Source organism: Scomber scombrus, chromosome 12 (genome assembly GCF_963691925.1).
Source record: "Scomber scombrus chromosome 12, fScoSco1.1, whole genome shotgun sequence".
In the NCBI taxonomy this organism is placed as follows: domain Eukaryota; kingdom Metazoa; phylum Chordata; class Actinopteri; order Scombriformes; family Scombridae; genus Scomber; species Scomber scombrus.
In genome coordinates, this window is record NC_084981.1 from 23,533,764 (window position 1) to 23,675,633 (window position 141,870).

The following is a 141,870-nucleotide window of genomic DNA, read 5'->3' on the forward strand; positions in this document are numbered from 1 at the left end:
AAGCATAACAAGTCATCATGGTAACTGTGCATACAGGATGAAATACTAAGTAGGTCAAAGGCAGAACTGTGCACAAAGAACTCTGGTCAAAACCTCATTACAAAAACAACCACAAAAAAGGAAAAAACCTCAATAGCAACAACATCTCAAATTTTTTCTTAAGCATAATAGTAATGCAAGGTCAGCAAATGGCCATACAAAAATTGTTAGCACGCCCAAATTAAACTGTTTTTTTTGCAAATGTCTTCATTATTGTAGCATATATTCATTACAACCTTCCATTTGTGCAACAGGAATAAGAGTCTACAGCCATGCTTATTATCTCAGATAAATGCTTAAGTCAACATGATCATTGACAACGCTAAAATGCTGTTGTTGATGTTTAGACGGTATAATGTTTACTATAATATTGTATTATAGCGTGTTAGCATGCTGACATTTGCTAACTAGCACTAATCACAAAGAACAGCTGAGAAGTATATGTTACAAGTTTAATGTTGATCTGATTACAGCGCTAGAGGAGAAAGCGTCATATAAATGAATCATCAAAAGCTTCAACAAAGTTCATGAGAATTTATTCAATTGTTGTTGAGACATTTCAGTCATGATGACTCTAGAAGAAAAGTCTCAAAGGTCATTCAGATACATTGTTTAGGAATAGGGCTGGGTATCGGTACTCAATACCTTTATAGTATCGAAACGTGTTCCGTCAAATGATACCTGCATCAATCCTTTTTGCACCCAGAGCTAGAAAATATGACTACTTGTATTGGCCCACTGCCACAGCAGCTACAACCCATGGTGGTGATGTCGCAATTTAATGCTTCAATTCACATGATGTGTATCGAATGAAGTACTCAGTTGGTATCGGTATCACTTTAAGGGTGCTGGGATTGGTACTGGTATAGTAGTTTTTTTAATGACATCCCTCCCTATCTAGGAACCAAATTTGGTGCCAGTCTATAAAGAAGATGATAGTGGTGGTCACCAAGTATCAGTAAGATCTGTTGTATAGGGGAACATCGATATGTGTACAATATTCCATCTCCATTGGACTTACCGACTGACAGACCCATGTTGCCATCTGTGGAGCCAAATGAATCAAGCACAGATGTTCAGTTCATAAATGCCTCCATATAATCCACACCTGCTCCCCACAACTTTTATACAGTTGAAATAAAGGCATTGTATATAAAGTTTTATGTATTCGAATTTTGCAAAATCACAGTTTAAATGGCGTTAATCAAGAGTTTTGGGTGTGGTAAGTCTTATCTTGGTCAGCTGAGGTGGGAAAAAAACCTCTTGGCTTGGCTTGTCTGCCTTTTGTCTTGGCAGGTATATCTTCTCAAACATCTAATTACCAGTTAATAACCCACGTGCACTCATAGTTGCCAAGTGTGAGTGGGCCACACTGATTCATTTATGCCCTATGAGGCATCCAGGCAGGTGGTGGTATTTTCAAATATTATCAGAAGACACGTCATCCCTACTCAACCGTTCTCACAATCAAGACATGCCGTTGCCAAGTGAAGAGTTTCCTTGTGTTTTGCGTTTACTACAAAACAACATCTGGAGTGAATTATAGCACATACTGCAACATATGTACAGATCACATTATACAGAACATTAAACTACTTCACTCACTAACGGAAATGTCGCCGTATAGTTATAATAATCAGTTTGTCAGTAGGGAAATGGTTAAATGCAGCAATGTTGAGCAGTGCCAGTACACCCATTCACAATATGAGCAGTTGACTTCAGTATGTTAATTAAATACAGAATGTAGCGCGCGCACACACACACACACACACACACACACACACACACACACACACACACACACACACACACAGAGCCATGTTTCCATCACTTCAGAGGACATTACATTGACTTACATTCATTTCCTAAACTTAACCATAACCACCACTTCCCTAACTCATGGACTGTAAAAAAAATAATAGACGTAGCCACCGTGACATCGACCGTTGATTTATAGACTCCCGTTTAGAAACCTCGAATTTTGCATCGTTTACATTTTGACTGCCATCTTGGATTTTTGGAGCCAGAAGTGACCAAATTTGGAGCTGAGCCGAAATCTAGCTGCTAGCTTAGTTAGCACGGTGCATTTAAAGTCTGTGGACAACTGTATACAGTGGAAAACTGAACATCCGACTACTTCAAAGGCCCTTTTAGTTCAATCAAATGCTGAACAAGACTTTTTTAGATGACCAGAATGTTCTGATTAACTTTGATGAACTAAAAACAGATTGCAATAGCAATATCTTCAGCAGTGTTGGGGGTTGGATTACTTATTTTGATGTAACGAGTAACCTAAAACGTTAGGTCCCCAATTTAAGTACTCAGTTGTTTAGTTACGTTTTCAAAGGTAATCCATTATCATTTTTTAACCAAATATTCCTGTAGCCTACCTTTTTGCCACAAGAAAAGAAAATCCTCCACAAATTTGCACCGTTACTACTTTTTTTGGCAGGCAGGCAGGCACCTAGCTACGTGCTACGATTATATCACTACAAGTTTTTACGACAGCTCGGCGAGCAAGGTGAGACTGCGTTCACTTTGTGGAAATATTATCATTATTTTGAATTTGTGGAAGGAAATAAAGCCAAGACCATAACAGTAACTGTGTTAGATGTGCCCGGGTAACAAGAACCTGTTGCCCTGTTGTAAGTGATGTAAGTATGTGTTTTAAAAGCCTATGTGTAGTTTTATAACTTGTATTTAGGCAAATGTTTGATAAGCCTAGACACTTTAGTACAATAAAGAGCTGTAAATGGGACATTGTGTCTGCCATTCCTGCCATAAATGTAAAAAATTACAGATTATGGGCCAGACTTGGCTGTGTGATGATGGTAGAGTCCTTATATCTAAAGGAGGTCTGGACTAAAACATGTTTGAGGAATAACAAGGGGGTTTTCATTTAATGAGTTACTTTCCTCAGAAGGTAACCCTGCAATGTAACAAGTTACTTTTTAATGGCAGTGATTTTGTAATGTAATTAGTTACTTTTAAAAGTAACGTTCCCCAACACTGATCTCCAGCTATGCCTATCATCTGTTCTGTGAATCTGGGGTTATGTTACCAAACATTGTTGCTGTGGTCGCGACATGCCTGTGACGGCACCAACCTGTCAGTCAAAGCAGTCACACCCTTAATTAACTTTAAGCCTTAAAAATTCACCCCTAGAACAGTTGTCATGAGCAAGGAAAATAGCTCTAGAGACTAAACCCATCTTTACCATGCTGTAAACATGTTAAATTCTGATGTGAAGGGACTACAATTTTTTTTTGGCACTTCCACATTGGCTTCATTTTTTAGTCCCATAGGTTGCCACTTGGACTAACCCTAACCTTAACATGACCCTAATCCTTAGCTTTCAACCAATACTTCAACCTTAAATTAATGATTTATGTTAGGCAGATTTGCTTTTTGTCCTCATAAGGGAGGCAAGTACCCAAAACATGACCGTGAAGACAGATTTACATCCCCACAACATGAGTAATACCTGGTACACAAACACACATGCACACTCCTGATGTGTGTGGTCTGATTACAACCCTCAGGTACACACTGCATCCTGCCCGCACTTGAGTTTTCACACCTTATGAATTCTTGCTTGAGTGCAAACCCATGTTATTGTGTAACGTTTAGTGCATATTATCTTTCAGTGCTGAACTATATGTCGCATTTAGGCCTATTCATTATTTTTATTTTATTCTTTTGCAATGAGAATAATTCCATATTTCCTTCTTCCTTTCTCATCTAAAAGTAAAAGATAGAAAAACTGCTTTAAGAAGATATAACAAAACTAAAAAGTAAAATGCATTGCAAAACTGTTTGATATAAGTGCGTAAAATGTATTAGTACCGATTTCAGAGGAGCGATGTAAAAATGCATATTAAGGAACTATGTACAATCCCGTAGTGTCCTCTTATCTTTATGTTCATTGTTTTTAATCTATTTATTTTTTTAAATGCTTGTAATGAAGGACTATCTTTATTTAAATCATTAGGAAATGTTTCTTCAAGGTGCTCAAAGAAAATTTTAAATACACAAAATGGTCGATAAATAAAAATGAGATGTAAGTGAGCATCAGAATGCATTTAGAAAAGAAAGAAAATAAGGAGTCAAAAAAACAAATGGGGACAAATCTAAATTTCATGACAAAAGTATCATCATTCATCCTAAAACCAGACTGCAAGTGAATCAGGAGGGCCTGAAGAGAGATTTATGCTGTAGTAGCTGACTGAAGATGTCTGCAATGAAGCTAAGCATCATGTGTAATTATTAAAAATATTCTAATCATATCTTAATTCTACATTTCAACCAGAGATACAGATATATTGACTCTTGGTCTGTGCTTGTGTTGCTTTTTCTGCATTCTGACTGAACTAGAGAGGAAAAAGTGCTTCTGTCTGGACAAAAAGTACATTTTTAAGTTCCTTAGTTACATCAGAACTTCATCCCAAAATACCATTTTATAACTTGGTTTCAATGCTTAGTATTAACATGTGTAGGGGCTGGGCTTCCTGCAAACAATCTGGTGCAAATTACATTAAGTGAGCAGGTTACTGTAGCTTCAGTGTTTTGAGAGGATGCAGGTCTGCTACTGAATGTTTTGACAGAGATTGAACTATGACCTCTGGGTTATGAGTGTGTTTATCCACTGGAAAAGCTCCAACTCATTAAAAAAAGAGTTTTCAAGCTCTAAAATGCTCGCTATTTTAAAAGAACAGGGATCAAAATAGCTCATATTCTAATTTTTCTTCCCCAGCTGAAGTTTTGTTTTGTCAACAAACTCTTTGGTTACAGCCACACAAACTGTTCTGTTTTTGTCGTGACTTACTTAACTTGATACATTTCCCTAATATGATGTAAGTGCCCTGAATTTCAACAAAAGCATCTGCTCTTGTCCCATGTGATGCAGACAGTGGACAAAGTGTATGGGATTGCGCTAAGGGCAGACTGTTCTCAGTGAGCATTTTATCCTTTGTTGTTGTTGTGCGATAAGACCAAAACATAGCAACAGCTGGGCTGCGTTCAGGGAGTCAGAAGGGCTGCACGGAGAAGTCTTCGCTGGTGTGACAGGATTATGTGATAGAAACATGCTGTGCTCATGCGTTGCCAAATATTAAATAACACTACTGTCCTGTGTTTGAGGGGCTGAGCTGAGTGCTGTTGTCATGCTGCCATGGTGACAGTAACCATGCACAGGATAATGTTTACAGAATGTTTAGCATATCACAAAGCAGGCACATAGGGTGACGGGGCCAGATGAATCAAGTGTGTGTTTGTGTGTGTGTGTGTGTGTGTGTTTGTGTGTGTGTGTGTGTGTGTGTGGGTGGGTGGGTGTGTGGTCTAGGTATTTTTCATGTTGTGGAGACATAAATCTTTTTACACAGTCATATTGTGGGCATTGTGGTGACTCGCTTCCCTTATGGGGACAAAAAACAAGTCCCCTTAGTGTACATCAATAACTTTTGGGTGAAGACTTGGTTTAAAGTTTGTGTGTGTGTGTGTGTGTGTCAAGTGTGTGTGTGCTCTGTCGGAGGCTACTTTTGGGGACAAACTTCAGACTTTTGAGCTGTAAATTAAGGATGGTTTGTCTAAAGCTGTGTCCTTAACTGAGGAGAAAGCTCATTTTTAGAGGGTTAGGTTAAAGGTTAGGTTTAGACAAATAGTGTTTATGTACAGTAAGTTTCCAGGAAATAAATGAAAGTTGATGTAATGTCCTCAAAAGTGACCGTGGCCTGATATTTGTGTGTGTTCGTGTCTCTGCTGCATTTTTCATCATTTCCTGACGCTTCACATAGAAGTGCAGCCCATTGGCTCTTGGAAAGAGAAGCACTTGTCAAAACATCCATCAGAAGTGAAGTGAAGTGAACTGGCTGGAGTGCCTTCGCCCGTGGAATCAAAGGAAGGTGTGTCTGCTGCATCCAACCTTGGAAACGGCCATGAGGGGTGTTGGCGTTGTTACCATAGTGACGTAAACATGAGGGTTCAAACACAGATTAAAATGTGTGCAAAGATTATGTAAGGTGTGTGCAAGACTCAGGGATTCTTAAGTTTCTTCAGGCTGAAGGCTTAAAGTCTGTCAGCGTCTGCAGCTCGTTGAAAAACACTTCAGCTTGCAATGCCCGCTACTCACTGCTGGCGTTCAGGGTTGCAGCAGGCGTGTATTTTATTAGCAAACGTAAGAGTGTGTTTTACAGTGTCTCAGCAGCATAAAAATAAGTCTGTCTCTGTGCACATATGCAAGTGTGTGTGTGAGAGTTTGTGATTACCATGAGGGAAGTTAAGTTGTAGTTAATCTGTTCTTGGCCTCACCTGATTTTTCCACTCATTCTCACACTGAAGGAGTTTCTCCCCCTTAGTCCAAATATATATACACACACACACTCTCTCACAAACTTAAAGTCTTCTGGTATAAATGATCTTGCAAGAATCATATACACACAGCTGGTGGTGTATTGAAAGTGGTGTTGTTTGCTCCACATCTGGGACAGATTCACTCTCCAAGTCTTTGGAGGAGAAAAGGTCATTTTATATGAATAATATAAAAGGTCTTTTGTGCCCACAGCAGTGATTTTTAAAAATACAATCTGATGTTTCCCCTTTAAAGGTTTTGTTTCATATTATTTTTTAAAGCTTTCTATGTTTATTCCCTGTTTTTGCTGTTAAATGTATTGAATACTGTGCTTTTTCTTTTTTTTTAATTTAATCTTATAATGTCTGCATGTGTCTTTCATTTTTTGTCTGCTGAAACCTGTCACACTTGTGTCTCTTTTGTTTTTTGCCGTTGTGCGTGGCTAACCAAACTAGTTTCCCCTCAGGAAATGAAAGAAATAATCTAATCTGATCCAACTATATTTGGACTCGAAAAACAGCCGTGACACACTGAACATCACGCAGCAGTTTGGAATATACAGTATGATAATTTGATAGGGGTAAATCTTTAAGAAAATCCCCTTTCCTTGTTTTCCAGCTTGTAGTTTTAGTAGTGACAGTGTGAAAGACAGATAGGAATCATGGGACATGCAACAAATTTCCCCTGCTGGAGTCAAACCAGGGATGTTGCAGTTATTGGGTATGTGCCTTAACCACCAAGCTACCGGGCGTATTTCTGCATTTCAAATAGACAAATGGGTTTAAAAGGCTAATTATATGTATGTATTTGTGCACCATAGCTGAGCAAACCACTAGTACTGTGTTTGTGCAGCTCTAGTGGTGTGATGGGCTTTGTGTAGCTAATATCTCAAGGTTATTGCAAGAACTAGTGAAGAGATTACAATGAAATTTGACAGATAATAATGCCGTGGGTAAAAAAAACCCAAAACAAAACGTAATTTGGATTTTCGTACCAACCTGGATCCAGATGTGTTCAACATTTTTGAGCATTTCACAATGATAAGAAAGTCATCCACGTCTATTCCCTGGTTTTATTCATTATGATGCAAATCTGGATCTCTATGCAGACTGAAATGTTCAAATATCATCCAGCCTTGTTTTGATGATGCAGGTATGAGCTCTCAAGTGACTGTCTAGTTTTATTATCTGACAAAAAGCAATAACAAAAACAATTTAAAAAAGTCACAGCAGCAATCCAGAAAATGATGCCAGATTTCCTTTCTTACATAAACTATAAACTATTAACTATTGAGTTGCCGAAACATTCCAAAATTCCTGCATCTTTTAGAGTTAGATTTGCTGCACTTTCATCTAGAACTATCTAGGAGTCCAGGTAATGGATGTGCACTATTTCTGGATCAAAATTAAACATTTTGGACATGATAAAGCACAACTGAATAATAATCTCTCGAACATACTTGCACCCACCCACACACACACACCTGCGTATTCACACGTGCACAAACAGGAGGAAAGAAGGCATGCAGCATTCTGGAGATAAAGATAAATACAGATGTGTCAGCAGCACAGGCAGAAAGAGCCTTACATGCACGGTTTCATTCCAGTTGGGTCCACCCAGGCTAAAAGTTTAAGCACTCATGGTATGTATGTAAGTTGTTCTGAATGAAAGCAAGCATGAAAGGGCATAGTTCAATGTGGTGGCAAAGAAGTAGAGGAACTGCTGAAGTTCTTAGTAGTGTTCAAGGTGAATTCATGTGGCCGTCTGCTGGACGTCAACTCAAAAGAGTTTGAGAGGTGGAAAGTAACACAACATGTTCTCAGTTACTGTAATCTACAGTTAGAAGGATCTGGCCTTTTAAAATGAGTAACGTTTTGTGAGGCTTTATATTTGTAGGCAACTTTTAGTCCTTATGTCACATGGAGATATTTTACCACATTTATCTGACGTGATATTTTGTAGATTTAGATATTAGATCATATCCATAATATACAATAAAGTTATAGCTTTAACACTGTATTATCTAATCAACAGTGAAGTTCCAATTTGATCACTTCCTGATTGTTAAAGCTTACAGTATAAGATACTTCTGACACATGAATACAGCAAAACTCCACACACAGTAAATATGTAGTATCAAAATATTAAAAACCAATTAAAAAAAAAAAAAAGATATATTAAAGGATGTACAAAGAAAAATAACCATCAAAACACACAAAAAACTTTGAATTCTTGCAAGAAATGTTTGTTTAAGAATAAAAAATGCCAGTAAAATGTAAAAATTGATCAAATCAACATTTTTGTAGTAACAAAACCATTGCACGACCATTTGTGTTTGAGAGTACATTTACCTAAGTACTGTGCTGAAGTACAGTTTTGAGGAACTTTACTTGAATATTTCCATTGGATGCTACTTTATACTTCCACTCTACTACATTTCAGAGGGAAATATTATACTTTCTACTCCACTACATTTATTTGACATCTTGAGTCGCTTTTCAGATGAAGATATGACACAATAGATAATATGACAAGCTTTTAAGATACAACACATTGTTAAAGATGATATAATAATATATCTAATAGTGGTTTCATTTCCAAAACTGCACCAAAAATGAAAGATTGGAGAAAAAGTCCAAAAAACGTCCCTGCAGGACTTTTACTTGTAATGTAGTATTTTTAAATTGCTGTATTGTAAAAGGTCTGCATACTTCTTCCACCACTGATGACCATCAATGTGATCAAATATTGAAGCCCATTTCATTTCTGCGTATGTTATGAAAAAAAAAAAAAATTCTGTCAGTCAAAATAAAGAGAAACGTTTTCAAAAAAATTTGGCTTAGTAACTCAAAATAAAAACGTATTAACTCAAAATAATGACTTAATAATTCAAAAATAATTACTTAATATCTCAAAACAATGACTTAATATATCAAAATAATGACATAGGAGCTCAAAATAATGACTTAGTAACTCAAAATAATGACTTAATATCTCAAAATAATGACTTAATATATCAAAATAATTACTTAATATCTCAAAATATTGACTTCATAACTCAAAATAATGATTTATTATCTCAAAATAATGAGATACTAATAACTTATTATATTAATTTGAGCATCTCATTATTTTGAGATACTGTACTAAGTCATTATTTTGTGATAGTATCTCATTATGTTGGGATACTAAATCATTATTTTGAGATACTATGTCATTATTCTGTGATAGTATCATTATTTTGAGATACTATGTCATTATTTTGTTACAGTATCTCATTATTTTGTGACAGTATCTCATTACTTTGTGACAGTATCTCATTATTTTGAGTCAATATTTTGTGAAAGTTTCTCATTTGAATGACTTACATGATATTATTTTATCACATTGGTGGAAATGGGCTTCCATTATCAAAAATAAAGTGAGGAAAATAATTTAAAAGTTTATTCTACACTTTGTTCATTGGCCTATAAAAAACTCCAACTCCCAGACTGCTTTGTGGGGACGTCGGCGTGCGTAGTCTCCTCCCACAGCGCGCAGCCTCTCAGCTCAGTGTTTACGTTGAGATGCTCACAACAAAGGACAGCGCACCGCAGAGAGCCTGTCACTTAAAATGAAGCACAGTGGATATTTATCTTTATACGGTCAACATTTCTAACTCACAGCTCCTGAGAGAAACAGGAGCACACATTACAAAACCATATTTTGCTTTCCCTTTTTTAATTTTTTTTTAATTCATAGCACGGGTTTTTATTTTTTCGGGTAAAGCAGCCTTTAAGGGAGAAATTAAAATCCTTTTTTTATATATGTGTGTGTAAGTGTGTGTGTGCCGGTTTAAACGCTAGCTAGTGTGCTACCAGCCTCAGCAAGTTGGGGGAAAGCCAGACAAGACAGCGGCTTGTGTGGAGAAGCTGCACCGGAGGACGTGAGGAAGAAAGAATCGACATTTATATCGCAGTGAGTACATGTTTCACAGTCACACCAGCGATAATAAGACACCGCAAACCATAATAGGGCGAAGTGAGCGCTAGCCATAGTGTTTTGTGGTACCTGCTTTGTCCTGCTTTCTGCTCCGTCACCGTTCATATATCATTTATTAACACATTTTATAATAATAATAATAATATTAATGATAATGCACGAGCTCTCTCTCTCTCTGTGTGTGCAGGTAAGTCATGACAATCAAGGGGTGCTGGGTTTTTAATTTTTTATTGTGTGTGCTGCAGCTGCAAAGTGCTGACCTGCAGCAGACACACACACACACACACACACACACACACACACACACACACACACACACACACACACACACACACACACACACACACACTAAAATGCACACACTTATGCACCTGTTTGTGCTCTTTCTTTATCACAGTGGAAATCAGAAGCTCTATAAAGATAACGCCTCTGGTGAGCAGCAGTGGCTATATGTGTGTGTGTGTGTGTGTGTGTGTGTGTGTGTGTGTGTGTGTGTGTGTGTGTGTGTGTGTGTGTGAGAGTGTGTGAGAGAGAGAGATGCAGGTATTAGTTTACATCACTTTCAGTCTCCATGCTGACCTGTCACTAAGAGGGGTGGGGTGGAGGGGGGGGGGGGGGGGGGGGAGAGGAGAGGGTGGGAAAGGGAACATTGCCTGATAAGGAATTAAGCAAATGCACAGACTCTCTCCATTACTAAAAGCTTGATTGCCAGTTAATGACTTCCCTCCCCTCCCTTTCCCTTCTGCCTTCTCACTATCTCCCATCTCATTGTGCTTTCTGTGTCCCTCACCCCCCTTCTCTCTCTCTTTCTCTCTCTCTCTCTCTGTCTCTCGTTCCTTTCCTTCCCCCCCCCCCCCCCCCCCCCCCCCCCCTCCCTTCCCATCCTCCACCACCCACCCTTTTCTCTTCTCTCTGTCCCGGTTGGTAAGCGATGATGTGATAAGTTCTGCTCCTGATAGAGATCACACTGACTCCCCCACCGCCCCTCAGTCTGTGTTGGAAATGTCACAGTAAAGAAAGACAGACAGACAGACATTAACTCCATCTGTGCCTCGCCACCGCCGCTGCTGCTGCTGCTCCACCAAGATGCCCCTGAGCCTTAATTCCATTGTTTGCTTGTCAGCGTGGTGATTAATCAGGAAACTTTAAATGCTGACTGGTCGTAGTGGTCGATGCTTTTCATTCTTTCAGCTGACTTTACTCATTAACCAACTAAACTGGGCTGATTTGTATGAGAATAGACTTTCAAATCATATTTAGATGCCTGCTGAAGTATCGATGCTAGAAGCTGGGCAACTTTGTTACTTCTGTGTGCTTTATAAGCAATGTGGCAGGTTGAGACTGACTTTTTTCACATATTATGTGTGTTTTGTGGCTGTTCTTTTTACATTTTGAAAGTTAAACACAGAAGAAAGTAGCATTAAAAGTGTGGAAGTGTCCAAAATATAGAGGCACAGATGCATATTCAAGCAAACATACAGTCAAATTCATGCATAATATGCGCTCCGAAGTTCTGTGTTGCAACTCCATCCTGTAACGTACAACATTTCAAAGTTTAGAAACGTGTCAAATGCATGAAGAATGATTTAGGAGTAAACTGGATTCCTGCAGTAGATAAAAACGGTGCAGCTTTTGTACTTGTCGGACTTCACCCGTTGATATCAGCACCGCAACACTTTACAGTTTTATAATACGTGATCGGATTGTATATTGCTTTAATTATACTCCACTCGGCAACTGTGCTTACAGGGTATCATTTACTTTGACACATTAACAAAGGTGGGATGGTCTGCTTTGTTTCATTACTGAAAATGCTACTATTCTCTCTGGTCTTACTTGTTTCACTCACTGTAATAGAAAGCGGGGGATTGTGATGAGAAGACGGTTTGCAGTGGAGATAGCTTTGCCAGATGTGTGATGCTGAAAAGGAGAAGACAACTAAGCCTTTTTTTTTAGAGGCATCAGAGACATGTAGGAGAAAACACAAGCTGACCAATCACAGTTCTCACGGTCCTCATGTCCCTGTGTCTGTGTCCCATCTTGGTAGCCGCTACAGTCCTGACGTGTAGTCACATTTTTGAGGAGGTTTTGAGGATCAGCTATGACGGCCTCGGAGCCTGCCATACGGCACATAGGGACAGCCAAAGGTAACCCCTCAATGCAGAAGTATAAATCCAGCCTGAGAGTGACCAAACAGAGATGAATCTGCTGCAGAGAGCTACACAAGAGTCAGATTTCAGCACTGATATCAGCAAAAAAGGCAGGATAAAGAATCTCTTTGTGCAGACTATTTATAGGCTGCAAATGGTGATAACTTACATTTGTGAAGTGTTTGGGACAATGTTTGCCCTGCAACAGGGGAGAGAGTGATATGTGTGCGTGCATGTTTCTGTTTTCACATTTGCTTTGGGTGTGTTGCCTGCAGGCATGTGTGTGTGTTCTCCAGCATGGTTTAGAGTCTCAGTTTCAGGGAGGAAACTGGACTCGATGGTGTCAGACAGGAGTGCAGAGAGAGCTCTGATGTCTTAATGGAGGCTCAGTGCTGCCTGTATCCTTAGTAACCCAGTCTGTGGGGACTCAGAGAGGCCTCCCAGGCTCGGCCCAGGCTGGATGCTGAGTTACTGCCCAGGAACAAAAACCCCTCATAACTCGGATTTCATCAATTATTGCTAAAAGGTTTTTATTTCAAATTAAAGATTTTACATGGTCCCATTTTGGCTCTGTAAGATATGTGATCCAGTAGCCGCGTGAAACTCATTTAAAAGACTGTAATATAATTACAGAAGTGCTGGAAATATGGCTTATAGCAATATTTACATTTTTGAAGAGTTAACATTTGCATTTATCCATTTTCTGGATGGAAAATGTCTAAAGTGCTGCAGTGTTTACATTAAAGGTTTTTGTTGCAAAATATCATTTTCACTTTTGTGTCTGTGCCTGTTTTTGTTCATTTTACAACTTTATTAAACAAAGTTTAAATATATATACAGTATATACGTTTTAATGATTTGCACAAGTTTCTGGAGGTCTTCCAAATCCTAGTGGTAAGATGGCACACCACATTACGCCTCCACTTCCTCATCCCACCCTCGTAAAGCCCCTAATATGCATATTTAGCCTTCAAATTTGAGGGTAGGAATTGTTAATTTCAGGCAACAAATGTCTACTTTGTTGCAAAAGCTATTCATTTAAGGGATTTTTCCCTTGACATTGTACCTGCTGGGGTCTGTAGTGCAAACTGTGAGGAAACCCACTTTTATTGCATATTTGCTCAAATGGAAATAGATGAAAGCTATAAAAAATCATGCCAGCGGTCGGTGGTTATCTTCTTGGTGTTGAGTTTGTTTTATATTCAAACCAACGAATCAACAACATGCCAAATGTAAAAAAAAAAAAGGGTCCGTTTGCACCCATTGTATCCATGTAGTGGAGACCTTCGTTTTGGGAAGTGTTTGCATTTATCTGTGCGTGTCACATGCCTGTGGTGTGTAGTCTCATCAGGGAGAGCCGGCGAGCTCAGCGGGGGTCCACTGGTGTAATCGTCGGCACAGCTGAGCCGCAGATTTCCACCCGCTGTGTGCGAGGAGCTTGGCACCCTCCTCCTGGTCCGGCTTACTCTCTGCTGGGCTGGTAAACAGGCTGAAGTTTGTGGAGGGAGATTACGTCTGTCATGGAAAGTGGGTCAGACAGTGGGCACGTTTTTATGGCCTTGTTTCTGCAAGGTAAGGAAGAAAAGGAGGAGGAGGGGGGCATTAAACCGCCAGCATTTTTCCATAGTGTTGCTCGAGGCAGTTTGTTCTCGGTATAGTTCTCTTATACTCTTCCTGCTATCAGAAACATTATCATTCAAGTTTCCATGTAGGTTCACTTATGAGGCATTCACACGGAAACTTAAAGGACCAGTGCGGAGGATTTTGTGGCATGAGGTTGCAGATTACATCGTCTCTCCCCGTCCAAGCATGTAGGAGAATCTACGGTGGCTGCTAAGCTCACAAAAACATGAAAGGTCCTCTCTAGAACCAGTGTTTGGTTTGTCCACTCTGGGCTACTGTAGAAACATGGCTGTGCAACATGGTGGCCTCTGTGGAAGAGGACCTGCTCCCGATTATTTTCAGGTTATTATACACTCATTAAAACATACTATGAATATGCCAAGTCTGTTCCAATAGATGCCACTCAATTCTACACACTGCACCTTTAATTAACTACGAGCCTTCTTCGTTGTAGGGATGTAAGGACACAAATATTCAGTTAGTGACTTATTTTGGCTCAGTATGGACCAAATATTACTAACACAAAAGATAAAGCAAAATTAGGTCTTGCTTAATCCGCACAAATGTTTGTACCGTTTCAGTCTGTGTTTATTCAGCTAGCTCCGACACGTCTTTGGCCCAGTTTGCATCACTTTGGGCATCAGTTTTCCTGTGGCCGACTTGCACGTCTGTCTTCATGCATATGCCCAGTACGAGGAGAATCACCAGTTTTAGCATTTAGCTTTTAAATGTGGATGGAGAGATTTGCAGAGACTGTCAGAAATGCCTGATAAAGCTCAGTACGTGCTGAATTCTGGTTGCAAAATTATCAAAATTAATGATAAGGAGTCAGGAGTGCTTGGTTGCAGGGATGCAGAGTCAAGTCTATAGTTTGTTGTTGATGGTGAATTCATGTTAGGACTAGAATGAGCGTAAAAATGACGTATATTCATCAACGAGGAAAACAAACTCCAACCAAGTCCCTCCATTTTCCTTCAGTTAGTTTGTGGTTTTAATAAGATGCTTCCTGTCGGTCACCACACATCCAATTATTATATGAATTATGTAAATTCAAAAGTCAGTTTACTGTAAACTGCATACATTATGTAAATCAGGTCTCCTCAGAGTAATAGCATTAAACGGTGCATGTAAATGTACTGTGTGTGTGATGCATATAAGGACTGCATGGTGAAAGAGGGCGATACAATGCACATTGTACAGTGAATATACACCTGCACAGTGTCTGAATGAAGATTGTAAGATGATGTTTAGTCCTTTTTTGTCTTTATCACACAATCTGTATTGCTTTTGCTCTCGTGAAGAGAATTATTTATTCAAGGAGCTGTTTTAATGACATTTTTATGCGCAAAAGAAAGAGTGAAGAAAGGTTATAGACTGAATAACAGCTGTAAGAGATTTGATCTCTCAGTGCTGTACTAAAAACCTCCTCTGTTCCTGGGATACTGTCGCTCAGCCTTCCAGACCCTTCACTGCCTCTCCTCTTATTATTTATCTTTCACAGTTACCTAATTTGTATTTGTCTCTTTTCTCCTGTTGTTTGTAAGCTGTTGAAAGTAACGTCAAGTCTTCTCTCCTGCTGCCAGTACCTGAGTCAGACAAGTAAGGGCGGAGGAGGAGGAGGAGGAACTAAAACATAGTGAGGCTGTTCAGCCTCTTTAGAAAAGCTGTTGGGGAGTTCACAGTCCTATTTGGCCAGTTTATGACTTTAACGGTAATCCAGCTGAATTTATGAATAGGATCCTTATTTGTAAATGTTGGTTGAGCTCCGGGAAAATGTTCGTTAATGTCAGGGATGTGCTGACACATGTAGAGCTGAAGTATACCGGGGGGAAAAAACTACTAACATTGCAATGTTTTACTTCCTTGAAATAAACAGTGTGAGATTTAAAAAAAAAAAAAAAAAGGCCACATTTTCACCATTATGCTTTAAAGTCATGTAGCAGCATTTGGAAAGACAGGAAGATAAAAGATTAAAATGTAAAACTAATTTATTTCTATATAGATGTGAATTATTATTTTTTTCTTTCTTATCACTTATTTGTATAGCTTAAATTATTAGTCAATTAGTTAATAAACACAATTAACCTGCAAGACAAGACCACTTCTAAAATTTGGGGAAATACAGCCCAAACCCACCCAGCTGTTAGTAGAGCAGAAACCCCCCCGACAGTAATTTATGTCCGAAGCAGCAGGTAGAACGCTGAAATTTCCAGATGAAGATAAAAAGCTATAAGCTATAAGCTGTTAGCTGCTGTACTTTTCCTACTTTGAATGATGGATGATCGGCATCTGAATCTGAAAAAAATAGCAAATTGCTTTCTTCTTCACCTCTCTGTTGTGGGTGTATTCGATACCTCCGCCCACAATCTTTTGCTATGACTTAATTAATTTCCCTTGGTTTCATCGGTATCTTACACTTTTTCAAGCAGAAACTGAAAGCCTTGTTAAGGTTATACATATAAATCCTGAAAGGAAGGTTTGTGAGGGCGTGTATGTGATCTCTGTGGTTTCCTTGCTATGTAGGTTTTTTTTTCATACAGGCAGCTTTAGTTGAAACTCCTGATATAATTTGCCCTCCCAATCCCTTCCACAGAAACACACACGCACTTACACCCTCTCAGACACATACTCATATGTACACACAGACCTGTAATTATCAACTCCCCTCTGATCATGCATGATTGCCATTTCCTGCCTCACTTTCCAACCTTCCTGTCTCAAATGAGCTTGTCTGTACATCCTTACTTAAACAAAAGGTCGAGTGTGTGACTTATTAGGGCTGTGGCTTCCCCCCCCGGGGAGCGCTGCCATTTCTGTGAATACTGAGACAGACAGGGTAGTACTTGCTATTAAAAAAATCCATTAAATAATCAAATCCTGAAGGTGCTTGTACTCAACACCCAAAAAACCAAAAACAAGTTTCTGAAATGTGAAATGTAAGTGGAGTTGAATAAATGATTACACAATAGGTGAGACTGTTAAGAGAAGAGCTAAACAAACTTTTAGTTGTTTTTATCTACAGAAATGTTAACAAAGTCTGTTTTATTTTAAAAAGTGTTGCACAGAGAGACAGAAGTCTGAGACTCAAGCTCTGCCAAAACCCAAACTGACCCCTCTGAAGCCTGAACGCTAGCTGCGCTGAGCACAAGCTTGTCTCATTTAGCCGGACAAGAGACTAACGATTACAAACTATCACCAGGTGCAAAACAATTACACCAACACAGACTGTTCCCATTCCCTCCCCAGAGAAAGGCAAACTTCACCAACATAGCAGGGACCCAAACAGGAACGAGTGGTGAACGAAAATATGAATCAGCCTCAAGCATGCAACCGTAGAAAACTGAGACTGTGGCCTGTCCAAACCCTGTCCACCAGTTTTCTTTCCCCCAACGTTTTATAGGTACTGTAAAACTGACTATTAGTCTAGGGTTTGTTGTTTTACTTCATGCTGTTTTTGGCATTTTATACCACCGTCCTGACTGTTATAAACTATAGCTGGTCTCTATGTGAAATGATGTAACTTAAAGAGGGCTTATTGTGCACATTTCCGAGTCTATACCTACATATATATATTCTGAGGCTCTACTGGAATATCTTTGAATGATCTACAGTTAAAAATAGTCCTTTTTTATCTTTTAGCAACTTTTAATGATTGGTTATCTTGCAGAAACTGTGTCTCAGCAGACTCATGGTAACCTCTGCGATTACATAAAACGTGTTGGAGCCCAAATCTGATCTGAAATATGTGAGTGAACAACATAAACCACCTGTGGAACAACAACCAGCTCTTAGCAACTATCTGACAGCATCAGAAAAAGGAAATAGAGGCAACACTGCAAACTGAACGCTCCGAGACTTGCAGAGAGCATTTCTTAAATATCTTCACCTCAAATCTAATGACATAATAACATTATAAAAATTACAGAGATATCACAAAAACAATTATATGTCCCCTTTAAGTGTTTCAACTGCACCAAAGCCCTACAAATCATTAATATAGGAACTCAAATCATGATTAATTAGACTATTCCCATGTTTATATCCTACATAAGTTGCTGTGGACCAGGTGTCAGTTGTAATTATACCATTCAACACTATAAAAGCTAGTTAACCCAGAATATTTAAGAATATCCCAGAATATTCAAGTTACATTAACCCTAACCTACAGTAGAATTTAACTTTCTTTCATTTTTATCACAGCATTTCACATCGTTCATGATGCTTATACAGTGGTATAACTGTACAAGCAACTCTGTGATCTCCAATGCATTGAAAAGCAAGTGGCTGTAAAAGATTGCTGTAACATAACTGTGTAACAGAAGAGCAAAACAACTCCCTTAAAAAACAAAATTAAAAAACAATTAATCAAAAAGCTGGAATTAGTCTAATTTATTCTGTGGATTTTAAAGGGCTTTTAAGTTCAGGCGGACAGCTTACATGAAACAGCGTGTTTGAGCTTTCTCTAAGTCACGCAACAACATGTGCCATCATTCATTTGTCAAGCAGACATAAACTGGCTAAAGGCTGAAGAGACAGAAAGCAGAACAGCACACAGAGAGAAAAAATCTGCAGCCGTTGTTGTCTCAGTCTAAGCTGAATCTTTATATCTCATCTCTGCTCTGTTGTACACACCCAATAATGTAATAATGTCCTGAAAATGACTCGTAAATGTTTATATCAGGTGTCATGTAGTAAGTATGTAATGTACGAATGCGTATGTATACCTCCTTCAAATTAAGTGCTGCTGAAAGTTATTTTGTTGGAAATCTGTGTCATAGAAAGTGAAGAGGAAGGTTTTGGGAACAGTTAGCCCTCCAGGAGCTTGTAGTAGTGTTATAGTGGTCCATAACCCAACTCAATAAGACCAGGATGTTACATGTCCTTCAGTTTCTGTACATGTACACACACACGGCTTTGTGGTGCTCACAGTCTGCACTTTATCTAATAGTAATCCAAATGTGGAGCTCTGGACTGAAAATGAACAAAGTATGAAGTTATCAATCAAAAGCATTATATTATAAAGAAAAAAAGGGAAAAAAAACACCTGAAAATGTAATAAATTCCCAATAATTTAATATTGTATTACATAATCGGTAAAAATGTTATTACAGTCAGGATATTTTATTACTTTATTGGTCAGGTTATTACATTATTAGGTTTTATTACATTTATCAAGTTAAGTGCAAATTTTATTACATTTTCAGGAAATGATTATTACATTATTGGGTGCTATAAGCATTGCTATGGCTATATTAAATTCTTAAAGAATGACACATGTTGATCTAAATAACACCTTACAGTAATGAGGTTTCATCAGACGCTTTTCTCACTTACTTCAATTATTCAGAGCTACAAACCTGCTTACAGACTTTAATATGTATTTTAATAATAAATAAGTAATAACTAACAGCGATTTAGATAGATTGTGTTGTTTTCCCAGCTGCACTGAATCATGCTGAGCTCACTATTCACTCTCACACATCTCTACTACACATACTGTACACTCTGTGCTGCTGTACTGCGCTTCCAGGAAGGTCACATTGTGTACTTTGTGCAATCAGGAGACAGCGTTTGGCTTCAGAAGCACTTGATTTGTGTGTTTGACTGCGTGACACACATGTATGTTTAGGTGTCTGGTCCATGTGCATGACTGCACACATTTCACTGTTTGCACATGCATCAGCGTGCGGCTGCATGTTCAACACAGGCGCTTTGTGCTTAGATGTCTGCGCCTGTGTGCATTTTTGCGTGTCTGGGACCTCACATGAGATAGTGTCTTGTTGCACGTCTACCAACAGTACTGTTTGTTGTCTGTGTGCATACGAGTGTCTGTGTTCTTCCCACTGAATCATTGATGAGACTGTAATCCGAACACCGGCCCTCCTATTTCTTTCCCTACCTTCTGTCATCAGTTAGCCTCCTCCCTGTGCCGCTTACAGGAAAACCAGCAGGCTGCCCTGACAAAGCACATTCAGGGGACCCTGGAAACAAAGCAAACCAGTAACTTTTAGGGTTTTTTGTCATTGTATTGTTGCACACTTACATGATCAATCTGAAATGGAAAACAAAAATTACTCAGCTTTTTGGCAGTTCATCGTGTCATAACACACGTATATTTCCATATTTTCATGCCACGGCCTTAGTTTAACTTTCTGGATATCAGTACATCATTCTGGTGTGGTCATTGTGTGCTTTTAGGCATATAATTAAATTGAACTAATTAAACTATCACATCTTTTTCTAAAATGTTTTTCTTACTGTCAAAAAAAAAAAAAGATAGGGCTTCAACAATTGGTTGATTAATAGTTATAGTTAAAATAATAGTTATATTAATTGACATTGAAAATGATTCTTAGTTGCAGCCCTAAAAACTGGCTTTCACTGGTTTATTGATTTCTTACTGGTGCCACTGGTTCATGCAGTCACATTAAAAGCACTAAAGAGGAACTGGACAAAAAGAAGACGATCATAATTGAATAAAAAAAAAACAGAGCACAGTTAGGTTTTACATTTAATATTTTGGGAAAGAACAGATGTTCTTAGCTTGATAAGTAGACCATGATGTAAATTTTAGCAGCATTATGTAATGTAGGACTGTTTTCTGAATATGTTTGAAGAATATGCCAGTATTTCTCTACAGATCAGGGTCTTCATGAGTCTCAGGTGCTTTGTGTTTATACAATTCATGTCTTCCACTCCTCAGACAAAATGCGCTTTATTGTTTTGGTCACTTTTTCGAGAATACAGGCTTACTGTAATCCTTTCTTAATTTAAGGCAGCCTAAGTTAGATTTCGGGAAGTCTGATGTACACAGATATTCCAAACCTTATTCATAGAAAAAGAATAAAAACAGGAACCGTCGCTGTTTTTAATTATTGGTATTTATTACAGTCTGACTAACAGCGGAAATATGGACACAATGAGATGACAGGAGACTCATTTCACCTGACATGTATTGTAGTAGTTCACTGAGCCCCTAAGCCTCCTGACCCCAGATACAAGTCCGGCCATCCAGCACCTCAGGCGGAAACTGAGGACCCTGTTTTCGGTGGGAGTGGTCCTGGATACTGGATTCCTTAGAGATGCCAGTCTCTCGGAGCCTGCAGACTGGTAGTTTGTTTTGATGAGTTAATTTAATTCTCAGCAGGAATTTGGCGCCAAAGGGTCCGACTCCAGTCTGCTGTTTTAGGAGCCGGCGGGCGGAGGTGGGAATGGTGCTATTGTGCACTATGGAAGGTCTGGGTCTGTGTGCACTTAGCGTATTTTTGCAGTTTAAAATGTGTATTTTTCTTAAAAAAGGGGATCACGCCTTGCTTGACATGTGATGCTCACATTTTGAAATCGATCAGAGAGGTGCGATGTGTGTTTGCTTTGCAGCAGCCTAAAACCTTTGATGGGACGTTTCAGCGTGCGTCCTCGTGGGTTGATTTTATGTAGTTTGAGACCCGAAAGGTTATGATGCCATCTTCACCATGTTCACATCTGCTTTCAACAACACAGCGGGGGTTTACATTCCTCACCTTGTTTCTAATGCTCAAGTCCTTTTCCTGACCTCCTCCACATATTTCATGCCTCGCTGTTTATAGCTGATGAGTGTGAGTATTGTTGTGGCAACGCTTCCTCGGGTCAAGTGTTTGGCATCGAGCCCAAGTGGATTATTCTAATCGGCCTTGTTACCAACTACTCCTTTTTTCCATTATAGCCACAGCTACACAGGATCCTCTTAAAAGTAGCTCAGCGTAGCTTAATATTGTCTACTTCGGTGTATGTCGACTCACTGTGTTGGTAACAGCACATGGAGAAGTGGTCTGCTTTGTGTACCAGTTTATAAGCCCTCTGGTGCAGGCTAATGGTTATTCCAGAGAGCCCAGACACCACAGAGTGTGGATGTCTTGTAATATGTTTCTGTAAAAAGGGAGGAAATGTAACCTACCACTCATAAAACATGACAGATGGGCCAAAGCTAATTAATTTTTTATTCACTATGTTACAGAGCATGTGTGCACCATCCTGAGTAAGCAGGATGTTCATCACACAGTAAGTCTACTGTTTATTCACATTTATATTTACGGCACTTGGCAGATTCTCTCATCCAGAGTGAAACACAGTTCTGCTGGACGTTTATGATTCACACAAACAAAACAGAATCACATCCACTGAAAAAACATGTTTATCAACTAGTGTAGAGCTGAAACGAACAATTATTTTCATTAACAATGAATCTGCTGATTATTTTCTTGATTAATCTTGGAATATATAAAAAATTGCCCTTTACCAGGGTCCAAGGTGACGTCTTCAAATGACTTGAACAGTCCAAAACCCATCAATGTTTGTATTACTAACCTGTATAGCTGAGAAAAGCAGCAAAACCTCACATTTAAGGAACTGAAACCAAAGAATCATCAGCTTTTTAAGTTTGAAAAGTATCCATTATCAAAATACCTAGTGATTATTTTCTCTTGATCAAAAAATCTATTAAACGACTAATTGTTGGAGATCTACCAATATATGTCTGTAGATGATTTATGTGCTAGTTATTCTGGTTAGGAATACAGCTTTTCATTTTTCATAGATTTTTTGGTAAAAGGTTAATACATACACTTTACAATCTGCCTCTCATTCACACATGCTCACACACCAATCGCCACAACTGACCGACGCTGCGGTAGCTTTAGGCTTCAGTGTCTTGGACTTGTGGACAGGATGAGCCGAGGTTTGAACCACTAACCCTACAATTGGTAGACCAAACACTCCTGAGCCACAGCCGCCCCCTCCTTGAGGTGTGTGTTTCTCACCGCGGTGTCATTAGGACAAATCCAGAGGTTACACTGACCCCACTGCCTTTTGTCCTGAACCTGCATATTTACTCTATCTGTTGCCTTCCTTCCTCTCAAAGGATGTATCATGAGGGCTCATGTGATTCTGGCATGTTTCCATCCATCTCGGTGTAAATATTGAACCACGCACACACATACACACCCTTACACACACGAGTCACACTGGAGGGTACCTCTAGGGACCATTGAATATGAGAAGTGTGCCTGTCTGTGAGTGGGGAGGGAATTGGGACTTCCTGTGTGCATCGACACGCTGACTCTATGTATAAGACTTTAGAGCAGACTGGCTACAGGCGTGTCCACGGTTTCTGCGTTTTAGCTTAAGAATAATAAGTAAAATACTCAAATGAAGCAAAATGAAGATGTATTTAAATCATGCGTACGTGCACTCTCACTCTACATTATTCTGTTTCCTTTGTCTAAGCTCCAGCTCAGTTACACATCCCAGGATTTCACACTCTGGTTCATATTGATAATGCAGTCTTATCTCTATGTGTACATGCAGCTGCAGTTTCAGGAGATGTAATTCACGCTACATAAATTTTCTAACGTTGCATCAGCAGTGATTTTTTTCCCTGTCGTAAGGTCCTCTGTTGGCTTTTTTAGTTCCTCTGGATGGAAATGGTTCGTGTGCCAGTACACACTGCGGGTTTTAGTCTGAGACAGAAGACTGGAGTTTCTGGGTGATCTGGTGCGTGAATGGAAATGACTCTGATCATTTCCACATTGAAAAGTTTGACATTTCCCGTTGGAGTCAGCAAAAAGAAACAAGAGGTTATGAGTTAATTGCAGTTACATCTCAGCACATATTAAATCAAACACGCTAAAATCTTTATGGTTTAGTTTAAATTTGAGAAAAAAGGGATTTGGACTTTCAAAAATGGAAAAAGGTGTTGTGAAGCCCTGATTCTGATACACACCATTAAAAGAAAGTGAGCAGGCTGGAAAATTAACACTAGTCATTTGCCAAAAACTGGCAGTGTGTGCTGTCATCCACTCAGTTTGGCAGGTAATCAAAAGTCCTCTGGAAGGTCTCTGTTCTGTAAATCTGTTGGCGACTGTCGTGATGAATGAAAAAAGTAGTTCCTAATCATCTTGAGAGAAGGAAACACGACAGTCATTTATCACCCCGTTATGAATCGTGCGGTTTCTTGCTGTACTTTTCGGTCAGTGAAAACCGCAACGAAATTACATTTTTCTATTTAATGTCATCAGCTAAATAAAACTTGGTCAACTTCCAAGCTTTTGTTTATTGCAACCCATTGCACTCTCTGGGTACTCTGGATGTCAGAAACAAACCATGAACTTAGTGGACTCACTGGAGCCTGTTTCTAAAGCACAGTGTTGCAAGCATGAGAACTGTGGATTGGCTTTAGTTATAATTAATGACATCCGCAGTAACATCCTGGGTCAGCCAGTGATGTGAACGGAGGGCACTTCTCCTATAAAACTCTATATTTCAGCAACATTTTGCAGGTGCACCGTGCGTTTAAAGTGCTGCCGTACTGAACTATACTTACTTGATGCAGAGCAGATGTGAAACGTATCTTTATTTAAATTGGATTGCTCTGCTAAGTTTTAATGCAGCACCACTTTAGGTTGGGAAAATATTTACATTAGACTCAGATGTTGGCGGATACCGAGTATAAAAGTTTGATGTATGTGACAGTATGATGTTAAAAATAGTAATCATAATAAAAAATTGTATGTATAGAGTGCTTTTTAAAGACTTTACATGACAAGTCAAATAAAACATTTTACAGAACTCAAACGAAAGCTGCAACGATTACTCAATTAATCAATTAGACTGACAGAAAATGAATTGGCGCTTCTAAAAAGGTGAGTTTAGGTAGAACAGACCAGAAAGGAGGGTTCGGCTGTGGAGAAGCCCAGGTCCAGTACTTGGTCCTAGATTGTGGGGACAGGAGGTCGGCATCAGATGAACATGAGTGAGATGGTGGAGGGGTTTTGTGAGGTTGGAGGGGGGCCTGGTTAGGTTTTAAGCATCAAAGTACTGATGTAGAAGTCTTTTATCATGCCTTTATTTATCAAGACAGTATGTGTTGCTTACCCACTTCAGTCAATTTCATTTTCCTCTCATGTCCCAGATGACAGGGGTAGAGTTCCTCCCTTCCCTTCCTCCCCTATTTCTTTACATGTCCTGCTATGCCGATGCCATCTGTTTTGTGTTCATCGATCGGGGCCAAGTTCGACCAAGGAGGAGACAGAATAGCATACAAAGAGAGAAAAGAGAATCTGGCGTCAGGTTTGCAAGCCCCCCTCCTCTCCTCCCTCCTCCCTCCCTTCCTACACCCCACAGATCAGTTTCTGAATCATCGGGCGTCTAATCTTCACTGTGTGCAAACCAATCCCTCTCCACTGACCCGTCCATGCAACTCTACACACTGGAGAGCAGTCCCAGGGTGTCTGAAAACGAGCTGGCGCCCACACAAATGCATTTCACTTACTTTAAAACGCAGAACGTTAAGACACACACACACACACACACACACACACACACACACTCAAATCAAAAGTCTCTGAATTACTTAGCCGTAATTCGTAGGGTTAAAGTATACTATGACTTGTTATTAAATGCTGTTAAGATTAAACTGTTTTCTAGACAAACACCACTTACAAGGATGAGGTTTATGGTCGGACGCATCAGTCATCCCTTTTCCTACAACCGTAAAACCTCCGGCATTATGTGCGGCATAATGCTCCACTTTAGTCACCATTTGGAAAAACAATGAAAGACATTCCAAGAAACTGTAGGAAGCCTTTCATCTCAAGCTCTCCGCTCGAGATGAGCCCATAAACAGATGACTTATGTCCAGACCCATAAGGCTGTTTTTTCTGGGATTTTTCTTCTCTTTTTTTTTTTTTTATCCTGCCATCGGAAAACTAGCTTCAACACAGAAGGGCCTCAGGCTTACATTTTGTTTTAATCACTTTATCTGTTGTGGGATTCAGTGTCCTGTTTAATGACCCTTTAACGCGATACTGCAGATAAAACTTGAGACCAGATAGGTTAACAGTAACGCCTCAGCACCTTGTTCAGCATTGTTCAGTCTGTGAATCTAAAAAGGTTGAAAATTTATATGTAACTGTTTATCCAAGGAGTTTTTTTTAGGGCTCTCACTAAAATAAACATCATGTCAGCTCTCCTCGGAGGTGAAGATGTAGTTTACGATAATGTGTACGTTTTATAAGTCTAATTGTAGATTTTAAACTCTTTAAACACCCTTTAAATTAATGGTGCAGCCTCTAATAATGTTTCACAGTAGTTCAAATAGCTACTGGAGACAGGAGCCCCTTTTTTAATGATGTCAAAATAGCTTGAAGCTCAAAGTAGGTTACACCCTCATCCCCGACTGATTAAAGGTCTTTTAAGGTGGAGTTTATGCTTGTGAAATTCTGACAAAAAAAGGAAATTATACACTGTAATTCTCTCCTTAGTCTTTTTGTTGAGACAGTTTCACATTATTAGGACTTTTCTCCTGTTAATAAGTTGGCGTGTAGTTAGAAATGTTCAAGTTTCGATAAGAAAAAATGTAATCCCAGCAATACAAAAAATGACGTGTGTGTGGGACATGTGGATGTTTTTGTCCTCTTTCCAAATGTTAATAAGATTTATTATCAACACAAGTAGTGAACAGTTCTTTAGGGACTTGGCCGGAGGTGCATTACATTGCGTCATATGATGACTTATGCATATTGTCACTGTGGTTAAAATTCAATATAAACATTTGCACTTCAGCGAAATTAATATTGTCATACAGTTAGTACAAAGCTGCACTTTAGATAGCCAAAAACTTCACTTTAAGCCTCCCGAGAGATCTTTTCACTCGCTGTCACGTTGAGATTTGACTCTACTTCACCTCTCTTCCTTAAAGGCTTGTTGGTTATGACTTTTCTCTTCCAATGAACAGAAATACTTTCCAAACAGGACACGGCCTAAGTGGTGAAGAGTTCCTCTCGGAGTGGGAACTTGACAAAGAAAGCTTTTGTTAGAAGAGGTGAGGTCAGCTAGATTCTTAGCAGCATGAGGTGGATCAGCTGATGCTCGCCCCTTCCCACCTCTTGTTTACCGGCTCCTTAATAAACAGCTGCTTCTTTTTCTTAAGTTGGCAGAGTCAGTGAGGATGCAGCAGGATCTGTTTTAAAAAAAAATCTGTATTAATTTACATGTGATACGTCTAAAATGTTCTCATTATTGTTAGTTTACTTTTAGCAGCATGTGGTTTTTAAAAAGCTTCATGCTCCCTGATTTAATGCTGTGGAGGAGGTTGAGAGGTTTAGGCTAAATGAAAACAAATTCAAGACGATGATACACATCTGCAAACAAGAAAAGATAAAACATCTCTGTAGTAGCAACAAAATCCCCAAAATAGCCCAAAAGCAGAAGCAGTAATGTCAAATAAAAGGACAAGGGAGATACAAATGACTGATTGATTATTGTGGTAATGATTAAGATCTTGTAGACTGATGACAGAGCTGCAGCAAATATCATGTTTTCCCTTAAATACTAATAGTGATTGTATCCATGTAACAGCATAATTACTGACTACACAAACAGTGACATGTGTTTAGTCTTTTCATGTGAGATTTTTTGCTGTGACATTATTTTACCTACATGGAAATCCCTGGGGTTGGATTCTTCTCTGTGCGGTAATCTAACCATTCTTGATTTAATCAAACTGAGGTTAGTGCCTCAAATGGAAACCTGAACTCTCACGAGAAGTTAAAGGTGGGCGGGTGCCACTGACTTTACTATAAACCACTACCTTTATCAAAGTAAAACACCCATACTTACTCCGAGGTCACTACTTGTCTTGATTACTGTATAAAATGTCAGAATATGGGAGGACAATTCATTTTTCCCAGAGCCTAAAGTAATATCTTCAAATTGCACTTTGTGTCTGACAAGTCTGCAAAATCTAAATGAACTTACACTGATATACAACAGAGAATAGCATCAAAATGTCATGTTTGAGAAGCTGGAATCAGCTAATTTGCTAAATTTAAAGCATTTTACTCAATAAATGACACTAAATTAGTAATAAAACCAAACCGAGGTTACAAGGTGCTTCACATAATACAATATACACAATTTAAAGAAAAAAACAGTGTACCGGAGTTGTTGAATTTGTGTCGAATTTGTGTCAGTAGATAATATTATGAAGAGTTGGGTTAAGCAGAATTAGCTTATAGGAAGTGTCAGAAAATAGTTGATAAGCCATGCTGAAAGACAGAAAACAATGCCAGCCATCATAGAGGGAAGGGGTGACGTGATATTGTTTAAATACGTGATAACGGTGTCGTTTTCAGACAATCTCTCCTGGTCGGCATTCATAGATTTTGCACTCAGCTGCTCACATGAAAAAGTGACAAAAATAGTTGTGTCAAGAATGAAAAAAGAGAGCCAGAAAAGGAAGAAGAAGGAAGAAGAAGGGGGGAAAAAAAGAAAAGAAGCGGGTGTGAATGTGGGATCGTCAGTTTTGGAAAGTTACAGAAATAGCCGGACGTAGACATAAGCAGATGTTTGCTTTTAAAGGGTCGTGAACCTCTGTTTTCCATGTGAATAATGTCTCTCCTCATCGCTCCCTACTGCACCGTACTGCTGTTTACATGCTTGGTCCTTGCTTTTTCAAATTTCTACATTATCTCACAGAGTGGCACTTTGCTGAGCGTCATTAATCCATTTAAAGTCCTGCTCTGTCCGTTATTTGTTAGATAGCAGTGTTCTTTGTAAATGTTGTGTCTCTTTGGTTGCTTTGGCGTTTCTTGTAACTTAATCTAATTCGGACAGTTGCCTAGAAGTGAGCATCACAGTGTAAAATGAGCTGTGGAAAAATGATATTCACACACACACACACACACACACACACACACACATTACAGCGGTGCAATATAAATGTATTAGTATGTGCGCACATAACACCAAGAAGTTCAACCATCTATTTGCGGTAAAGGGAACAAGCAAGTTTGTCGCAAGGGATGCAAAGATGAAACGACTGAAGAGGAGGGAAAGGAAGGGCGGAGAGAGACTTTCTGTTTTTGGAAAATTGTTGCTGTAAGCTTTTGAAGAACTTGTGTGATTCTTGCTGCTGAGTGTGCAACAGCTGGGGAGCTCAAAAAGCATCTCGCTCGCAAGCTGCTTATAGGAAACATGAAAGGTGTGAAACGTCTAAAAGCCTTAGAGTGTTTTGAGGATGTGGTGAGAGCCAGCAATACAGCGATGATTAGCTATCTGATGACCTTCTTGATGAAGGGCTTCAACAAAGATCACAGCAGCCACAAGTAATAAGATGAGCTTTTTTTTTTTTTTGTCCCTCTCAGATTTCAGGTAGTGATACCCGCACTAACACAGAAACACACTGTCGGCTTTTATCGTACTGTAGTTTTCAGACTATTGGGCGGAGTATCAGCAGCTCTGTCGTCATAACAAAACACAGTCAAAGTAAATGGATAACTCACAGGTTTCTGAACACATTCTGCAAACAGCTGGTCAATTTGCTGACACATTAAACCATTTCTTTCAAACAGGAAAGTAAATATGAGAACACAAACTTTTTAACATCATTAATGATAATGTCTACGCACACACCCTACAAACATAGAGGCAGGTGTGCTTCATATTGTTTAGCCCCACATTTCCTGAAAGCCAAAAACATGTCATCCCCCTCTGAGTCTATTCCAGGCATCGGTTATTATTTATTGATCTGATGACCTGCTTACCAGGAAGAAATTATTGCCGCTTTCCAGTAATGAAGATGTTACATCATATCGGTCCAGGATTATTTTTTTAATGTAATCAAACTTTGCTGTCCTGCCCTGATCTGCTGTCTAATGTGGGCCTTTTTTTGCTTTTTTAGTCACATTTGTGATCTGCTATTGTTGTTTTTTGTTCCTATTTGTCAGTTTATGTCAAACATTTACTGCTAATAAGTTGATTTAATTATGTTTTGTTTTTGTTAGTGATGTCCAGTTTTATTGTTAAAGCAAAAATGACACATGTTTTCTGGTTTCAGCTTCTCAGATGTGAGATTTACTGCTTCTCTGTGTTCTATGTGACCTTTGGTTAGGAAAAAACAGGCACCACCTACTTTCTGAGTAACCTTAACGGGCATTTATGATTGATTAATCGAGTCAATCATCATTAGTTGGTAGTAAAAACAATCTTTGATATCTTTTTTCTTATGTCACAAATTTATCATTGAAGCATCTTCCCATTTCTCTGCTGGAAATTGAGGATTTTAATTGAAGTGTGACGACTTACTTGAAAGCCCCGCAGGTACAAATACCCGCTTAAGTAGGCCTATTGCAAAAACAACTGGGCTAGTGTTAGCTGTCTTGTTATATCGATGTCAGGATTTAGAAGTGTTGTTACATGAGCTGACTGCTTAAGCTTTAAGGATTTGAATCGAGCCAATGGTTCTCGACTGGTTATGTATCAGGACCTACATTTTACCTCCGTAGACTTAACTGATTAATTAGCAGTTCCTCTTTGTCCACGGGGCTGTTATAGTATCTCCTGACCCATTTTAGGTTCCTGATCTACCAGCCGAGAAACACTGCCTCTGGTGAAGTTGTTTGTTTCCACAGAGCCGTGCCTTGTGATTCTGAAAGTGTGTCACCCTTTTGACTTGCCACAGCACTGACCTTTTCGAGCATTACACACCTTTTAACTCAAAATGAAAGCATTGTGCAGCAGGTTGTATGAACTCGAACCCTGCTGAGAACTCGGTGACATCTGGGAAGCACAACGGTGGATTGATGCAGGCTCTGCTTCTTTTTGGCGTATGCTAAATAGTACCGTTTGACAGGTTTCTCTGCAGATCAGCTGGCAGCGTGTTCAAAAGGAGAAGTGCAGCTGTTACTCTGCTTCCGTGTTAACATGAACACATGTGAGTGTACGTTCACCTCCGCCTGTTTGCATGTGTATTTGTTTGTCATGTGTCGTGCTCTGTTGGCAGCCAGTAGAAATGGCAGGTGTTGTCCGTGCCTCCTCGCAGTAAAGTTTTATGAGAGCTTTTAGAAGTGTGAGGTTGCTGTTCCTGCTGTCAGCAGCACGCTGTTACAATCCGTGACCTCGGCCAGCGAAGTCAGGCTCGCTGAGCTCTGGATCTATTGTTGTAGGACTGTGTGTCTCGGTAGCTAAGCAGCAGTTGGCACGCAGCCACACCGAGCTCTGTTTCTTGCAGAGTTGCAGAGACCGAGAGCTTAGTCAGGAACACAAAGGCACACACACCAAAAATTCTAAACACACACACCCATATCCTTAACACATGTGTACCAGGGATGCCAGTTTAAAGCAATTTCTTCAATTATGCTTCAATCATGTACATAACCTGTAATCTAAAATACAACATGCATATTTTTGTTTTGAGCAACTGACAAGAGATATTTTACAGCATTACCCACTGAATAGAGTGTTAAAATTAGGGGCTGCAACCTACAATTACTTTCTATATCAATTAATCTGCACATTACTTTCTCGATTAATTGATTCATCAATTAATTCATATAAAATGGTTGAAAATGATGAAACATGCCCATTATGGTGACATCTTCAAATGTTTTGTCCCATCAACAGATATCCAGTCATGTGTTAAACATAAAAGCAACAAATCGTCAAATTTGAGACACCACAACCAACAAACTTTCTGCTTAAAAAATTACTAAAATGATGATTCACTTATTAAAATAGTTGTTAAATAAAACTAAACTACGCTGCTCAAAATTGCTCCTGCTCCACTTGTTGTCGTCGTTATTTAAGTGGAGCTTTAAATGTTTCATAAAGGTTAGTTTTTGAGGGGAATCTTAATCTCATGTGCCACTAAATGATCCATTATGAACTAGAACAGAATGAATGAATGAATTATTCTGTGGGTGAGTTGATGTCCTTGAGCTACACATTGGAAAGCAAGGAGAAAAACTGTTAGTGGTGGAAGAATGAGTGTGTGTAGAGGCAGCTGATGTTTTTGTTGAGTTCTTCATAGTTGATTTTATATAGAGAGATAATTCATCCCTTTGCACTCATGTTTAATAACAGGACCCACTGCACTCAGGCTAACATGTCTTTTAGTCTTCAGTGTCTGGATCCATAGGTAAAAAATCAATTCCTGGCATGTTAGCCAAGAGCTCCCCTGACACTGTTGCCTGCGCGCGCACGTGAGTGTGTGTGTGCAAAGAGGATTTCACGTGCACACACAGTTCAGAGCAAAGTGTTTTAATATGCACTGACAATGCTGCATGTGTGTGTATGTGTGTGAATGTGAGATTAACCCCTTCTATCAGGGGAGCAGGTGGGGCTAAGGCTTACATGCAGTTTTGCAGTTTGAACACCCCACCCCCGCCCCCTCTTCTTCCTGCACACTTTTCCACGTCCTCCATCTTGTTTTTATTTCCACCATCCAGAATACAGATTTGTATATATATATATATATATATATTTATATATATATATTTATATATAATTTAGATTTCACCTTTTTAAAACTTATCACACAGTTCTCTTTACCAACATGTAGCTCAGCACATCCAAAATGCACTAATTCAACCGAAACGTATATCTCGACTCTCAATTCATGTAGCATAACGTTGACCTCATAACATAGTGACCTAAAAAAACACAAACAGTCAGCGCCTACTTTGTGCGTGGATTGTGCTACCTTACAGTACAAAAATGAGTCAAAAAGGATGCGGTGGCTTTCTTTTTGTAAAACTGAATGAATAAATTCCAGTAAAGCAATACGCTCTCTCTCTCTATATATATATATACAGTATATGTGTAGTCAACCCTGTTTTCTGTGCTTCTCATCCATATATCACCTCATTTCCTCTCTTTTAATACACCTTAGGGAGAATCGTTTTGCATGCCTGATCCATCCCTGCAAATCTTCTGCAGATATATTCAGGCATCCAGCATTTGTTGCATCCAGGAGAGAAATCTGATCATGAGGACAGAGGTTATAAACTTTTATGATTTTCCATAAAAAAGAAATTGTTCTTTTTAAGATGTAGAAGATTGTAAAAAATAGCAATCAAATTTATAGTCATTTACTGTTGTGTTAGGATTTCAACTCTTGTAAACGTGCAAATTAGTAAAGTTTTGGTGGTGGAAAACAGTTAATGAAACTTGACAGTTGTGGTCATTTAATGCATTTTGTGTCAAAGCAAAATGAAAAGTTATCCATAGTTTAGTCCTGACTGTGTGTTGAGTTTTGCACACGTAAAATCAGTACTGAGAGAAGCTTGTAGCCAATTTTAAAAACATCCTTCATCCTCATGAACTTTCACACAACCTGCTGAACTCCCTTCAAAAATGTCAAACAAGGTTGGTGGATGATCTAAACCTTTTTTTTCTCTTTTTTTTAACCTCACATGTATTGAACTGTGGTGTATTTTTTACTAAGCATTTCCAGCATTCTTTCACCTCCTCCCTCTTTTCTCCCTCTGACTGTGTTTAATGAAGCTGTTTATAGGTTCACAACTATACTGATGTTGTGGTGTGAAACTCTATATAAAGATCTATTATTAACACAATGTTAACACTTTGGGACAGTTTGCATTATGCTTCTGATAAGATCTTGTGTCATCACGTAATTTGCAAGTGAAGACTTTGTTGGTTCTCAAGACCAACGTCGGAAACTCCACAGTCACCCACCGTTTATGGAAACGGTATAATACTGGTCAACCCATCAGTCTAATTTTGTAGTGGTGCAAACACCTTATAACACCTCTATGTCTTGTTGAGTGGGAAGTGTTTGTATGAATGCACCTATACTTCAAAGCGGTGCCCGTCTTCAGAGGGCTCGTCTGAACAGTGAGCCACGCGTTATATGAGTGGAAGTAATACGTTATATTTGCATTTGACCTTATTGTGTTTGATTCTGCTGAGCTTTGCATTGTGCATATCGTACCATGCAAGTCAGATCACAGAAAATCATCTACAGTAAGTAACACTTGACGCTTTTCGCTCCCACAGGTTTCCATCCAAATGTAACTATGTTTGTTGAAAACTGGCCAAAGAGACTTGATTTAATGCGTGTTTCAATCCGCTGCTGTGATGTGAATTTTAATGTGGAGTTGGGTCATTGAGAAAAACAACCGGTTGCACAAATTTTCCACTCTGGGATCGTTAAACCATTGCAGAAGAAGAGGGTGCAACAAGTTTAGGGCTGCAACTAAGTGATTAGACATTTGGTCCATAAAATGTCAGAAAATGGAGAAAGACATGGAGCACTGTAAGCAAAGCCCCATGTGACGTCCTCAAATGTCTCGTTTAGTCCACAACACAACAATATTCAGTTTACTGTCATAAAGAAGTAAATAAACCAGAAAATATTCACATGTGAGAAGGAGTCAAAGAATTTGAAAACATGACGCAATACAGTAAATCGCTTAAAAATAGTCATTGCTGCAATTCATTTAATAGGATGTTAAAGTGACATCATGCTTCATGTAGGAGTTTATCTCCAATTTCTTTCTATCAACACACATCATATTTTTGCCATATATATATATATATATATATATATATATATATATATATATATATATAATGTTATTTCATTTAGCTGCAGTTGTTCAATGTTGTGTTTTGAAATGCCCGCTGAACTCATGAATGAAGATTTAGTTAAATTCACACTCTGCACTCTGTCAATTAATATAATCCCTCATCCCGTACTGTACGTCTCATTCAAATACATGAAATATCTTCAATTTTCAGTGCATCACAAATGCTCATACAAACAATTCATTTGGCCCGTACTGAATAATAATATTGCTTCTGTTTGACATCTCTGATGTGTCTGAAATATTTATTTCGAAGGCCTCCGTATGAACTTCTCCCACGCAGTCTGATGGGACTGTATCTGCTTTCCTGCTTTTCATTTCTCAGAGAGAGTGAGAGAATAGCGAGGAACACAAAGCTTCCATCCCCACTCATCATCAAAACACTTTGCTTCCTATGCTTTATTCATGTGTGTCTCTGCATACTCTTAGCAGAAAGGCACTCTGGGAATTGAAGGAGGAAATATTCTGCTTCATATATGGATGTGATATATATATATATGGATCTGGATGTGAAGTGTTATGTTATTGTTTCTATTACTCTAAGATATCTTATTATGTTCATATAATTAGCTTTTATTGCTGAGATAATGGGAGAGAGTGGGGAACATACAGGACCTCATGATGTGAACCTGTTGAACCTGTGATGTTGAGCATACAAGATCTACAACAGGAAGCACCGTCTTTTCTCGCACAGCCTCACTTTCTCTTCCTCTCGCTGTGATTTCCTGTGTATTCAAAGAGCTGTGTTTGTGTTTTTTGAGTCATCCTCTGAAGTCAGCGTTTACAGACACCCACCTGGCTCTGCTAGCACAATAAGTCACATGTACGGCCGACCTTAGTCATGTCCTCGATGCTCCGAGGAATGCTTTTTTTACGTGAATCTTTGCAATCGAATCTCAGGAGATTGGAGTGTGTGGGGGAGTATTTTTGCTTTTTTTTTTTTTTTTTTACCTCCCAGGCAATTTCAGCCATTTACAGTGGCTTGAAATATCTTAGTGGGAATCAGGCTACAGCGGGCTTAAAGGGGTAGTTTTGTTTCTCTCTATTTTTTATTCTCACGCTTTGAAATGTCTTTTTCCTTTCGTACCGTCATGCATGTCGTTGCAAACTCCTCTGCTGACCCTGTTGAGGGAATAGAGCAAGGGGCCACCTGCTTTTTTAATCTGTCAGTGAGACGCTTCATTTGAAAGGTGTAGGAGTCTATGAGCTGCTAATACTGTAACAGAAACAAAAAAAAGATTTGATCCCTCACTGTCATCCCACCCTTAAAGAAGCATGCCACCTGCATTTTTAACCATTAAGTTAACAAGTTTGATCCTTCGCACACATCAGTTTGAAACAGTGCTTTTGGCTGTATTGACGGAGGCGTGTTCTTTAAGGCACTGCTGAGATGACTATGATGAAAAGCGATCCAGGAAGTTTGACAAACAGATCCTCGATTGTTTGTGTGAATGCACCTATAGTTCAAAGCGTCTGAAGGTTTGTCAGATGGTGAAACATGATAAATAAAAATTACGCTATGAGTCTGTAAAGTTCCCAGTGCCCTGACGATTACAAAGTTAATGGTATCAATACACTGTTAGGTTATGAAGTCATTTACAATTCTAGGAATATACTCTTGCAAGTATTTGGTCGGCCAGCCGAGTGTTTTGCCAGATGATATCCTGTTGTTGTGGCATTGTTGAGTCCGCTAAGTCAGCGTTTCTTGACCTCCATGATAATATATGTAATACTTGGACTAAAACTTTTTCTAACTGAAATCTTTAGAAGTTAAAATCTTGAATGTACAATTTACATTTTTAGCTGCTAATTGCATTTAAAACCTGTCACTTCCACTTCAGCCATCTTGATTAAAAACAAACTAATCTTTGTGTTAATCCTTTCTTTGTCGCTCCGCAGGGCAGGACAATCGGCGCCGCGAGAGACGGACACATGAAGCATGAGAGGGTGGAGCTGAGGCTCAGCTGACCCTTCCCCTTTCCTCCTCCTCCTTTCCCCCCCGTGCGCCATTCGATTAGCACCTCCCCCCCTCCCTTACCCTCTTTTCCCCTTCCTGTCTCCCTCACCCTGGTGGATCTCACCCATCTTGCCTCCCCTCCTCTTCCTCCTCCTCTTCCTCCAAACCTCAATCAGCCGTGCCCAATGTACTCCCCGGAGCAGGAAAACATCTCCACCACCGCCTCCACCAAAGTGCCAGTGAAGTATGGAGAGCTCATTGTGCTGGGGTAAGCAACAACATACAGACCCTCGTCATTACATACCGAACACACACCAGAATGATCCAATCAACACTAAAATGATGGTCTAAATAAATTATTCTGTGATGAAATAATGCTCTGATAGTGTTATCAAGATGCACAAATCAACACTATTAAACCCTAATTAAAATCTTACAGTTTTAGCCATATGTCACCTGACCATGCCATTAAAATCTGTGAACGTAGCGGATTATTTTATGCCATATTACATTTTGTCACTGGCAGCTGAAATCATAGTTTTTCCAGTTGTGTCGACTTTTATGTTTCATGTTTGTCCACTTTTGGAAAAGAAAAGTATTTTGTGGATTTGTGGAAAACAACTTTGAGACTTTGACATTAAATTTGGTGATACCTCTGGGAGATGAGGTCTTCTTAGCTGCAGTATGTTGTGTACATGAACTGTGTGCACCTGCCATGATTAACAGTACTGGTCATTTTTGGATCTATGAGTCATAGCTGATAATGATTGGATGTGTTTCTCATAGTTTTTGGCTGTTCTACCTCAGTCCTGTCAATACACTTGCAGTATTTTAAGGCTAGTTTGGAACCACATGGACTGCACATGTAGACCTGTTTTACCTGATTTTAAAATTTGACCTTACACACATGGATTTTCTGGTTTTGGTTCTTATGGTGCACGTATTGAAGACTCTGTTGCTGAATTTCAGTACAAACTGTACCTCCAAGCAGGGGTGTGTGTCGCTGGGTCACCGCCCGTCCTGCAATTCCAATTGTGAAATACAGATTTTATTGAAAAATCGTTTTTATCATAGTTGTGTGTGTGCGTGCGTGCATGCGTATGTGTGTGTGTGTGTGCATACATTTCAGTTGATACTCTCATATAAATTATACATAATTACTGAAATGTATGATGACTAATGAAAACGCAGCCTCCAATCTTTGTCTGCTTGCCAAAGGGTGTACTTTTCCCCCACCCGACGACGGTATGTGTGTGTAACATATTTGGCTTTTCCTGGTGGCCCCTGATTGGTTGATACTGCACGTCCGATCTGGATCTGGGGTGGAATATTTTATGCCTATGAAATGTAGCCAGATTGGGCTATTTTCCGCCCAATTGCTGCTTCCTTATTAGATAACATTTACTCTCCTGAAGGCAGGCCAAGCGTACATGGATCGTTGTGGTACTGTGGTGATAATTGTAAAGTGAAAGCAGCTGCTATGTGGACACCAAAACATACTAAAAAAAAAAAAAACTTGTAGAAACTGCTAGCCTAGCTGCTAGCCTCCAGCAGCTGACTCTCTGCTAAATTATACTGAACATACTCATGGCTAAAAAACACAGAGATACCAAGAGCTGTAGACCCAACTATTGGAAAAAGTCACACCATGCCACCGCCTCCCAGCCATAATGTCATTTGTGTCCCTTTAATCTACTTGTCAGATCCACACACCCGAAACAACAGCGTATAGACATCAGTTATTTAGATACACACTTTTTTTCTCCAGAGGCACCAGAATACAAACCGTTAAGTCTAAATTACCTTCAACAGAAACACACTCTGAGCAACATTATATTGTTATTTTATTTACATGACGTTCCAATGATAGCACAATAGATAATCATAACTCAAGAACAATGGAAACAACAGTGACAAAGAGAGCAAGAGCTATTGCTGTGGTAAAGGTGTCCTTAGGGGGGATATATGTAGGATTTAGAAGCATTTCTAATGGTCAGTTAGCTCGCAAATATCTTCTAACAAGCTTAGACTATGAGTGATTCACTCGAAGATTTGACAAAATGCAGCAGAAAAGGAAAGCAACTTTTTTGTCTGGTTTAGACCATCGAGCACTCAAATCACCTAACATAGTTATGATGAATAATAAAAATCTATTCTTAAATCTATGAGATATGTAATAAAAAGGAAAGAGAAGACATCAAAGGTATCAAAATTGGTTTTTCAGGTGGTGATTCAGTGTAAGAGCTTCTTTTTTTTTCTTTTAAGAAGAGGAGAGATGAACCACATTGCTTCTTATATTACAAGATGAGATGAATGTTGGTGACAAGCAACACTGATACTCATCTTAAACACCTTGGCTTTCTCTCCCCCCCGAGATTCGTTTTGACTGAAGTCCACATACTCAGCTGTAGGAAAAACCCTCCTCCCCACCCTGCATCTTCAGCATAGAAGACATACAACTCTGTCCCAGCCCACTCCACAGAGGAATGCAGATGTCGGAAAGACTCCTCACATGCATAAACACACACACACACACACACACATTTTTTTTCTTGTGCAGCACACACACACACACACACACACACACACATACACATTTTTCATGTCTCGCACAGACACACACACACAGTTGGTCTCTCAGCTGACTCACAGTTTGTTGTTCTGGAGCAGTATTGTCAGGGAGATGACCGTGGAAATTTTCCCTAGTGGAAAAAAACGCAATGAGCAGTAAACGCAGTTCCATGCCTTTACAAGGGAGAACCCCAGTTTTCCGTTTTGCTCGGCTTTTTCCACTCCTAATTTTTTTAAATCTAGGTCAGGCCACCATTTTTAAAGGGTCAACAGGGGCAGTTTTTCGCTGGATGACACGAGTAGTGACACACATTGTACTGCAAGTAAGCCTGCTCTAAGTGTAGCAAACATTTTAATACGCATTACAGTGCTGGAAATGGATACTTATTGTGTGGCCTAAGTGGGAGTTGAGCCCTTAACTCTGGCATTAGCACCAGGTTTTAACCTCTGACCTCTGACAACCTGTTTACTATCAGTAAGCTGCAATTTCGTATAAAGTCACTGCAACATTTCTCCAAGACAAACACATATGAGTAGAAACACACACATAAGACAGCTTTAATATTATATAGAGCGCAGAAGCTTATGCAGTGATTAGTTGCAAATAATCCATCAAATTAGCATTAGGCTTCTCTGAAAGAATGCAATGAAAAATGCAGCTAAAGTAAAAAGCACAATACATTCTCGATCACATCCTAAATTGATGCATTACCGTCCTAAAACTGACCATGTGACCAAGTGCTGACAGCATCCCTCTTTTTGTCACGTTCAGTAGAAGGTGTGAAGTGACTCGTGAAGATAAAGGGTTTCACTTTTCTTTGCCATAAACTTCAAAAGGCATCCTGCACACACCATAACATCTTAGTCAAAGGTGTGTGGGATCAAAACCTGTTAAAAACCAAAGAATCCCACACGCTGTCCATCAATTGAACTCACTCTCTCATACAAAAATGTTTGCTTTCATTTCTCTGTAGCTGATTATACAATTATGGTTTGTTTTAGTTTGCTAGATGAAAGACAATTGCAGTGAATTACTTAGAAGCCAGTATAGAACATTTTAATGATTGTGTAAATTAAAAAGCTTTAGCTGCAGTAAACTCCACCCATCTGGTGCTCCCAGCTGGATGAAACAAGTGCTTGGATTTAACTGTGACTCCTGTGTGACCAAGAACAGACACACACACGCAGATACTAATGGATACTACCCCGTCAACACGTAGCACAGTGTTGTGTCTGACCTCCTCACTAACCCCTGTCCGACATTACCATGTTTGAAGCCCAGTGATGCTAATGGCCTAGTCCAGAGGAATGCTGCGGCGTCTCTGGAGACGATCTGTTTACATGCATACTGGACACCCATGTGGCTTTTTAAACAGCTGTGACATCACTCTATGCGCTGCAGTCCAACCTCCGAATCCACCTCTGTCTGTCTATATACAGTATGTCTGAGATTCTGTATTAGCATAGTAATTGTTTCTACATATATATTTTCATACGTGCAGGTTGAATCTTCACCTCTACTGTATGCCATAAACCTCAAGTGTCTCTAATGTTATAAGCATAGACATCATCCATAAGTTTGCAGTGGAGCTGGTTTAAAGTCCAGAGTTGCAGCTTATATTTGGTGCGATCTTCTCCATGGAGTGCGAGGTGTTGCCTTTAAAACTCTGGAAACACGCTCCGAAACCTCGGACCCCATAACATTGAGATATCATAATGAAGTAGCTTTAAACTTCCTGAAATATTGCATGACAGCATCCAGTTTGGGTCTTGTTAGTGTAACTCCCGAACCACAAACACAGTCAGTATAACTGCACGCCTGCCGAAAAATCACTTTATTCTTTAAACAGAAACTCTGAAAGTCCGTCTCAGTGGGAGTCCCGGAGCCGGGAGAGCTGGCAGGCGAGCAAACTGTCAATCACTACTTCTGTCGATCAACGCCTGCACACAGCAGCGACATCGAAGCTACTATAAGTCTTTAAATCTTATTAACTTAGCAATAATTTCCAAAATGATCACCAGCACACCTATTAGAGGGGCCTGAATTTAGAGACTAGAAGAGAGAAGTTGACGCTTTTTTTCAGTGGGAGTCAATTGAAATATGGGATTTTGCACTGGTTGCCGTGGTAATTGCCACATGGTTATTTCTGAGACAGCTTCACATGTGGAGACGGAGCTCACTGAAATAAATATTCTCTCTCTGTCTAACAGTTCCCATCTACACGGTGTATATTTGTTTTTTACTGAAGATAAAAATCTACTGTATCGTCTCATATCTACTTTTTAACATCTACTATCTACTAAGCGCTGAATGTTTTTCAAGAAAAATGACCTTGTACATTTTTGGGAGTGTCTATCTTCAGTCTAATAAGTTTGTGATGTTAACACATGTAAACAGAGACACAGTGAATGACTCAATCATAGGCAGCAATTACTCACACAGGCTGTCTTTATATTTTTATGTGTTTACTGTGAAGGTAGCTTGTTGCTGCACACTGGGCTTTAGTTTACTAGTGTTTTCAGGGCACACACTCACAAGCTTGTTGCTAATTGAGAATTGAAGATTAGCGTATGTGTCTGAACACACAAAAACACTTTCTTTTCCTAACTTTGGTCCATCCTGCAACGTACGAACAACCTGTATATGCGCACAAACACACTAACTTCTTTTTTAACCCTCGGCCTTTCTGTCATTGTTTAGAGAACATTTGAATATGTGTATTTACAGGCACACATTGCTGCTACCCATGGGAACCTGGGTTTTAACTGCCAGCAACACTTTGAGCTTTACTCCGGCAGACTGCCCTGCCCTCTCTCCGGATACAGGGCTAAACTTCACCATGGTTACGCTTCTTGCCATGGTTACTCTTCCCAAACGTTGCTGCGGCTCTGTTCTTTCACCATGGTTACTCATAAACCCTCCCAGCGTTGTTTGATCCCAGCAGATCTGCTCTCTCTCCAGTCAAACAAAAACATTTAGCTGCGGGCTGGGCGTCTGTATGACCTGTCTGTGCCGTCTTTACTGGACTCAGTACAGTGGGTGGGTTCATTTAAGGAATCTGATTGGTCAGAGACACGCTCCATACAGGACGGCTCATTGTATTACACTTGTTGCTGTGCAGGATCAAAAAATGGGAGTTGCAGCGTTTAGTCTTGTATTTTCTTATTTATGTTTTCGTATTTTACTTAACAGAAAGTTTTTTAGATATTACACATGCAGTCCTTGTGAAAAACTACACTATGAACTCTACTTATTTTTCTATTTTTCTGTTTCTGTGTCCAGTATGTGGAAACTAGAATCACTAAAAAAGTTCTGAAGCATTAAAAGTTTGCTTTTTGAAAGTTTAGACCAGTGGCACATGCTTAAACGATTTTGGAGATGTCCAAATGTTTGTTGAAAACTGAATTCATTTATTTACTTGTGTGGGAAAACTTCGTCAGCTGAATAATTAAAGGGAAACTTGGCTGATTTTCAACCAGCATTGTGTCTGTCATCACAATGTTTGTAGTATAATGCAATTAAACAATGTTTAACTTCTGTCCATGTTACCTGCACCCAGAGCTTCCTGCAATGATCGACATAACTGACTCCAGTGCACCGTTTTTTTTTGTATAATCCTCGCCCGTTGATTCGATATATCCAAAATCAATTAGGAAAAATGTTTCGTAAATGAATATATGTTTCATTAAACATATGCTCACTAACTTTGTCCCTGAAAGTTTGTCTCAGCACTCGCTGCCTGCGTTCTGCAAATACACCGTCAGTAGATGATTGGACAGGATGTGCGCAATGCATTCTGGTCGTGTAGGATCCCACCTGAAGAGCGGTATGGGGAATCTACAGCCTTTTTCTCAGTTTTCTCCAGTTATGGGGCACCGATTTAAAAAATAATTGCACTCTTCTACCACATACCACAGTTTTAAGAAATCATCACATTCACAGTGGTGAATTCACTCTTTAAATATAATATTTGTTGATATTGCAACACATTTTAAAAGATCCCAAATTTAAAGTATGATGATTTCAATAGCTGAAAAAACAATGAATAATGACAGTAATTCAATATATGAATAATGCTTCAAAATCCGTTGAACGAAACTTACAAAAGTCATAACTAATAAAATAAAAAGCTGTTGGAAGAATTGAATCTCTGATCAGGTCCGTGCCATCTTTCGCTGAATTACGACATTGCATTTATTGCAGTTTGAGTACGATGACAGTACATCAGTGAAGTCACAGGAGTCCATAACTTTTTGCGGCTTCTGGATGTCATAACAATGTTAAAGTGGCGAGCAGTGTTTATGTATGTGGTAATGTTTACAAAGCCACGGTGCTGCTAGCAGGAATATCACTTCACGCTGGTGACGGCTTATCGAAAACACGTGTGCGCAGTAAGGAATAAAACCTCTGTATATTCAGGGAATAGGCAATTTGAGTGTGCTTCACATGCATTTATACCTGGAAATCCAATAGCTCCACCGCAGCGGTTAAATTATTGGCTGCACTTTATACGAGTTCCTTCACCAATCCAAAACTTTTGCTTATTATTGTTTTTTGCATTATTGGTGTCGATGGCTACGTTTCGCTTTCTTGACTGAGATATATTGATTTTTATGATGCTTCTTTTTTTGGGAGCCCCTCTTCTTGCATTGAAGCATCGACTGCAGCTGGATCAGTTTAAGCCACTTCTCAGAAACGATATTTTCTGGCTACTAACTAAACACACACACATACACACCTATATATACTGTATATACAAACATACCGTTCACAGTGTTTTCTTACTTAAGGATATTAAGCAAGAAACACACTCTCAGAGACACAACAGCACAGTCACGGTGTTGTCGGGACTCACAGAGACTCTATTCTGTCGGAGGGAACGCCTCTGTTTATTCCCCTTTCCTCAACCATGTATCAGGGCTAAATGAGACTCTCTGTGTGTTTATTTTCTCAGCCTTTCAGGGGGTTATGTTTGGAGGACTTTGTTGTTTATGAGGACATGATGTGCTTTCGTAAAAAAAAGAAAAAAAAAGATGCATGCATGTATGAAAAGTATAGGCTGCTTTTTGTGTGTGAATATGTGTGTGCGTGGTCTTAGGGGCACGAAGGGAGTGCACCAAATGCCTCAAACATTTTCCACAATGTTTTTCCAGCGTATTATACAGCTGCTCAGACAATAATACCCTATTGTTTTTTTTTTTTGGTGTGTGATTGTGTGTGTGTGTTTATGTCTTTGCGTGCGTGTGTGCATATGTATGTGCAGGTACAATGGCTCTCTGCCCAATGGGGACCGAGGCAGACGTAAAAGCCGTTTTGCACTTTGTAAGAGACCGAAGGCAAACGGGGTGAAACCCAGCACAGTTCACGTCGCCTGCTCTCCACAGGCAGCCAAGGTAAAACACGCACACACACACACACATACACACAAACACAATACAGTATCATTTAGTCAACCCAGGGACCACAAAACTGCAGCCACTGAAACCCAACACATCAGCAGTTTTCTTCCTTCTTGAAAGTTTACGCTGTGATTTAAGTTTCAAGTTCAAGTCTTCCTATTACATAGTGAATAATTCAAAATACACACTGCACGTATCGGTTAGAAAATGGCTTTCTTTCCTCCGTCTTTTGCAGAGGTTCTCTTTGTAGGTGTGTGATTTTGTTTGTCTGACAACATCAAATAAAACACCCAGTTCAGTTGAGTTGACCTGCGCTGCTCCACCAAAAGGCTTTTGTGAAATTCTGTTTGCTTTTGTGTCCTGTGATATAAAAGTATCACACACACACACACACACACACACACACACACACACACACACACACACACACACACACACACACACACACACCATCAAGACAGAAAAAGAAGGCACGAATATTCAGCAAACCTTTGCAGAAAAACTCAAAAGACTGTCAAGAGTTGAAAAAAAAGGTATTTGAACGATGTTTTTTTACACAGCGTTTAACTGGAACACGCTGAAGGTTTATAAGAGAAACAAATGTGAACGGTTCAGTGGAAGGTAACAGAGCGTTTTCCACCAAAAAGTCCTGGGAAGCATATGTCTGTGTGTTTCCATCATCAGTTATAAAGCTGGCCAGAAATCCTCCAAAATCTGTTAAATTAACTGGAGGACAGAAAGTGGTGTGTGTGTGTGTGTGTGAGTGTGAGGACCTTTGCTTCTATGGTTTAACATCTGTACTTAATGTATTTTTGTCTGTGGACACTCTCTCTCTCACACACACACACACACACACACACACACACACACACAAACACCCACACACACACACATACACACACAGAGGCCAGCTTTTGGTAATTTAGAGTCTGGAAGAGTGATTGTCCTTTTCTGTCCTGTGGGTGGTCCTGAATGACAGAAAAGGGGGCTGAATTAGGGTCCAGAAAGTGACTATATAACTGAACTCTTCACCCTCTCCACCCTTCCTCTGTCCATCTATTGTTCTCAGCGAGCAGATGTCAGAGCTGTTTTTGTTATCAAGCATGTTAAGGTTCATCCCTCTTGTGGATTTTAAACGAAGGGGTTTGATCGGAGAGCGCCTAAAGGTCTTCTTCTGTATTGATCTCTCCTTTTCTTTTCCCTCCACGTCCCTACCAGGCCATAAGCAACAAAGACCAGCACAGCATCTCGTACACTTTGTCTCGAGCCCAGACGGTGGTGGTGGAGTACACCCATGACAGCAATACAGACATGTTCCAGGTAACAAGCCTCAACTTTTACCACCAGGACTGGAGCCTTACAACCAATTTACAGTCCTACTTTTCCCCCCACTTTACTGCTTTACTACTCACCCATACCGGCTTAAATGAGAGTTAGTAATATTTTAAAAAGTGTCAGCAGCCTTATGGTATTTAATTTGATAGAGTGCATTTAATTTAGGTGAAAATCATTAAGATGGTGATGTGCACTGCAGCAAAATTGTCTTTTGTAATTAGTCGTCTTTATCTGAATATTGTGCAGTATAATTTAGACAGTTATTGAACACATAGCTCTATAAGTCCTATAAGGTATAAACCTAATTTAACCTGCACATTTTGGGTCATCTCTATGGATGGAAAACCCAGAGCTGCATAAATCGTTGAGCTTAGGTTCATCTTTGACATTGGAAACAGCAGTTTAGGAAAACTCATCTCCAGTTCGTTGCTGTTGTGGAGCTTTTTAATCAGATTTTTCTTCTTCTTTTGGATCCTGATTAGCTGCCACACAGCGGTTACTACGGCAACAGCAACAGCAACAATAAAACAAACAGCAATTTAAAATCAAATTGATCAATGAAGCCAGAAAACACAAACCAAGCCAAATATAATGATAAAAAATGAGTGAAAATAAACGTACAATAAAAACGACTAACAACACTAATTTGTCAAGTTAGAAACAAAAAGAAAATAAACATAATAAAACAAAGTTCCAACACTGTTAGAGTAACGTTATGAAGGATTCATCAGATTTTGGTTTAAAGTAAAAAAAGAAAATCTGCTTTTCATTTGTCTTATTTTCACATCACATGATCTCATCAGCATGGAGACGGAGTTTGCCCAGTTTGTCTTTGAATCGAAGACGTTCAAATTTCCATTTTCTGAGCACTTTAATGACTTCTCGTCCATTCTGGCTTAAAATCTCAGGTTAGAGTTCATTCTCGAGCTCGGAAACAAAATTTTGTTAACTGTTGTAGAGCTTTCGATTATGCCACATAACTCTTGAAATGAGATGTGTGTGAACTGTGAAGGTTTCCTATTTTACTCAGCGTTTCACATCATCATCATTTATATTATTCATCTCAAGACAGACAAGGACGAAATGTGTCTTTCTAGAGCTGACTAGTGTCTTTTAAAGTCACCTCGTTCTTTGCCTGATTATAGCATTAATGCTCCGGGAGGCAGTGATTATGGCAGAGTGGTGATTCAGGTAGCTGTCAGGGGCAGCTAAGTGCCCATCATCATAGTACAGAATGTCCCTAACGTTATTATAGGTTTTAGAGTAGCTAGTTAGACATGCAACCGGCTAAAAACTCGTCTCCAAGGTCATCGACATACATGCAGTTTAAAATGAGAAAGCTGTTTCTATTTTCAGTTGAACATTATTAGCCTGGCATCATTTACCTGTTTAATTCTTGCTATATTTCAACATTTTAAAGGATGTACATGCTGTTTTATACTCACAAAAGCTGGTTTTGTTTCTATTTTAGCCGTTTTATAGTCTCTCATACAGTAGCTGGAACAAAATGTCGACTTATCTCGTGTGAAACTTGTCAGAACACATCTTCATCTCTCTCTCCCCACCAGATCGGGCGATCGACGGAGAGCCCCATAGACTTTGTAGTGACGGACACGGTGGCGGGCAGCCAGAGTAACGCAGACACCCAGTCAGTCCAAAGCACTATTTCCCGCTTCGCCTGCCGCATCATGTGCCAGCGCACGCCGCCTTACACCGCACGCATCTACGCCGCAGGCTTTGACTCCTCCAAGAACATCTTCCTCGGGGTGAGCTGCCTTAACGTCTGCTGCTCCAGAAATGTGTAGGCGAGAGCGACAGAGGAAGATGAAAGAGGAAATGAAAGAATCACAAGGAAATAAGAGGGGAAAATTGGAAAGGAAAGCAGAGACGTACTGGTTATGTTCTGATAATATAATATCTCTATCTCTATCTTTAACCAAGGCAACACTGAACTTGCCCAAAAAGATAAAAATCTTGCTTTTTTTTTTCTCAATTTGTAGCGTCTCATTTAGATGTTTTGGCATCAGTGTGCTCAACAGCATGCTGCTAAACATGTCAAGAATTTTCCATTACTCTGTTTCCTTCCTATATTGTGCTCTGCTCCCTGTTGAGCCGTTTGTGGTTGAGTGCTGACAGAGTTGGCCAGCTTCCAGTGTAAATAACAATATACGAATAACATATAAAATGCATTTGTTCCCGTACTGATCACACCTCCCCATGTTTTGTTTTTTTTTTCTCAGGAGAAAGCTGCAAAGTGGAAGACGTCGGACGGACAAATGGACGGGTTGACCACCAACGGCGTGCTGGTGATGCACCCTCGACACGGCTTCACCCAGGACTCCAAGCCGGGAGTCTGGAGGGAGATCTCAGTCTGCGGGAACGTCTTCACCCTGCGTGAGACCCGCTCGGCACAGCAGCGAGGAAAGATGGTGAGAGAAGATACAAAACACAAATTCAACCACTGAAGAGCTTTGTGTTTCACGCTCAAGATGTGTTCGCTGAGCATGTATTTCAAGCCTGTGCCAGTGGCTTTAGATTGTGGCTTTAGATTAACCTTAATAGAGAGGAGCTGCTTTGGAAAAGAGCAGCATTTATGTGTTTTCTAAATGTGAGAATTTGACCTTTTTTAAAGAAGACACACAATGTTGAATATCTTTTATTTAAGCCCTCTAATGACAACAAAGAGGCAGAGAGTGTTTTAGCACCCAGGCGGCTGACACTCCACAACTATTAAAACCATTAAAATGAACAAAGAGGTCGCAGAGAAGTTGGTTTTAGTTGCTGCTCTCATTTTAAAAGTTCAATATGGAGCAAACTTGGATGTAAGTGATGAGTTGGACATGAGTTCAGTTTACTGCGTGACCAGATTTTTGAAATTATACACATCTGTTCTTTTTCCTCCTCGTCCGTCCACTTCCTGTCTCTCACACTCACGCACCGACACAGTTACTCTGGCAGGAAGAGGTCAGCCACAGCTTAACACCACCAGGAGGTTATCACGATGCCGTCTCCACGGCAACAGGCCGGGCTGTCAAAGCTGTGTGTAACAGGACCTTGTAAGGGGATCCTCCAGCTGACGTTAGAGCCTTTCAGCCAATCGTAGTGCACCTGCTCGTCTTGCCAGCGTGGCCACCGGTAGCATGTGGATTGGATTTAAGTTGTTGTCAATATATAGGATTAGATATTTGTTTTAAATGGATTTCACTCAACATTCTCTCTTCTCCATCTTTCCCTTCCACACAAACGCATAGTGAATGAGTCTGCAGTTTAAACATGAACCTGTCTCTTTATCTGGACTCCCACCTGTTTTCTAGTCTGTCCAGTGCAGCACAAATGAGCCGCTCCTTTATCTCCGTCTGCCCTTTTACATCCACAGAGTTAACTGTGTGTGCTTTATGCGCCACCACAGAAACCGCTCATTATTTCACAGTTGATTGACAATTTAGATAGTCGTGCTGTGGGAAAGCATCTATTTTCATTATGTACGGTGATGGAACATGATGGGGTGTAATTGCTGTGCTGATTGAACACAGGAGTGAGTCTTTTCTCATTTTGGGTGACGGTGAAGCTGTAACAGAGACAAAATCTGAGATTTTTGGACACATTTTGAAGGTTTATGTGAGTTAAAGGAGATACTATTATGCAGATGTAAAGAGACAAACCCAAATCAATTTGTCGCTCACTGACAACATTTTTCCTGGAGTTTGATTTTCAGATAATTCACATTTAGAGTGTACTAAACCTGCAATGATTCATCGATTCAACTGATTGATTGTTTCAAGTAATTAAAAAAAAGAAGAGATTGATTAAAAAATCGAAGACATCATCGTGAATAACATGTTTTTCTGGGTTTCTTTTTTTTTACATTTCACTAACAATCAATCAAATAATAAAGAATATAATAATAATTGGCAGATTATGAATTATTAGTTGGAGCTCCCTCCCTTCGATGCCTTACAGTGGGATGACTGCTCTGCTGTAGCCAAGGTTAACATCTGAAGGACGTTCTGATTGAATGGGAGGAGAAAGTCCGCTCAGCAAGTCTGCCAGAAAGCGGCCTGGGCTGACCATAACTTGTGTACACACATACGTGTACGTGTGTGTGTGTGTGTTAATACAGTAGACACCCAAGCTATTATGTTGAATGTTTTTTTTATTGTTTCATTTTCCGTCAAATTTCCATCTTTAGAAACACATGCCACCTAAAAGTGTTGAAATGAAACGATGTGTTTATTTAATACAAAGCTGTAAACATCTGTAATAAATTATTGCGAGGTGAAAAGGACTCGTGAGTGTGTTCTTTTGAGTTTTTGAAAAGACTCAGCCCTGCCAGAGGGTCAGCAGGTTGTCCTTCTGCAGTTTGTCACAAGGTTGAAGCCAGCGTAATTAGGAGTATCTTACAATGCAGTTTGCACACACACACACACACACACACACACACACACACACACACACACACACACACACACACACACACACACACACACACACACACACACACACACACACAAACACACACACACACACACACATACACACACACACAAACACACAAACACTGTTTTTTTACTGTGTGTGTGTGCTGCGGGGCTGTTGTGAGTCTAACAAATGAGCAGAATACAGTGTCTGAGCCCCTGCTGTGTTTAATAAAAGCTTTTGTGCTGATAAATGATTTGCTTCAGTGTAATTAAATTATAAGTGTGTGTCTGGTGAGAGTTTGTCTATGTTCACATGGATGGAATCGACTCACTCAGATTGTAACACTTGAATGAGGCTTTTTATTGATCAGGCAAACAGTTTTTTATGTTGCAGTAAGTTAATGATTAAAGGAGGGGCCTTGTGAGCAGAAGTAAAGTAAGTGAGTAAAAACAACACTGAAGTCGTTCCAGTTGCTCGTTGGGTTAAAAGCAGACAGACTGTGGTTTTACTGGGCAGATGTGAATGTGTGTGTGTGTGTGTGTGTGTGTGTGTGTGTGTGTGTGTGTGTGTGTTTGATTGCGACGCTGACATAAAGAGGCACACATGCACTCAGCTCAGCGAATCTTCCCGGGATGAATGAAGGTTAAAAACTGTCACCAGGAGGGACACATCAGCTCGTGGTAGTGCAATGCTGCCGCCTCAGAAACGTGTTTGCCCCGAGACACTCGGTGACCTCGATGTCAGCATCATAAGTGATCTCATCAGAAATCCATGGGAGCTCCCCCTCCCTCATTCATGTGTGACTTTTAAAAAATACTTTCTTATATCTTCTAGGTTTTTTTCCTGTCTTCCCCCTCACTTTTATCTAAATGTGGAAATTCCCATTCTATCTGACTGTGCACCACCCAAACTCAGTGCCTTTGTTACTAAATCTTCCAGCTGCTCTTTCTTCTGTCCCCTGTCGTCATTCTTTTGATTCTCCCATGTCATCTTGCCACCAGCTGTTTGTCCCCTGACTCCTCTCTGAGACACGCAGAACCTCTGAGGCACAGATGGAAAAACTCGTGTTATACTGCCACCTGGTGGTCATATATGAGTACTCCAAACAGCAGCAGGCGGCAATCATCCAACAAAAACCATTCAGTCACTAATCTGTTGATCCTGTTTGGGGTCATGTGGGGTTGGAACCTATCCCAGCATGCTTTGGGATAGATGTGAGATGGGAAACACTGGATGGGTCGCAAATCCATCCGAGAGTCTGGAGACAGAATAATACAAGTGATGAAATAATTGAGAATATCTTCTGAATGAAGTGAGGCTGGAAAAAACGAATAAAATGAAAAGTTACAGTATGTATTATAGTTATTTGTTGCCAAGCTGGCTGCAGGACTTGAGCAATGACTGTGTTGGTCAGCCAGTTCTGAAATGACATGTATTTGTGGTCCCTGTTTGGTTTTTTAATCTTACTGACTGTGGTGATCAGCTGAGCACTATGAGCTTCACATTTTAAGGCTTTTTTGCATGTATATCAATGTGATTTGTCACAGACATTCATGTTTTCCTCAGTATGTATTGTAATGACTTTAATGTGATTTCCTGACTTTTCATTGCTCACCATCATAAGTTAATCTGATATTTATTAAACTCTGAATATGACCTGCTGTATTTTGTGTTTTTATACTGAAGTTGTCTGCAGCAGCTTCCTCTCTTTAACCTCTCTGTCTGTCTGTGTTTCTCTCTTTAGGTGGACACTGAAAGCCAGGAGCTGGTCGACGGCTCTCTCATCGACCTCTGCGGTGCGACCCTGCTGTGGCGCACAGCCGAAGGCCTGTCGCGCACGCCCACCCTCAAGCACCTGGAGGCGCTGCGGCAGGAGATCAACGCGGCCCGGCCTCAGTGCCCCGTGGGTTTCAACACACTGGCCTTTCCCTCCATGCGTCGCAAGGACACGCCGGACGAGAAGCAGCCCTGGGTCTACCTCCATTGTGGCCACGTGCATGGCTACCACAACTGGGGCAACCACCGTGAGGAGAGGGAGGGCCGGGAGGGCCGCCACAGGGAGTGCCCCATGTGCCGAGCTAAAGGGCCCTACGTGCCGCTGTGGCTGGGCTGCGAGGCGGGTTTTTACGTGGACGCCGCCCCACCGACTCACGCCTTCAGCCCCTGCGGCCATGTTTGCTCAGATAAGACGGCGGCCTTCTGGAGTCAGATCCCGCTGCCCCACGGCACACACACCTTCCACGCCGCCTGCCCTTTCTGCGCCCAACAGCTGAGTGGCGAGCAGGGATTCGTCAGACTCATCTTCCAGGGACCCCTCGACTAGCGGGGGCGGCTTCCCAGCATCCTTTGGGAGAGGCAGAGCGGGGAGTTGTTGTTTTTTTTTGTCTGGACGCTAACCTTGATCTGCCCCCCAGATTTGGTTTCTTTCCTCTGCAGTTGGAATATGAACTTTTTTCTGGACTTTTTGTCTCTTTCTCATTTTTAAGTGACCTTTGTATTGCTTTTTCATGAATGATGACAAAGATTTCTATATTTTCATGTGAAACCAGAGACACAAAAACCAAACAAAGAACACTGCTGGGTAAAAAAATGTTTTTGTTTCTCAAAAGAACTTTCAACAACAGTATTTATCTAAATTACTAATATACCGTAGTGCAAATATACGGTTTTTATTCATGTTTATTGTTGCAATATACATCTGTGTACATCTCTTAGAGCTAATTTAAACAAAGATGTTTATTTATGGCCCAGGAACCATTGCTTCATCCTTTATCTGTCAGATATGCCGAACTTCAATACTATTAAGCATTTTACGTTTAAAACACAGTATATTGTTGATCAGATATAAAGTTCTAGGTGTGTCCTGAGGGTTTCGTTCCGTGTCTTTCCCCATATTCACCTTTCAGATCTGTTTGTCGTATTTATACACCCCCCCCCCCCTTCTGGCGTGCTCTCACTTCGTATAACGTGTGTGTTAACCCTTCAGTTGCACTTCTCTCTCTCATTAGTCATCGCCATGGCCTTTTTTCACATTCAAAGCAATAGATTTGGAATGGAAACCTCCTAAAGCATTATGGGAAACTGAGTATTCAAAGGTGCCTGCGTAAAGAGCCTGAATGACAGTTCCCTCCCTTTAAAGTCCGAGTGAAATCTTTTACTGTGGGTGAGTGAATCTGATCACAGGTTAGCCATGAAACCGCAGCTATGTAGCTTAAGTCACACATCATGAAGACACACACACACACATATACACACACACATAAACAGACCTGGTCAAATGCTTTTTATTTTAGTGGAAGTAGAGGGCAATTTGAACGCTGTCAGCATAGAAACTACAAAACTAAGAATGGGAAGTAAACCAGTAGCCGAGCAGCTTGGACAGTGTCTAGTTTATTTTTGCTGTGATATTTTGGGCTCAGATGCACAATCACAGTCAGACTGATGGTTAATATTTTACCAGATACAGTATTCTAATCAGTATTAATCTTTGCATTAAGCTAAAAGCTCCACTTTTCTTTTAACGTTTGAAACTGCCACAGACATTTGAAATGAGTTTTGCCGGTATCGTGGTCGTCTGTGAGTAACTGTGCGTCCTGCTGGAGGCTGAAAGTGACTCAGCACAGATCCCCTTTACCATGTCAGGCATGATTTGATTAGCCATAATTGCATTGATGCAAACAAGGAATTGAGACAGTTGAAGTCATTTTAGTTTGCTTTAATTCTTATGAAGCAGGAAGCCCCCCCGAGCCCCATGTGATGAATGAATATCAAGCAAGAAATAGACAACTGTAGCTGTTTGACTCAGGTTTGATACACACAAACACATGCATGGCTTCATTTCTTCAATCCAAGCTGCAAAATCCTCTTTGTGTGTGTGTGTGTGTGTGTGTGTGTGTGTGTGTGTGTGTGTGTGTGTGTGTGTGTGTGTGTGTGTGTGTGTGTGTGTGTGTGTGTGTGTGTGTGTGTGTGTTAATTTGTGCTTTCTAAACCGTGAAAAAGTATCAGGGCTGCCTGTTCTTCTGTGAAAACTCTGACTATACAATAACTCATATATTTATATTATATGATAGCTAATAATACACTTGCTGAATGAATTATTGTCTCTGTAACAAAATCACAATTTGAACAAGTGCAATTCAATTAACAGTGTCTTAAGCTTTTCTAAAGAGTAATTGACCAGATTAGTCCACCGTATGCTAAATTATTAACTGTTTTTATATTAAAATAGTTATAGGAAAGAGGGAATATATATATTTAGGGGCATTTTATGCCTTGAAAGCGAAATGAAGGTTCCCAATTTAATGTAATCCAGAGACGCTGCAGTTCAGGTCTTCGCCTGAACCCACAAGAGATTACCTGCTGATGATTTTAATTATAACTTACATGATTATATAACATTTCACCACCTGCCACCTGTGCTCAGCTGTAGTTAATTAACACCAGAGGATCTAAATAACAAGTAACTGCATTAATTTATTCAGCTTTATACAGAAGCTCAAAGCAGAGACGGCAGTCCTGATAGTTTTAATGATATTTCGCGTGTTAAAGCACAAATGAAAGGTTCCCGCAGCGTTACACACAACACATCCTGCGACGTCACTGTGGTTCGTCCACTTTACTTCCACTCATGCAGCCACAGGCAGCGTAAGAGCGAGACACGCACTCGTACTGTAGAAACTCTCCATCCAACAGTGAAGCAGCTTTACTGATCAGAGTCACTTCCAAACAACACGTTCTTTGATGTATACACACACAAAGCTTCAGTTCTGCATGTGAGGTCTGAATTCAAAATCTGCAGGTATCAGTAGCATATGTGTGGGTGTTTGTGTGTTTGTGTGTGTGAGAGTGTGTAAGAGAGAGAGAGAGAGATTGTAATTTATGTGTCCATGATGATTGTATGTGTACAGTTTTCAGTTTGTGTGTTGTTCACTCAGTAGTTCTCCATCGGTATCCCTCCCACCTGCTCGGAATGCAACACACTAACTCACCTCAGGGAGAAAAAAAAAAAAGATTACCTGTGTCACATCCACACACACACACAGACACACACACATTCATACACACACAGACACACACGCAGCGCTAAAGGTCTTCTGAGGATACCTCATCAGTAAAAAAAACTCCACCCTGGATTTTGTGTCTTGCCTCTCCTTCACCGTGTCTGTCTCCTCTGTGGATTAAAGTGTGTGAGTAAGGGCTCCACTCTGTCTCTGTACTGTTATCTCCACTTAGTTTTTACACGTCCATCAGTCCGTCCCACATCTTTCTCCACTCGCTCCTCTTATTCTTCTTCTTCTCCTCCTCTCCGGAGTCTCCTTGTGCTTGTAAAGGCGAAAGCAACGAATGTTTCCAGCAAACACTTTTTTGTAATAACTTTAAACAATAAAGTGTAAAAGTGACACATTTCACTGTGTGCTGTTTGTGGGTGGGTGGGTCTGTACTTGTATTACTCATGTTGTGGGGACACATGTACGCTTTGTCACATTGTGGAAACAAAGCCTGCGTAATATATATAATAAATCTGTCACTTTTAAAACAAAGATTTAAAGGACGGTTACACAATGTTTCAAGTCTATCTTACAACAACAGTCAGGAGCCCAAATTAACACTGAAAGAGGTTTTCCTCAGGCTTTACAAAAAGTCTAAAGATCCAGCTTTTTTGTGAACACCCCCGCACTTGAAAATCTTCTCTGCACTGCCTGTTGACACTGACATCCTTCGTGACTCTAACTTAGAGTTATGGCACTTATTCAAGTTATTCTCTCCAGGCTAGATCCTTGCTTGTGTTGAATTGACTCTCAGAGCGTCTGCCAAATTATATTGTAAATTGTAATCATTCCTCCTGTTCATACTGACCATTAGAAGATCCCTTCATAATGTGTTTAAAATGTAAGTGATGGAGGACAAAATCCACAGTCCTCCTCCTGTGCAAAAATGTTTTTAAAAGTTTATCTGAAGCTAATATGGAGCTTCAGCCGTCCAAATGAGTCAAATCAAGTAGATATCTTTCAAACATTAGTCTTTTTAGTGCCAAATTCCCTCTTTTTGTTACTATACTTCCACCACAGCTCAACAGGGGAACACAAAGAGGGAATATGATGCTAAAAAGACTGTAAATGTGGCAGATATCCACTTGATATGACTAACTCCGACTGCTGGAGCTTCATATAAGTCATATAATGACATCACTTACATTAAAGCACATTCTAATAGTCAGTATGAACTTTTAGTGATCATATAGATACCTGACTGCTGTTTTCCTATAAGGAGGATGAATCATGCACATTTCTAGATTCTAGCTCTGATTGGATAGCTCCCAGAAGCGGACTTCTTATATAATCACTACATAAGCTCTATTAGTATTCTCACATGTATCACTAATACATATTTTTGCATGGTTCGGTGAATGAATTAATGATGAAAACTCATCCCAGTGGAAATGACACCGAACTAAATTCTTCTTTGTCTTTCTTCTTCGACCATGAAAAGACAAAAGACGACACGTTCAGTATTTCATATTGCACTTTATTCAGCTCTGAGGAGGCAGAACTGGGCTGAGACCTCATCACTGTCACAGATCAACACTTATTGCTTTCAGGCTTCCGGTCCGCATCAAGCAGACCCATCAAGTATTTTCACACTGAAACTTTGCGTACATGTTTTCAAATGTTGACTGTGTGTGTGTGTGTGTGTGTGTGTGTGTGTGTGTGTGTGTGTGTGTGAAACCAACACTGCAGAAAATATTGCACCTCCTGTTTTGCTTTAGGTGAGGAGTGTAATGCTGAATTGCGGGATGGACATAGGCTACAGGAGAGACTTGACATCGAAATGGAGGCACGAGGTTTCACACTACGTGAGCAAACAGACCGGATAAAAACAGTAAAATAATGCACCACATTGTGATATTTTACAACATACAGGGACTGTACAAAAAAAAAAAGTCTTTCATTTTAAAGCGATATAATTTCAGATATTACACACAATTTCATGGAGTTGTGATCTTGCCTGGAAATGGATCGTTAGTCTTTAAAATGGGAATATCGTGGAAAAGCTCAAGGGGCACCAAACACACAGACACACATTGTTTAGACATTACATGGGGGTAACATGTTTGTTTTCTCCTCTATGGCACAAACTCCTGGGAGCTTTTCAGTAGAGACCAGATTATTCTGGACACTGGAGGAGTGAATAAATCCAGTGGAAGTATGTTCTGCACTCTGTTCAGTGGAAGTCACAGTTGATATTACTCTGGAAAAAAAGGTTAGCAATTTATTTCTTGCCACAAACTTCACCTCAGGCTTAATTTTTTTTTTTTTAAACGTGGTTCCAGAAATTCCTGAAACCAAAAAGATGCTCTAGTCAATATCTTTAAATAAGCAACAGCTGAAATGAGCACTTGTATGTGGAAGGTGTCACATACTTTAGCTTAAGTGTCTTTCAGCTCATTATTTTAGTTTCACAGCTTCTCACCACACTGCAGACAAAGCTGGTGAACACAGTGGAGCATTTTTAGCAGCTAAAGCGACGATTATTTTTCTCAGGTTTTGTTTCTCTTATATTTATCAGCATGGCAAATACAAGCCTCCGCATTAATGCTAATGTCTGCTGGGTGTATTAATATCAACTTTATAATGTGATAAGGTTGTGTTTACAGCTTGTCCTGCTCAAGTGGGCAAACATTTATAGATGTAGGATTAAATTATAATTGAAGGATTCCTTATATTACTTTTCCAAAGCCTTTTACAACAATTTTGTTATGATTGTTTTCACAGCAGCAACAATTTCTGGTGGATGATCATTCAGAATTGGTTAAAATGTCTGAAGTAAAAGATGGATTTAGGAGTGCCTTTAACACTTATTCATCATATTTTTTAATTGAATTTTATCATATTATCATTATTCAACTGCTCTATGAGTGTAAATAGTCGTCTATAATAGGCTGATAAATTACAATATTAATTTCAGTGATTTATTTCAAGTATCAGCTGCATTTTGGAAGCATGTTAAGTACTAACGTGAAGTCTCTGTGCTCGAGATAAACGACTAAAGCTCTTCCACAGCTTCACAAACTATGACTTTACCTCTATGTAAGTACACAATGTGATTGCATTAGCAGTGCTGTAAATGCACACCGAGGATAAACACTGTTCTTAGTATCGCTACATAAACATAGCACAAAAAGTAAGGAAATGTGTGTTTGGTAGATTATTTCTTTGTTGTAACAATGCTTCTCGGCAATAAATCTTATACCGATTTGCTCCTTACTAATGAGGCACCATTTAGAAGGGAAATACACAGGATTTCCAACGGTATAAGAAGCATTGTTACAATAAAAGAAATAATGTACCAAACACAAATTTTCCTTTTTGTGCTATGTTTATATATTTTACAGTTAAAATAGACAATAATTCAGATTTGTTTTCTCTCTAACATGGATATGGATATATATTATAGCCTAGTGCTGAGCTCATAATCTTGTACAGTGGCAGCCGTGACTAGCTCAATATTAATACAATTAAAGGTTTATATTATGTTAGAAACGGCCTCTAGAGGGCAGTACATCCCCTCCTTGCCACCATGTAAACTACTTGCTAATGTTTGGGACTGGAAGGTAAAGCACTGCACATGCAATCACACACAGCCTTCAGGGAGGGGAAAGTCACATCCTCTTAACAATCTGTTGGTGTCGGGTAAACATGACAAATGGGTCACATGACTGGGATCAAGCCAACTAGGTCACATGATGAGGGTGGGGGGAGAAGGGTAGAGGGAGGGGTTGAAGTGGAAAAGGGTGAGAAAGGCCTCAGTGGTCCAGGATGCGGAGGTTGCCAGATACGATTTTGTTCTCGAGCATGGAGCCGGCCGGAATATCGATCCGATCTCCGTGGTTGGCGATGATGATGACGGTTCCCTGTAAAGAAAAAGGGGGCGGAAGAGCGATGGCTTTTGTTTAGCAGGACATAAAAAAAACAGCTGCAGTCAGATAGAAAAGGGGCTGAAGTGGTGACATTTTTAAAGCAGGATTTAATTAAAGTAATAAATCACTGACAGGCTCAACCCCCTGCCACCATGAACTGAAAGCTTCTGTTTGGTGGTCTTTGTTAAAATGTACAAACAGGTTACAATCTTCCCCAGAATTACACGTCACTTTAAGAAAGGTCGGTGAAATTTAAAGATTTATCTCTTGCCCCGAGCGTTCCTGCACCGCAAAAATAAATATGGAAACTAAAAGAGGCTGCGGCTCAAACATCACTTGGGGTTTGCGGCCTTTTTAAGACCCACAGTGCAGCATCTCGTTCCATCAGTGTGGACACCCGAATAAATAATGCAACAGTCTTTCTGGGTTATCACACGGCACATTTGCAGCAAATACACATTTCATTTTCGGCCGCTTGAGCCCTCGAAACCTTTTAAAACCCCAAATTTATTTCACATGTGAACCTGCAGAGATGTCGGGTCACTATACAACAGAGATTTTCATCTTTTTCAGTAAAGTGTAATTGAAGTGAAAATGTTTACCTTGAGTGAAACATTCTTCCCAAAGGTGACGTCTCCGGACACAGTCAGGTGGTCGAGCTCCAGCATGTCGGGGATGCTTTCGAAGCGGGTCAGGTACTCCTGAACCTGAACACAGACAGAGAGAAAAGGAAGTTAGTGGACTACAGTCTTTTAAAGAACTACAGTGCAGCTCAGCGGATCCTTCAACAAAACATTTTAACCCACACATTATATCTTAAATTTAATTTTAAGTTTGGATAAGAATACCAATTAACATCATACTGACATCTTTTTAAATGTGAGGAGCCAGAGGTGTAATTCTTAGTATCAATGAATCTTTTACGACACAGTTTGAGAAAATTACTGTAAAAAACAATCAGGACTGGAAGTGTATGAGCCATCAGATCAGACTTGAGGGAAATGTTGTAATTTAGAGACTTCAGCAACAGCAGATGATGGGAGAGAGTGAGGTGCCAACAGAGAGATGATGAGTAAGATGTTCATCCTCTCCAGTAAAGCCACATCACATGTATAATAATGGGAATTGTTAAAATAAATGGGAGCTAAATGATTCTCACACACAGAAGTCAGACAGTCATCAACACGTTTTGACAGTTTCAGTTTTGGTACCTTGGTGAAGGAGCTGCCCAGTTTGACGTGCGGCGTCGTTGGGAACTCTCTCTTTGGGCTCATGGTGAGCGAGCCGGCATCCAGGCTGTACAGGTTGGACATGACCAGCAGCAGGTCGGACGTGGTCTTTACGGGCAGGAAGCGGCTGCGAGGAACGTTGATGCCCATGGCGTTATCGAAACATTTGATGGCAGCGCCGACCGCCGTCTCCAGCTGGATGACATTCTGCCCACCGTCAAGCGTCTGAAGGCAACAGGAAGGCAGACATGTTAGTTGTAACATTTGTCTTTTTGCATCTTTCCGCTCTCTTCATCTCTCATAGACACATAAACACACGAGTGCAAGATATGAATCCATTAATGAACAAACAACTGAGTGTTAAGGTCATCCGAGTTTAACTTTAAAATTATTTTACATAAGAAAGCTGAACTGTGTTGCTTTTCCTAAAATATCTGAATTATTACACCGACATTGTGAATCTTACGCAGCTTTTACTTCATTTCAGTCCCGCTGTCGACACAAATTTGAATTTGTTATGCAGCAGCCTCCAAACACTTCTGCACTGATGCCGCTTTATTTAAAACACGTGTGATTCACTGTGAACACAATTACTCAATAACAACAGTTTTCTCATTTAGTAAAAACCTTGTTTCTCTAAAAATCTAAAACATTCAGAACTTGGTGATACAATTTTCAGCTCCATCAGCAGGGAGTGTTAGACATGCTGGAGGCCTCGCTCTATCGATGGAAATGTTGATCCAGCACTTTGACCCAGACTGAAATATCTTGATAACAATTAAATGGATTATCATTTAATTTTATACAGATATTCTTGGCTGCAGGAGGATGAAACCTACTGACTTTGGTGATCCTCCGATTTTTCCTCTAGTGATTTTAAAGGGTTCACATTTGTGATTTTAGGGTAAAATGTCTTAACAACTACTGGAAGGACACTAGTCTTTCATTTTCCACCCTCACAGAGCATGTCTGTAGTTTTACTTTGGGAGATGATAGCATTTCCTAAAACGCACATTGAAAGGTTGACATAATAACATACAATGCTATCACGATCTGAGTCTCAGGTGTAATGATCAGAAGGACTTATGTAACACTCTGCTGCATGGCCACTTTTATCTTAAGTGCCTCTCAGAACCATGATTGCACATATTTTAAGATGTATGGGGGACTATAATAGAAAGGGGCCCATTCTAACGCTCCACTTTTAGTGCTGCACTCTTACCTAGATGGGACCGCACACTTACATAAAGCCTCACAGTTCTGCATAGTTATCACCACTTACGTAACAGTGACTATGTCACAGTGGGCGATTTTGTAGCTGAGGGCAAGAAAATTACATCTAGGGACCCGGAAAAGCAATAATCAAGAACGAGGCTGAGGTTCAGCGGTGAATTTATTTTACGCTGGTTGCGGAGAGGGTTGCATACCCTGAGGAACTTAACCAAAATAAGAGTCACGTTAAGTCTAATTTGTTTGCTGCGCTGCTTTTAACAGGGCGGCTCTGTCATCAAGAGCTTTGGAGGGCAACAAAGGAGAAACGTGAGCAGGAAAGACACGCAGTCATGAAGCTGTGATTGAAACAAATCGGGGTAATCCTGATGAGGTGTTGAGAAGCCTCTTGGTTTTCGACTGCAACGTAGAATGAAAGGCAGCTTTAAATTTTTTATGCCTTTGAAGGAAAAATGTTTGCGTGATCCCACATACTCACACACACACACACACACACACACCACACAAACAAACAAACAAACACAAACACACTCTCTCCTCCTCCTCCTCCTCCTCCTCACTCAGCACAGGAGTCCAAGTAGGGCACATGAGCCACCAGAGAGGTGACCAGAAAACCGGATTTGGATTGAAGCTGCTTTGTTCCCATCTATTCCTCCCCCCTTTGTATGCATAAAAAAAGAAAAGAAAAACCCTCACGTGACAAAAAAAAAATGAACACAGAGAGTGAAGAGGCTTTATGATTATTTCAGAAGGGGCAGCTCTCTTTAGAGGAGAGTGGTGCTGATATCTCTCTGGCTACGGTTCCTAACGCTGTGCTGAAATAGGACAGGTGATATTATTCCGAGAGGTTGGCTTGTTACTGAGAGTGGATCTATTTTGTTACATCTGAGCCTCCTGCTGTGGTTCCCTCTTTGAAGTGGGCCCCCTAAAGGTTCCAGACTCATACGTGGATGATCAGACGGCGAACTGTTACAAGGACATTTATGAGTCATTTCACTTTGATGCCTCCATAATGTATTTGGAAAGGAAGGAGGAGGAGAAAGAGACATAAAGACTAGGTTGTCGTACAGAATTGACTCAATTTCACTACAGAAAGTCACAAGAGGATTTATGTTCTTGTTGAAATGAAATGACAGAGCGAAGACTCATGTTAAGTTTTCCTGATGAATGTTGATGTAAAACTGCATTTTGCCATATTTAACCGTAACAATGGCCACGTGAAAATCTTAAGCTACTTTTTTTCTTGGTTTAATTTCCCAAGTGTTCTTAAAATTCAACTCTTTTGGTTTTGTTTTAAAAAAATTATATTTTATTAATCATCCTTGGATCATCTGAATCAATAGTGAAGCTTTCTACGCTCTACACTAACTTGAAAGAAATGAAAGAAACAAGCTTTTCCCGCTATTATAATGCAGCTGAACGACTTAACTAATAATCTACATTTTGAGAAAATTCAATATGCTTTGAAACTAAGCTCTCTCAGTTTGATAAATTGGCAACCACAATTTAAAATTAGAAGATAATCTACATTCACAGCTGTTTAATAATTCACAGTGTCATACTGCACTAACATGAATGAAAGACATTTATTGTTTCTATGTTTTTTACTCACTGATTGAATGTCAGTGGATACGCTGCGTTCAAGTCACATCAGAGTTATCATATTCTGATTTGTCTGTCAAATCTGTCGTGTCTGTGAAACTCAGATTTAATGAATGTGATTTGTCATTTCATTTGACCAGCTCTATAATCATACTGTCTGATGATGTGAATATTCACAAGTTGTATTCATGGGAATCTTTTCCATCCACACCACATGACCTGAACACAGCAACACTCTTTATAACACAGGCTCTGGTTCTGACTTTGGTTTTGTAACACTTTGTAGTTGTGTGTCTGGCGCCTTATTTTGTCAACTCTAATATATTTTGGCCTTACGTTACGCTCATGTGTCACTTGTGTACTCACCTTGGGGTTGACTATGATCTCCATGTTCATCGCCTTCTCTTCCTGCAGCCTCTTGATAGCAGCCAGAGAGATCCACAGGTTGTTGGTGTTGAAGATCTTGAACTTTGAAACAGATTTGAACTCGTCCACGTGAGCTTTGGGCACCTGGGCGATCTCCAGCAGACGCAGTTTTCCGTCGTACTTGATCAGCGTGCCACCCTGAAAATCAGAGCCCGCAATTTTATAAGGTTTTGAGTGCAATAGAAAGACAAATTCACTAGAAACTGCCTTTGTTTTCACTGAGAACTACAATTTTTATAATGATTTGATTTGAGCATTGAAAAAATTATTATCTTTTTCTCCACACTTTTCTGGTCATGCAGATAGATTTTGGTTTGGAACTACTTTAAAACCGTTGACAGATATCTCAAAACCCTGCATGACTAAACACCAACAGTAATAAGTGAGAACGTGCTGTGATCATTTTCACTTTACATGAAACGCTGAATTTAAACTATTTATTCTCTACATAAAGACAAATTCTGTTTAAATGTGAAGCTCTCTGTTTTTTTTAGTATAACAAAACATTTACTTGATATAACAAAAGCCTTCTGTCTTATGTGCACAAAGAAAAGTGATACATGAAACAAGATCAGGTGTAAAGAAACAGAGCAAATAATGTAACACTATCTCTCCACAACACTAAATAATTGAACTCCAAACTGACACCTAATCCTCTTCCTCCTCCACATACCTTGACGTCAGCGCGCGTCTTGTCCGTCACTTCCATGATGAACTCGCAGCGCTTGCCGTTGGGCTGGCTGACCAGGTGGTGCAGGATGTGGAGGTCCACGGTGGCTCCCAGGTTGTCGATGTTGGACACAAAGATGTACTCCTTCCCCTGAGCGATCAGCTCGTCCAGCAGCCCCGAGTTGTAGAAGCTGGCATAGATGTCGCCGTGGCCGGGAGGGTACCATCCCTCCGAGCTCTGCCCGTTCATGCTCATGTTGGTGGAGACGGGGAGGAGGGACTCTTTGTTGATGCGAGGATACCTGAAGAGAAGGAGAGGAGTCCATGATGAGATGAGACATTTTGTTCTTTGTTTTTGAGATTATTAGCTGTTGATAAACACTCAACATTCAGCCGGATGATACTTCAAGATCATAATTTAGTGTCCTTTATGGTTTGTACTACAGTATAATGTGATTAAATTATTATAAAGATAAGATCAAACTCATTTATCAAAGGAGGGAAATAAAGTGGTTCACAGGATAAGTGGGTCGCACTGATACAGGTTAACTAAGATTGGGGTTTATTAATAATCTTCTCTTAATCTGTTCACCATCAAAATTTGGAATCATGATGAAATTTAAAAAAAGGTAAAACACTCATTTTGATCTAACCATCTCAAAAATACTGACAACTTAAACTACCTCCATAGTCAGTTTAAAGTTAAATTAAAGGTAAAAGTTTAAATTGGAGTTCAAATCACAGGGGCAGCAGGTCTGACTTTAGTCCTACATATGACAACAATATCATTTAAGGAATTCAGTTTTTTAAGGAACAGACCTGCAGTATAAAACATCATTAAATCAATTTTCTCTAAACTATCAGTTTCCATGAGATCTTGCTTCTAATTTTAAATGATACAGTTTCAAGACTACAAGACCAGGCTCAACTACAAAAAGATAACACAATAAATTGATTTAGTGTAATGAATTTAAATTTAACCATGTGATTTTCAAAGTCTGCGTAAATGTTACTGTTGCAACATTTAATAATAATCAAACGTAATATTCAAGCATCTTTTTGTTTTTGAGGATGCTCTATGAACAGTTCTCTCTCCTCCTGTTTCTGTTTTATGTAACAATAAGAAAGAAGATCTAATAAAAGGAACAAAAAAGATTAATTTTATCCCACTGCAGAGCTGTGAATCTCTGCATGTTAACGAGATAAAAAAAACACAAAGAGAAAACAAAGTGTGAAATCTTTTTGCTGAACATCTGAAGTAAAACCTTGAAGACTTTGAAACAGAGCAGCATGCCAAGTACCACGCTTCAAACACCGCCAGAGAGTAAACTTAAGTTTTTTTCCGAGAAAAGCAGATGAGGCAACAAGCCAAGAGGACCAAGCCATCACCCTTATGTGCATTAACTTGATCAAAGGGTCTCTAAGAAGGATCCACGTCAGGCGGACTTAACAAACCTCATCATGAGGAAGAGCACTGAGCATGAGCCGCCGTGTTTTTGGCAGTTTGAGGATATTTTCAGAGTGTAGACGAGTTGATCAGGTGAGAGTAACTGCGGCAAAAGAAGTGCTGAGACTCCTTTTTTTAAATAGGAGGATTAATTCCAGCCAAATGTTCTGCAGAGACGCTTTCAGATGAATGATTTTGATATGAGCTCATAGACTTCAAAGGATTTATGTCATCTCAGACCCGAGTAAGAACATTCTGTTGGCTCCACAAAGATGTTTTTCTTGTATCCACTATTGCTGCGTGAGAGGGAGCAGTGATTATTCCCAGGATCCACGAGGACATCTTATCAATGGATCACTCGGATTGTTTGACATTAGCAATAACAGCAATCGAGTTGTTAACTGAACTTGGCAGTGTATTTCTCTTTAGTGCCTCCTCTATGAGCGGAGGTGCATATTTTCTATCCTTGGCATAAACCTCTGCAGTAAAGGTGTCCTCTGAATAAATACAATTTAGTTCAAATCCAACACCAAATTGCTCTATGTGTGTCTTGAGGCATTACAATCATGTTAAATACATTCCTTACCTCATAAAACATGTTTTCAAATCCTGTTTATGAATTTGTTGTGACCCCTTTTTTTTACACAAGTTTAGAGTTTTATTCTCCTGCCACCTTTTATGATGCATTACTGTCATCAACTGCCAACTGTCCTCAGTAGTTGGCAGAAATGTGTTTGACACCACCCTGCACACCACCAGTCTGCACAAGATAGAAAACTAAAAACGCGGACTGGCTCATTAAAAACATTACTCTACAAAGTGGTCATAAAGTCCACAGGGTTCATTTAGTGTCACGTATCATGGAGTCTATTTAAACCTTAAAGAGGTACGAGATTAAGTGAGTCGCTTCCATTAGGCTGAGGGACTTGTGAGAAACAGAATGATCAAAATCAAAACTGAGATATCTTGACTTTTAGGGCCTGATTTACTAAAGGTTTGCGTGTGTAAAAACGTGTGTAAAGTTGACAACACAGAGGTAATTTTGCTGACGGTTTTGCATCTATAAATAATACCTTTGAAAGGCAGGTATTAACCAGCTGTTACTGTGGAGAGGAGGGGACGGAGGCACAATGACAGAATACACAGAGAACGTGTTTTATCCACCCGTATATTGGAATATTTTTGGTTTTACTAACAGCGTTGACTTTGTCACGAATAGTCTCACATACAGCATTTTTTCTGGTAATAATGTTTTTGTCATAACTCAATATGTTTGTTAACCTCTTCCACTAGAACTTCTAATTCCATGGGATCACATTTCTATTTATTTAAATACTGCTGTCTGCACCGCAAACGTGCAATCCCTTTATTTGGGATCTTAGTAAATCAGGTCCTTAGTCTCTAATATGGGTCAAAGCTGTAAAAACACTGGATCCTACCCTGGCCATTAAAATCCACCTTAATTACTATACTACTACTATTTTCATGGGACTTTTTTATGTATTTATAGCCACTTCTTTCTCTTCCTTTTCTTTTGGCTTCCCCACTGGTCTTTTGGTTATAGCTGGCACTGTCCATTTTCCGCTAAGTGAACAATTTTCACCAAATGATACAAACTAACCACAGGGCAATGGGATGCTGACCAATCGTCACTTGCCCAGCCATCAAAGTGAAAAATGAAACAGTCAATCATGAGACTTGATATATTCGCATGCAAGCGACAATCATTATTAACATCAAGAGCAAAAAATAAGGGGAAAAAAATAATATTTTCTTCTCCCATCATGGAGGATCCCTTTTTAATCAAGGGCCCCAGGGCACTTGTCCATATTGTCCGTATGGTAGATCCGGGCCAGCATCTACCATAATGCAACTGCATCATTTATTAGATAGATAGATGTAACACAGGCTTGGAAGACATCATCAGGGTTACTTCTTCAAAATACTCTTTACACACTGGATGAGTAAACTGGCCTTTATGTGTAAATTTGGTGGAATTACCCTTTAAGGATTCCTGTCTTCCCTATTTGGGAAATATGTCAGTTCTTTTGACCTGACTTCTATCCATCTGTTGTATAATTGCAGATTAAATATTTGTTTTGGTCAATTTTTCTCCAAGTTAAATAAAATGTCATCCACCCGACTGAACGATGAAGTTTTGGCAAACGAACAAAGCTGCAGCTGGAGGGAATTTTTCATGATTATGAAAATAATTGGGAGTAACAGGCTGAACAGATTTTTAGGGAAGGGGAGGGTTGCTGAAAATCACAACAGATGAGTAATTCATATTTTGTAAAGGTCAAACGTATCAGACATGATGACGCTACGTGGAAAGAAGCAAACCTGACTGGTGCACGGATCAAAAATGTAACTTTTATGTTTTATGGAGACTGTGTGAGGAAATATGATGACACACACACACACACTGACACACGTACACAAACGGAACAAGGAAGTGGTCGGATATCCTCCTTAGATTAAATGAGCCTTAAACAAGCCTGTCAAATATTAACACGATGATTCCAAGTATGTTGTTTGCACTTTGTGTGCATGACGCGAAAGTGAAGTGTTGAATCCATGTTGTGTGATGTGTGTGTGTGTGTGTGTGTGATAGTGACGGAAGAGCACATACGAGTGATCAACACACCTTTCCTAAGAATGTATCTTTTGTAGCCATTTTTTGTGATGTTGTTTACTTGACACTCAATTCAAGAAACAGCTAGCTGTATTAACTATACTTAAAGAGCTTAAACAACTAATTGAGTAGCCAATTGACAGAAAATTAATTAGCAATTAGATTCACGATCAGTTCATTGTTTACCGGTAAGTCATTTTCTTCTTCCACAAATGAAAAACCTTTAATCCAGTTTCTTTATTACGAAGATTTGCTGCTTTTCTTTGTCATATATGATAGTTAACTGAATATCTTTGCAATACAAGCAATGTGAAGATTAGGACACCATGATCTTCTATTTTCTGACATTTAACAAACCAAGTGATTAACTGATTAATTGACAGAATAATTGCTGCTTTAAAACAGGATTTGCATTTTAAACTTAACTTGATTTTCCAGATCTTTGGAGCCTGAACGTCTACTCACTCTTCGCTCATACATTTGGCAGGTAACCACACAGCTCTTATTTGGCTGGTGAATAATACAAGTGGCTGCAGAGTGTTTGAATTTGTCTGCTGGATAAAAAAAACAAATTATTTTCCATCATCGACTGGAACACCAGATAATGCGAAGTACAGCCGAGTTTAATTTGCCTTTTTTGAATTACTATCACGACCATAACAACAGAACTCTCTTTGTTCTTTTATTGATTGTCATTTCAACTATTCAACCACTTTCTCTCCGTGCTGACGTTAAATCCTCCCTCCTCCACAACAACTACCACCGCCGCACTGCTGTCCAGAACGGCTTTGTGCTACATTCCTCTCAACACGCAGAACATGCAAGTGCTCTAAATAATTCAAGGGAAATAAGTAAAAAGCGAGTTCCACTTGACTGACAAGATGGAGACACCATAGGGCATTAAATATGGATGCTTTCCTCCATACATTACATGACGTTTCCTGGATGCTGCCGTTCTTGACAGTTTAAGCGCAGAGCCAGGAGCAGAACACAGCGGCTACTCACACACTGAATATAGACTAGTTCATTATCAGAGGAGGCAGAGTTCAGTCGGCATGTTTCGGTTCAATACTGCTTAACCGGGAGTGGAAGAGTCTCGCACATCTGACAAATACTGATACTGATGTTTGCAGTATGACTGGTGCTTCAGCAAGTGCATTTTCTCGGATCTTGGATTTTATTTTTCAAGTCTTCTTTTTTCAGTTTTGTGGGTTTGGTTATTGGTTTTGTGTGTGTGTGTGTGTGTGTGTGTGTGTGGGTGAAAGCCTCCACCGTTGAACTCGAGGTGACCTTTACTTGTTTACGTGTCTTATTCTCTCACCTGCTCTGGTTAAAGGTGTGTATCTTGACGCGGTGGTGCGTGTACTTCTGCAAGATCTTCTTTGTGTCTTCGTCTGTGTTGAAGGAGTTCATGAGGACCAGGGGCACATCTGTGTTGTAAGTCTTGTTCAAGTGCTGTGGGAGAGTAAAAAAAACACACACAAAAAAACAAGTACATGATATATAAATCGCAGTGAGATTTAGCAGCAACACAGCAGAGTAGTTTCTACAGTAAGAGCAGCTCTGTGGTTCACGTCAGAGATAATGCAATCTGTTGAGCATCTTGAGTGTATGAAGGAACGTTTATGTATATGTTTGGAAATGCATCTTAGTCAAGGCTTGTTGGTAGCATTTCTGTAGTAATAATTTTGATTTCAGTGCTTCAGTATAAAAAATATTAGGTGACCCAGTGATTCTGATGAGCAGGCCAACATGGAATCTACATGTGCAGATTTTCCACCAATAAAGACGCTGCTTGTAAAACTCAAAATGTTAAGATCCAGTGAAATTAAAATTACTTTATCCCACTTTTAACCCTTTGTCCCTGTGTTATTTGCTTATTTATCTCTAACATATGCCAAATATGTCGAAAAAAATCAGTATTTTTACATCATTACATCTTTTTTCTCTTCCTATAAAATGGTTTCAAATGTTTACTCATAATGTGCTCAGAGGCATTTACAAAAGTTCACTCAATCAAACATGACTTTGTGTGAGTAGCTGAACACACTGGACATATAAAACCACACTTCACTATTTTGGGTCATAGTTAGTAACAGGAATATAGAAGGAGATAGTAAGATATATGTGTTTTGATATCAGTGGGCAAAAATTTTGTTTTTCGCTTCCAGAACAATGTGGCTGAGCTCTGATTCATTTAAAACAGTCTTTGTTATCTTAAATGAATGGTATCTATCACGTTACAAGCAACAAAAAAAAACTCTGCATACGATCCAGACCAGTATAATGGTGGGCAGGTGCAGGTTTTGTTAAGTTGCTGAAAGACTTTCATAAATGGATTATTCAGCTCGTCAAGGTCTGCCTTGTTTAAAAAAAAAACTCAGTTTTATCCAAATGTAGATATAAAACTGATTAAATGAGGTGTTCTTGTAAGCAAAAACAACATGGGACCAGTAGGATTTGAATAGATTATAGTGAAAGTAAATTAAATGAGATTATAGTTTATAATAGTGAAAGATAGGAAGCTTTGAATACACTTTGCTTATTAGAGATACAAACTAAAAGAGAACTAAAAATACTGTATTAGTCCTAAAAAACAAGGTTAAAGTTAAGTCTACTTGTAGAAACTCTTTTGTTGTTGTGTTTCAGTGTAAATTGCTGTTGTGTCAGTTATAAATCCAACTCATGTAAGTGAGTGCAACAATAAAATGCATCTGAATTGCTGGATTAACATGAAACTAACACTGAGGCAAAAGACACAGTGTCCGTCCTCACAATAACGGTCTGTAGCTTGATGGTTTAGTCAGCGTGAACACATAAGGAAGGAAAAATGACCGTGAGGGATTTTCTTTAACCGAGATAACAGAAAAATAAGGAGGAGGAGGAGGAGGAGGAGGAGGATGGGCATGGGACGGTGGGAAAGTTGTGCAAGAGTTGAATTTCTAGCCTGTGACAGAAAACAAGGAAATCAAGCAACGATTCAACTTTTGAAAATGAGATCTTTCTCATATTAAATTACCAGGATGGGTGTTGGCCGACCATCTGCTCGCTTCACATAATGAACCCTCATCTCATTTGCATCTGTATATATATATAACTGTGTAAACCTTTCCAACACCTTACTGTGCAAATGTAATGACACTTCAGGATGTTAAAGAGATCAAGTTTCATTGATGCACCCCTCCTAATGCTCACACACGCCATAATGCATTACACACAAACTAAAAAAAAAAAAAGCATTACAACATCTTTGCTTTTATAGTGTGTTGACACTGGGTGTGTGGAGAGGTCTGCACAGCCAAAGGCAAAGACAGGAGGGATGACCAAGACCATTAAAGTAAGCAAACCGCTCATTTTTCCACTCTTGAGTAAACCCTCCCTGCATCTCTTGGACACACTGGCGATCTTTTAAATCCCATCTATGTGGAATTTTTATACTACTTTAAATGTCTTTTTACTGTCCAAAATACCAAAGATTTCAAGTTTACCGTTATAGAAGACCAGTGAAGCCACTACTAGTATAGTAGCAAAATGACTGCTGATTCACTCATCAACTAACTGATTCATAAACTAACTGTTTCAACTCTTAATACATAATACAGCCATGAAATCTGGGGATTTTTTGGACTTCTGGGTGATTTAAACTCAACACACATTTCTTAGAAACAAAACTGAAGACATGACCCCTGTTTCCTCTGTGGTTTGCAGAAGCGTTTCTTTCGGTTTGACTGGTATTGTAACTGTATATGAAATAAAAGGTTTTTAATGTGAACAGATGTTTTATAGGCTTCTCTAAACAAGTCTGAAGATCTCTTATTGTAAAGAAGAGGCCCTGTGTCTCTGTATTATTTTAACATATCCTTATCTTATACTTCCATCTGAGCTTTAAGGAGCAACTTAACAACGGCACTGTTTTATACTTTCTTCACTCATCTTGCCTAACTTATCAGATCTAGTCAGAAGACTTCTGCAGCCAGATGGCGCCACTCCAGTCAGCCTGTCCTTCGTCAGATCTTCCCACATCTGCTCTGCTCTCAGTGAGAACATACAGATCTCTGCACTGAAAACGTCCAAACTAAATGCACCCCCCTCCCTGACTGAGGCGCTGTAGTAGCTGAGAAGGGGCGTTCACACACTCGGGGGACGAGGTTTACGGGTCGCTGTGTGTATGGGATCCATTTTCTTCTCTTTCTAAACAGGCTGTTTCAGTCAGGAGGTAATCCGACCAGACCTGAGCAGAAAATGGAGAGCAGTGAGTTGGACACAGAGAGAGCAGTGTGTGCTGCCTGGGAGGAGAGAAGCATCCCATGGGGCTGTTATGAAACACACACACACACACAGACAGAGTATAAACTCAGTTACACAATATGGTACACACCAGCTCTGGCATCATCGCCTGACTGACAAACCTAGATAGACTTCTTAAACTGCCTCAAAACTTTAACCCAACTTTAATCTATAACTAACTCTCACCAAAATGTATTATTTATTAGCTGAAATCAATATGGAGGCAAAGCCTTCACCTGGTAAAAGCTGCTAGAAGCTCTGACTATTGCATCTTTTTATTATGTGCAGTAAATTAAGAAAGATCATAAATTAAGTTTGAAACAACATGAATGATTCAAAGGGCTGGTTGTACTGCTGGTGCAGGGAGTTAGGGGTTTTTATTTTTTTATTTTTTTATAGTACATGTCATGTCTTGATGTATGATCAGGCACAAACAACTGCCCCTCCTCCCCTCCTCCACAAACACTCCTCTCCTGCAGCACAGAGCCTCCTCTGTTTCCCTGCCAGTCCCACAGACCTGCCCGCCTGCACACCAACAGATCCTCTTTCACTACAACCCCCCCCACCGTGATATCACACTAGACTCCATTTAAAAAGACCCTCGGCTTATTTTCCAAAAAACGTCAAGTCTCTCCTCCGACACCTGAGATACACAAAGAAGCAGAGGAGGAAGATGCACATGTAGCATCATGGAGTGAAAGGAAGAGACAAGTGGTTGAAAGCATATTGCACACGCTATTTAACATCAGTACAACAGAGCAAACAACACTACACGGAGCTGATGTTTGCATTACCACTTCCTGCTCCCCTGTCCCACCCGTTCTGACATCACAGAGCGCTGGTGTGTTTGTTTGTGTGACAATGCTACGGGTATGTACACTGCACCTCTAAGTGAGGCAACACCTAACTGTTGAGCCTGCCGCCAAAGTTGGGAAACTGTAAGAATGTGATTTGTACATGAAGGCTGTCAGCTGTGAGTGGAAGGAAACACTTTGAGCAAAAACTTAAAGCTATTATCCACTGATGGATTTATGGGATGAGGAGTGAGGTTTTATTACTACTGAATAAATAAAAAAATAATGGACAACCTCATCAAGAAACTGAGAGGCTAGAGCAACACACAGAGCGTGAGACAGTTAGTTTTAGAGCTTCACGGGTGCCTGAAATGATTTATATTACTTTTCAGTGATCCATAAACTGGTTATTTAGTTCTTATGACTAAATGAAAGAAGCAGTGAGGTTTGGTGATAGGTTTTGGTGCCTCCAACAAGTCAAATATCTGTGTTGAGACTATTATTAGCAGGTAGCACCCTGGTGGACAAGTGGTTTAAAAGGCTGGTCATGTAAACGCGATGTGTCCATTTTTAAGTGTGGCCAAAGCACTTTGTTGCATCTCTTCCTTCATTTCCTGTCATTACTCTACAGTCTGCTCTATAAAAAATATCAGCCAAAATTAAGCTTGTCTGTCAATTAAGTAATTTCTTTTAAATGCGTCATCCCCAAACCTACATTCACTGAATTTATGGCACAACAAGCTTAAAACACAACGCTGACATAGTTCCCCTTTATAAAGTTAATGTAGTGAACTTGTAAGAAACAGATTTCTATTTACACATATCCAGTAATCATGCAGCAAACATTATCATTCATTTGAGTCGTGTTTCTAGCAACCTGAAGAATGTAAGGGACTGTACAGAAATGATTGGGGTGTGGAGAGAGACTGAACCAAGGCCTGATGACTTTTGTACCTCTATTTGCTGCACAGTGAGGTCCAGGAAGGTGTTCTCGTTGCGGACGCTGATCAGGCTCTTGGGGCCCTTGCATCCCATACTGGTGCCCAGGCCTCCGTTCAGCTTCACCACCACCAGTTTGTTCAGGCTGTCAGCTACGCTGTCCGGCAGGCCTCGAGCAGCGATCTTATCATAGGGCTGGATCTTAAGGAGAAGAGAGAGAGAGAGAGATGAAGGGTTAGAGATAACAGCAATAACAACAACACATTTACAGTTTTTATAGTTTTGACTGAACGTCTTGATTCCACCATGCACAGCCGCTACGGTGTATGGTTTCATCCTCCACACTGCTTCATGGCCACAGCAATCTTGTGATTTTCCACTTCCAAAATGACCAGGGTAACAAATACCCTTTGACCGGTTGACCTCTGGCCTGGTGCCACCGGTCATGACAATATTTATGTGGTTATGTAATATGTACGGCGGCTGTTGCTCAGGAGGTAGAGCGGTCGTCCACCAATTTGAAGATTGGCAGTTCGATTCCTGGCTCCTCCAGTCCACATGTCAATGTGTCCTTGGGCAAGATACTTAACCCAAATGTGCTTCTGTTGCTGTGCCAACGATGTGTGAATGTGTATGTATGGTTAGTTCCCTCCTGATGAGCAGGTTGGCACCCTGCCAACCCCCTTCCATCAGTGTGTGAATGGGTGAATGTGACGTAGTGTAAAAGCACTTTGAGTGGTCAAAAAGACTAGAAAAGCGCTATATAAGTACAGTCCATTTAGTCCATTGACCATAAATGATCAGGATTCTGCACTGGGTGTTTTATTTAAAAAATTGACCGGGTGATTTATGTAGTGTCTGTGTCTGACTTCCTGCCTGGCTGATCTGCTCTGTGCAGCTTGACGCAACTTCCATCACAAATAAATTAGACGCGTATGTTCAGTGGAAAGCCGCCTCTGACACGTGCTGCGGTGTGTTTGGTGGGATCATGAGCATTCAAAAGAGTAGCCACTATCTGCTCCTGCAGCCCCAAGAACACAACGCAAACACACCCAAAGCTTTAAAAAATGTTTGGTGGAAGGTTTTTTTACTGTGGTGTTTTTGCACCAGAGGACACCTGTGAATCAACAGAGTTTGAGATCATTTTATGTATTTCTTCTTGGATTTAACTGATATTTACTGCTATTTGAAAACAAATTGGTAATGTTTTCTGTTGCTTGGGAGATGCAGAGCAGAGACTGTAACTGCTATGAGTGTGGGTTGATTAATTAGCAACCAAGGAGACGGAGCGGTGTAATGAGCTGAACTGACATGGAAATCTGAAAATGTCACACATTGCTAATTTGTTTTGCTGCAATTCCTTTTTCTTAACAAGAAAAGAAAAGAAATGCTAAATGTATAAAAAAAAAACTAAAGACACAAGCACACATATGTTTTGAGTGTGGTGCACATAACAGTAATTACAATGACTTAATGCACAACACAGCAACATAGCCAGTTCCAAATGTAGTCTTCAGCACTTCTGTTGGCAAGGCACCAAAAATCAATCGAGTAGGGTGTGTGTGTGTGTGTGTGTGTGTGTGTGTGTGTGTGTATGTGTGTGTGTGAGAGAGAGAGAGAGAGAGAGACACACATTACAGAGTCAATATTCCAGCCCTCACATCAGCGTATTCACACATCTCATATTGACTTCTTTCATTCTCTCCAACAGAGCAGGAAGTGAAGCAGGGATAATAAAAAAAAGTGTATGCGACTTTCAAAATTTACAACACCGTTAGTGTTTTGTGAAGCAGAGACTCTCATTTGTATAAATACACCAGAATTTTGTAATTGAAAGTAAAACTGCAGCAGGATTCATTTTCAGCAGAAAACTTGCTGCTTTCCCACTGGTGTTGTGTTTCTCTAGTTTCATCCAGCTTGAATTCATTTTATTCCTTTCCCAAAGAATTTTCTAAACGAAGTTAAGAAAAAAAAGAGGGAAAAAAAGTGAGTAATGTAAAGCAGAAGCATGCGGCGGGGAGACCAAAATCCCAACCAGACGCTACAACAGCTTTTTGTTGTTAAATGTGTGAGTGAGCGTATCAGTGTTTATGTCGAGCTCAGTTTGCCTGCATACTGTGTGTCAGAGCTGTGAGGCCATCAGATGGTGTTCACGTGTGTGTGTGTGTGTGTGTGTGTGTGTGTGTGTGTGTGTGTGTGTGTGTGTGTGTGTGTGTGTGTGTGTAAGGAAATGAAAAGGCCGGGGGGTCATCCTGTGTCCTTTACTGCTGAAAACACTGAGTCACCGATCGCTGACATCCGACACACAGCAGACCTCATGATGGAAGCAGACAGACTCCCCTCTGGTATTTAAACCCCCCCCCCCCCATCTCACCCCACCTGGAGGATGAGGTTACAATTACAACATCAACCTTGACACAGCTGCTGCTGATTCCTCTTTGTCCTTCACTGAGACGGAAAGCGGTTTTCTTGAAGGACGACTTGACTTGCAGGATAACAATGCACATAGATAATGGTAGCATTGACTGATAAAGGTCACAAAAAAGGTTTGGGAGGAATTCAGGTCTGGAAAAAAATGTTAGAGATAGGCCTTTGATGTGTGTGTGTGTGTGTGCGTGTGCATGTGTGTAGTTATGTGGAGAAACATGTGCTTTTCAGCTGGGATCCCCATCCTACCCCTGTACCCCGGAGGGAAACAGCCTCCACTTCCAGATGTTCATTTCCCCTTTCTGGACAATACAGATGGGGATTGCTCTTTTTTGTTTGTGTGTGCGTGTGTGTGTGTGTGTGTGTGTGTGTGTTGTTCCCAGCTACTCTACCCAACACTCAGCGGCCTGCAGGGACTCCCTCTTTGACCGGACTGCTGGGATAAAACTGCTACCTTTAATTCTGAAGCGATTAGATCTAGAGGAAGATTATTGTTTTCTTGCGTTCACTGACTGACTGACACGCTGCTGTCAGCTGCAGGAATGAGCAAATGAAAGAAATCCAACTGGCATTTTATCTACGGCAATAAGCCCAGTGATGGATTACTGTTTTGGACTGACACAAATATGTGCCGGCAAGATTTGAAATGTTATACAACTAAAATACGGTTTGGTCAACATGTTAATCAGATTCAGGAGGAGGATGAAAGACGTCTACATGGCTGGAATTACTACACTGACTTTAAAAACTGTAAAACACTGTAAGAAGTGTAGTGGAAGGGTTGATGTAACTAAGAGAGTTGCATAACAAATTATTTAATTTGTGTTTGACCTTGCTGAACTGCTTCGCTGATGAGAGACTGTTCGCTAAAATTAAGGTTACATATGACTTCTAGTATTAAAGCGCACACTGGCTTCATGCTGCCTAACCAAGATTAACAAGTATTTGCATTGAAATCAGGAACACACTCGTACATGTGAGAGAATGATTAATGTCCAAACATGCTGTAGTGGTTAAATAACTGTATCCATGGTGTGGGAGTGTAATATAACTGACTTATGCTTGGCAGTATGCTCACAGTGACGATGCTAACATGCTGATGTTATCTGATGGTATGTATCAGATTCACCCTCTTGGTTTAGCCTTTAAGCACATTAACATTCACTTTTTAGCACATTGAAACCAAGTATAACTCAAGTAGGAACTTTGACTTGATGGTGGTGTTTGATAAAAAGTCAAAGAATCTTAGTTAATGGAGTTTATCCTCTATGGACTTAGTTGTCTCAATATTTCACTCAAACCTCGGGCTGCAACCGTTAATCTGCTGACTGTTTTCTTGATTAATGATTTTGTCTGTAAAGAAACAATAAAAGAAAAACCTGTCCAACATTCCCAAAACCCAAATATTTTCAATTTACTATCATGTATGACAAACAACAGCATTAAATCATCACATCTGAGAAGCTGAAACTGATCAACAAAATAATTGCAGCTCTACTTTAAAACCATAATTGTCATCTTCTTGGTGGTGTAATTTAATTATCTTTCTAAATATATTTCAGTCTGAACCAAAGTAGTGAATAAAATGATCAACAGAAAGACGTTGCTATCTAGAGAGCAATACTGCTGTCGTGGTTAGGAACAGAAGCGGTTAATAAGATAAGAGAAAATCCTCCTTACATGTAAATCCCTTATAGATAATACATATAGAAACTGTCACATTATCATTCCCCCATCCTCTGCTTCATTTTAGCTACTTTATTTTGGAAACTAAACAAACAACTAAAAAAACAACATAAAAATTTGATTAGGTATAAAGGTGAAGCACAGTATCACAAAAAAACAGGAAATTGTCTCGACCTCTATCTCAATTCCCCCCCAACACACACACACTCACGTACACAATATAACCTTTTAAAAGCTCTCAGTGCTGCACGCCGTTAACTCATTCTGCAGGATTTTGTCAGACATACCAACATTATTTCCTACAGATTGTGCACAGTCCTTGACCCAAGGACGGCGGCGGTGCAGAGCTCGATCATTCTTCACTATAGAAAACTGAACATTTGTGCTGCTGTACGTGCAGACTGTGGGAAGCTTTTAAAAACTGTCACTTTACCACTCCCTCCCCTTGGAAGAGCAGACCACAAACTGGTTCACCTCTTGCCAACCAGCATCACCCACATTGTTAAAAGATGGTCTGACAAAGCTGATGAGGCTCTGAAGGACTGTTTCGATACAACAGTGTGGGAGGAACTCTGTGATCCTCATGGGGAGGACATCGGCAGCCTCACAAGCTGCATCACTGACTACGTTAACTTTTGTGTGGAAAACACTGTGCTTTCAACACAATACAGCCTGTGCTCCTGAGGGACAAGCTAGAGCACACAGGAGTGGACCAGCACCTCACTTTTATTGGATACTGGACTACCTCACAAACCGTCCACAGTATGTGAGATCTTGGGACTGTGTGCCAGACACAGTTGCCTGCAGTACGGGGCCCCCGCAGGGAACAGTCCTGGCTCCGTTCCTCTTCACCCTCTACACTGCAGACTTCACACACAACACACCCACCTGTGACCTGCAGAAGTCCTGGGATGCCCCCTCGACCGAGTGGAGGTGGTGGCAGAGAGGAGAATGATGGCCAAGCTGTCTTCTCTAATGAATAACTACTCCCACCCCATGAAAGACACCCTGACTGAACTGGAGCGCTCCTTCAGCAACAGACTCCTTCATCAAAAATGTGTGAAGGAGCGATATCACAGGTCCTTCCTCCCTGCAGCTTTCAGACTGTACAATCAGCACTTCTCCCAGTAAACCTCAAACCCCCAACCTGGACAATCTCACACTATTTCTTCACTTTAATATGTCCAATAACAATATCATCTCTGGTGCATTACCACTCAATACCAATATTACTGTTAATTTAAATAATGTCACATTTATAATAATTGTTTCATTATATACTGTAGTATTATTATTGTACTACTGTTATTGTTTTTTGTACTATTTATTGTTCTTTATTCTTTCATACTGATGCTCTTTTATTTTTACTGTCTACTTGCTGCTGTAATACTGCAAATTTCCCCATTGTGGGACTAATAGAGGAATATCTTATCTTATCTGATCTTAAAATGTACGCTCACATAACAGAGCTGGATGATGAATGTTTAATTAAATGACTCAGTAAATGATGCTATTGCTTTACATAATTGTATAACTTAATTAGTCATAACAGTCATAATTAAGAGCTAACACAAGTTATTATTGGGGATTTTGGCTTTATATGTGTGAAGAGATTTGTCTGATGTGATGCAAGGCGGTCAAAATCTTGACTGACTTTGCATGTTGAGGTGTTGCAAACTGCACTATCTCGGTGGATGTTATGATAGTAGCTTTGGTCGGTGTATGTATGCTAACTTTTCAGTTATTCATAATGACACCAAAAGTTGCAACGCCTTGATGATTTCCCCAGTCATCACTTTTAAATGCTTCTATATTTTATTCTTCGTCTTTGTGCTGTGCCTCCTATTCAGCGCAGACTATCTTTAACCAAAGTACTGTGTGAAACATGTCTTTAAAAAAAGATCACTTGTTGATGTAATACTTAGTAGTTCAACTGTTCAAGAAAAAGTGAAACAGCTTCATATATTCCACGCTACATTTCATATCAATGTGTTCCTGTAAATGTTTCAACAGTCAGAAACCAAACGTTTGTCTGTTCTTATCTGAATCTCACATTTCCCTGACACTCAAATACACAATGTCAGTATTTCTCAGGCTCACCTGAATACAGTCTCTTAAATATCAGTGACAATCATTTTTATGATATTTTAAATCGTCAGTAATTGTTTTCATCTTCAAAAGCAGCTGTCCAGTTTTCCAAAAAGGTAGACTCTGATCTTTTCCGACCCACCTCAAAACACATGCAGGAATATGTTTACATTAAACACCAAACTGAGCAGATGTCCCTCAGTTTCCTTTACCTAAAGGTTACAGTGCTAAGTGCTATGATAGTATTTAAGTAGTGCAGGATAAGATTTACTCCCAGTGGTGTTTAAACAGTTTTTTAGGCAGGTGTACATTTACAACAGTGTAATTATGGTGTGCACAAGTCATGATTGTGACTTTCAGGGCAGGTAAATCCAGTGCTTCCTTTAAACTGGCTGGGTCACATCCACATTCTCCGCATAATATCTGTCACACCCTCCTTAATTAGCCGCTGGCAAACTACTAACAACGAAGTCTGGTAAAAGAGTCGCATTCCTGACATTGACAGCTCATGAGCCTGTCTGTGTGTTAATACTATTATTTGAAAACAGAAAAAGTATATATCTCACAAGGAAATGCAACAAATGGCAGCTTGATTTTGGCTCAATGTTTTTTTGTGACTATCTGATATGATTGATTAAAGCTAAGATAATATTGGCTAAGTCAAAGTATAAATTCAACTGAGAAATTGAAGTTACTGTGATGACTGTATGTATTTTTCTCTATTTGGTTTTGTGGATGGCTTAAATGACACAATTAAAAGCATATGTTTGGCAATGCCTGTGATTGTGTTTTATTTGCATTATTATTTTATAATTGGAGAAAAGAGCTCCCCTGTGTTCTTTCACCTCTTTTCCTTTCAGTTCATTTGTCTGCACGACCTGAAAAATGCCTTTAGATGCCAAAAATATACCAATTAAATTATTACTGCAGCAGGCTAGCATGTCATTTCTATTAGTCTCTGTGGTGGGTGGGCGAGCGGTGTCAAACTGTCTTCATAGGCTTAAAAAGCTGGTGAATCATTAATTTAGTTGAGGGTGATTTTGAATCTGGTGGCTGTCTTTGGCAGTGGTTGTTAAAGTTAAGCTTTCCTTGTGTTCTTCTTTACTCTCACTCTCTGGGATATGATGCTGCCAAAAGATGCTTCTTTACCCTCTTCCCTCTCCCAAACACACACACACACACACACTCTCTCTCTCTCCCTCTCTCTCTCTCTCTCTCCCTCATTACTGTCTCACTGTCACTTTCTATTTCACTTAATGTTCCCTGTTTCAATACTTGTCTCGCCACTTTTCTTATCCCAAGCTCTCATCTTGTCTCTGTCTCCGTCTCTCTTTATGTAACGCTCATTTACTCCGGAAAGCCTCCTCTTTGTGCGCTTAATTCATCTCTTCCTGGTCCTCTCCTACATCTTTAATCTTCTTCATCTCTGTCTGTCTTTCTGCAGCTTCGGAGTTCGTGAACACAAATGAGGCGGCTCGGAACTGGAGAGTGAAGCAGTTACTCCACGCTTGCTGCTACTGACTGAGGAGGGAAAGACAGATGAGGCTTTGTGTTTGTGTCAGTGTGTGTGTGTGTGTGAGTGTTTGGTTCAATGGTCCGGTCCTAGGCAAACAGCTGAAGAGGAAGGTTTGTAAAAGTTCAGTGAGACAGAACCAAACCTGGCCAACAAACTAAACAGCTAAATTCCCTGGCATGAAACCGGCTGATCCTGTGAGATTTCTTTAGAAATACAATTTAAACAACAAGTTGTATTTCGCAGGATGAGGCGGGGACATATCTTTTGTTTTTTTTAATTGGCAGTGCACATCATTGGGAAATGTCAACAATTAAAAAGGTTATCATCTACTGTACTTAAAAAAGACAAAAACTCTAATGGCGTAATGGAAACAGCAGGATAACCTCTGTGTCAGTGACCCTGCCTGTGTCAGTGGAAACATATTGTATTAAATGTCATGTTCATGTTATTGCACTGGGCTGCTAATCTGGACTCCATCGAACACAAACACTCATCAACTGGAACAGGAAGAGCATTAAAACCGTTCACTAGGGGTGGTTGATAACATGTGCTGATAAAACATATCAGGGACTATGTTTGCATGCCGAAAAAATGTCTTATTATTCCAAAAAAAGACTGAGCTCTTTACATGGCTAATGAAAATGAATATCCCCGTTTACATGCAGAGGGGCTTTCAGGGTTTCCCTCTTCTCCAGTGGGAACAGGAATCACAAGATCTCCGCAGGCATTTAAGTGACTGATATAAATTTCATGTTACAGGCACATTGTTGTCCCATGATGTTTACTACACTGCCGAGTATCACCTTCAGTCCACGGCTACACGTCAGGATATTAACCAAGTCTCTCCGTCCCTGTCGTGAACATGGCGTGCACCGTTTTTAGAGCCCATCCCTACCAGCTCTCCAACTCTCCTCTCATTCCTCTCCCTCTGTCTGCCTTCCTGCTCCAGCGTGTGTCATTTTGCCTGCACAGTAGAGCATTACACAACCGGCCCGTCATGCATCTCTGTCCCAGCCTCGCAACTGTTGGCTAATTGGTCTGTTAACAACAGAGCTGGTGGTAAACAGGCAACAGGGTTGCGTGTTGCAAACTGTGGTTTGAAACCCCAAATGAGACCTATTTTCCAAAACCGCTGTATACACGTCCAAACAATGACTCCTAAAACCTGAATAGTAATATGTGCATATCCCACATAAGGCCTAATCTGAAAATCCTACATCCAGAATAGAGCCTAATTCGTAATATCCAAATGGAATATGCAGTTTACATGACCGGAAATACTGTCATATACGGAATAATAGTTTAATATTAGTGTGCATGTTGAAAGTGGACATCACCTATTATTTCTAGATTAAATATCTTTAAAATGTGACAAAATTCAAGCAAAAAATATTATTATATATCCAATTGATCTCTTACAAATGTAATCCTGGAGAGGGGGATGGGGGAAAGCAAACACTGCACTTCTCATATATGGGAACCTAAAGCACGCGCTTTAAGACACATGACAGTTTTCATTTTTCTATTCATAAAAACCACTGAAACAAATTGATAAAAGCTGCTGTGGAGCCTGATCAAAGATAAAACACTCTGCGTCCAATCGCTACTGGACGACACTAACTTTCCAATATCTAAGTTCAATACCAGCCTAATATATAGTAACTCTAAACCAATTCATCAGTCTATCTTCCATTTCATGATTGTAATAACATGTTATGTGTGTTAAAAGTAACATTGATAAATAGTTTAATCATCACATAGGACTGTAAATTATAAATAATCCTTATCAACATTTTATTGTCTGAACTAAAGTTAGCATGTCCTTGATCATTTTATTGGATGTGATGTTTATTATTAGATATTCATGGACTGAATATCTGCATAATTTCCCGTTATATTAAACAGAGCACTAATGTTCACCCTGTTATTGCTGTAATTTATAATTCACCACCCTTTTGTAAAATTATGACACGTTCTCATGTTTTGCAATCGATTCACAGCTGCAGTCGTTTAAAACGGTCAGTTCTGTTGTGAGTCAAACTTTCCATCATCACAACAAAATAAACAAAATACATGATGACAAACTCACTCAACTGAAAACGAAAAAACTAAATCACTATGGAGAGAGAGAAAACAAGCAACAAAAACTAATCTACTTCACAATGACTTAATAATGAATTAGGTGATCTGTTTTATACGTTTCTATGTAAATGATTTTGTTAAACATTAAGTAAGGACACAAGCCTACCTCTGCTTCATATCATGTACAGGGACATGTTTAGCTTAGGTTGAGACAAATTTACAGTAGAAAAAGAAGAAAAGAGTTCCTCAGTGTATGACGCAGCCTGCAAATCAACACCCAACATGTACTTCTGCTCCTGCTCCATTTACTTACTGCCTGTTTTCACGTGCTTCCTCTCACTATTCAATATTTTGACTGATACAAAACACTGCTATCGGATTTCGAAAGATCCCTCCCTCGAGATTAAACTGAATGAGACTTCAGTTTGCACTTTTAACTCTGTTAAACCTTTCAATCCTCCACTTTGAAGCTCACACAAAAACAGAGCAAGTCAGCACTCAGGAAACTGAAGGAGAGAACTGAGAGCATCCCTTGTGACCGCCAACTATGGATGACCTACAAAATGTGCTTTTCGGTGAAAGAAAACAAGGAAATCCTGCACAACCAGCCCAAAGAAACGCTGATGACTTGGCACTTTGATTGAATTTGTAAGTGAGCGACTAACAAAAAAACATCAAAAAGAAGCTTAAACTCCACTGGACTCTCACACTGTGATTTTAAAGTGGACAACACACATGATACTTACTTTACTCTGTCAGCCAGTATATAAAAATGTTTAAAAAAGGTTTTTTTTAAATAAGTAATAATAGTACAATAGAAACAATCACTCTGAAAGGGGACATTATAGGTACATTTACTTGAATCTTGAACTACATTTTGCTTCTGTACTTTACTTAAGTCATTTTTTAAAAATCAGGATCAATAGTTTGCATTTGTGCTGCTTTTACTTAAGAAAGATCTGAATACTGCTTCCACCGCTAACACCAACAGTCTGAAATGTCTTTCATGTTTTGCGTGACACACGTTCGTGATTGGAAAGAAGATGCCAGAGACCGACTTCACTGATCCACCCAAAAGCACCGACCACATCATTCATCTTTTGCTTTGCCTTGTTTACATTATAAAGGGGCTCTGTGCTCTTGTTGGCACATAAAACACAATGTGTCATAATGCTTTTTAAACCAGGCAAACAAAACTGGTACACTACTCCCTTTGCTATCCAGATGTTTATCCGTTTACATTCCTGATGCTCCACCTCTGCCAGGATACAACAGGCAATTATCAGACTGACATCATGTAGCCTGATCCCCACCATTAGTCAACTTATGGCTTATTATGTCGATTCTTGGAAACCGAGGAGACGTTTGGCAAACTTCTTGTGAAATGAGTCTGTCTGCCTGAAACTCACTGCAACAAATGTCTTAAAGTGAACAAACGTGTTGTGCTTTATGTGATTTTCTGTCATTTATATACTGTTATAATGATGGAGGATGAAGGATGTCTATGTTAAACAAATTTGAGGCGAACATATGGAAAAATCAGAGCTTCCATCTGCTCTGAATGCTCCGTTTGCAATGTTACCTCGAACTGATGTCAGATTGTTCGCACATGCCCACAAACAGCCATCCATTCCCAAGCCTTTGTTGCTAAGTTTGTACCATGGGCTGTTGGCGTTGTCAACTCGCATAGGTTTCAAATCTGATTCCTGCTTGTAAAGAACGGGAAAAAGAAGCCAAAATCCGACTACTATGAGAGCCTTAAAGAGACAGGAGCTAAAACGGCCCGTTTCAGACAGAGGCTGAACTGAGGGGCAGCATTAATGGCCAGTAAAAGATAAACTGTAATGATAAGGATAAAGATATTCCACTAAAGCCCCAGAATATAAATATAGACCTGAAAATGTGCATGATATCGCTTTTGTAAATGGACTGTACTAATACTGTTCTACACAACTTAATGTTTTGTATCATTTACCACCAAGTTACAGTCAAGGCTCCAGAATTCATGTCCCAAATGTTTCATGCCTTTATAATCTACTTTTAGCCTGAATTTATTGAACTGTCCTGTCAAATGTCTTTCTGTGGCCCTAAATGTTTCACTCCTGGCATCTCATTGCTTGAAATGTTGTTGATCTTGGAACTGCAACTACGCTCTGGAAGATGCTCTGGATAACAACGTCAGCTAATCTCTGAAAACAGCACAAAGCATTCAATTTCACCGCCGGTGTCTCGGATGGGAATCAAACCTCTTCTCTTGACAGCGCTGTTTATGGCTCGCTAATACTTTGCCACAGCAATGTCCGACATGGCACTGAGATGGAAGAAATAGGACACAAGGGACAATGAACACGTTGTTCCATCCATCATGCGTCTGACCCGCATTAACCCCCTCTCAAGAAAGTGCTGTAACAGCTGAGGTGTGTGATTCAACAGACAAAACCAAAGAAGAACTGGGAACAGAGGTGCTTATTTTTAAAGAAAAAAGAGGAAAATCTTAACCAACAGCAGCCAGTATCCTAAATCATGTTTCTTAATTTAATCAATAAGTGTTAATTAGAGAAAAGTAGTCACAGTCACCCAAATGCACAAACGCCCGTAACTGTTACAACATGAAAGAACTTCATCTTTTAAGTACATCAGCGTCCCAAAATAACCCAAATTCCACAGCTGTTGCTTTATGTTTTGTTGTGCAACACATGACTTGGTTTCAGTTTGCCAGGAGTTTGGAAAAAATGACAAGAACACAGATACTACCTGGTTATCATCTTATCTGTTACCTTTACTACATTTAAATAGAACCTGTCGCACCGTAACCAATAAAAGCGATAAGGGCTTCTAACTCTTGTGTTATTGTTCTTGGAGTTTTCCGGTTAACAATGTCCCCAAAACACTTTTACACTCTGTAAATGAGCCGTGTGTTAGCGGAATGAAACAATGTCCCATTAACCCAAAGGAATGACTCATATTGCGTCGTAAAACAGATGAATGATTCACGGTTTTATCTGAGCCAAGTTCAACCCAGAAGGAAAGTAATTACTTCATTTCTGGGATTCTACTAAACCACAACTAGAGTTACTATACTAACTCTGGGGACATGAAGAATTGAGAGTGTTAAAAAGGAAGAGCAGATATAAATTACAGCAAACTATCACACTGTTGACCTAGATGTCAGATGATACTGTGAAACTCCTCGTAAGCTCATCAAAAGAGGTCATCAAGGGAGTAACATTTTCCATTCGCACTATTACTGGCACATACTTCCTTTTGTTGAAGCCAGTCCGGTTTTAAGTTGTATTTCCTGTTTGGGCAATGTGTAATCTATTACATGCATTGCTTTCTGACGGTAGCATTAAAACCATTAAATAGATAGGACTTTATTTATTGTGCGTGTTCAAATCCAGCGTTTACCCGTAATCAGTTGTGTTGAGGATATTTTTGTATTTTATTTTAAGTGTGAAAAAGAAAATGTAAAGACAAGTGGGGGAAAAATGAACATTACAATAAAAAGTGTGACAGAAAAAAGTTCAAAAAAAAGTTCAAAGTTTTTATGCCTCTGGATACTGTTTCATGATAGACGCCATGATGACTGTCAGGTGTTGATATAAGAGTTTAATGATCTCAGGCTGGGACTAAGAATGCACTTCTGTCTTTTACTGACTGAAAAACTACATATGATGGCTTTCAATTTGAATTTTAACCCGCTTGGCTACACACCTAGTCACAAAAAGACAACAGACCCTTTTTATGGCTCACACGATGACGTGTCACAGCAGGAAAAACACAGCGGTTAATAATAACATTTATGATTGCTCTCTTCCATTAGGTGTCCCAGTAAGTTTTCACAGTAATAGAGGCCTGGTACTGGCTCACCTAAATGAAATGTATCTTTTCCTGTTCTGACAAGTGAAAATGTCTTCAGTGGAAAGGGTTTATAAGTGCTATGATGGTGAATATTTTCAATAAAAAGGAATTCAAAGGTCAACTTTCTTATATAACGTGTACAGTTATTGAGCAATGTTTAAGTCTGACTGTGATCCTCTGTAGCTAAGGTTGTAACTACCTGAGATTGGTCGTGTTCAAACCAAAATCTGCACTGCACTTTTTCTTTTCACTTTCAGCTTTTTCCAACCAATCAAATACATGCAAGCACACATTGCAGCCTCGAAAGTGAACTGCATCAATCTACCGTTAGTCTCACAATTGATGACACTAAGGGTAAAATGATTGGGGTTGTGATAACTCTACACAGTTGTGAAAGCCCTGCCTCATAGTATTACTGTGCATTGCATACGATAAGCCTTCAGACTCATTGTTGTGTTACTCAAATTGGGCTTCCTGGATCGTATTTCATCATCATGCCTGTACGTGTGGCAACAAGCATCTACCAATGCAGCTCGTTGGTTTGAAGTAATTTCTGTTTCACAATGGATATTAATGACTTCTTGGTGTATTCATAATTGTCTTTCTGGCCAAATCCTAATCCAAAGATACAGAATCGTGAAGGGTATGGACAAAGTATGGATGAACGTTTTCTTACTCATTGCAAAACTTCTCTTTTATACTTAGATACAAGCACACACACACACTCAGACACATATTAAACTACACTTACCGATTCTTCTGGAGGTCTTTGTATCTTGATCCATTCTACTGATGGCCCTTTCACCTGCAGAAATCTGTGGAAAAGGTTCTTGAAGCCCTCAAAGTCTTTCCTGGACGCCTGAAAAAAAACACACAAAGATTGAATTTACACACAGAAAAGGTAGACTGAAATTTCCACAACCACAATCCTAATTCACTGGTCCAGAAAGATGAAAATTGTAATAATTGCTTCTCAGTGTGCAAAATCATCCATTTTCTCTAATTGAGGGCAGTTGAACAAACAGCCAGAAAAGCCACACTGCTGATAGAGTGAACACCTGACTTTTGGAAAAAAAGGATAAATTAAGGGAATGATTCACGCTATGGTTCTCAACCACAAAAAAGGTGAAAAATCTGACTTTTCCTTCTTGGCACTTCCTTCTCATTCCGTCCACTGCACTTTATTACTCAACTTTAGTTGCTTTTAATGACATTAAAATGCTCTAGAAACTGTAACTTTCTCTGTTGTTGCACCGTCAGCTGATAGGCTCAAATCTAAAAAGTGGGTCTGATCATCTGGAATTACACAGTGACCATTGAGGTTTAATTACTGTTTGCTGTGGCAGCTACTTATTATAAGGATACCATTGGTAATTATAAAAGTACCTTTGTTCACATGAGACAATTATGATTCTTAGGTAGTGATATCATGTGCGTTTGACGTTGGCACAACACACACTGTACTTATCAGGTCACCATGCAATAAAATCTTGGCACTTATAGCACAGAGAGAAAATCTGCTTAGGGTGAAGACATTGTTACTCATTCACTTTATGTATATGCCTCTGACTTCCTTCTAAATGTGATAGCAATGCATGATGTAATGTAAGACCTTGTGAATGTTTTTACTGATAAAGATTTAGATATTTTAAATAAGATATTCTGTCTTTCTTTCTATTGTTAGCCTTGAGATGAGATGATTGCCTCCATAAATGAGTGATTTGCAATTCTTTATTCTGGGTTATATTTACTAGGTGTTATAAGCTTTTAACATACTTAGGTAAAAAAAAAAGAGGACAAACACTTTCATATCAACCGTGTTAGTAAAGAGAACAATCTGTTCCTGGATGGTAAGCCGAATAAATCACCATGTAAACATCCTGTCACTGGTCTGCTTTACATTTGCATCTCTTTATACTGAAATTACACAGTGACATGTGACGTATAACCGGTTTGCTGCTGCAGCCAGTGATAGTAAGGATGCCACTTGTCATTATATAAGTACCTTTTGTTCAACTTTGTTCAATTTCAACTGTGTTAGTAGCAATCTATTCCTGGAAGGTAAGCCAAATAAATCACCACGTAAACGGGCTGTCACCGGTCTGCTTTATATTAGCATTTGTATCTGTTTGCACTGGAGCGCTGCCCAGTTCTGCCTGCGTGTATCCATGAAAGTGTTCTCTATAACTGCATATGTACATAAGGCTTGTATACATTTTGCTTGCATGACTTAGTGCTTATTGCTTACTGTGAATATAAAAGCTGTGTATAAAAAACCATGTATAAAGAGTAGTGTTGGACCTCGCCTGTGTGTGACCGACTGTCCCTTCTGACTGTTTTGTGTGTGTGTGTGTGTGTGTGTGTGTGTGTATCGCTCCATCTCCTGTGATTGCTGGCAGTTTAAACATGCCTGGGTAATGTCTAAGAGGCAACTGCCAAACGCTCTGTCTGTGTGTTGGTGTGTTGGTGTGTGTGTGTGTGTGTGTGTGTGTGTGTTCAGTAAAGCCGTATTTAGTGACAGCTTTGTCTCAAAGTCTGTGATTGTTTTACACTGAAAGAAAATAAAAAAGGCAACAGATGTAATAGCAGCTTTTGTTTCGGCTGTTTTGGACGAGGGTTCATTTCAATCTTAGGATTTGGATTCATCCGCTGCTGTGGCTTTAAAAAAAAAAAGAAGTCCACTCCCAACACCAGAACTCACAATGGGGCGGACAGAATACTTTTACAGAGTCTCATTTGGGCTGGGAATCTCTTATGACGCATTATATTATGATGTAGGCTGATTAAATGAGCGAATGTTTGCATAAAGACCTCGCCTACTGCAATTTTATTACGTATTCCCTATGAGTGTGTGTGTCTGGTAGCATTGAAGGTGGAACCCTCATTGGCACCGTGGCACAGTATGTGTCACTTTTGTGTTTTCCCAGTGTTAGTCTGCGACCCCACCACCCTCTAAATCACAACCAGATGGTCTGAGAGGGAAAGAGGGAGGGAGAGGAGAGGATAGAGAGATAGAAAGAGTAAGAGTACCTCTTTCTCTGCCCCTGTGACAGTGTCCAGCAGTTTCTCCAGCTCATCGTGCATGGAGCTCTCCAGCTGCTGCCGCATCATTTCCTGGAACTGAGCCATCACTCCGTTGGCTACTCCTTTACTCAGACCTGGAAGGACAACATTGGGGACAAAAGAAAAAGGGATGAGACAAAGTTTTACACTGAAACACAACTAGTCTTCTAACACAGAGGTTATTCCAAGGCATCTCTTACCTCAACATTTACTCATTTTATTAACTCAACCTTTTAGTGTTAGTCTGGTCTACCGCTGAACTAAAATACACATAAAATATTATAGTTACTGAAGGTCTAATAATATTTCTTAGTGCTTTAAACTAGAAATAAATAATCCTTGATACTGTTATTTTATGAAGCAACATTATCATCATCATTGTTGAACAAAAAAACTCTCGACTGAAACACATATTAAGTCATTTAAGTAACAAGATCTTTAAAGCAGGATCCCCTAACAACAACGTATCAGAATAACTGAATCATTACTACCTTTAATCATTTGAAAACTACCTGATCAATAACCCAACCATAGTGTAGATATTATTGCATCACATATTATACATATGCTTTAGTATTTGTGTCGGAATGCAAATTACTATATTGTTGGGAATAAAGCAATGATATGATGAAAGGGTTGGTTTCCTATTATCAAAAAGGTGATGTCATAGAGCTGAGCTGTGGCATTACTTTAGGACCTCTTATCACACGTAACAAGGCCGTCACGATATATTACAGTGATTGTTGTCATTTATTATATTTCCTTCTAGCCCGTATGAACATGAACTCAGAGCATTACTGTAAAAAAGCTTAATGCTCAGTCAATTTTTCCTGAATAATCAATGCATATTATAAATTATGGCTTTTGTGTAACACTTGGTTCAATGTTTCAAGAGTACAAATCTGGAGAAAACATGATAGTAAAGTCAAAACAGTGGATTGTGACATTGATTATTGATTGTTAAGAAGCACATATGAGTTTCTTTGAGAGGCGAATTAGGATAGCTTACATATGTAAAAGTGATCATCATGATATACTGGGTCAATCACCGCAGAACAGAAATGGGAAAGATAAATCAGAAGTCATTAATGAGTGTCGCCATTATGTAGTGTGTCCACAAGTTCATTTTTCAACTGTAAAATGTCCCATTCAACATATCTTGGGTTCAATTCTTTAATAACTTAACTCACATAGTCCTTCTTAGCAAAATGATTGTTTGCGTTGGTGTTTATGTCAGTAATGTGTATAAATCTCAAATATCTGTATCAATATCAGCCTCAAAACTCTTTGATTGGTCAGCCTCTGGTAAAAATTAAAGCAGGTAAGCAAACTTCATTAGCTACAACAGTACAGCTGTGTCAACATGACCGGCAAACTGGCCAATTAAACAGCTTTTCATTGTCAGATACTGCAGCGTGAGTAGTTTGGGAAAAAACTTTCACTGCTTACAAAGTAAAATGTGACACATTGAGATAGTCCTGATCAGCATGTGACCTGTTGAGCCAGTTTGGGTTTTTTGTGCTGTGTGAGTTAAGCATTTTGCTGATACCAAACAGTGGCAGGAAATTAAAAATAGAAAAAAAAAAGAAGCTAAATGATGACGTAGCTTAAACAAATTTGCCAAGAGTTGTACGTGCTTCTGATCTTGTAGAGTAATGAGTCAAATGTTCAAGCTCATGGTATGAAAATATAATTATAATATAATTCAATTAAAAACATAACAAGACTGAATGATATAAATCAAAGCATCTATCAGACTGCTTATGACCAAGAAGGTTAATAAGGACCATTTATTGGCAAGAATTTTAAGAGGAGAAAGTATTTTTGGGAGAAAGTGAACACCAAGGAGGAGGGAGGGAAAGACCTTGAAAATCACCACATGAAGGAGGAGGGAGCGAAAGACCTTATAAATCACCACATCTCTCTCTCTCTGTCTCTTTCTTTCTTTCTTTCTTTCTTTCTGTGTATTTGAGTTGTTAAAAATTCCTGCCAGTCTGTCTTTCAGCATTCTTCTGCTGAGGCAGAGTAGCACAGAAAGCAACCTCGAGTAACCTCAAGACAGAATAATTCATTGTTTCTGGCACCAAGTCAAAAAAGACTACAAGAGGAAACAAACCTTAAAAAATGAGATGAGACAGATCCCACGACACCAACGATTGCCAAAGGCAGTACAAGGATATGAGAGGATTTTTACCGTACACCAGCGTTTCAAAGATTTCTCCATCCCGATTAGGCTTTCTTTTGTTGTTGAGGTTATATTTTACTTTTTTTGGCATAAAAGAAAGATAAGATCCCACGTACCGACTAACTGCTGTTACTGCGTTTAGTCTGAAGGGGATAAAAAGTAGCCTTTTTCCAATATGATTAATGGTTAACACTTTCAAAAGATAACCTACTTCAGTTAATCAAATGATTGTTGAAATGAACTGTGTAAAATGTGAATTCACACAGTTCATTTAGTGATCCTATAAAAGAGCAAGCGAATGATCTGAAGCTTTAACCATCGAGGTTGCAACTTTCACCTCACTAATAATCAGTCAGCAGTTGATTGTTGGAGCAAATCAAGGAGGGGTTTCTTTGTGTGAGGTTTAAAATCTGTCACTTTGAGCTTTAACCAACCATCATCTGGAAGTCCTCTTCTCTTCAAAAGATCTTAAAGCAATAGAAAAAGGGTGTGGAAAATTTGTTAATGATCAGCAGCCGTTTCCAAAAAAACATGAGACAGCTGTTATTGGCACATTATACGGTGTGGTGCGCTGTGCCGTGTTGATAGCAGTCACATGTGAACTACTGGCAGACTGGATGTTTTAGATTATCAAACCACAAACTCCACTTAGAAGCCACCTGACTGCCCATCAGTTATCATTGAGTTAATCGCACATTTTTAAACTGACTGTGAGAAGTGGAGTTTGGTGTGTCCATGTACAGAGTTTTTTAATTTACTACCCATCTCCAAAGCATTCAAGAGACTAGAGCAGCAATGATGCGATCAATCGATTACTTGCTTTGATAACCATTTAATCATTGAATCATCTTTAGAGAATAAAATTCCTACATTCTCCAAATTCAGCTTATCTACAGGGATTCTTTTCTGGTTTAGTTGGTCTGTGATAGTAGACTAAATATCTTTAGGATAATAAAACATTAGAGGACGTCACCTTGAGGTTTGGGGAAACAGGAATCAGCATTTTTCACTGTTTTCTGACATTTTATGTGCCAATCAACTAATTGCTTAATTGAGAAAATACTCAACAGATGAATTAATGATGAAAATAATCGTTAGTCGCAGCCCTACAAGAGACACAGTACGTGGTTGGCATAGAAGAATGGTCATGTGGTGTTATGTAGGATAATGTAAGAAAACTATAATGTGTGCTCTCAAGTCTCAGATATCAGAGCGTCCATCCTTTACGTGAAAGCATCAATCACTGCTTCAAACTGACAGAAATAAAACAACATGTGGTGAATAATTCAGGGTCTTAAATCCCTGCTAGTTGACTGACAGCCAGTGTTTTGTTAAAAAGGTGGTAGAAAAACACATTTTTAAATGCCCTGAAGGTAAAGAAAAAACTAATTAAGCAATGTGGTTTGGTTTGGAAAGTGACTTTTAAATTAGAAAACATACAGCACAGAAAACACAGATGTGACTCTTCAATCCACCTGGAGTCGTAACTGTAGTTCATTAATTACCCTTCACACACACACACACACACACACACACACACACACACACACACACACACACACACACACACACACACACACACACACACACACACACACACACACACATTACTCACCTTCTACATAAAGTGCCATGTTTCAGCTGCCAACAAGAAACTAGTTCAGCATATACGGTTAAATAAACGAGATAAATCCCAAACACAGTAAAAGGAAACGTTAAGTTAAATATTCCAGGGAAAATTCACCATTAAAAAAGTGTCATTGACCAAACATCCCGTAACTTAATACAAAAAATTTAAAAATAAAAAGTTTCCTTAAGGTATCCTCAGAGCCAGCTGGTCCTTCATTCAAGAGGTGTACAACCCTTCAAGTCCATTCACTACTGGAGCTTTAGAGGATAAGACATCCTGTCTTTACCTCATGCACTCATAAAAAAAAAAAGATCAAAACAAGGACACATTCATCCAATCACACATATCTCTCTGGACAGAAGCCAAATGACCCTGAACATGAAGCTGGCTCGGTTATAGCAGGATCTTTTATTGCTTGAAGGGTCTGCCTCTCATTTTTCCAGCCCCTGTACTGTAATCCACGTCACAACTCCTGGCTGTGACTCCCAACCTCTGCTCAGTTTTTTTCACTCTCTCTCTCTCTCGCTCTTTCTCTCTCTCTCTCTTTTTGCCTCGCCCCCCTTGGATTAATGTTATGACATAATTACCACTGAGTTGTTGTTTTAGCCTTCTTCTACATCAGAGTCCACTCACACTATACCGACCAATAAAGCTCCTATGAATTATTAACAGGGGGGAGATGAGAGATGATGCACACTTGCATTGACTCTATCCTGTCTGACTGGAGGACTTCACCCAGGATACAGGCTGCGGAAATGAATGCATGATGAATGGGTACGAAAAGGACAGCGTGTACTCAAGAAACAGCGTACAAACATGAAGACACATAAATGCATCAGGGTAACGTGATGCAACGGTAACCGTGAACGCCACACGGACAAAAAAGGGATCATTTATACACTTAAACAAACCAAAAACAAAATTGGGCTAATGGCTAACCTGAGGCACTGTGTATGTAACATCGACACCACTCTACTGGATTATATCAAGAGGCAAAATGCACACATATTTCATTTTTCTTACTGTGTGGCTGCAGGATGCTGGTTGAAGGAAAGTCGATGGGTCGGCCTTGGTCCAGCTGCTCTAAAAAAAGGACCACACCGCAGAGGAGACACAAGTAATGTAATTAGGTTGGTCTTTTTTTTTTTTTTAAACGGGCTTTTACCTCAAACACAGCGAGCTTCTGTTTTCCTTCGACATCACTGAATAAAAAAATTTAAAAAAGAAATGGCTTTTTTAAAAACACATTAAAGAAGTTAGGTGAAAAAGGTGATTAGTTTTACAATTCAGTGCCATTCTGAGTTGGAATGTTGCAGGAGGGTTACAGCCAATGAGAAGCCGAGTTAGCCGTGACTTGTGACGTGAAGGGCCAATAGGATTCTGCTACGTGGGAGGGGAACATTATTCGAGGGGGGAACAGATTTCTACATAACACCATGTTTAAAAAAGATCCATACTCTTTCTACTACCGTTTGTAATAGTATAATACTAGTCTTTTGAGGTACACCTTTACATTATAATGAGTGGTATTAAACAGGCTGAGCAGCATTCAGCACTCCCATAAATACACCAGATTTACCCCATTAATGTTTGACTAGTTTTAGTAGATCTGTCCCTATTAATGACTGATTGTTCGACCAACAATTGCACGTCGTGAATTTTAACGATCACAGATATTACATAATCTGACTTTAATTTTGCCTCAGGTGTACAACAGAAGAATTAGGACATACTGCCCCTACCTGGTGGAAATGTGACATTGCGCTTGTACTTGTGTGATGTGTTTTACTCAAATTACAGGACAGGTTCATTATTTCTAAAGTATGTCTTAAAACAAATCTTAGGGCCCCCCAAAATAACATTGAAATATTGATTTCTTGCTGTAAAAAATCCTTGCTGTTCATGCCAGAAATTAAAAGATGTGCATACAATGTAAGTAATGGGGCCAAGTGATCTCTTTATGTGCAAAAATGTATTTAAGTTTATTTTGAATTTCATATAAGGATTCCAAATGAGTCAAATCAAGTAGATATCTTTCAACATTATAGCCCTTTTAGTGCCTCTTTTTGTTACTATACTTCCACCCTAGCCCAACAGGGAAACACAAAGAGGGAATTGCTAAGAAGACTGTAAATGTGGCAGATATCCACTTGATAAGACTAACTCAGACTGCTGAAGCCACAGATAATATATATATGTATTTTTGTACAAAATGACTGGACATACTGTGGATTTTGGTCCCTATCACTCACATTGAGAGCGCATTTGAAGGGGGTCATTTAATAGCCAGTATGAACAGGATGAATGGTTACAGCAAGGAAAACCACATAGTAAACTGAAGAGCTTCTTTAATGCCAGACTGGTGATGCCAAGGTGCTCTTCAGAAAGATTTAGAAGCTCCTTTATACCTGGTGCAGTGAGTTTTTTTTAATGAACATTGTTGTTGACTGCTGAGTGTTGTGGATTGTTTGATTGATGTTGATGTGGTGCTTTGCACTTATTTGTACTGCGTGAGTCTGTATGTTTCCTTGCTGTATGTTGGCTGTTTTTGTGAGGTGACATTCAATTTCCCATTTAAGGGATTAATAAAATACTTCTTATCTTATCTAGTGAACCTGTCCTTTAATTGTCTGCAAATACATCACTGGGGCTGGGCAAAACAGAGATATATCAATCATTTTATGAGGTATTATTCTATTTAACAAATCATAGGTTTGTTTCAAGCCCCCCTACACTAAAAAAAAATGTGTTCTGCCCATGACATTTGGCACCTTTTGATACTGGAATGCTGTCTTCAAAGTCTTTTGTCCTCAGTTTAAAAGTATTTGACCTCACAAGCAGTTTGAAAGCCTACATTGCTTTTCCACTTTAAAACACAAAGCAAACTCAAACTCATGAAAAAATAAAAACCCAAACATGTACATTGGTCAATCTTTTTATTGTTTCAGCTTCGATAGTTATTGATTCCAGTGTTTGAGAACTTAGTGCATCACTGACTATATGTAACATCCATCCATTCACTTATCCCCAGAGAAAAATGGTCAGAAAATACCTGGTAACAAATTTAATGGACTTAAAGTGGAGTTATACCTGTGCGTCATGGTGTACAACATAATGCAGACTAATGCTGTGCCATCATTTATAGCCAAAGTCAACCTGGTTTCCTTCTTATTTCTTAATGTATGATAGACAGTGGTGATCAGAGCAAGCAGAAGGTGTGCAATAGAAATGGTTTTGCTAGATCACAGATTATGTCTGGTGTTACTGAAAAGGAGAGGATTACTGATACTTTCTTCAACTTGCTTAATGTTGTCTTCACTAAGCAACGACCTCTACTGGCATCGGACACTTGTGTGTGAAAAACACAAGCAGCCCAAACTAGCAAATCATCATTCCTGCTGTCTATTACATTTTTGAAAAGGTGCACATTAGCGTAACTAAAGCTACGTTGGCTATATGTATATACGCGCAAGTATAAATCCAACTTCACACTCATAAACACAAACTCACTTCCTCTCTGTCACACATACCCACACACACACATACACATACACACAGTAATGCAGAGGGTTTGTGGAGTGCTTTATCACAGGCGTGCGTCTGGAGTTTTGGGGTTGCCTAAATGCTGGTCGGGTGGTCCTGCATGGTTTAGTCATACTCCCAGGAAAGTCACAGCTGTGTCTCTCTCCTCTATCAGCTCTGTGGCTGTCGCATCCATCTTGGATCTGGAAAAGTCATTGATGGCCAGGCCATCAACAATCTTCCAGCTCTTGTTCTGATGAAAGAGGAAACGATAAGTTTCGTATTTTGGGGCATATGTGTGCAAACACTAATTCACAAATATCAACTGATAACATTGTGTCTTTTCTGAAACCACTATTGTTTACTGTGTACCTGATAAATTAAAAACACAGTAGGCTGCTAAAGAAGGGAACACAAGGTTAGATCAGTCTCACCTTGATCTGGACAGGGAATGAGTAGATGAGGTCTTCTGGGACTCCATAGGAGTTGCCAGAGGAGTAAACACCCATGGAGGTAAATTCACCCTAAACAAAGAGGAGAAACTGGTTAAAATGAAATTCGAAATACAATGTTGCTCACACCAGATGGAGTATCTGATCATCACTTATGTTAAAATGGTTATTATTTAAGAGAACATTAAACTTCAACACTAAAATTCACATGTGCAACCTCTACTGGTGTCAGATACATAAAAGTCTGAAAAACATGAAAAACTCACAGATACAGACATATGCATACATACTGTTTTTGTCAGGTTTATATGCATGAAGCTGTGCATATGCATGTTTCTGTTTTATAAATCTTTATTATCACAAACCCTTTAACTTTTTCTATTGGAATACCTGTCTGCTCCAGCAGTCTCTCAATGGACAGCAAATAATAATCATTAGGTGTGTGGACAAAGTAATAGCCACTTAATTCCCTGATGCAACAGGCAGACATTCCCAGATCATAACCGCAGTATAAATAAATACAGTGTTTACATCAGGGGTGCCGGTCCAGATGTCTCTCATGTGGTCACAGATGGCCTTGGCTGCAGACATGGCGCTGGACAGCTTCCTGGCCTTAATGACTGCTGCGCCTCTCTGCTGCACTGTCTGTAATACAACAACATGGATTATTTAAAATGATGTCAGAGCACAAGACTAGAAGTGAATGTAAATGTAAATGGTGAATAGTAAATGGACTGTACTTATATAGTGCTTTTCTAGTCTTTTGACCACTCAAAACGCTTTTACTGAGCAGAGGCACTGAGCATTTAGATTAAAAGGGTCAGTTACCCTATGTGGGATTGTGATTGTCAAAGAATAAAAAATATTTGACCTTTTTTGGTTTTGTATAATTCTTCAGTTTATCATGACTTTGTGTAATCAGTGTTTGAGTCAGTGTGCAGTTTCTAAACAGCTTAGGTCTTATCTGATTAGGGGACTTCATTTCAATTACTACTCCTGTCAACTATGATTTAAAAAAATGTCTGAAGAAATTTCAATTAAATGATTATTTTTTTTGTATTATGTGCAGGTTCATGTATTATGGCTTTTTGAGTGGCTGACACAGGAACAATGTAAAATGCAAAATGTATCTCTACCAATAGAAAACAGTAAATCTTTAACTCACAGCGATGAACTCTCCTTTGAGCCAGGCATCATCCTTCACTGCTTCAAAGCAGGCCTGCTCGCTGCCAGACATGTTGACCATGCAGTGGTGCACATCTGGGTACTGGGTGGATGAGTGATTGCCCCAGATGATCACGTTCTTCACTTGGGTGGCAGGAACGCCACAGCGCATCGCCACCTACAGGACCGCCGTAAAAAAAGGACAGAAAGACGGTTATATAATCATCTCAGACAGAGAACTGGAAGGCAGACAATATGGCAGCTAAAAGTCTGTGAGTGTAGTTTTTAAAATGTACAGAAGTGTTCCCAAGAAACACAAACAAACCTGAGAGCGAGCCCTGTTGTGGTCCAGACGGGTGAGGCAGGAGAAGTTCTCCTTGGGAATGGAGGGAGCGGACTTGGCCGCAATCAGACAGTTGGTGTTGGCAGGGTTTCCCACAACCAGAACCTGAAAAGACACGAACATTTTAAAAATAAAAAAAGACCTGGAAGATACATGTGATTGAACTCAAAGATGAATGTTGTTAAAAATGAACTTGTGTTTTGCTTTATTCACAAAAGGGACAAAAACTGATGGTTAAGCATTAGAAAATAAACTTGGACTTTGTTTACTATGTTACTATGTATGCAGATATACTCTATACTACTATAATGAATGGTAATAATTTTAGTATAAACACACTAGCAACAAAAAGTATGTGGAACATTTGTAAACATAAGAAACTTTGAACAGTTTTGCTCCAGATCCTTCAACACAAGAGAAAAGGAGAGCAGGGGTCGGATGAGAAAATGAGAATATTAATGCATGTTTATAAGCTAAACTTCTGTGTCATTACCTTGACGGTCTTCTTGGCATACTTCTCCAGGGCAGCTCCCTGGCTCTTAAAGATGGCCACGTTGGCTTTGAGCAGGTCCTTCCTCTCCATGCCATCCTTCCTGGGCATGGAGCCCACCAAGATGGCTGCATCCAGGTCCTTGAAGCCCACCTCCTCCTTGTCGGTGGGAATAATGTCTGTGAAAGGAGAAAGGGAACGAATTATACATTCTGATTGAATATGTTGACATACTGTATGGTTCTTCCATTTTACATTAAAACAACACTCAACAGATTCATAAAAAAGTAGGTTGGTAGTTAGATAAACAGTGTTGTTGCAGCAGTTTAGTTTTGCTGTATTTTAATGACTTTTCCCTTAACTGGCATGATTTTTTTGTTCTTCAAGGTGTTCATTTGTCAATTATAAAATTCTACATATACTAATTTACTATGTATAAAAGTAATTTGCACAATTCCTTAATGATATGTAACTGGGGAACTCATATTAGCAGGTCTCCACTGCTAGAATTCCTGATAAAAGCTAAGCTAAACACGTAGTCGCTCGTACTTCCCACGTGTTTCAAGTTAGTTGTTCGCACCAAAGTACGAGAAATTCACTTCTTTCGACCGGTCTATCCATGTGGTGCGTCGCACAATTCATCGCTGTAACAGTTCCCTTTTTTCATTGTTTGAAACCCAACTTCATGAAAATATTTTCATTGTTTTGAAACCATGTATGCAGACAGTTTTGAGAGAAGTGCAATGCGCATGTCTACATGTGCGACCAGTATTGTACTGTAATACTGGGCAGATCTCAGTGCATGACACGTTGTCTTTGCAGCACAGTTGGTTAATACAGGGGCCTCTCACAGCCCTGTTCTAACAATGCAAAGAACAACACCATTTCAAAAGAAAAATTCCAGGTCACAATGGAGATGGCACATAATGGCGCCTCACGACTGATGTCATGACAGCAGTTGCAGAGATGGGACCTAAAAACCTTTTAGAAATAAGGACCCATATTTCTCCATTATCTCAGAGAAGGAAATTATTTTTAACTGTCCCAGAACTCTTCCAATGATGCATGTTTGGTCCTCAGAGAAAAAGCATTTGATCAAACTTTCAAACAAAGTGAAATTCATACCAAAGCCGAGATTTAGGAAAGCTTGCATGGCAGGCCTAAGCTCTTAGCAGGTGGTGTGATGATTTTGTGTGACTGATTCAAGTCTTGTGGCCGATTTTGTCTGGGGTAACTGCTCCTTCAAAAAAATGTTTTACAATTTACACTTAATTGAAAACAAGGAGAGAAGTTGCAACATTTATTATTCAAGATGTAGAAACTACGATTACATATGTAAGATAATATACATTTTATAGTACTTTCTATTCTGTAAATACATAAATAAATAAGTGTATTGACTAAACAGTGTACTTTGTGTCAGTGGGCTTGATTAAAGTGATTTTGAAACGCTAAATAAATACAGACCGTGGGTCCCCCACACATTAAAAGTGTGTGTACTTGAACAGAGCATTAAACTCAAACTAAAAATGATTCCTCTTTGTGACCAAACATGCAGGAATTCTTTGCATTCATAAATGTAAGGCACTTTAAATAAAACTGTCCAAAAATATTTACCCTGATATCGCTTTGTAATTACTACTAATTTGGATTCTCCAATAAGCAGAAAACTATGCAGACAGCAACAGCCCATGAGAAACATACTGGCATGATGATGGGACATGCTTAAGCCCTCTTTTCCGCCCACACAATGAGCTGCGGAACTGGAAGACGAGAGCTACTGGGAATGGGAATTATAGGATCACTTATAATACAATTAGGATTGTTATTACTAGCAGTAATACTAGCAGTAATAATGCTAGCAGCAGCTAAATTATCATGATATGCTATCCACAAAAATGACAATGTTAAAAGCAAGACAATCAACTACGGTACATTCATATTTGTGGTAATGAACAGGAAACTTAATCCTAAAGAAGCAATATTAATCATCAAATATCAGGAGGCATTTATGCAATATTTCTTCTAATCATTGTTATAATACATTATGAATTTATTTTAGTATCACAGCTTGTAGTTTTATTGTGTACATTTTTTGCCCCACCCCTAAATAGTTACCATTCAGAAGTGGGAGGGCACAGTCTTGCAGCTCCATGACAACACCTTCCAGGACTGGCAGCATGGGTGAAATGTCCAAAAGGATCAGGATGATTGGCTGGCAGAGGGAGGAGGGAAGGAGGTAGACAGTGGGATGAATGCTATGAGATGGATGTGACTCAAAAACTAGTGAATTTAAATTAACACAAATCATAATTGCCGTGCAGTACGACAGGTCAGTGGGGGACTTAGTTGCCTGGAACAGAGAGTGAAGGCCTAAGCCATCTGCGTGTGCCAAATGGATCAAGTGGGTTTTACAGTTGGCCTAAGACTCTTGGCGCAGGATCCATTTTATTGACTTCAAGGACATCCTGGCTCGTCTCGAGCCGCATGGACAAGCAGAATTGCAATCTGCTCAATTCTCACAGGTACAACATCTGTTCAGTGTCACCCCCAGACATGACCTGGCAAACTTGTGATTCTCACAGCTATTTTCTGGGGGCTGTCAGTATCCAATGAATGCCTTGTGACACTGCCCTTACACTGTCTAATGAGAGAAGGTATTGAGTGTGTTACGCGAGCAATACAAAGCCCTTCTTTACCTGATCTTTGCCAAAGACATCTCCCTTGGCAATGCTGAACAACAGGGAATAGGCAATCTGCCCAGCAGCGCCAGTCACCAGAACTCTAATAGGCTCAGCCTGCAAAGACACAAGGTTAAAATGAAAAGTTACTACTATGAGCATTGATTTCACTTTACAAGGACAGGTTAGGAAAGTGACTTTAATTATCCAGAACACGTATGCTTGGTTTTCCATTCTTGTCAACAGGATTAACTACAGCAAAGAGGGGTCAGTTCAAAAATAGACTCAAATTCCTCTTCCAAAAACAGGACTCACTATTATGTAACAAAATCTGGTCATACTGACGTTATCAAATTCATCGCCATCTTTATCATTCACTCAGCAGGATTAAATCAAACTAACTTAACTAATAAGCAAGCTAAGAGTAAGTTATTGTATGTCACTTAGTTTCCTTATAAAATTAACTTGTGGGGTTGGTTTCATCAAACCGCGAGACAGCCTACGAGCATCGTTAAAATGAATTCATCGAATGAATGAATTAGAAAGGCGAACTTTGCATAACTTTGTAAAATAAAACTATCAGATAATCTTCATTTTACTTACATTACTTAGATCATAAATAACACATTTATCACTCATAATTTTCTAAATATACTCACCATGTTGACACCGATAGGTATGGACTACTCTCTTTCTTTCTCTTCCTCTCCCACTTCTCGCTCAAACCGGAGGTCGCTCGTATTTAAGCCCTTTCAGCTTATCACGACACTTGTAACGGTCATACGGCAGGTTGAGAATCACGGTAATTGTAGTTTTTCCATAGTGAACTGTCCTCGCTTGTCAAAAAAAAAGTAAAGTAGTCTCAACGAGTTTGCACAGTATATAGATGGTATATAATGACACATTGCTATCGGTAACACTACTGTTAGCTAAGCGATATACGCAGGCTTCTAACGTTGCGAGATATATAAGCTATCTAAATGAGCTAACGTTAGCAGGTTAGCATAGTGCCGCTTGCTGTTGCTTAGCGACCAGCGGCAGCCGAGAGCACCTAGCAACGATAGGAGTTACTTTAGCTTAGCCACTAGTTAGGGAGGCAAATAGGAGACCAAACGCGTGATGTAAGTTGTTTTTATTACACGGAGTTGTTTACCTGAAGCGTTTAAATGTGCTATAGTTACAGTGAAAAGCATGTGTCAAGTTTGGTTTGTTAACAATGGTGTTAAGTTAGGAAACAAAGCCAAGTGAAGCTGTGCAGCCTGAAAGAGAGAGAGATAGATAGAGAGAGAGAGAGAGAGAGGGCAGCAAACTTCTGCATCCCCTCTTTACTGAGATCATCAAGGTAAGTAAACGCATCATTAACATTACCTGACTTGAGTTTTTCTCTCTACTGTCTCTGTTTGTGTATGTGAGCTAATGCAAAGTATTTAGAAGGCTAGATTGTGTGGAGGTTGTTGAAGTTTAGCAGACAAATGCCTGCTTTTAGTTTAATGACTCCTGCTTGAACATGTCTGTGTCTGACTGTCAAAAATAAAATCTTTTTTTATTATATCAGCCAATAGACAGTGGGTCTTAAGAGTCATAAGGGCTAATATCATGAAGTTTAGAGTAGATTAGATTAGCCTTTATTGTCTCCCATGGCAGATATTTGTCTTGGGCATTTGATAGAGTGTAGCAGCACACAGCCTCTCTATATACACACAATACATCCGTATACATATACCACATAAACTACAGTTAACATGCAATATCATACACAGAATCACATCCACCAAGAATATCAAACAATGCCTTATGCCAAGATATTGCACAGCTGCACTGCACCGAGATGTTGCACATCCCTCCCCATAAAGCCATGATGTTTCTCCCCCACCCCCACACTCACACTAAAAATACTGCACAATTGCCCTACAAAATACAAGATATTGCACAAATGCCTGACACTAGGCTATTGTATGGATGCTCTACACAAGATATAGCACATATGTCCTACACAGATGCCTATAATGTTCTACCCCCTGCACCCACTTCATCTGTAACTGTTTAGCAGTTTGATTTATAGTGAAACTAAGGAGAATTTATACCTGTTCAACTTATAATTTGGTAACCTGTACTTTCTGCCCAAAGGCATCAGGTCTTACTATTTGTGAAGGATGTGGTTTGGGTTGCAGGTGATTTTTAAGGCCCCTGCCTCCTCAAGCATTTTATATTACCCTAACTAAGACTTCCAGTATTTTATGTCCGTTGTTCCATTAATGTTAAATTGATCTTTTAATTTATCTGGTGATGTAGTTAATTCACAGCATACATCCCAACATCTATTTGCATGTCCAGATTTTGTGTTTTTACTAAAGCGGTCTCTTCATCTTTAGTCTTTCAGTGACAGAGGTGCAAAGTGTTTCTTTCTACTATCTTGTTGTGGGTTGAGAGTACCCCTTGAGGCCCAGTGTTAGGTGAGCATGACCATCAAAATTTCATGGGCTCATTACAGGCTCATTACATGACTTGAACAAAAAGCACAAGGGATGCTGTTACACCTGGCTGCCATCCTGCCGTGTTCTCACTGTAGATTAGCTTGGCTGGCTGACTGCACGCTTAGACCACTGTGCCAAATGATATTAATGACTGAAACTGATTTCTTAAGCCAATATTCTTTAGTTACAGATATTATTCGTGGTTATTTGCAAACAGTAAGGCTGCATAGTCAGATAGGCTGCTCAGTATTGTTATATAGTGATTGCAATTAGGATTGGAAGATATGATATACTGATATAATATAATTTGAGTGTCGTGTGAGACATGTAAGGCCTGAACATACTGGATTTTTTGGGCACTGAAACAGTAAACATCACTGTGAATTTACTAATTATAAATTACTATAAATAAAATTAAAACCCCCCCCCCCCAGAAAAAACGCATATATACATTAAACTTATATCAAGAATAAGGACCAAATACACAAAAATGCTGCTAATATAAATTTTTTTAAAAACCTAAAAAAAAACTGTACATTTTGGGCTACATACATGCTAGTATCAACATATTGATAGGCCGACAATATCAACTGACTGATATATCACTCAGGCTCTTTTCATAAGTGATGATTTATTGCTTTTATTTGTCATACACAATAATAAACTGGATATCTTCGTGTTATCCACGAACTGGCCTCGCTTTTTTCGTGTGTCTCCATCTGCCAGTGACAGCGGCTGACACGGACGCTTCCCTTCTCAACAGGCTCTGAGTGTGATCGCCTGATTCAGAGCTGTTTGAAGCAGCTGCCACAGCCTGGCAAAGTGCTCCTCTCAGTTCCCGTTACATTTTTTTCCCCCTCTGTGTGGCATGTGCTTGTGTCTGTCATGGGTGTCAGTACGGGAAAAACAGGTGCTCACAGCTGTCTGTTGTCATGCAGAGCGCTGTAAGGTACGGTCACACTGTGGAGATATTGAACTATACTCTGGTCTTGATCTACTTTCTTTTTGGTTTCACATGTGGGTGAAACTTTTTATCCACTGCCTGAAGAGGTGAAAAGGTTGGCACCCTCCAAACAATGGTTGCTTATAGCCAGGGGTCAGCTAGTAAAATGGGAGATCAAGTAGTATCTGTTAAACATAACTGTGGGTTCCTTTACACAATCAACGTTACCATAATCATGAAATCCTGTTAAAATAATGGAGATTTAAGGTTTTCCAGGCCTGAAAAAGCTTTTAAAAGTTACACTAATCAATATTCTGGTTTTGTGTTCTGTTTTTGGTTCATTCTCTCATCAATGTTGTTTCCAGCAAGAATAGGAAGTTATATTTAGTTTAAAAAAAACTCTGATAAATCCAGTGTGTACAATCTTTGGACAAACAGCAGAGAGACTAAATTAGCTGATGGAAACAGGAGCATTTTGTAACTAAAGAGCCAGCTATTTTTATCCAAAGTTAGTGGACACCAAAATTAGGGATGCAACGATTTGTTGGCCAAATATTGGTTTCAGACGATATTTCCCTTGTTATCTAACATCCACCTTTTTCCCCCCTGTATGCTTTGAACATACTATTGCTCCTCTCTTGCATGCTCTCTTTTTTCTTTAATCTTTTTTGTTGTATTGTATTTTTATATAATATTTTGGTTTTTCTGTGTTAATTGTGGACCCCAGGAATCGTAGCTGTTGCCCAGCGAAATGGCTAATGTGGATCCTAATAAACTAAACTAAACTAAACTAAACTATACCTATCAGTAAATAAGATACAATTCGTTAATGTTCTGGTTATTAGCAGTCGGACGGTCAGATTCAGACAGTAGCAGCAGCAGCTATTGAAGTACAGAAAGTTCTTCTTATTAAGTAGTATTAAAGATGGTTTCATGAATTCGTATGACTGAGTTTGTGCTCATTCAAAGACAGTGTAATGATGGGCTGACTTTACTTTAAAACAATGAGGGGGGGGGGGGGGGGTTACAATGATTTCTTTGTTTCCCTGTGGAATAAATAACAACAAAGCATAACATCATAAAAAAAATGTGTATATATTGGTTATCAAATTGGTATCGGCCCAGAATCGGTGCATCCTTAACCAAAATAGTGAAAAGGAGAATAAAAACTTGATGTACATTCATCATATGACCAAAATCATGTCTCCAGATGAATACTGTTGTTGCTCAGTGTTTGCGGGATGTGTAAATAACCAACCATTTCCTAACATATTAGCTGTATTAACTTTATTTAGTGATTATATATCAATGTTATTGAATAAAATAAATAAATAATTTTAAATATATGTTAACAACTTATATATTCAACAGGAATAGTTTGGACAAATCAAGAAACTTTTCAGTGTATGTATTGATGTCTTTCACTGTCCGGCTGCCATTTAAGAAATGTTAATATCAACTTTGAGGTTATGGAAAAGTTTTAGTGTTAAATTGCAAAATAAATGTGGCAACCCTTTAAAAGGTCGATCCAGAGGAAGTTTTTTTTCTTCTTCTTCTTCTTTCACAAAATGTAGAAACGATGCCACCTGTCAGAAGTGAGATATCAGGAACAGAGACATCTACGAGTGAGGGGAGATAAAAAGGAGCACGGTGACCTTCAGGTTAATTTTTTGTTAAAGCCATTTACGTTTTATTCTGTTATACTTCCTTTATGATATTCAGGACCAGCTAAGTATTGATCACTCTTCTTTGTTCTTCCCTTTATGGCCGCTATGAGATTAAAAGATCAGACAACTTATATTATAGGACACTGAATCTATATATAGATTTATATTTGTATCTGATCTTATATGTCTTATGTGTTATTTTACTTATGTTCGAGTGCTTTTAAATGTTAGTAAATCTCCCTTAGTTGTCCTTAGACCACTTTGTTACCAAGATAAATTCTGTGTATTTATTGTATTTCGTGATTAAAGCGACAATGCATCTTATCAAACTGGAAAAAGCCTATTGGCATAAACATATATTCATTAATATCAACGTAGACCCACCATAAACAGATTCCTGCCACTCATTTGAACTTAAAATGACCAAAACATCCCTATACACTTGAATTGGAGTATAAATATATGTATTTCCTTTTCTGTTAGTTTCTGTCAGTGTCACAATTTTAATCTAATTTAACTTCAAATGTTCTTGCTGAGAGAAATAAAGAATAATTGACAGTGCTGGTATACGTCTATCTTCTGAAGACACCAGTAGTGATTCTGGAAATTCTGTACCATTTTGTTGACATTTAGCAATACAGAGGTATCTAATACTTTAATTTGAAAACGTCTCCCTATTTCTCCTATTTTTTCCCCCAGTACTTCAGTTCAAGCTGCGTACATTTTTTATATTGCGTATAAAAAGGTCAAACTGCGCTTTATCTCTTGAATTGGGTCCGATTAACACTTTGAATTAAGTTCAAGACTTTCTCTGACAGAATAGTGTTCATCTATGAGTTGTCCGTTAGTATTTGCATAAGGAGTAGCTATAAATGTGCATTTCCATGAAAAATCTTTCGAAATGCCCTTTATACCCTTACATACTGTTCATATTCTGACTCATAATTAGTCTCTACACCAATTCACATTCATAAATTCCCTATCAGTCATTAATAAATGTTTGATTAATCCCTATATTATGGTCCAGGAGAAACATTTTATAGAATATAATGATACGACATATATATACAACAATGTGTTTGAATGCTAATTTTTGATAAATTTATTAACAAACAGGGCCGAAGTTTGTTTAACGAAAATTTTTTAAAAGATGCATTTTATTTCCATGTTTGTATACTGTGGGTCACATTAGGAAAAGTCTGGCTAAAAGAAATGTGTATATGGTGATTTTAAAGCTCTCAAATGTTAAAAAAAAAAAAAAAGTGTTAAATTTGACGCCTGAACAGTGTGTAAGGGTTAAACTCCCCCCCCCCCCCCCCCCCCCCCCCCCCCCCACACAAAAAAAAAAAAAAAAAAAAAACGAGTTGTAACAGTTATGACCTTTATACATAAGCACATTTGAAAGAGTCTGCTGTTATTTAAGGTAAAATCTAGTGTTTATTTTCTTCTCTGGCAGTCTCCCCAGTTAGGTTGGCATGAGGGGATTAGACCTACTTTGTCTTTGTAAAAAAAAAAAAAAGAAATCAGAATGAAACCAAAAAAACAGCAGCGGCACACCATGATAATATCTGGTGCCAGTTTGCCATTGCCCGGGCCTGATCCTCTCTGTGTGTGTGCTGTGAAAACAATCGGCATTGTGGGTGTTTTTTGTCCACCCACCAGGCGAAAACCTGGAGTCCCACGGAAGCGACGGGAGTGGTGGGGAAGTTCACACATGCACGCTCACCACGTACTGTACACATGCATACGCTTACACGCCGCTGAGTGTGTGTGTACACGCTCCGAGCTCAGCGATGTCTGGGTCAATGATGTGATACAACCCAGTGTCAACTGGTGCAACCCGTATTTTTTCATAAAAAAACTGATTATATACAAGAAAATGAATGTGTACTATAATGTGGAATAAATATAATCCACATTTGCAATGTAACACTATGTTTTATAACACATTTGTCAAAACCTATTTAGAAAAAATTGTTTTTAGGATATGTCCTGATCAATATTGACAAAATGCTTATATTTAAAGGTAGTAATACTCTATCCTTTTGATTTGATGTTTTAAAATGAAGTAATTATTTGTATAAGTACACTTAAATACAATATTTCATATGTATCATTCTTTTGTGGTTACACCATTTGACATTTTCAGGAGCATTCAGTCTTACTTTTGTTTTTTTTTTAAATGGTGCTAATGTCATTTCACATGACATAAAACCAACAAAAATACAAATGTACATTTTAACAAACCTGATGCTGCTTTTAAAACTATTTTTAAAGATATTTTTGAATTGCTTATCTTGCCAACCCTCATTTGTCATTGGCCCGCCTGCCTGAACTCTTCGTATACATGTGCACACATACAGAGTACATATACACTGTCATGCGCTGAGCTGTGAAAATCTTGATAAGCAAATGACGGCATGAAGAGCATCACGTCTCCTCTGCTGACCCCCTCTCTGTCCTCGGTCCACTCCCTCACTCTACCTCCTCATTTGTTCCCTCGCCATTTCGCTTCCCCTCATCTCCACCCTCCTTTCTGTCCTCTCCTTCTTTATCTCCTGGTATTCTGCTCTTCCACTTGTCCCTGCAGAGTGCACCTGAGTGACCCTGTTATGTTGGCAGCTTGGAGGCAGATAGCCAGCACACCCACCGGCCCTCAGTATCGCCACTCTTATCTGCCTCGGTAGACCAAATAGCCCTCACAGAGTACCAGCAGACACTAGGAGATAGTAGGTTGCATTCACACGAACACACACACACCACACACACCACACACACACACACACACACACACACACACACATAAACAACACACAAACACAGTAGATAATTACATCACCATCACCGCTATCTCACATCATAATCAACTTCTGTATCCCTGTGCCATCACTCTCTTTACTTTGTGTCATATCTGTGTCTCAGCACCGTCACGTTCCTTTGTTAGCTTAGTTGATGAAGCTTTAGATCTAGATGGATTTCTGTTCCCTGTTTTACCTCCACTGGAATGCCATGCTGTGTTGTCTCTGTCCTGGTTTTTATATGCAGTAACCATTTTAAGCCACTAGGTGTCAGTGTATGGCCACGGTGAAACAGTCTCTTCATCCAGTGCTTGGAAACTGGTGTTGATGGATTTGCAGTGAAGACACTTGTTGCTGCAGCAGTCGTCTCGTCCTCAAAAGATGTGAAACTGAAAGCTTATTATTTTAAATTATCACTCCGCAAAACACGCTTTTGGTTATGAACTCTTAACCCTTACATACTGTTCAGGGTCAAATTCGACCCATTTTTACATGTGAGAGCTGTAAAAACACCATATACACATTTCTTTTAGCCAGACTTTTCTTAATGTGATTAATTTTTATTTTTTTGTGTGCAGCTGATACACATTTTAATATATACAAAATGCACAAATTTGACCTGTGTTTATTAAACAAATGCAAAAATCAGCATTCAAACATGTTGTATTAATCATATTCTATAAAATGTTCTCCTGGACCATTAAATAGTGATTGTGAATGTCTTTTTTATCCATTAGATTAATCAATGTGAATTGGTATAGAGACTAATTATGAGTCAGAATATGAACAGTATGTAAGGGTTAATGTTAGAGTTCATACAGGACTAGGCTTATTAGCTTTTTGCAAGGCTTAACTGACTACCTTTAAAATGGTCTTAAAACCTGAAGCACCCTTTCCTCTGAAAAAGGAGTGCGTGAGAGCAGTTAAAATCTTTGTAAATTTGCCCACTCATGCCCTAAAAATATGTGTTGAACTCTTATCCAAGGATCTAGTGGGAACATAAGCATGTACGTGTGATGATTTCACATAAACACTAAAGTGAATCTGTGTTGCGTACCAATGCAAGCAGGCAAACTATATTTATTCAGCACCTTTCATAACAGAAGTTGCAAAGCGTTTTACAGGAAGAAGAATATAAAAACTGACATGTCAGTAATCCAGTTAGGGGTACAGTTAAATGCAACCAGTTTTCAAGCTCATTAATAACACAGTTTTTGTGAAAGTTTGTGTGCTACCACTCATGGTCTTGTTGAAACTGTCAAGTCAAAATATGTGACACGAAATCTATATCCGTACCAAATACTTTCCCAGATACTTTAATGATGTGGCTTTAATGATTTCTTTGCCAATACATTCCTGTATAACAAAGGTTACACCTGATCACTCAACATGATGTACGATGTACCTTTTTTAATTATTCTCTGTGAGTATCGAAAGATATTTTTTCCCCAAGACCCATTTTCTTTTTTAATGCTAAACACAGCACATCTTCCAAATAACCCAGGGCTGAAATATCATGAATTGGTTGCTTCCAAAAATATCCTACAGATCCATTTGAGCTGTTGTTATTGTGTGGCTTTGGCACATTTAGGACAAGGCCTGGAGGCGTACAAATGTGTCCAATCTGCCTTGATGTACCTATTACCTCCTTTTGAGTTTCTCTCTCGCTGTCTGACTGTGATTGAAACCCAAGTAGGACTTTGTTTCTGGCCAAGTGTTGGCTTGATGTGGAGGGGGGGAGAAAAAAAGGCAACCAAGCCTTCAATCAGAAAGAACGCAGACCTCTGCAAACACTAACTTCTTGGCACTGATGCATAACTATTCAATTAAATCACATAATGTACACACACCGAACCGTCCTCAGAGGTGTGTTCCTTCTTCTGAGCGAGCCTCGACTCACACTCTGCCACTCTCTCTCTCCCTCTTTCTCCCTGAGGTGTTTGCATAGGGAAATGGTCCGTGAAATGGGTTTGATGGAATCAAACTCCATATTAAGACAAATACATATTTCATAGCTGTTGATGGACTGATTGATGGGGCTGTGTCTTCATTTCCTCTGCGTGTCACCGCCAATGAAGATCTTTATCAGAAACACTAATATGATGAAGGATCGTGGCTTGGCTTGTTTCAGAGAGAGAGGTGAGGAGTTGATGTTTTCACTCGTTTGTGTTTTTCCGTGGGAAATATGTGTTTTGTGGGTGCTCCTGCCGCACCTGCACTCCTGATAGTACCCACAAGGGGGCACCAAATTGCTGCTACATGTTCTGCATCTGTCCTAACTAAAACCTCACTCTCTATTCCCTCTGCTGTGGACAGCCACAAACACACTTTTTTTTTTTTTTTTTTAAACTCACTGAAGGATGACCAGAAATGCTGCAGCAACAGTGTCCTGGATCCACAGCCGAGAGTGGAGGGTGCTTCACGTTTTTTGGTTGTTTTTTTTTTCATCAAAGCAACTGTTGTTTTAGCATAATAAGGCTGGCTGACAAACTACCCCTGTCCAACCCCACCTAGTCCTCTAGCACCACCTTTCATTAACCTCAAAACCCAAATCCATCCAACTGGACCAGCGACGGCAACTCGCTGCCGACTCTGGCGGTCACACCCCTATGCACAGCCATAATGGGCCGCGGCACAATTGAGGGGGGGTGGCGGCCACGTAACCGACAATATTCAGGGTCCTTCCAACAGGCCGGTTGCCCGCAGGTTACCAGCAACACCGCTTGTCCCTGTTTGTCTGCACTCTCTAAAAGGAAAGAATGTTTTCCCCCCACAACATGGCTGTGTGGGGATTAAGGCCCATTCTGAGTGGCCCCGGGTCGTGCAGCAGATGTTAGCCAGGATAGTGCTCGTTGCCGTGCCGACAGTGAGCCGGCGGGATCGGCCCGCCCAGACGACGTTAAGCCTATGTACATGTATGGGATAGGTGGTGGTGGTGGTGGTGGTTGTGGAGGAGGGGGGTTGTGTGGGGATGAGTGAGGGGGCTGTCTCACATTAAAGAGAACAGCGGTGGGAAATTTGTCATAGGGGCCACACACTAATTCATCTACACTGCCTCAGATCGTCATCGCACACAGCTTCGATTGAGATTACTTTCTGATCAATCTCATTCATTGACAGATTCAGACGTGCGCTGTAACAGCATTTAATCCTCTGTGATGCATGACATTTACTAAAAAAGCACATATATAGACTTTAAAACCAGCAGTGCCTCATAGTATCACATCATCTGTCAAAATCACTCTCCCCCCCTACATGAGAAAAGGCTTTTACCCTCCCAGATTATTTTTTTAAATGGGATTTGTTGTTTCAAACTGCTCAGCACTCAATCGCTTGTCACACAGTGCCTCTAATGAAGATGACTAAATGTACAGATGGAAGTACGGGTGGGAAAAAACAAAACTGTGAAATGGGAAATCCAGCTGTATTTTAAGTTGTGATTTCTACTTTTTTACTTTAAATTTTGCACAGTCAGCAACAGACTTGGTGATGAAGTGATGGGCAGTGAATGCATCAATAAAATGGGCAACAGTATAAGACACAATTGAAAGAAATCTGTGACATTTACACCAACTGATCAGCAGATGTAACAAAATATTCTTTTCAAGCTTGAAACTAATTATGTATGATTGACACTGATTTACTACAAATATGCAATGATGGGTCAAAAAACATCTAAAAGCAAGAAATGATAAGAAATGGGTTGGACAGAATCTTAAATAGGTCAGTTTTAATGTATAAGTTTGTAATTTATAGCCACTTGTTTGCAGTTTGTCTCATTTCCTGCAGTCAACAGTAACCATTTATCTAAACGCTGTGAACTCAGTGTGAATTTTGGGCTTTGGGGTAAAGGTTTTGTGACCATTTGATGTGAAAGATGAGCTGGTTCTCTTTAAGTCAGACAGCTCTAACTGCAGGGTGAATTGTGTTTAACATGGGGCCCGGTGGAGGCCCCTCTGGTACTCGTAACCGTCAGGCTCAATGGAAAGAGGATACAGGGTCTGACAAGACATGACTTGACCCAGCGGTACAGGCAGAGGCCCGCTATTGTCCCGAATAAACAGCAGAAATCAGTATTGTAGAATTTCCCCTTCTTTCTTTCTTTCTTTCTTTCTGTCTGTCTCTGTGTGTGTGTGTGTGTGTGTGTGTGTGTGTGTGTGTGTGTGTGTCTGTCTTTGTGTGTGTGTGTGTGGTATGTGAGAGTCTTTTTTTATGTATGTATGTCTCTCAAAATGAAGTGAACATGTAACGTCTTCGGGGCACAAAACGGAGCACAACACTGACATAAGCATTGTGTAAGTGTGAGTACGTCAGTGTGTGTACATTTGTGTGTGTGTGTGTGTGTGTGTGTATCGTGGGGTGCCGACCATATGACTACTCTGAGGAAGAGTGTTGGGCAGGGCTGGGCTCTTTTCATGCACGGCTGGGTGTTTGGGCTTTTTTGACAGATGGAGGATAGCCAGATGTGTGCATTTTGTTTCTGTGCTCAATTGTCTTATTTTTTGTGCTTTTATTGTGATTATTTATAAACCTCAGCACCAGCTCCACTGACCCCAAAAAACAGCCAGACTCCATCACGATAGGAGGAAGCTTAGAGCTACAAAGGCCATATTTTAGTTATGTTTTATTATTTATTATGTCAACTCCTCAGAAGTTGGCAGTCGATCCTGTTTTCTTTTTACAGTGTGTTTAGTATTTTGGAGGATTCCTGTGATGGTATTTGGCATTCGGTTTGTCTGTCAATCACGGAGAGAAAGATATGTGAACGACGAGAGGAAATCAAATGGAAATAATTTTGGCACAGAACAACTTGTGTCTGTCACAGTCCTTTATCCTGGCAGTGACTTCAAGGAAGACATCAAATCAAAAAATTAATTAAATAATTAAATAATCTGACAAAGCACATCACGTCAAGGTCAGATCTTATGCACAGTTTAAAGATCAGATGCTACTGATACTGCTATAACTGTCGGTCAAGCCAAACATTTTAATAACTTAGTACTATAAGTTTTCAGCTTTGAAATTTGCATTAAAATGTTTTATTTACGAGAGCATGTCTTTACAGAAACGATATCCCAGTAACTCTTGATCATTCACACACCTGGAACACCCACCTAGATGGAGCCTTTATTGGGTCTAACCAGCTATCTAGCTTTCTAGCTAAAGAGTGAAATCCAAAACTTGTTTCTAAACAGCAGCAAACCTTTTTCTCAGCATCATTTATACTTACTTTGGATAATTATTTAGCCCCTTTCCCATCTAGCTATCGTGACATGGTTGGTCTAGTTTTAGTAGCTTTAAAACTGAGCTCGCTACAGCTTCTGAAAGACAGTAATGTGTTCATCACATTATTTTTTAACCTGCTAAATATTTCAAATTAATCCTTACATACTGTTCAGGGTCGAAATTTGACCCATTTTCACTTCCAAGAGCTGTAAAAATACTTTAAAATACTGAATGATTTCTTGTTCAGAAGTTTGGTACAGAGACTAATTATATGAGGAAATACTGTGACGGCTCAGAATATGAACAGTATGTGAGAGTTAAGTAAAACATTAAAGTGTTAATTTGGACGGCACTAATTTATTGGTATGTAGGTCTTCAAAATCCAACTACTAGTAATCCATCACTGCCATTTCCTCTGCCAATTATTCAACCAGATATGATGAGTGTAACAGGAAAACTGGCTGGCACCAAAATGATTAGTCAATAAGTCAATCAACAGAAAATAAATGTCAATTGTGATAAATGAGTAGTTGTCAAGTAAAATAACAAATATTTGCCTGGGGACAGCGCTTTTGAATCCTCTCACTCCACCAAGTCGAGCTGATTGATTCAAGTTGACAATTCTGTCTAATATCAGGCAAAACAAATATATGTCCTTCTCAGATTTTGAGGATTTGCATGTTTTTCTTCTTCCGATACCAATGTCAGAGTAGCTTATGATGTTTGACTGTTGATTAGACAAAGAAACAATTTTTAAGATAGTAGTTTTTGGTCATTTTAGATTTGATTAGTAAGAATCATAGTTAGCTGCCGTCGTAGAATTAGTTAACATCTTTAGATTATTTTAGTATAAAGAAATATAAATCTCACAGCCTCGACTAAAGGCCAAAAAATGTCATTGACCCTGCAGTGATGAAGTATGATAGACAAGTGCCAGGTAAAGGAAATAACAGCTGATAGTAGACGACAGAAAGGATTTTTATTTCTACTTCTAGACAGGAGCGCAGTGCACCAGTGGGAGAGGGGAGATATGACACCGGCGTCCATCTCTGAGGTCACGGCAAAGAGAACGAGCCTCTTGGTCCGAGTGCCATCGACGTGCAAACACTCTGTGCCATGTCAACCTGTCAGAGAGAGAGAGAGACAGAGGGAGGCACTGCCCGCTGAGAGGTGTCCGAGGTGTCATGGCCTCGTCTGGGAGGTGACAGACAGCGCGTGTGTGAGTGTGTGACGGGAAAATAAGACCGCTGAGAAGTGTAGGGGACCTTCATCGTGACCTTTCGTTTTACCGGGGTCCATCTCGCTATGTGCATCTGACAACAACTTTAAAAGACCTCGTCTCCCTGAGCCCTTGACAGGTGTGTGGTTGTATGTGTGTGTGTTTGTATGTGTGGTGGAGTACACTGGTAGTGAAAAAGCTTGAACTGAGCTGTATGGTGCTGTGTGCATGCACAGGACATTTTTGTTTTAAAATGTAAATTATCTACATGTGCAGACAGATAATCCACCAAAAAGGCAAATTTATGGTTGAATTTTGGTTAAAAGCACTCTGAGTTATGAGGTAATATAATAAAAAAAGCTGTTAATATTACTTGGCTGACAGCAACGTGTTTTGAAGTAAGTCTTCGTCATGGTGTTGCCTCGTTCACAGTCATCATGGTGCTTGACTCCAAAGGGCATCTTTGTCCTCGGAGTAAAAGTGTTTGTTTTATTCACTGAGCAAAGACACACTGTACATTTACACATGATAAGAAGGAGGGCTGTCACTTTTGTCAAAAATCAAGTTTGAACGAATACCAAATTTCACGCAATTCATTTGAATGTATTAGAATATCTGCGATACCAGATCCAGAAACCACTAAATTAGTGCCTCAGACGAATTAACATTATTTTACACACTCAGTCGGGGTGTGTTGAGGAGGCGTAAGATAATGACCTTATCTTTAACCGTGACCTTACCATCCACGGCGTAGAACCCAAAATATTTCCAGACATTGCTTTTCAGATGACTTGGGGTCATAATTATCTGCTCTGCGGCTGCTCTGCGACATATCATTCGCTTAATTTACAGATGGGTGGCATACTATAGCCTACAAAAGTTCTAGAGTGCCCACTGCTGGATGAGATGGCAAACAACAAAATAAAAACAAATTGTATAATGTGCTACGGGTTAATTATAGTTAAAAAATGTTCGAATATCGAAAAAAAACCTAACCCTAACCCTAATAAGAAGTAATACCTGATAGTTAAACCACAAATTTGTATCAATTTATTTATATTTATCAATGTTATATCATGGTGGTCACCACTATTGCAAAGACCCAGGCTCAAATCTCCAGCTATAGTGCTTCCACTGAACACAGTTAGTGTCTACTACTGGGACCCCGGTGAGGGATCATGTCTCAGGATTGGCTACTGGTTAAACCATTACTTTAATCATTGATTTAAATGTTCATTTTGGCCAATTTGTACTTTTGTTGATACAAATTCAAAAATGACTGACAAGAAATGGTACCAGAAGCTACTTGGATAGGAGACAGTGAAAACTGTCACAGGTACACACAGGTCACAGGTGCTCTACTTTTTACTAAGAGAGTGTGTTTTTCTTCTTGGACTATATTTCCTTAAAGGAAAACTGATAAAAGATCTGAAGGAGTAGATAAGAGTATAAAATATAGATGGATACCTTTTAGGCTTTAAATCAGTCATATCAACATATATGATGTACTGTATACAAATCAGCATGTGTGAGCATTTGGACAAGTATTTGTGTTTGTATGATCATGTTTATCCATCTATTTTATGCATGTATCTGTGCGCTGTGCATCTGTGTGTGAGTGTGTGTGAGTCGACATGTGCGTTTTAATGTTTATACTAGTGTTCGTGGTCAGGAGGTGAGGGGCAAACAACGGGGTACCAAACGGCTTTAAAAAGAAGAAAATCCAACAACATAAACAAAACCACGGACATTGTGACACGCGTCACCTTCGCTCTGACGGGGGACAGACACCGGAGAGCCACACAGTCCCCGAGAATCTCTTTGAAGTCAGCCAGCAATTGTGCTGCTGGTTTGAAGGTATTGCCTTTCCTGCCCTTGGGCGTTGCTGTAGGGCAGATGCACTCGGCTTTTAGTGAAACACTTGCCAGGATTAGGCCTATTAGTAGAACAGTGGGGAAAGACAACCGTCTGAATGCCGAAATGTAGTCTTCATTTAATGGGTGGGATTGTGAAGGCATCAGGCCAGAGGTCTCTCTTTCTCTTGCTGTCTACTCCAACATTTTTTTTGGCCTAATCAAGACCTGATTGCAAATTCTCCACCAAATATCTCTTTTTCTCTGTCTTTTTCTCAGTGTGTCTCAGTCATTACTGCTGCTGTGTTTGTGTTTCTGCTCCAGGCGTTGGGTAAATACCTCTGCTGGAGTAGCCCCCCCCCGTCCCCATTTCCCACCTTCCTCCCTCCATTACCTCCTCTAATGACGTTTACACATCTGCTTAGAAGAGCCTCCACTCATCTCTCCGTCTCCCTGCGCCTGTCTTTCTCTCACTCATTTTGTTGCATACACGAACATGCGGACACAGAGACTTGTGAGATAATGCTTGAAATTCTCGATTTCTTGGCTACTGACTTTTATCCCTCATATAAGTGAATTAGTACAATTCAGGAGCACCTAATGTTTTTTCACTATAGATGCACAAAAAAGGCACTTAAAGGTATACTATGCAGAGTTTTCCTCAAAAAAAGAACAACGTATAGGCTCATACAAAAGTAATTCCTCTAAATTATCACTTATGACCCAAGTTTGTGGCAGTGTATTTATCTACAGAGACTCTGCCCTCTGCCTGTATTTTCTTATTATTTTACTGTATTCATGACACTTCTGGGTGTCACCCTTTGGGCAGTGGGTGTGTAGCCCCCAACCAGTAACAGTGTGCAGGGTGCAAGGTCGGGACAAGTAGTGTAGCAACTAGGCCACAGCGGATCTGATGAACCTCCGCATTCACACAAAATCTAGCAATGTTGCACCTTCCTGCAGGGTCGTGCGGAGGTGTGGATGTGTTTATTTGCTCTCTCTTTCTGTTTAGTTGAGCCGGGTTGGAGGGGCTGTGTGTTTACAACTACCAACCGACAAATCCTGCGTAGTACACCTTTTTAATTAGCAGATTCTGAGAAAAAGAACAAAGATGTGGACACCCCCACAAAATGAAAGGGTGTTTCTCTTTAGTACATGTTCTCTTAGGTTTCAAACTTAGATGTCTGCCACTTTTAAGAACATAATTGTGGCAAATAATGCAAAGGTCATAATATTTATTTACTCATTTCTATTGCTGGAAATATACACACATCAACACACAGATGACAGAATTAGTCAATTAATTGAGTATTTGATCAACAAATTAATCAGCAACCTTTTTGATAATTGATAAATCTTTTTAGTCAAACTTTCTTTGATTATTAGCTTCTCAGATGTGAAGACTTGCTGCTTTTCTTTGCCATAAATGATAGTAAACTGAGTATATTTTGGACTGTTGGTTAACCCTCCTGTTGTCCTCAGGTCAATTTTGACCCAGGAGAACAACAGGCATTAACTCAAAAATGAGGTACAATTTCTTTAAATGAGGCTCATTGACGATAATTTCCAAATTCTATGTGTAAAACCGGTGGTCATAAGTTGGAATGAAGTTGGCTAAAAAGGTCTTACACAGAATTGGGGGATTATTTATACCTTATGTTTTATAAGCAGTCAGTTTTGACGGGACACAACATGAGAGTTAAATAGAACAAATTATTTGAAGATGCCACCTTAGTGTCTAAGAAGTTATGATGTGTGTGTTTAAAGTTTTCTGACATTTTATAAATAAAACAATTAATTGATTGATTAATTTAAAAAAAAAAAAGACAATAATGAAAATATTTGTTAGTTGCAGCCCCACATATTGGTTTAATCTGTAAAAGTAGATCTCACAATAGTCATGATCCTCACTCCCATTGTTTCCTTGTCAGATCACATGTATGTATGAGTATTTCAGACATTAAGATTTTTAAGTGTTTTTATTTTGCTTTTTTTTGTTGTTGTTGTTGTGACTTTCATCATGAAGGACAAAACTCATTCTAGCTCTTTTTCTCTGGACACTTGAACTTTTCAACCCTACCTCTGCATGCCCTCCTAACCTGGAACGGGACTTCAACTGATCTACTTGTTTCTTTTGCACACATACACATTTCCATGCAAAAGTGCACACACAGGCACTCTGAGACACAGACGAACACACATACTCACATCACTCCACATTGAGACTTGCCCAGCGGTCATGTCACTCCGGCTTCATTTTACTGCTGATTGACACGTCCTGTAAAACACACAGACGCGCACACACTCACACACACACACACACACACACACACACACACACACACACACACACACACACACATATGCACATGCATACAGAGTGACTGTACCTGTCGCCTCTCTTGAATAGTATTACCTTTACCTCATTTTGTTCAGCCTGTCCATCACCTCTATTCTTCCTCTGCTAACAGCTTGAATGGGCTCCTTGGGGACTCTCTTGTGTGTGTGTGTGTGTGTGTGTGTGTGTGTGTGTGTGTGTGTGTGTGTGTGTGTGTGTGTGTGTGTGTGTGTGTGTGTGTGTGTGTGTGTGTGTGTGTGTGTGTGTGTGTGTGTGTGTGTGTGTGTGTGTGTGTGTGTGTGAGAGAGAGTGTGAATGAAAGGTTTTCGGCCTGCTGCCTGGCGCCACTTTGCCCACCCTCCACTCTTCTCCACCAAACCCTCTGTCTTGTAATAGGACAGTTGAGTTCAGACGATACACTGTACTTGCCTGTAGCTGTGTGTGTGTCAGTGTATACACCGCCGCCAGGCCTCGCGGCACTTCCACTCTGAAGAACCGAGTTGTCATTTGGTCCCCTCTTTTTCTTTTCTCAGCGGGTCGAGTTCTGTGATGCCTGAGGTCCTCCACAAAACCACAGAAGTAAAGTGACTGAGAGACAGACAGACAGCGAGGGAGAAAATAAAATGTGACAAGAACATGACAGGAACTTTGAGGCCCCACTAGCGACCCCTAAAGGCTGCAGTGTTCATAACTAAGTACAGTTTACCACAGAACAATTTAGTGACAGTTTTGCTATTTTTAGAGCCTCACCAATACAAGAGCTACATATATATTTGGAACATTTATTTCCTAGGCTGTGCACACACACTTTCAGGGAAATGACACCTTTTTGTTTTGTTTTTTAAACTTACAACTAAGCCAAAGTAAACCACTAGTTAGTTTTTTCCTGAGGGTGATGTTAATAAGACATAATTGCGCCATATTTGATTGTGAAGTACCAGTGCACAAACATCACCATTTGACTGGACGGTGGGACTAAAGTAGTGGCCTGGTGTATTGCTTCTCATATTTGTTGACCCAAGTCAAATGGGTCTGGTTTTGTGCCCATTTGATGGTCCCATGGTTAGAGAAACAGTTGACTAATTAGAGCATAGTAGGCAGGATTAAGAATTCAGATATCCTCTGCCTACATAGCTAGCAGGCTGCCTTCATTCATGAGATCACGGTAATTCCATGTAGATAAATAACAACTCTGAGATCATCAAAGGTTTTTTCAATCAATTTGGAAACACGATGCCAGGCAGAATGAGTGAGGCGAAATTGTAATACAGTCTGATTATTATGCTACTAAAGTACAGTATCCAAGCAGAGATTGAATTAGACAAGCTGTCCTTTACATTTGGATATTTCATGTGTAGGGTTATGGAAACTTGAGGATTCATATTCTGAAGACCATGAATGTCAAAGTAACTATTTGTTGGCCAGCAAAGGAAATAAGTCTTTAACATACCTTTTCTTGATCAAGGGAATATTGACATGACAGTGCTATGAGATGAAAGGTCAAGAGGACACCTAACTCATAGAGAACAATTTTCTGGGATGTTTAAAGTAGTTGTCTCTGAACAAGTCTCTGAGTCTCTGAACGCGGTAAATCTTGCCACAGTCAGTGGTGCAATAAAATAAACAGCGTAAATGATAGTAGGTCTCCAGTATCAAAAATCCAATGTGTTTTCTGAATATATGCTAGATATAACTAAATAGATATAACTAGATATAAATATTTCTTTCTTTATAATTGTCTTGTTTGAGTCTCATTAAATGAAGCAGCTCATCAGGTCTGATTGTATTATCAGGATTTTTAATAAGAATCCTTTTAGTTTCTTGAGCTAACACCAACCAATTGTATGAAACATTTCTCAGCCTGCATCCTTCAATCTGTCCTCTCCTGCACTTCCTGCCTTGCATGAATGAAGCAAACATATCAGGTTTTTCAGCGTATTCGAGGTGAATCAAAATGTCTCACTGTGTGTTTGTCAGTCTCCTCTCCAGCACACACCCGCCTTATCTGCTCTCTCAGTGGTCACAGAAGATGTTTTCCCTCAGTTACATTAGACTCATTTCAGAGCTTTGATTCTTTGTTTTATCTGGTTTTTCCACTTCTAATTTCCTCATTCTTTCTTCAGAGGCATGTCCTTTTGTTTCCAGATTTTGTCCTCCTTTCATTGCCCCTGATAGGATGCTAGAAAGCCAGAGGACTTCTCCCTCAAGGGGTGTAGATAAGCGGATGTGTGAGTGAGTCAGTGTGTGCATGGTTCCATATGTATGTAAATGTGTGTGCATGTGTACATTTCCTCAGGTATCACAAGGTTAAAAGATAGGAGAGTCTGCACAATACTGTATATGTGTTTCCATGCATGCATACGTGCCAGTGCTCCGTATGAGTTAACATATCAGGAGTTTGGGAGATTGGACAGTAGTGTGGGATGTAGGACTGACTTGAGTGCCTGAGCGTGTTTACTGAATCTGTTCGTGCGGTCTGTGATTGAGACTTGGCAGGAATTCCCAGGCACCTCCAGATTGGAAAAATATGCACTCATACACTCACAATTACACAGTGTTACCTGACCTATCTCTGTGTGGATGTACCTACCTGGTCGCTCTTTGTATGTTCTTCATGTTCACCAAGTTTCCCCCTCCACAAGCCAAAACAAGACCAAGCAGTAGCCGAGAGAGAGCGTCTGCGAGAGATAAAGTTTGCAGGGGAAAAATGTCAGAACATTTTAAACACTGTACTTTGAGAGAGATGAGACAATAAAATATAAAAGTGGAGTAAAATTGCAGGAGAGAAAGAGAAAATCAGACAAACTGTCCTTTTGAGAGAGAGAGGCGACAGAGAATGAAGAGAGTAAAAATTGCCAGAAAGAGAGTGAAAGCTTGCAGGCAGGGTCAGAAAGCTTAATGCATTTCTAATAGGGGGTACCTGAGAAAAACACGAGAGACAAGAAAGAGGGGAGGGGAGGGGGGGAAGCCGAGGGACAAGTAGGCAGAGGGATGATAAGTGAAGGTACATGAGGCAAATAAAAGAGAGAAAAGGAAAAGGGGAGGAAAAAACTGACAGACAAACTTACACAAAGCCAAGTAGGTGAGGAGAGGGGTGTGTGTGTGTGTGTGTGTGTGTGTGTGTGTGTGTGTGTGTGTGTGTGTGTGTGTGTGTGTGTGTGTGTGTGTGTGTGTGTGTGTGTGTGTGTGTGTGTGTGTGTGTGTGTGTGTCTGTGTATTTTGGGGCGGAGGAACAAGGCAAAGCTGTGATGGCCTTGTGTCAGTCACCCTATGGCAGCTCTTTAACCCTGTAATTTACCACATCACTCTTCTCACAGTGATGGGACCACTGCGCCAGCTGACAGCACTGCCTCTGGCGTGTGTGTTTGTGTGTGTGCGTGTGTGTGAGAGAGACGGAGAGAGAGAGAAAGAGAGAGGGAGAGGAAAAGTTCACACCTGTGAGAAAGGATTCTTAAAATGTAAAAAAAAGTCTGTCTCTCTCGCTCTCCCTCATTGCAGTGAAGCATTGCAGATCTGGACCGAGGCCTTAACAGACACCAAGGTTATCGCCAAATGTGAGCTAATTTGTTTATGGCCTCACATCTGATGCAACATAAATACTCCTACTGTAAGTACCCCAAACGTATTTCAGAAATCTGCCATCTTAATTACCACTTAATGGTGGTGCTCGAAACCTCAGGACCCTCTTGGCACACATGATGTGATGTGTTTAAAGAAATCAAGAAAGAGAATGTGTTGGCAGATTGAGATTATGGTAACTGCATTTGAGCATGTCACCCATCCTATCCACACACAAAAAAAATCTACATCATGAGAGGTTTGACTAATGTTTTTGTCTAACGCCCATTTACCTACATATAAAACATTAGAATACCCCTCAATATAATCTGATCCAGAGGAACAACACCACTGTTAACAGCTTTGACCACAGGATTTGAAACAACACTTCTGTGATTCATCAACATTTTTTGGGATTTGAGCGTCTGGCTCAAGAACATGTCAGCTGGCTCAGATTGAGTTCATCTTGAATTAATTATCAAACCAACCAGACAACCTGCCATCCCAAAACCCATTTGTGTCAATGATCTATAAATGGCTGCAAAATTCATGCTAAAATGAAACATATACAGACCTATACATTTTATTGATTTGAGGAACGTCATCTTAATCTACATTTGGACTCTTTTTAAAGCCTCCTTTTATACTAATGCATATCAAGACTCCACAATAAATCAACCTACCATTTGTATTTTGTGTAAACCCTGTCTGTCTGGTTCCAACGAGCTATTAGGAGAGTAAAAAAAAATTGCCACATCTTACACTTTCTGTCATGTGTCGACATGTCTCTCACCCACCAACTCGATTAATATCTCTATTTTTTATTCATTCTCATCATCATCTCGTCAAATCTCTCAGAGAGTCTGTTAAGTTCCTCCATCATTTTTACGACCCCATTAAATCAAAACAGTCACTGTGCAACCAGATAAAGTCGTGTGACAGGTCTGTACATAACTTCATTGTAAAAGTAAATACTAATATTTTGATGCTGATTCAGATACAGAGTAAATATTTAAATCAAATTAACACATTTAGAGAAATCTGCAGCCAAGGCAGGGGTGTGCACTCTCTTTGTGTTTAGTCAGATTAGTCAGATGGAGTTAATATACTATATAGTAGAGAGAACAGGATGTGGAGGACCCACACGTTAGAAAAGCTCTCAGTCAGATTCGAATCAGCTGGATCTCAAGTCTGTTTGTGCCGTATATTCACCTGAATCTACTGCAGCCGGACACGTATACACTCAGAGCATGTATAGAACAAAAGCTCACTGTTTAGATTCTGTTAGCTTAAATATGTAAATGTCTATTTGATTTCTAGCTGTTGAGAGCCAGAAAGAGTGAGAGATGTGACATGACTGCAATCCACATATCTTCAGAAAGGCCTCCATTGTTTTCTGTCTTTCTCTTTCACTCTGCGAGAAGCAGTCTCAAATAAATATTTACTTTAAGTTCTGACTCTAAGTGCTCTTCCTCTCTGGCACACATACACACACATATATCAAAGTGCACTCATACAAAGACACTGTCTGTTGCTCTTGGTCCTCTTTGCGCACACATGCACACACTCGCACACAGTAACCACCCAGAGGGGACAGTGAAAGGAGCAGAGAAAGAGACACAGAGAGCAGACAAGGTCGTGGTTCATGTGGACTGTCTTTGAAAGAGGAGTCGTATGTTTTCCCTCCCCTCCTTTGATGTTAAAGCAGCCTCTTTACTAGTGTAAAGGCAGGGTACAATAACCTCGAACCCCCCCCCCGCCCCCTCCACCACCCTCACCCCTCACCCAAGCTCTCTGTACACTGGCTGTTCACTCCCACAAAGCTCTGCAGGGGCGCAGGTAACCCACAGCAACCTCAGCCAGAAATCAGAATGAGTGTGGCAGCTGTCCAGGACCTGTGCGGCATGCTGTGTGTGTGTGTGTGTGTGTGTGTGTGTGTGTGTGTGTGTGTGTGTGTGTGTGTGTGTGTGTGTGTGTGTGTGTGTGTCTGTTTGTCTGTGTGTGTGTGTACTGTATGTCCATGTCTGCAAGTGTCTGTTCATGAAAGTGTGTGAGTGCAGTCACTGTACCAGTCTTGCTACTTTAAAAAAAAAAAAAAAACATTTACAAAGTGATACTCACCTTTTTATTTTTATCTAAAGCTCTTCATATAAATAGACTCTCAATTATCATGCATGTGCTTGCATGGATATACAGATGGTGTCATTACATGTTTTAACAAGTATATAAGAAGTAAATGGTTGAGGGTGTACGTCAGATATACACACATACAGTAAAATAAAGAAAACAGTCTTTTTTTGAATATTTCAACACACAGTGGTGACAGTTTGCTCCAGAGAATGGGGCCAAAGTAACAACAGTAAAAGCACGTTCACCATATCTGAAACTTATTCCAGGTTCTGTTTAAAAAACATCAGGTGATGAACTGACAGGTCTGATTGGATTGTAGACAGTGAGCAGGTCACTGATATGCTGCTGAGCCAAACTGTTAAGTGCTTTGAAGTCTACAAGTCCAATTTTGGAGTTGTTCATAGTGCACTTTGAGCCAGTGAAATTGATTGAAGTACTTGAGTGATATGTTTGGCTTTGTGTGTGTGTGTGTGTGCGTATAGGTCATAGACTGTATGGTATAGGTGCCATGTAAAGAGAGTTGAGTGGGGAGTTGCTAGACAAACATGTTGATGTGTATGATGTGACAGCATAGAGGAATCACACCCACTGTGAATGGTCTCATCTTCAGTTACCATTTACCTTAGTACACACCAAGAACACCGCGCCCTGACCAAACTCTCTATGTCCTTTTATGATTCTCTCTCTCTCTCGCTCTCTCTCTCTCTCTCTCTCTCTCTCTCTATCTCTCTCTCTCTCTCTCTCTCTCTCTCTCTCTCTCTCTCTCTCTCTCTCTCTCTCTCTCTCTCTCTCTCTCTCTCTCTCTCTCTCTCTCCCCCCTCTCCCTCTGTCTCTCTGTTTTGCCTGCCTGGATACATATGTGGCCACAGAGCTCACAGACACACATATCGTTCTTATCCGACACACGCTCACCCATTTCCTCTCTCATTTTCTATATCTCTGTCAGCCCCCTTGTTTCTTCTATTCTGCCATAAACTCCCTGAGACCCCGACAGCTTCGCAGAACAAGGTCTCAAGAACTTTTAGGCGAGCCAGACTGGCAATAACTAAATGAAAGCTGGCTGAAATGAGGTTTTCCCTCCAAAAGGGCTGACTTCCTCTAAAAAAGCTGGTTAGGAGAGGATGAAAGAATCCTCTTATGTCAGTAAACTCGTTACGCCGTTGCTGCCATGCCATGCTAGCCCCAGCGTTTCCATGGCACCCGGTGTTATCTGTGTGTATTTTTGTTGGGACTTGTAGTTTTGGGGGTTGAGTGGCAAAATGAGATTTCTCTCCCCCCCCCACACACACACCAGGAGGAAGAGGGGAAAGATAAGAGAGAGTCCCCTCTCAGCGTTAACGAGAGAAAATAAGAGTGAGAGGCTGGAGAGCATTAGCTGCACAGATAGAGAAATGAATGGCCGACACAGCAATACTGCTACACCTTTGCTACTTTACAGAGTTTCTGCACTGGCCTGTGTTGAGCATCCTCCCTGCGCACACATAAGCTATGCTGATCTGAGTCCATCCCATGTAGTTTGTAATTCTAACCAAGTCCTTAAACTGTAATATGGTAGAGTCTATCACTCAATAACATTATAAAAGCAGAGAATGAGACAAACTAACAGATGCCTTCTTTATGTCTCATACAGTTAAAGATATGTTGGAGGTAACATTTTGATCAAATATATGGCTAATTCCTGGTGTCAACATAACTGCAGATTGCATGTAGGGACCAGTCATAAAAAAAAATCTTTGTCTTGCAAATGATAACACAAATCCCCCAAAACCAAACTGTCTCATAAAAACTCAGAACTTTACAGAACGGGCCTTGACCAGCCTTCTTTTTTTTTTAAAATTCGCCTACAGTAAGTGACAGTAATATTAGTATTAATATACCATGAATATTTTAGTATTTGCAGCTGCAGTTCCACAGCAGTGTATTAAAACGTCATGTTTGCTTATCTTTTTATCAACACACAAACATCATCATCTTTGTTGTCAGTAACATACTATATTGTGTTGATTTGTGTTATCGCAAAGAAGACATACATATGTGTTGAAAATTGTACTGCCAGTAGAGGCAAGAGTAGTAGTTGCAGTAGTACCAATTGAAGTAGTTGGTTTGACAAAGTGCTGTTGGGACAGTGCTCATACATATGAAACCAAACACATCAGCAACATACACAAACAAACCATCAAAAGTACAGGGGAAACCCATGAGAGAAGTCTAGAAGAAAGCAACAGCTCAACACTCCAGAAACACAAGTTAACTGATTGCAGAATAAAATCTTTAATAAAGAAGCAAAGATAACCACCGCATGTTGAGGACCTGTCCTATTTTCATTAGCTGATGTGTGGAATGCTGTCTGCTTTGTCTGAGCTGTCAGCTCCAAAGTGTGCGTCCGTCGCTGCACATCTGTGATGTGTGAATGACGGTACGAACATCACCGCCCGTGACTTTGGCTGAGTGTCAGCCTGAGTTCATGTACGTGTCAGTTTGTCTCTCTGTCACTTTGTCTTTAATTTGTTTTTTGGTCAAAATATGCGTGCATACCTGCAGTGCTTCCACTACTATTACTCCAGCTTACTCGTAATACAGGTACGACAGGTACAGAAAGTTGATGCTGCAAAAGAGTATTATGTTACATCACCATTGTCACAGTTTTTTTAAAGCCCTCAACCTTTATCGTTACTGGTACTACAAATACTTAATTATTACTAATATTGCCATGTTTACTACTAAAACCACTACAAATGCAACAATGACTACTAATACTACCGCTATGGGAACATTTTTATTTTTGCATAATTGCAAATCAGTGTCTACTGCACACCTGGTTCACAGTTATAGAAAAATGAAATCATGAAAAAGTTAATTGCTTCCTCTTGTACACTTGACAAAATCCAAAGCACAAAAATAGGTTTGCATACCCAAATCAGTTTGATATTTTCTTACTTTGTTTAGCTTGTGTAATTCAAGGACAGGCGAAGAATGCACAGACGTCTTTAGGTTGAGTGCAGTCTCTCTGTTCTCTATATTGGTGCATATTGGACAACATATATAGCAATACTGATATGTCTCTGATAGGCCAACTGTCTCTGAGGTCACGGAGGTACACTATCCTGTCCTGCTTGGTCATTTGCGTTATAGTTTGAGCACCCAGAATATTTTGGATTTTATCTAGGTACATGGTCAGGTAGTAACAGTCGAGCCGTCCCGTCTGTTCGTCATACAACATTGTATGTGTGTGTGTGTGAGCACGTGTGCCTACATGCTTGCTTTGTTTGACCCGTAGGCCTATTTATGTCAATCTATTATGTCGTCTCGTCAAGATACGCATCTGTGGTTGTGTTTGGTCTGCTTTGTCTCTTTCTCGTCCTTTCATTCATTTCTCTCTCTCTCTCTCTCTGTCGTCCCCTCCGCAGACTCGGGTTACACTCCTCCATCAGATGGCGTTCTGCCTGGCTGATCTGCACTTGTGGTCCACCAAGAGCTCACTCCAAGTCAAAGGTAGAACTTATCAACAAGTTCAATCTCCCTCTCGATAATTGTCCTGTTCCTCTCACTCCGTCTTGCTCCGTCTCCTGCTGTCATCGCTCACTTTGTTTTCACACCCTCTCTCCACCTTCCCGATATCTGCTCTAACAATCAGACTCCCAGTCAACACCAATTCTTCCGTCTGTTTTCACTTTCTCTTTACTCACTTCAAATTCTCATGCAATCAGTGTGTTTTATTGCATTACACAACATTCTTTTTATTATTATTACAACATTTTACTGTATGTGTACATTGTTTGAAGTGTAGTTGTTTAGCATGACCAGAAGCAAGGGAAGAAAACCAATGAGAAATGTTCTCTTTAGACCACACACACTGGAGCTCATGTTAACAAAGGGATGCCACCATATCTATTGCCTAGTAAAAATGAAACTTTTGATCAACATTTCCACAAGCATATCATCTTTAGTTCACAAATTTCATGTTTCATGCTAGAATCAAGTATAAGTCAGACTAACATGCAATAAAATGGATCGGAAATGAACTACAGAAGAATAAAACAGGAGTAAAACCTTAAGTAAACCAACAAAGATGACGTCAAAGATCACCATCCTTTGCACAACATAACCCATAACTCTGATGGACTCAGAATTTAAAAAAATGTTTATTCAGTTCAGATCTGAGTTGATTGCTGTTACATCATGTTGGCTCTCAGCTCTCAGCTTTACAGGTATGTCTAAAAAAACAAACGTACATTGTTGGCACATTGATCTATCAGCAATGTGTTTTTTAACATTATAAAACAGGTTGTGTCAGATTCAATGTATGTTAAGAATGGTAGGCACTAGACCTGCAATGATTGACATGAAATTAATCAGCATCTAATGTAATAATTGATTCATTGTTTTAAATCATCTTAAGAAAAGTGCTAAAATCCTCTGGTTGGTTTGTTTTTTGTAGGTTGCGGACATCTTGGTCAACATTTTTCACCATTTACTGGCATTTGATAGCTCAAACATCAATCTATTTAGCGGAAAAATAATCAACAGATTAATTGATAAGGAAAATAATTGAGCACGCATTTCACATTTGATGATAAATTCCTTGAAGCACATCTAATAATGATTTTTCTTTTGTTGGATGCTTCTTACAAACAGCGTTGTACGGACATGACTTTGAGAAGATATTTCAGTAAGCGCACATGGATCATTTAATTCAGCTGCATGTTGCCATGGTGCACAAAAAGATGAACGTTAGCCTGGCAACCAATCGTTCCTTTTCTGGCCGAATGGGTGTGGTCTAAGTTTGACTTTTCTGGCAGTTTTTGTGCTGCCTGCTCATCACATATCAGTCCATCTCTTGTGTCAGACGGAAATGCTCTGTTTCTCCATTTTCTTGTTTTCTCCTCCCTTCCATTCTGTTTTGTCTTTCACAGTCTGCTGAGTTTTAGACGAAGATAGTGTCTCTCCGAGGCTGACTGTGTGTGTATTTGTGTGCATATACTGTATGTGTGTGAGTCTGTCTGTGTGTGTGTATACACAAAGGTAAGACGGGGTGTGTATCCTGGGTGACACATCCTTATTTGTTTGTTGTTGTTTTTTTCTTCCTGCTGTGTGTGTCGTCTGCTATCTTGGAAAAATGTGGATGGATACGAGCGAAGAAGCCTGGTCGCTGAGGTGTGACACACCCTATCACCACCTTTCTTTCATCACATACATCCACCCTAAAAACAGGAGTATGGATTCATAACAACAGCATCTATAATGCAGTGAAACAAATGTTTTCTATGCTGTTTGTGTGTATAACTTACATGTGATTGCCATGTTTATACAGCTCCCACAAGCCTTCTACGGTTGGCCAATGAGCAGCTTCACAGATGCAATTTGTTCAGTACTTTACTTTGTTGTATTTCCTCAACAGAAATCATTGCAGGAGGGAAAAAGAGCTATTCATGCATTAAACCCACACAGATGTTAACTGAAGATTCAGATTTAACCTGCTGACCTTTTTGTCTTACCTTCCTATATGCTGCTGCTGCCTGACTGTGATGCTCTATTGTTAAATAAAGTTCATGGAAAGTTCCCACAAATATAGCTACAAAGTTATTGAACTAAAACTGGACTGAAAACTGAAGCTATGTCTAATGCAGATGCCTGTAGCCGAGCTGTGAGCAAAGACGTTGTTGAACATCCCATTATAGTTTTGGTTTGTGCTGAGAAAAATATATGCATCTCTAGCTTGTTAGATGCTCGACTGTTTTCACCAGCCTAGTTACCCTACCTCTGCTGTATCATGCTGGCCAGATATAAGCTATACTGTCTCTGAGCTTGTTTGTTGAGAACAGTTGCCAAGGGATGGGGGGATTGATGAAAGTAAAACAAAAAGTTGTACTCAAGGTTAAAACCATTAGCTATTATCAATCGGAACATTGAACCATTTCGTGTGTGTTTCGTATTGGTGCAGTATAGGGCTGGGTATTGTTTAAAATATTACGAGACCAGTACCAATCCAAGTACCCTTAAAGTGATACTGATACCAATTCAGCACTTCATTCAATACCCATTTCAGCACTTCATAACTCACATTCACCACGACTTCACGTGCACATACAGGTCGTAGCTGCTGTGGCTGTGGGCCAATCACAGGTCGCATTAAATCGAAGAACGCTTGCATTGATTGGCTGTGAGCAAGTCCACACAAATAGTCATATTTTCTCGCTCTGGGTGCAAAAAGGATCGATTTCATCGTTTGACGGGAGATGTTTCAAAACTACTTGGTATCGATTCATTTTGGTCAATACCTTAAAAGGTATCGAGTACCGATACCCAGCCCTAGTGCAGATAAAGTCTGCATGTAACTTTATTTACTTGTTTACTATGAAAATCCCCATTTGCAAACACATAATTAGTTAGGAGTGCATCAGTATGCAGGTACACTATACATGGTGTGTGTGTGTTTCAGTTTGTGTGTGTTTGTGTCTGTCTGCCAACAGCTCCCCTGTTGTATTAGTGTGACCTGGCCTCAGGAACAGCAGCAGCAGCAGCAACAGTAGTGGAGTGATAAAGAAACGATGTGTTGTGCGAATCTGAGTCTGCTTATGGTTTTGGGCCTGCAGGAATAACATTGGAAAAAAAAGCTCAGCTCAGCAAATTTGTGTGCGTATGTGTATGTGTGTATATCAATCTGTATGTGTGTTCGTGCGTTTTGCATGCTTTGTGCATGTTGAGCATGTGTGTGTGTGTGTGTGTGTGTGTTTCAGCTGAAGTGGTGTGTCTACTTTTAAATGTATATATTACATGTGTGTAAATCACAGTCTGTCCCTCAGGTGGGATAGGTTAAGGCACATTCCTGTCTTTATTAATACTCTCCTCCATTCTTGCTCGGACCCCCGCACCCTCCCCCTAGCCCACCTTCACACACCCCCACCACCCCCCTCCTCCCTCCCAGGGTCTTATCTAAACTGTGGTGCTGGCAGACGGGACAGGCCACTGGCTGATAGCGATTGTTTATCCCACGGTGCGAAATTGCTGATCTGTCTTCTGCTTTTTCCCTGACAGCTAGATGTTCATCTCTCTCTCTCTCTCTCTCTCTCTCTCTCTCTCTCTCTCTCTCTCTCTCTCTCTCTCTCTCTCTCTCTCTCTCTCTCTCTCACCCCACAGATACAGATATTGGCACCTATCAGTACTACGATAAAGGAGAGCCAGGTAAATAGTGTTTATATTGGATGTCTGTTTGTGTTTAAGATAAGTTGCATTTGTCTTGTTTTTGGGAATGTATGTGATTTCCTTATATATGAAGAAGGGCTTTTTGCTGCCTCCTGTGCTCACATAAGCTGCAACCATACACACACACACACACACACACACACATGCACACTTACACACACACACACACACACACACACATTTAAAGATTATTAGTCCTACGTATTATTGGTATTTCAGAGTCTTACACCCTTTAACCACACATACTTACTTGTCCACACAGAGGCTATTAGTATGTAGGATTTACACCCTAAAACCTTATATACACATGCACATACCACACACACACACACACACATACTCATGCACACAGGTTATTAGGCCTCCAAGGTTCTATCTCTTACACTCCCTGTGTTGCTGTTGACCCGGGGTCCTGCCACACAGCGATAGGAAAACTAAACTGTTGACTTTCTGTGTAGATCACATAGCAAGAGGCCCCATGTAGTCCAGCCTCATATTGCTTCAGGCCAGGAGTCTTCCCTTACCATCAGGAAGTGCTCAAATCGCTCCCCCACGGTCCTAGCAGTGTAGCGACGGGCTGTCTCATCCTTTCCTTTTTCTTTTTTCAGTGTGTATTAATATGGCTACACTGTCGCCATAACAACATCACTCACATCACTAACCTGAGCTGTATGGAAATGATGCAATTTACGGGCATTTTGTTTAGTTTTTTACTGTGATTGGTCCAAGGAGGGTGGTTACATAGTTTGTATAACACCCTTAAAAAAAAAAGAAAAAAAAAGATAATGAATCTCAAATTATTCGAACATTTTGCACACAAAAAGTATAAATATTATATACTACTAGTGTGTCCTGTCAGTATATGTAGAGTGCAATGTATGTACCATAGACAGGTATGATGTGACTTTCACATCCAAGGTGAAGCAACCTTTTATAACAAGTAAGAAATGTATGCTGACAGGATATTGCATCTTGACATTTATAAATGTGCCTTTTAGAAAATGTCTTGACTACATCCATCACAGGGAACAGGTGTGCTGTTGTCTTGCATTTAGTTTTAAAAGTAAATAGTTATATATGTCTATAAAATCATTTTCCCATTTCACTTTTATTTAAACCTGCACTAATTGATGTTTTTTGGGGCCACTCTGGGGCAACGCAACAAGCCGTGAACACAGTTATCACCTATTCAAAGTAATATAACAAACAGTTGCTTATGTACACATTCAGCTGATGAGAAGCTGCACTGGCATTTATTTGGAGTTGTGTTTCTGGCCATCTGGCAAACATAAATATAATATTTTATTAATATATACTCTTCTTTACATCTCTATTTTGGTCTCCACCAACTCCTGAGGGAAATGACTATGTTCACTTGCTAGTCGCTGTCTTTACCTGTCTGCTGTTTGGTGCTTGGCAGAAAGTGGTTAGCTGGTTCATCAGAGCTTGAACCAAAACAGTAAAGGTAGAGGACAAAAAACCAAAACAAGGAGCTGAAAGACACTGAAACAGTCTGTAGAGCTGAGCTGAGGGGGGCAGTAGAGTTTGGATATAATTCTTTGAGAGTTTGTCACTATGACACCTTTTACATCACACATAATCCTTTGAGCCATTGTTAATATAAATTATTGATTAGAGCAGCGTTGAGTTGTCATTTTCCATCTCGTTGCATTCTTTCTCCTCTTACAGACATCTCTCTCTTCATTTCCATTTCCCTCCATCAATTCTGTGTATTTTTCAGCATCTCTTTCTCTTATCTGCACATTTTTCTCTTTGTTATGGTGCCTGTCTCGTATTCTTATGTCTCTCTTTCATTGATTTCCTGCTCTTTGTCTTTTTCTTTTCTCTCACCACGTATGTTTTGTTCTTGCTCATTTGTGTACAGTATGTCTCCCCTTCTCTCTCCCTCTCTCTCTCCCTCTCTCTCTCCCTCTCTCTCTCTCCCTTTCTCCCTCTCTCCCTCTCTCTCTCTCTCTCTCTCTCTCTCTCTCTCTCTCTCTCTCTCTCTCTCTCTCTCTCTCTTTCTCTCTCATCATGGGGCTCTCTCCCTTCTCTCTCATCTGAGAAGCTGCCTTCTCTTTCATTCCAATCTTCAGTGGAGAGACGATGCTCTCGCTCCAAATCCTTTCATTTGGAGGATTACTAAAGTGTGGCTTGATATCAGAGTGGAGGGGAGGAGAGGAGGAGGAGGGGAGAGACGGAGCAGGGGGAGCAGAATCACCATCCAAAAGTATCACAACATTTTCACACAGGATTGTAATGATAGCTCAGGTCATGATTCCATTGCATATACAGTAGATTATGTTAGATTAAACTGTGTTTGATATTTTGCATGGGCACTGTGGCATTCAGCTTGAACAAATGAAGAATAAAGTGTGTGTCGTGTTCAGCTGCACTGTTAAAAATTACATTTCTTAACAATATCTTACCTTTTTATATTGGCTCCTTCCAAGCGAAGATCCCTGTGGCCCATATTGCTTTTAAACTAAAGGCGGTGTTTTCTACTGTTTTCATACATATGTGTGTAACTTTCATATTTAGGAAACACTCACATGAGCATAACATATCAAAATATATACAACATCCTATATATCACTATGACTGGTTGGCTGCAGTTGAAACAGTCTTGTTCTACAGTAGTTAATTGGTATCAAGTTAATTTAAATCCTTTGAACATCTGTTTGTTGTATGTCTTTGCTCAGTGAAAAGCTAAATGTTAGTTCCACATCTCACCACTAGAGGGAGACCCAGGCTCATTGGAGCGGCTCTGGGGGTCCCCAGCAGCCAAAACCCCCCCAGCCCTCCCCACCCAGCCCCGGAGCAGGTGCCCATGTCTGGGCCTGTCTGGCCCCTCACCCCCTTATCTGATTAATACTACTAATCCTGGAGGTGTTCCTGCCTGCCAGAGGGGCCGGCCACCAGACTGGCCACTTTCTTGCTTACAGTGACCGGGCCATGAGGCATGGTTGTAGGTTTTACTTTGCCAAAACGGCCACTTGGAGTTATGGCGATGTTTGAGCTCCAGCTTTATGTTCTGTTACTCTGGTTTTTTTGTATGAATCATATAAACATGTCCTGTACACCTTGCTATTTTCATGTATGAATTGCAAATCAAAGCCTTCATTTGGCCTCTTTTTCTTTTCCCCCAGTCAATCCCCTGAAGCATCACTACTACAATGAGAAACTCCAGTTCTGTGAGGGTAAGTTTCCAACAGATAGAACTCATTGTGAGAGATGATTTTGTTCCTCATATCCAAACGTGTGTGTCTGTGTGTTTGGGGCCCTAATCATTTTACCAGTGGATGACCATCTTCCAGAAATCGTTGTCCTCGTCAATCAACTGTCCCACATCCTCTGTTCTCTCTCTCTCCCTCCCTCTCTCTGCTTCTCACTCAGTAGTGGAATACAAACACCCTTATCAGGAGACGAACACTCATCCTCCTGCCCTCCTCTCCCTCCTCTCTCCCCTGACACCCCACCACCCCCCCCCCCCACACACACACACACACACACACAAACACACACACACACACACACACACACACACACACCCTCCCCACCCTCATTTGCATGCATCTGTTTACCTCCTCTTCCCACTCATTCTTAATAGAGAACCCCACTCCTTAATGGTTCCTTTCAGTAAAGATGAAAAGGGAGACTGTAAAATAAACACATAGGGTGAGTGATTGCACCATATTGAAAACAGCAGTCCTTCTTTCCCCCTTTTTCCTTCACCGAAGTTCACGTATATGCGTAGGCAAGAGCAGATGCACAAATTCAATTAGCTGTTTTTTTCTTCTTCGTTTTTTTCATATCCTTCTTCTCTCCCTCTGTTTAACCACTAGAGATGGAGGGGGAAATTAAAATGAAGGGGCCTCGGCGTGGCACGTGTTGAGATATGTGCTGCTAACTGTGAGGTTGCATTTGGGAGATAACTAAAGAGTGCCAAAAGTCCTCACGATTAAGTATTTCCTTTTCCTTAAGGACCAGTTTGTGTGTGTGTTTTTATGAAGGGACATTTTGCCTTCAGTAGGATATTTTGACTCTTTTTACTGGCTACTTCAATCTTAAAGCAGCAGCTGCTTTGGGGATATGGTAGTCAGTAGTATAAAACGACACTAATGTGGTTTTATAGAGCCGTTATAGTTTTACATTGGGGTTTAAATGTAAATGTAAACAAGTGATTAAGCTAATGGCACCAGAAGCACTTAAATTAACTCATAGGGCGATATGAATCCTGAATGTCCACATTGAGAGGATATATCACGGCTTTGTTGATAATGAGCTGTTTTATCTTCTCATTTTCTAATAGTTAAAAGATTGCAGGTATTTAGTATTGAGCTGATACTAGTGCTTCAACTTATTAATGTTTAATAATCGATTAACTTGTTAATTGTTTTTCTAATTGAGCAATTCATTGTTTAGTTAATAAATTGGCAAGCTTAAATATGCTCATCAGAATTGTCCAAATCTCACGGTGACATCTTCAAATTGCTAATTTGTCCGATAAACGGAATAAAACTGAAAACGAATCAATTTATAGTGATAGGAAATAGAAAAAAGCAGCAAATCTTTAAATTTGAGAAGCTGGAATCAGCAAATATTTGGGAATTCTTCTCGATAAATGACAAAATAAATGATTAATCGACATACAGTAGTTGTTTAATAATTTTCTGTCATTCAGCTAAATGTTTCAGCTCTAATTGGGAGATGACGTTAGCTTATGTGCTCAAGCAAAACTTCATGAGTGCTTTAAAAAAGTTTCTAGGTAAATTGCGTATTGCATTTTAGGATACCTGCCCTATGTACCTGCGCCTCTTTATTCCACCGGACTGTCCTGTCATCACCCTTTATTCCCCATGTCACCTGTGTTCATTTTTAGATCTTAACCAAGATATAAAGTTCAACCCTTTCACCGTTTTCCGGTATTTGTTGCCACATTCTTCTGAAATTCCCACGAATGCCTTTTTTTTAAATGATTTCTCCAGTTTCTGTTTTTAAAAAGTTCAAGTCACATGATCTCCCAATACTTCTCGTGTTTTTTTTCCTCCGTAGCTCGAGGCTATTCGTGGACCCCCAGGAACCGCCGACCGGAGAAGCTACGCGATTCGCTGAAGGAGTTGGAGGTACCCGCCTCCTCTGTTCAATCCCCCATCACCTCCCACCCCATCTTCTTCCTCCCTCTGGGGATTTTCAGAGTTTTCCCTTTCCGAAACGGCCGATTGATTAACAAATAGGGGCATTCTCTTTCTTTTCTCCCTCTCCCTTCACTCTCCCTGTCGTTCTCGTTTGTTCTCTGCTCTCCCTCTCCTCTCTCATCACCTCTCTTTCGGCCGAGCTCTGTCATCGAGGGGGATATTTGAGGGGATCAGGGGGCTGCAGGCTGCCCCCTCATCCCTTCCCTTCCTCCCTCCTTCTCTTCCTCCTCCTTCCCTTCCTCTCCCCTCATTCATCCCCCTCTTCCTCCGCCTTTTCCTCCCCCTCCTCGCCTCTGTACTTGTGGCAGTACAGACCTAGCTTTGTTTGCTGGAACCTGTCTGTGGCTGTTACACACACGCGCGCGCGCACACACACATACACGCACTCCCCACCCATCCACCTCCCTCCTCTCACCCGTAACCATTGTCTGAAACTAGAAACACCCCAGCTCACCTCCACATCCCACCCTCCTCCTCCTCCTCCTCCTCCTCCTCCTCCTCTGTCCCTCTCTCCACCCACCCAATCACCCCAGCTGGGTTTGGAATGTGGCAGGAATGACTGACCTTACACACACACACACACACACACACACACACACACACACACACACACACACACACACACACACACACACACACACACACACACACAGAGTCCTTACCTGCATCCTTTTTCAACTCCCTCCCACCCTTTTGCAAGCAGTAACTGCTGCAGTGGCCACCTGTGGTGCCAAGTGTCCGGTACTTTGCCCCACCAAGACAATGAATGCAAGTAGGAGCAGAACTGGCATTATAAAAACACAAAAGTTCACAGTTTTACCTCTGTAGAGGCAAAGAGACACCACATCCTCTCTTTTATTCTTCATGAGTGTCAGAATAAAACTTTTAAACACCTGTTCAAACCCTTTGTTGTGTTGCTGGGAACATCTGTATTGCATCAGATCTGTTCTTTGAGTCGCATTGACTGCTTGGACACCTCCGTTTGCTCTGTTTCTCTCACCGTCTCCCCTTTTTCTTTCTCTTTGTTCGTCTATCATGCTCATTCAGGAACTGTTGCAGACCAACACCTGCGTTCACACCAGATGGAGGAACAAGCATTGCTGCCAGGTACACACCCTCCTCAGCCTACCACCTACTGTACACACACACACATGCACACACAAAAACACACACTTCTTTCAGCTTCAAATAGTGGCAGAAGCTGAGTGTACCTCCCCTGATTCTCCTAGACCAGGGGCCTCATTTATAACTCACAAAAAAGGGCTTGAGAGATACACATATCAGGTTACATTATAAAAACAAACTTGACAGGAAAATATGAGCACTAATATTTTTTGATATCTTCTAATACTGTAGTGTGCATATATGACCAAATACGATTTTTAGTTTTCATATAGTTTGCAGAGCACAGGTGCACAGAGCACACTGGAGACACTGCTGCGGCTGCTACACACACTCAGCCTTCTCCAGTCACTTTACCGGCACATCTTCACCACCTGCACTGATATATGGATTATGTAAATTAGAGAAACACCTGTGTGCTGGATTCTGGAGTAAATATAAATGAACACAGTGTTTATCATATTTTAGATATTGGTCTCATCAGTCATGCATGTGTCTGTGTACACTAGATGCTTAACAAATACCAAGTGGTGAG

The 141,870-nt window shown here is 39.9% G+C and overlaps 4 protein-coding genes across 6 annotated transcripts in view; 2 read left to right on the forward strand and 2 right to left on the reverse strand.

Annotated features, from left to right (window-relative positions):
• Positions 1–10,289: 10,289 nt before the first annotated feature.
• Positions 10,290–52,599, forward strand: peli1b (pellino E3 ubiquitin protein ligase 1b). Its single transcript, XM_062430385.1, has 7 exons — positions 10,290–10,342; positions 36,459–36,784; positions 44,352–44,481; positions 45,706–45,807; positions 47,391–47,588; positions 48,063–48,251; positions 51,986–52,599. Exons 2-7 carry the CDS (start codon positions 36,702–36,704, stop codon positions 52,562–52,564), a joined length of 1,281 nt encoding a protein of 426 aa, XP_062286369.1. The 5' UTR covers positions 10,290–10,342; positions 36,459–36,701; the 3' UTR covers positions 52,565–52,599.
• Positions 52,600–56,758: 4,159 nt separating this feature from the next.
• On the reverse strand, positions 56,759–97,784 carry ugp2b (UDP-glucose pyrophosphorylase 2b). The gene is made up of 10 exons (XM_062430342.1): positions 95,978–97,784; positions 91,107–91,234; positions 88,828–88,935; positions 74,432–74,617; positions 69,718–69,851; positions 64,319–64,616; positions 63,586–63,783; positions 60,370–60,612; positions 59,761–59,865; positions 56,759–59,152 (listed from the first exon to the last, which is right to left on the reverse strand). The coding sequence occupies exons 2-10, from the start codon at positions 91,203–91,205 to the stop codon at positions 59,045–59,047; spliced, it is 1,479 nt and encodes a 492-aa protein (XP_062286326.1). The 5' UTR covers positions 91,206–91,234; positions 95,978–97,784; the 3' UTR covers positions 56,759–59,044.
• An 806-nt stretch (positions 97,785–98,590) lies between these two features.
• mdh1ab (malate dehydrogenase 1Ab, NAD (soluble)) lies at positions 98,591–104,307 on the reverse strand. Its single transcript, XM_062430343.1, has 9 exons — positions 104,266–104,307; positions 103,625–103,723; positions 103,044–103,140; positions 100,929–101,104; positions 100,418–100,540; positions 100,094–100,270; positions 99,460–99,573; positions 98,911–99,000; positions 98,591–98,729 (listed from the first exon to the last, which is right to left on the reverse strand). Exons 1-9 carry the CDS (start codon positions 104,266–104,268, stop codon positions 98,607–98,609), a joined length of 1,002 nt encoding a protein of 333 aa, XP_062286327.1. The 5' UTR covers positions 104,269–104,307; the 3' UTR covers positions 98,591–98,606.
• Positions 104,308–117,754: 13,447 nt separating this feature from the next.
• The window catches only part of wdpcp (WD repeat containing planar cell polarity effector), a 73,790-nt gene continuing 49,674 nt past the window's right edge, over positions 117,755–141,870 (forward strand). The window contains exons 1-7 of one of the 3 annotated variants that reach the window (XM_062429884.1): positions 118,008–118,072; positions 125,623–125,678; positions 131,220–131,304; positions 134,950–134,994; positions 138,165–138,215; positions 140,071–140,141; positions 141,261–141,320. In XM_062429884.1, coding sequence (XP_062285868.1) covers positions 131,244–131,304; positions 134,950–134,994; positions 138,165–138,215; positions 140,071–140,141; positions 141,261–141,320 — 288 coding nt within the window. In that variant the 5' untranslated portion in view covers positions 118,008–118,072; positions 125,623–125,678; positions 131,220–131,243. Of the gene's footprint in view, positions 118,073–119,664; positions 119,791–125,622; positions 125,679–131,219; positions 131,305–134,949; positions 134,995–138,164; positions 138,216–140,070; positions 140,142–141,260; positions 141,321–141,870 lie in introns of those variants that run through there. The other 2 variants (XM_062429883.1, XM_062429885.1) reach the window with 2 other exon arrangements.

Bases quoted from the DNA above. Each gene is read 5' to 3' on its own strand.
- peli1b (XM_062430385.1), top strand. From the start codon at position 36,702: ATGTACTCCCCGGAGCAGGAAAACATCTCCACCACCGCCTCCACCAAA. The intron at 45,808-47,390 runs GTAACAAGCCTC...TCTCCCCACCAG, and splicing joins GCAATACAGACATGTTCCAG to ATCGGGCGATCGACGGAGAG. The intron at 48,252-51,985 runs GTGAGAGAAGAT...TTCTCTCTTTAG, and splicing joins CACAGCAGCGAGGAAAGATG to GTGGACACTGAAAGCCAGGA.
- ugp2b (XM_062430342.1), bottom strand. From the start codon at position 91,205: ATGGCTCAGTTCCAGGAAATGATGCGGCAGCAGCTGGAGAGCTCCATG. The intron at 88,936-91,106 runs GTACTCTTACTC...GTTTTTTTTCAG, and splicing joins TCACAGGGGCAGAGAAAGAG to GCGTCCAGGAAAGACTTTGA. The intron at 64,617-69,717 runs GTGAGAGAATAA...CCTTCTCTTCAG, and splicing joins CACACCTTTAACCAGAGCAG to GTATCCTCGCATCAACAAAG.
- mdh1ab (XM_062430343.1), bottom strand. The intron at 100,541-100,928 runs GTAATGACACAG...GTGTCTTTTCAG, and splicing joins ATGCCAAGAAGACCGTCAAG to GTTCTGGTTGTGGGAAACCC. The intron at 99,001-99,459 runs GTAAACACTGTA...CTCTTTGTTTAG, and splicing joins TCTGGACCGGCACCCCTGAT to GGTGAATTTACCTCCATGGG.